The sequence below is a fragment of the Aegilops tauschii genome, chromosome 7 (genome assembly GCF_002575655.3).
Source record: "Aegilops tauschii subsp. strangulata cultivar AL8/78 chromosome 7, Aet v6.0, whole genome shotgun sequence".
NCBI lineage: Eukaryota > Viridiplantae > Streptophyta > Magnoliopsida > Poales > Poaceae > Aegilops > Aegilops tauschii.
Window position 1 is genome coordinate 587,038,790 of NC_053041.3, and position 144,179 is coordinate 587,182,968.

A 144,179-nucleotide genomic window follows, 5' to 3' on the forward strand; every position below is an offset into this window, starting at 1 on the left:
TCCTTTCAGACATTTGTCCTTATAGCTTCCCCCTTACTCCACCTCTTAAATCTCGGGACGAGATTTCTTGTAGTGGAGGAGATTTGTAACACCCCTAATGTCATGCTACAGTAACCCTATCTGATTTAAGCTAATCATTTTTTCCAAACAGTGCTTAATCAGCTTTGTTCAATATCCCATTTGAAATTCCAGTCAATTCAAATTCAAGTGAAGTTTGAAGTTGCTCAAAAGTTGCTGGAAAAATGTTCATCACTTGTCAAAAATTCCATAACAATTATTTGTTAAGGAACACAACATCACTTTTGTGCAAAGATGAGCATTAGCAATTATAACAGCACAAATTCAGCATTTTCAAATGCTATCCTATTTATGAAAAATATCAAATGAATTCTTCTGGCCTCCAAAATATTGGTGGCACCGTCTATAATCACCAGGGATTTAATGGGACTCCTCCAAATTTTTTCCTAAGTGAAATAGTTGACCAAATATTTCCCTTTCTCTCTCTGTTAATAAATAACAGCTAAAACAGAAGGAAGAAATAGAAAAGGCCTAAACGCTACTGTGGTGCTGGGCCTCTAGTTCTACAGTGCGGCCCAACCCACCGGGGTTGGCCTTTCCCTTACCTCCCGCCAGCTACAGAGAGAGGCCGAAGGCCATGGCCAGTGCCCGACCCCCCCCCCCCCCCCCCCCCCCCCCTTCGCCACTGTAGTTCCCCCCAGATGGATAAGAGGAACCCCCCTGCTCCTTCTCGCTCCCTCCCTGAACCCTAGATCCATTAGCTCCCTTCTCCTCGCTCCCCTCCTCGATCTGGACCCCGCGCCCGAAACCACCATAGCCGCGCCATCGACGTTCTCGCAGTCGTCCCCGAGCCCCGCGAGGATGCCCAGAGGACGCGCGCCATCGTCCTCGACCTCACCGTAGCAGGAGCCGCCGCGGATCATCGCCGAGCCGTCCCCTTCGTCCGTCTTCTTCAATTCCAGCCTCTGCGCATCGCCGTTCACTTGGCTCCACCCTGACCCCATCCGGCCGTTCCGAGCTCACCACCGACCCCCCTCCTGATGAGCCACGTCGTTCCCCCCTGTTTCCTCGTTGGTTCCATTGTCGCCCGTCGCCACCACCACCGAGCCGTGCTCCGTGGAGTTTGCGCGTGCCGCATAGTCCTGCTGCCGCTGCGCCCGCCATCGCCTGCATCCGCCCCCGGCACGCCCGGCGCGCGCTGTCCTGCGCGCTGACCCGCGCCCGGCCATGCCCTGCGTCGCCCGCGGCTGCTGCCCGGACCAAGCGGCGCGCCCAGCCGCCGTTGCTGCTCGCCGGCCCCGCTGCTGGCGCTCGCCACTCCGGCCCCTGCCTGGAGCGAGCGCAGGCAAGCAGCTCCCCACCTCGGTCGTCCCTGTCCGTGCCAGATCGGGCTGGCCCTGGCTAACCGAGGATTAGTTTAGGACTAATTCCCCACTAATGGCGCACTGACATGTGGGGCCCCCACCACTATTTAGCATAAATAATTCTTAAACAAAAATTTGTTTACCCTGTGTCACTGACATGTGGGTCCTCCCCTAAATAAAACAACTTAGTTAAAATTTAAACAAATGCTAGTCAATGACACCTGGACCCCACCTGCCCTTTGACTGGTCAACTTTGACCTTTGACCCGCTGACTCAGCACACCACTGGGCCCCACAGTCATAGACCTAGGCTAGTCCACTTGTGGGTATAAAAAGTATTCTGCCGTATTTAATATTTTCGAATTTAATTAATTCCAGAAAATTGTTTAAACTTTGGAAATTCATAGGAATTAAACCGTAGCTCCGATGAAAATGTTTTCTACATGAAAGTTGCTCAGAAAATTCCAACGAATCCGATTTCGCGGTCCGTTCACCTGTCACATGCCTCTAGCATGCTGAACATGGAACATTCCCCCTCCGGTCATCTGTCTGACACAGGTCCGGAACCGGGAATACATTCCCGGTCGAATTCCCCCCTTCACCTTTATCACGTAGCCATACGTTAGGTCACACCCGGCACAGCATATTGCCACGTTATGCTTTGTGATGCTATGTTTGCTTTATATTTACTGTATTCTTCCCCCTCTTCTCTCCGGTAGACCCCGAGACCGATGCTGCCCCTGTGATCGACTACGTCAACGACGACCCTTCTTCCCTTTCAATGGAGCTTCCAGGCAAGCCCCCCCTTTGATCATCCCGATATCGCCCATTCCATTCTCTCATGCTTGCATTAGATTTTGCTACTGTTATTGTTTGCTCCTATTCTGATGCATAGCCTGCTTTAGTAACCTGCTTATTGTTACCTACCTGCTTATCCTAAACTGCTTAGTATAGGTTGGTTAGTGATCCATCAGTGACCCCACCTTGTCCTTGTTGCCCCTGCTTCATCATTGAAGACCCGATCAACGGGATCGAAGACCAGGCCCTGGCATCGCACATCACTTTTCCCTTAGTTGCTCGACACTACTGGGTTACTATCGAGTGCCGAGGGTGAGACCTCTACAGCACTTCTGATGTTAACCCTGTAGTGTAGCTATTCGTTCATGGTCATCGAGGGTGATTCCGCCTTAACAGCTTCTGATACAACTCTGTCGTGCAACCCCTCAAGTGTGAACCTCGGGGGTGGTTCCTCTTACGTTCACGTTGATGATTACATTGAGTGGAATTCACTGGGGGTGATTCCTCGGGTTTTCCCCTTGATGTTTGGACACACGGATACTTGGACTTTACCACTATTACTTGGAAAGACGGGTCGGCCCTGAGGGGTACCCGCGCGAGCTTAATTGCGAGTGATGTGGAGTCGGGTTGACCTGGAGGGTGCCCGCGAGATAATTACGAGGCGTGGCCGGGCATTCTGAGCCCTTGCCGCAAGTTCTCGAGACGGGGCGACGGGGTCACATCTTTCGTGAGTCTCTGCTTGTTACCGCGCGTTCCTAATCCACTACGATTTGGATATTTGATCCGAGGGGCCTCTGGCCTGATAGCACTAACCATCACGTGGGCATAGTATGGGCGTTCTGCGTCGTATGCATCAGCCGAATCTTAATAGACGTCAGCGACTGAGCACCGCGCGCCGGGATGGACTGGTAAGCACCTGCCTTTTTAAGGAGGTAGCTAGGTCTGCTCACCGGCCGCGTACGCAACGTGCAGGAGTTCCCGGGGCGATGGCCCATGATCCCTGGGGGCATAGGTTTAGTCCAGCGTGCTGACCTCTCTATTAAGCCTAGGTCGGGTTGCGGCGTATTGTTTGGCCGAGGCCGGGCATGACCGAGGAAAGTGTGTCCGGGCGGAGTTAATCGAGCATGGTGGGTAAGTTGGTGCACCCTTGCAGGGAAGAAAACATCTATCGATAGCCTGTCCTATGGTAACGGACACTTGGAGTTCTATCCCGATCGATACAACTAGAACTGGATACTTGTGATGAGAAATGGATTGTGATGAGAATTGGATAGTATGCCTCTGGGATTGCTTTCTCGCAGGGAGTCGAGAAAGGATCTCTGGCCGAGGTTGATAACATTACTACTACTTTACTTTATGCTACTCTACTCCCTCCTGTTGCTGCAAGATGGTGGTTTCCAGAAGATGCTAGTCTTCGATAGGCTAGGCTTTCCCCTTCTCTTCTGGCATTCTGCAGTTCAGTCCACATATACAGCCCATTTCATTGATACCGATGCATATGTAGTGTAGATACTTGCTTGCGAGTACTTTGGATGAGTACTCACGGTTCCTTTGCTCCCCCCTTTCCCCCTTTTTTTCTTTCCGGTTGATGCAACCAGATGTCGGAGCCCAGGAGCCAGATGCCACCCTTGACGCCTACTACTACATGAAGACTGCCGACGACTAGGAGTAGTTAGGAGGCTCCCAGGCAGGAGGCCTTGCCTTTTCGATCGTTGTTGCTTTTGTGCTAGCCTTCTTAAGGCAAACTTGTCTAACTTATGTCTGTACTCAGATATTGTTGCTTCCGCTGACTCTAGTGAAATCGAGCTTATGTATTCGAGCCCTCGAGGCCCCTGGCTTGTAATATAAAGCTTGTATTATTTTTAATTTGTGTCTAGAGTTGTGTTGTGATATCTTCCCGTGAGTCCTTGATCTTGATCGTACACATTTGCGTGTATGATTAGTGTACGATTGAATCGAGGGCGTCACACCCTCGTAGCTCCACCGACCTACTTATTTCGCCTATATATACTCTTATACCCTCAAAACAACCGGGAGCACCACGAAACCCTATTTCCACCGCCGCAACCTTCTGTACCCGTGAGATCCCATCTTGGGGCCTTTTCCGGCGCTCGGCCGGAGGGGGAATCGATCACGGAGGGCTTCTACATCAACACCATAGCCTCTCCGATGATGTGTGAGTAGTTTATCACAGACCTTCGGGTCCATAGTTATTAGCTAGATGGCTTCTTCTCTCTCTTTGATTCTCAATACAAAGTTCTCCTCGATGTTCTTGGAGATCTATTTGATGTAATACTTTTTGCGGTGTGTTCGTCGAGATCCGATGAATTGTGGGTTTATGATCAAGATTATCTATGAACAATATTTGGTTCTTCTCTGAATTCTTATATGCATGATTTGATATCTTTGCAAGTCTCTTCGAATTATCAGTTTGGTTTGGCCTACTAGATTGATCTTTCTTGCAATGGGAGTGCTTAGCTTTGGGTTCAATCTTGCGGTGTCCTTTCCCAGTGACGGTAGGGGCAGCAAGGCACGTATTGTATTGTTGCCATCGAGGATAAAAAGATGGGGTTGATACCATATTGCTTGAGTTTATCCCTCTACATCATGTCATCTTGCTTAATGCGTTACTCTGTTCTTATGAACTTAATACTCTAGATGCATGCTGGATAGCGGTCGATGTGTGGAGTAATAGTAGTAGATGCAGAATCGTTTTGGTCTACTTGTCACGGACGTGATGCCTATATACATGATCATGCCTATATATTCTCATAACTATGTGCTTTTCTATCAATTGCTCGGCAGTAATTTGTTCACCCACCGTAAAATATGCTATCTTGAGAGAAGCCACTAGTGAAACCTATGGCCCTCGGGTCTATTTTCCATCATATTATTCTCCCGTCAACTAGCTATTTTTATCGTAGTTTATTTTGCAATCTTTACTTTTCAATCTATACAACAAAAATACCGAAAATATTTATCTTATTATCTCTATGAGATCTCACTTTTGCAAGTGGCCGTGAAGGGATTGACAACCCCTTTATCGTGTTGGTTGCAAGGTTCTTAATTGTTTGTGCAGGTACTAGGGATTTGTGTGTAGTCTCCTACTGGATTGATACCTTGGTTCTCAAAAACTGAGGGAAATACTTACGCTACTTTGCTGCATCACCCTTTCCTCTTCAAGGGAAAACAAACGCATGCTCAAGAGGTAGCAAGAAGGATTTCTGGCGCCGTTGCCGGGGAGATCTACACACAAGTCAAGACATACCAAGTACCCATCACAAACTCTTATCCCTCGCATTACATTATTTGCCATTCGCCGCTCGTTTTCCTTTCCCCCACTTCTAAAACGATTTTCGAAAACCTTTGCCTTTTCTTCACCTTCTTCCCGTATGTCTTTTTGTTTGTGTTTCCATGTGCCTTCTATTTGCTTGCATCTTTGCTTGCTAAAAATCTATTGACATGGATCCACTTAAAGTGTTCTACTTCGATCATCTTCGATCTATATGTGCTCGTGCTGAAACCCCAACTAGTTTAGTTGAGGGAAAATCTTTAGATGAGCATGCTCATTTTGTGCGTCATCGTTTGTCTGAAAAGGGGAAGCTCTTATGGTATCAAATAAATAGTTTGCTATGCTATGCTTGGAATCGTTGTGAAATTTATGATTTTACTTGTTGCTCTAAGAACCCTAAAAACACCTTCCCTACCTATGTGAGTTCAATGATAATGAAATCTTATCTTCTTATGGAAAGGGTGTTTATAGTTACTATGATATCAAACAAATTGGAGAATTTGTCGTTTTTAAGGGTGCTCATGAAGTTGGTTCTTTGATTGAAAAGTATGATATTACTCTCTACAAATCTGAAAATTCCGACATACTTAAATATTGCTATGAAAACTATGCTCATAATGCCTATGTTAAGGAATTTATTGAGAGAATGACCGTTGCTTTGGAAGAAAATAATGATATGCACGAATCTATAGATAATTATGATTCCGATGATTTGATTGAAATATCCCTTGATGAACATGATGCTTGCTATTCCTTTGGCCATGATGCCAATATTTATGGAGATAAATTTGCTATAGTTCCTTATGTTAAACATGAGATTATTGCTATTGCACCCATACTTGATAGTCCCTTAAATCAAGAGCATGATTGCAATGGTTTTATTATAAATTCTATTAATTTCAATTGTGCTAATGATATGCAAAACCCTAAGCTTGGGGATGCTAATTTTGCTATGTCTACTACTTGTTGCAATGATCATGATTGGGGTGATTCTTCTTATGATCTTGAAAATTTATTTGATCCCCATGATGAATATGAGATTGATAATAATGTTTGCAATAATATTGAAAGTGGGTTTGGAAGAGTGTCAACTTTAGATCCCACATATTTGGAGAATGTTCAATCTTATGAAATTTTTGATAAAAGTGGGTTTGGATGGGTCACGACTTTAGTTAATGTTAATCCCACTATTTTGGAAGAGTCTCAACTTTGCATGCATGTAGATAGTGTTGAAAATATGTTCTGTTATAGCTATTTTGTTGAATTTGCCTATGATCCTACATGTAATTATTATGAGAGAGGAAAATATGGTTGTAGAAATTTTCATGTTACTAAATTACCTCTCGTTATGTTGAGATTGCTATTGTTTCTTTCCGCTTCCTTGCATATGCTAGTTTTTGCTTGCTATGATAATTTGTTTGCCTACAACAAGCCTATGCATAGGAAGTATGTTAGACTTAGATGTGTTTGTCACGTGTTTCATGATGCTCTCTTTGTGCTTCAATTCTTCTCTTTTATGTGAGCATCATTGAAATTATCAATGCCTAGCTAGGGGCGTTAAATGATAGCGCTTGTTGGGAGGCAACCCAATTTTATTTTTGTTCTTTGCTTTTCGTTCCTGTTTAGTAATGAATAATTCATCATGCTACTGTTATGATTGTGTTTTTCATGTTTTAATTAGTGTTTGTGCCAAGTAATACCTTTAGGATAACCTACGGTGATAGTTAATTTGATCTTGCTGGAAAACAGAAACTTTTGCCTGCACGAGATTAGTTTTCAAAATTCACAGGAATGTGCTTTTCAGCTGATTCTTTTTGCAGAAGATTAATAAACAAATTTATTAGGACTTCCTAATTTCTCAGGATTTTTGGAGTTACAGAAGTATACGTTTGGTACAGATTGCTACAGACTGTTATGTTTTTCACAGATTCTGTTTTTCGTGTGTTGTTTGCTTATTTTGATGAATCTATGGTTAGTAACGGGGGGTATGAACCATAGAGAATTTGGAATACAGTAGGTTTAACACCAATGTAAATAAAGAATGAGTTCATTACAGTACCTCAAAGTGGTGGTTTGTTTTCTTATACTAACGGAGCTCACGAGATTTTCTGTTTGAGTTTTGTGTTGTGAAGTTTTCAAGTTTTTGGGTAAAGATTTGATGGATTTTGGAATAAGGAGTGGCAAGAGCCTAAGCTTGGGGATGCCCAAGGCACCCCAAGGTAAAATTCAAGGACAACCAAAAGCCTAAGCTTGGGGATGCCCCGGAAGGCATCCCCTCTTTCGTCTTCGTCTATCGATAACTTTACTTGAGGCTATATTTTTATTCACCACATGATATGTGTTTTGCTTGGAGCGTCTTGTATGATTTGAGTCTTTGCTTTTTAGTTTACCACAATCATCCTTGCTGTACACACCTTTTGGGAGAGACACACATGAATCGGAATTTATTAGAATACTCTATGTGCTTCACTTATATCTTTTGAGCTAGATAGTTTTGCTCTAGTGCTTCACTTATACCTTTTTAGAGCACGGTGGTGGTTTTATTTTATAGAAATTATTGATCTCTCATGCTTCACTTATATTATTTTGAGAGTCTTGAAGAACAGCATGGTAATTTTCTTTGGTTATAAAACTAGTCCTAATATGATGGGCATCCAAGATGGGTATAATAAAAACTTTCATATAAAGTGCATTGAATACTATGAGAAGTTAGATGCTTGATGATTGTTTTGAGATATGAGGATGGTGATATTAGAGTCATGCTAATGGAGTAGTTGTGAATTTGAGAGATACTTGTGTTAAAGTTTGTGATTCCCGTAGCATGCACGTATGGTGAACCGTTATGTGATGAAGTTGGAGCGTGATTTATTTATTGATTGTCTTCCTTATGTGTGGAGGTCGGGATCGGGCGATGGTTAACTCCTACAAACCCTTTGAAGAAAATATGCCCTAGAGGCAATAATAAAGTTATTATTTATTTCCTCATATCATGATAAATGTTTATTATTCATGCTAGAATTGTATTAACCGGAAACATAATACATGTGTGAATACATAGACAAACATAGTGTCACTAGTATGCCTCTACTTGACTAGCTCGTTGATCAAAGATGGTTGAGTTTCCTAGCCATAGACATGAGTTGTCATTTGATTAACGGGATCACATGAGAATGATGTGATTGACTTGGCCCATTTCGTTAGCTTAGCACTTGATCGTTTAGTTTACTACTATTGCTTTCTCCATGACTTATACATGTTCCTATGACTATGAGATTATGCAACTCCCAAATACCGGAGGAACACTTTGTGTGCTACCAAACGTCACAACGATACTCGGTGATTATAAAGGTGCTCTACAGGTGTCTCCGATGGTGTTTGTTGAGTTGGCATAGATCAAGAATAGGATTTGTCACTCCGATTGTCGGAGAGGTATCTCTGGGCCCTCTCGGTAATGCACATCACTATAAGCCTTGCAAGCAATGTGACTAATGAGTTAGTTACGGGATCATGCACTACGGAACGAGTAAAGAGACTTGCCGGTAACGAGATTGAGCTAGGTATTGAGATACCAACGATCAAATCTCGGGCAAGTAACATACCGATGACAAAGGGAACAACGTATGCTGTTATGCGGTTTGACCGATAAAGATCTTCGTAGAGTATGTAGGAACCAATATGAGCATCCAGGTTCCACTATTGGTTATTGACCGGAGACGTGTCTCGGTCATGTCTACATAGTTCTCGAACCCGTAGGGTCCGCACGCTTAAAGTTCTGTGACGATTGGTATTATGAGTTTTTGTGTTTTGATGTACCGAAGGTAGTTCGGAGTCCCGGATATGATCACGGACATGACGAGGAGTCTCGAAATGGTCGATATGTAAAGATCGATATATTGGACGACTATGTTCGGACACCGGAAGTGTTTCGGGAGGTTTCGGACATATACCGGAGTACCGGGGGGTTACCGGAACCCCCCGGGGAGTATATTGGGCCTAATGGGCCCTAGTGGGAGAAGAGGAGGGGCGGCCAGGGCAGCCGCGCGCCCCCTTCCCCTCTAGTCCGAATTGGACAAGGAGGGGGCGGCGCCCCCTTTCCTTCTCTCCTTCTCTCCCTTCCTTCTCCTCTCCTACTCCTACTTGGAAGGGGGGGTCCTACTCCCGGTGGGAGTAGGAATCCTCATGGGGCGCGCCATAGGAGGCCGGCCCCCTCCCCCTCCTCCACTCCTTTATATACGGGGAGGGGGCACCCCTTGGAGACACAACAATTGATCATTGATCTCTTAGCCGTGTGCGGTGCCCCCCTCCACCATAATCCACCTCGGTCATATCGTAGCGGTGCTTAGACGAAGCCCTGCATCGGTAAATTCATCAACACCGTCACCACGCCGCCGTGCTGACGAAGCTCTACTGGATCGTGAGTTCGCGGGACGTCACCCAGCTGAACGTGTGCTGAACGCAAAGGTGCCGTACGTTCGGTACTGAGGATCGGTCGATCGTGAAGACGTGCGACTACATCAACCGCGTTGTCATAACGCTTCCGCTTACGGTCTACGAGGGTACGTAGACGACACTCTCCCCTCTCGTTGCTATGCATCACCATGATCTTGCGTGTGCGTAGGAAATTTTTTGAAATTGCTATGTTCCCCAACAGTGGTATCAGAGCCAGGTTTATGCGTAGATGTTATATGCACGAGTAGAACACAAGTGAGTTGTGGGTGATACAAGTCATACTGCTTACCATAATGTCATACTTTGGATCGGCGGTATTGTTGGATGAAGCGGCCCGGACTGACATTACGCGTACGCTTATGTGAGACTGGTTCTACCGACGTGCTTTGCACACAGGTGGCTGGCGGGTGTCAGTTTCTCTAACTTTAGTTGAACCGGGTGTGACTACGCCCGGTCCTTGAGAAGGTTAAAACAACACTAACTTGATGAAATATCATTGTGGTTTTGATGCGTAGGTAAGAACGGTTCTTGCTCAGCCCGTAGCAGCCACGTAAAACTTGCAACAACAAAGTAGAGGACGTCTAACTTGTTTTTGCAGGGCATGTGTGATGTGATATGATCAAGACATGATGCTATATTTTATTGTATGAGATGATCATGTTTTGTAACAGAGTTATCGGCAACTGGCAGGAGCCATATGGTTGTCGCTTTATTGTATGCAATGCAATCGCCCTGTAATTGCTTTACTTTATCACTAAGCGGTAGCGATAGTTGTAGAAGCAATAGTTGGCGAGACGACAACGATGCTACGATGGAGATCAAGGTGTCGTGCCGGTGACGATGGTGATCATGACGGTGCTTTGGAGATGGAGATCAAAGGCACAAGATGATGATGGTCATATCATATCACTTATATTGATTGCATGTGATGTTTATCCTTTATGCATCTTATTCTGCTTTGATTGACGGTAGCATTATAAGATGATCTCTCACTAAATTTCAAGGTACAAGTGTTCTCCCTGAGTATGCACCATTGCCAAAGTTCGTCGTGCCGAGACACCACGTGATGATCGGGTGCGATAAGCTATACGTTCACATACAACGGGTGCAAGCCAGTTTTGCACACGTAGAAATACTCGGGTTAAACTTGACGAGCCTAGCATATGCAGATATGGCCTCGGAACACTGAGACCGAAAGGTCGAACGTGGATCATATAGTAGATATGATCAACATAGTGATGTTCACCATTGAAAACTACTCCATTTCACGTGATGATCGGTTATGGTTTAGTTGATTTGGATCACGTGATCACTTAGATGATAAGAGAGGTGTCTATCTAAGTGGGAGTTCTTAAGTAATATGATTAATTGAACTTAAATTTATCATGAACTTAGTATGTGATAGTATTTTGCTTGTCTATGTTGTTGTAGATAGATGGCCCGTGTTGTTGTTCCGTTGAATTTTAATGCGTTCCTTGAGAAAGCAAAGTTGAAAGATGATGGTAGCAATTACACGGACTGGGTCCGTAACTTGAGGATTATCCTCATTGCTGCACAGAAGAATTACGCGCTGGAAGCACCGCTGGGTGCCAGGCCTGCTGCAGATGCAACTGACGATGTTAAGAACGTCTCGCAGAGCAAAGCTGATGAATACTCGATAGTTCAGTGTGCCATGCTTTACGGCTTAGAACCGAGACTTCAACGACGTTTTGAACGTCATGGAGCATATGAGATGTTCCAGGAGTTGAAGTTAATATTTCAAGCAAATGCCCGGATTAAGAGATATGAAGTCTCCAATAAGTTCTACAGCTGCAAGATGGAGGAGAATAGTTCTGTCAGTGAACATATACTCAAAATGTCTGGGTATAATAATCACTTGATTCAACTGGGAGTTAATCTTCCGGATGATAGTGTCATTGATAGAATTCTTCAATCACTGCCACCAAGCTACAAGAGCTCCGTGATGAACTATAATATGCAAGGGATGGATAAGACAATTCCCGAGCTCTTCGCAATGCTAAAGGTTGCGGAGGTAGAAATCAAGAAGGAGCATCAAGTGTTGATGGTCAACAAGACCACTAGTTTCAAGAAAAAGGGTAAAGGGAAGAAGAAGGGGAATTTCAAGAAGAACAGCAAACAAGTTGCTGCTCAGGAGAAGAAACCTAAGCCTAATACTGAGTGCTTCTACTGCAAACAGACTGGTCACTGGAAGCGGAACTGCCCCAAGTATTTGGCGGATAAGAAGGATGGCAAGGTGAACAAAGGTATAAGTGATATACATGGTATTGATGTGTACCTTACTAAAGCTCGTAGTAGCACCTGGGTATTTGATACTGGTTCTGTTGCTAATATTTGCGACTCAAAACAGGGACTACGGATTGAGCGAAGATTGGCTAAGGATGAGGTGACGATGCGCGTGGGAAATGGTTCCAAAGTCGATGTGATCGCCGTCGGCACGCTACCTCTACATCTACCATCGGGATTAGTTTTAGACCTGAATAATTGTTATTTGGTGCCAGCGTTGAGCATGAACATTATATCTGGATCTTGTTTGATGCGAGACGGTTATTCATTTAAATCTGAGAATAATGGTTGTTCTATTTATATGAGTAATATCTTTTATGGTCATGCACCCTTGAAGAGTGGTCTATTTTTGTTGAATCTCGATAGTAGTGATACACATATTCATAATGTTGAAGCCAAAAGATGCAGAGTTGATAATGATAGTGCAACTTATTTGTGGCACTGCCGTTTGGGTCTTGGTGCAAAGCACATGAAGAAACTCCAGACTGATGGACTTTTGGAATCACTTGATTATGAATCACTTGGTACTTGCGAACCATGCCTCATGGGCAAGATGACTAAAACGCAGTTCTCCCGAACAATGGAGCGAGCAAAAGATTTGTTGGAAATCATACATACTGATGTATGTGGTCCGATGAATACTGAGGCTCGCGACGGGTATCGTTATTTTCTCACCTTCACAGATGATTTGAGCAGATATGGGTATATCTACTTAATGAAACATAAGTCTGAAACATTTGAACAGTTCAAAGAATTTCAGAGTGAAGTGGAAAATCATCGTAACAAGAAAATAAAGTTTCTACGATCTGATCGTGGAGGAGAATATTTGAGTTACGAGTTTGGTCTTCATTTGAAACAATGCGGAATAGTTTCGCAACTCACGCCACCCGGAACACCACAGTGTAATGGTGTGTCCGAACGTCGTAATCGTACTTTACTAGATATGGTGCGATCTATGATGTCTCTTACTGATTTACCGCTATCATTTTGGGGTTATGCTTTAGAGACGGCTGCATTCATGTTAAATAGGACACCATCAAAATTCGTTGATACGACGCCTTATGAACTGTGGTTTGGCAAGAAACCAAAGTTGTCGTTTCTTAAAATTTGGGGCTGTGATGCTTATGTGAAAAAACTTCAACCTGATAAGCTCGAACCCAAATCGGAGAAATGTGTCTTCATAGGATACCCAAAGGAAACTGTTGGTTACACCTTCTATCACAGATCTGAAGGCAAAACATTTGTTGCTATGAATGGATCCTTTCTAGAGAGGGAGTTTCTCTTGAAAGAAGTGAGTGGGAGGAAAGTAGAACTTGATGAGGTAACTGTACCTGCTCCCTTATTGGAAAGTAGTTCATCACAGAAACCGGTTCATGTGACACCTACACCAATTAGTGAGGAAGCTAATGATATTGATCATGAAACTTCAGATCAAGTTACTACCGAACCTCGTAGGTCAACCAGAGTAAGATCTGCATCAGGGTGGTACGGTAATCCTATTCTGGATACTTGACCATGGTGAACCTACGAACTATGAAGAAGCGATGGTGAGCCCAGATTCCGCAAAATGGCTTGAGGCCATGAAATCTGAGATGGGATCCATGTATGAGAAAAAGTGTGGACTTTGGTTGACTTGCCCGATGATCAGCAAGCCATAGAGAATAAATGGATTTTCAAGAAGAAGACTAACGCTGATGGTAATGTTACTGTCTACAAAGCTCAACTTGTTGCGAAAGGTTTTCGACAAGTTCAAGGGGTTGACTACGATGAGACTTTCTCACCTGTAGCGATGCTTAAGTCTGTCCGAATCATGTTAGCAATTGCCGCATTTTATGATTATGAAATTTGGCAAATGGATGTCAAAACTGCATTCCTGAATGGATTTCTGGAAGAAGAGTTGTATATGATGCAACCAGAAGGTTTTGTCGATCCAAAGGGTGCTAACAAAGTGTGCAAAGCTCTAGTGATCCATTTATGGACTGGTGCAAGCCTCTCGGAGTTGGAATAAACATTTTGATAGTGTGATCAAAGCATATGGTTTTATACAGACTTTTGGAGAAGCCTGTATTTACAAGAAAGTGAGTGGGAACTCTGTAGCATTTCTAATATTATATGTGGATGACATATTGTTGATTGGAAATGATATAGAATTTCTGAATAGCATAAAAGGATACTTGAATAAGAGTTTTTCAATGAAAGACCTCGGTGAAGCTGCTTATATATTGGGCATCAAGATCTATAGAGATAGATCAAGACACTTAATTGGACTTTCACAAAGCACATACCTTGATAAAGTTTTGAAAAGGTTCAAAATGGATCAAGCAAAGAAAGGGTTCTTGCCTGTGTTACAAGGTGTGAAGTTGAGTCAGACTCAATGCCCGACCACTGCAGAAGATAGAGAGAAAATGAAAGGTGTTCCCTATGCTTCAGCCATAGGCTCTATCATGTATGCAATGCTGTGTACCAGACCTGATGTGAGCCTTGCTATTAGTTTAGCAGGGAGGTACCAAAGTAATCCAGGAGTGGATCACTGGATAGCGGTCAAGAACATCCTGAAATACCTAAAAAGGACTAAGGATATGTTTCTCGTTTATGGAGGTGACAAAGAGCTCGTGGTAAGTGGTTACGTCGATGCAAGCTTCGACACTGATCCGGACGATTCTAAATCGCAAAACGCATACGTGTTTATATTAAACGGTGGAGCTGTTAGTTGGTGCAGTTCTAAACAAAGCGTCGTGGCGGGATCTACGTGTGAAGCGGAGTACATAGCTGCTTCGGAAGCAGCAAATGAAGGAGTCTGGATGAAGGAGTTCATATCCGATCTAGGTGTCATACCTAGTGCATCGGATCCAATGAAAATCTTTTGTGACAATACTGGTGCAATTGCCTTGGCAAAGGAATCCAGATTTCACAAGAGAACCAAGCACATCAAGAGATGCTTCAATTCCATCCGGGATCAAGTCCAGGTGGGAGACATAGAGATTTGCAAGATACATACGGATCTGAATGTTGCAGACCCGTTGACTAAGCCTCTTCCACGAGCAAAACATGATCAGCACCAAGACTCCATGGGTGTTAGAGTCATTACTGTGTAATCTAGATTATTGACTCTAGTGCAAGTGGGAGACTGAAGGAAATATGCCCTAGAGGCAATAATAAAGTTATTATTTATTTCCTCATATCATGATAAATGTTTATTATTCATGCTAGAATTGTATTAACCGAAAACATAGTACATGTGTTAATACATAGACAAACAGAGTGTCACTAGTATGCCTCTACTTGACTAGCTCGTTGATCAAAGATGGTTGAGTTTCCGAGCCATAGACATGAGTTGTCATTTGATTAACGGGATCACGTGAGAATGATGTGATTGACTTGACCCATTTCGTTAGCTTAGCACTTGATCGTTTAGTTTACTGCTATTGCTTTCTCCATGACTTATGCATGTTCCTATGACTATGAGATTATGCAACTCCCGAATACCGGAGGAACACTTTGTGTGCTACAAAACATCACAACGTTACTGGGTGATTATAAAAGTGCTCTACAGGTGTCTCCGATGGTGTTTGTTGAGTTGGCATAGATCAAGAATAAGATTTGTCACTCCGATTGTCGAAGAGGTATCTCTGGGCCCTCTCGGTAATGCACATCACTATAAGCCTTGCAAGCAATGTGACTAATGAGTTAGTTACGGGATGATGCACTACGGAACGAGTAAAGAGACTTGCCGGTAACGAGATTGAGCTAGGTATTGAGATAACAACGATCAAATCTCGGGCAAGTAACATACCGATGACAAAGGGAACAACGTATGCTGTTATGCGGTTTGACCGATAAAGATCTTCGTAGAGTATGTAGGAACCAATATGAGCATCCAGGTTCCACTATTGGTTATTGACCGGAGACGTGTCTCGGTCATGTCTACATAGTTCTCGAACCCGTAGGGTCCGCACGCTTAAAGTTCTGTGACGATTGGTATTATGAGTTTTTGTGTTTTGATGTACCGAAGGTAGTTCGGAGTCCCGGATATGATCACGGACATGACGAGGAGTCTCGAAATGGTCGATATGTAAAGATCGATATATTGGACGACTATGTTCGGACACCGGAAGTGTTTCGGGAGGTTTCGGACATATACCGGAGTACCGGGGGGTTACCGGAACCCCCCGGGGAGTATATTGGGCCTAATGGGCCCTAGTGGGAGAAGAGGAGGGGCGGCCAGGGCAGCCGCACGCCCCCTCCCCCTCTATTCCGAATTAGACAAGGAGGGGGGACGGTGCCCCCTTTCCTTCTCTCCTTCTATCCCTTCCTTCTCCTCTCCTACTCCTACTTGGAAGGGGGGAGTAGGACTCCTCATGGGTTTGCCATAGGAGGACGGCCCCCTCCCCCTCCTCCACTCCTTTATATACGGGGAGGGGGGCACCCCTTGGAGACACAACAATTGATCATTGATCTCTTAGCCGTGTGCGGTGCCCCCTCTACCATAATCCACCTCGGTCATATCGTAGCGGTGCTTAGGCGAAGCCCTACGTCGGTAACTTCATCAACACCGTCACCACGCCGTCGTGCTAACGAAGCTCTTCCGCGATGCTCTACTGGATCGTGAGTTCGCGGGACGTCACCGAGCTGAACGTGTGCTGAACGCGGAGGTGCCGTACGTTCGGTACTGAGGATCGGTCGATCGTGAAGACGTACGACTACATCAACCGCGTTGTCATAACACTTCCTCTTACGGTCTACGAGGGTACATAGACGACACTCTCCCCTCTTGTTGCTATGCATCACCATGATCTTGCGTGTGCGTAGGAATTTTTTTGAAATTACTACGTTCCCCAACACCCCTCCCCTAGGAGCATGCGTGTAGTACTTTGTTTTGATGACTTGTAGATTTTTGCAATAAGTATGTGAGTTCTTTATGAATAATGTTGAGTCCATGGATTATACGCACTCTCACCCTTCCACCATTGCTAGCCTCTCTTGTGCCGCGCAACTCTCGCCGGTACCATAAACCCACCATATACCTTCCTCAAAACAGCCACCATACCTACCTATTATAGCATTTCCATAGCCATTCCGAGATATATTGCCATGCAACTTTCCACCGTTCCGTTTATTATGACACGCTCCATCATTGTCATATTGCTTTGCATGATCATGTAGTTGACATCGTATTTGTGGCAAAGCCACCATTCATAATTCTTTCATACATGTCACTCTTGATTCATTGCATATCCCGGTACACCACCGGAGGCATACACATAGAGTCATATCTTGTTCTAAGTATCGAGTTGTAATTCTTGAGTTCTAAGTAAATAGAAGTGTGTTGATTTTCATTATTAGAGCACTGTCCCATGTGAGGAAAGGATGATGGAGACTATGATTCCCCCAGGAGTCGGGATGAGACTCCAGACGAAAGAAGAAGAAAAAAAGAGGCCAAAGAAGCCCAAAAAAAAAGAGGCCAAAGAAGTCCAAACAAAAAAAGGAGAGAAAAGATAGAAGGGACAATGTTACTATCCTTTTTCCACACTTGTGCTTCAAAGTAGCACCATGATCTTCATGATAGAGAGTCTCCTATGATGTCACTTTCATATACTAGTGGGAATTTTTCATTATAGAACTTGGCTTGCATATTCCAATGATGGGCTTCCTCAAATTGCCCTAGGTCTTCGTGAGCGAGCAAGTTGGATGCACACCCACTTAGTTTCTTTTGTTGATCTTTCATACACTTATAGCCCTAGCGCATCCGTTGCATGGCAATCCCTACTCACTCACATTAATATCTATTGATGGGCATCTCCATAGCCCATTGATACGCCTAGTTGATGTGAGACTATCTTCCTCCTTTTTGTCTACTCCACAACCATCATATTCTATTCCACCTATAGTGCTATGTCCATGGCTCATGCTCATGTATTGCGTGAAAGTTGAAAAAGTTTGAGAATACTAAAGTATGAAACAATTGCTTGGCTGAAACAAGGGGTTGTGCATGATTTAAATATTTTGTGTGATGAAGATAGCGCATAGCCAGACTATATGATTTTGTAGGGATAACTTTCTTTGGCCATGTTATTTTGAGAAGACATAATTGCTTGGTTAACATGCTTGAAATATTATTATTTTTATGTCAATATTAAACTTTTGTCTTGAATCTTTCGGATCTGAACATTCATGCCACAATAAAGAGAATTACATTGAAAATTATGCTAGGTAGCATTCCACATCAAATATTCTGTTTTTATCATTTACCTACTCGAGGACGAGCAGGAATTAAGCTTCGGGACGCTTGATACGTCTCCAACGTATCTATAATTTTTTATTGTTCCATGCTATTATATTATCTATTTTGGATGTTTAATGGGCTTTATTATGCTCTTTTATATTATTTTTGGGACTAACCTATTAACCGAAGGCCCAGTGCAAATTGCTTTTTTTTGCCTATTTCAGTGTTTTGCAGAAAAGGAATATCAAACGGAATCCAAACGGAATGAAACCTTCGCGAGGATCGTTTTTGGAACAAACGCAATCCAGGAGACTTGGAGTGGACGTCAAGGAAGCAACGAGGCGGCCACGAGGCAGGAGGGCGCGCCCAGGGGGTAGGCGCACCCCCCACCCTCGTGGGCCCCTCGTAGCTTCACCGACCTACTTCTTTCGCCTATATATACTCTTATACCCTGAAAACATCCAGGAGCACCACGAAACCCTATTTCCACCGCCGCAACCTTCTGTACCCGTGAGATCCCATCTTGGGGCCTTTTCCGGCGCTCCGTCGTAGGGGTAATCGATCACGGAGGGCTTCTACATCAACACCATAGCCTCCCCGATGATGTGTGAGTAGTTTATCACAGACCTTCGGGTCCATAGTTTAGCTAGATGGCTTCTTCTCTCTCTTTGATTCTCAATACAAAGTTCTCCACAATGTTCTTGGAGATCTATTCGATGTAATACTTTTTGCGGTGTGTTTGTCGAGATTCGATGAATTGTGGGTTTATGATCAAGATTATCTATCAACAATATTTGGTTCTTCTATGAACTCTTATATGCATGATTTGATATCTTTGCAAGTCTCTTCAAATTTTCAGTTTGGTTTGGCCTACTAGATTGATCTTTCTTGCAATGGGAGAAGTTCTTAGCTTTGGGTTCAATCTTGCGGTGTCCTTTCCCAGTGACAGCAGGTGAAGCAAGGCACGTATTGTATTGTTGCCATCGAGGATAAAAAGATGGGGTTTATATCATATTGCTTGAGTTTATCCCTCTACATCATGTCATCTTGCTTAATGCATTACTCTGTTCTTATGAACTTAATACTCTAGATGCATGCTGGATAGCGGTCGATGTGTGGATTAATAGTAGTAGATGCAGAATCATTTCGGTCTACTTGTCACGGACGTGATGCCTATATACATGATCATGCCTAGTGATACGTCTCCTCCGTATCTATAATTTTTTATTGTTCCATGCTATTATATTATCTGTTTTGGATGTTTAATGGGCTTTATTATACACTTTTATATTATTTTTGGGACTAACCTACTAACCGAAGGCCCAGTGCAAATTGCTGTTTTTTTGCCTATTTCAGTGTTTCACAGAATAGGAATATCAAACGGAATCCAAACGGAATGCAACCTTCGGGAGAGTGATTTTTGGAACAAACGCAATCCAGGAGACTTGTACTGGACGTCAAGAAAGCAACGAGGCGGCCAAGAGGTAGGGAGGCGCGCCCCCACCCTCATGGGCCCCTCGTGGCTCCCCTGACCGACTTCTTTCGTCCATATATACTCATGTACCCCAAAAACATCCGGGAGCACCACTAAACCCTATTTCCACCACCGCAACCTTCTGTACCCATGAGATCCCATCTTGGGGCCTTTTCTGGCGCTCCGCCGAAGGGGGAATCGATCACGGATGGCTTCTATATCATCACCATAGCCTCTCCGATGATGTGTGAGTAGTTTACCACAGACCTTCGGGTCCATAGCTATTAGCTAGATGGCTTCTTCTCTCTCTTTGGATCTCAATACAAAGTTCTCCTCGATCTTCTTGGAGATCTATTCGAGGTAACTCTTTTTGCGGTGTGTTTTTCGAGATCCGATGAATTGTGGGTTTATGATCAAGATTATCTATGAACAATATTTGAATCTTCTCTGAATTCTTTTATGCATGATTTAATATCTTTGCAAGTCTCTTCGAATTTTCAGTTTGGTTTGGCCTACTAGATTGATCTTTCTTGCAATGGGAGAAGTGCTTAGCTTTGGATTCAATCTTGCGTTGCTCGATCCCAGTGACCGAAAGGAAAACTACATGTATTGTATTGTTGCCATCGAGGATAAAAAGATGGGGTTTATATCATATTGCTTGAGTTTATCCCTCTACATCATGTCATCTTGCCTAATGTGTTACTCTGTTCTTATGAACTTAATACTCTAGATGCATGCTGGATAGCGGTCGATGTGTGGAGTAATAGTAGTAGATGCAGAATCGTTTCGGTCTACTTGTCGCGGACGTGATGCCTATATACATGATCATGCCTAGATATTCTCATAACTATGCGCTTTTCTATCAATTGCTCGACAGTAATTTGTTCACCCACCGTAATACTTATGCTATCTCGAGAGAAGCCACTAGTGAAACCTATGGCCCCCGGGTCTATTTTCCATCATATAAGTTTCTAATCTATTTTACTTTGCAATCTTTACTTTCCAATCTATATCATAAAAATAACAAAAATATTTATCTTATTATCTCTATCAGGTCTCACTTTTGCAAGTGGCCGTGAAGGGATTGACAACCCCTTTATCGCGTTGGTTGCAAGGTTCTTATTCGTTTGTGTAGGTACGAGGCAACTTGTGTGCAGTCTCCTACTGGATTGATACCTTGGTTCTCAAAAACTGAGGGAAATACTTATGCTACTTTGCTGCATCACCCTTTCCTCTTCAAGGGAAAACCAACGCAGTGCTCAAGAGGTGGCAAGAAGGATTTCTGGCGCCGTTGCCAGGGAAGCTACGCAAAGCCAAGTCAAGATTGGATCTTCCAGCAGCTAGCCATCTCTGGCGCAGTTGCCAAGTCAAGTCAAGACATACCAAGTACCCATCACAAACTCTTATCCCTCGCATTACATTATTTGCCATTGGCCTCTCGTTTTCCTCTCCCCCACTTCACCTTTGCCTTTTCTTCGCCCTCCTTCCGTTCGATCTTGTGTTACCATGTGCCTTCTTTTTGCTTGCATCTTCGCTTGCTAAAAGTTTATGGATCCTCATCCCCTTGCTAATCTTTTTAAGAGATCCAATTATGATGAACCAATTTCTAGTGATTTGAGTGCACTAGATTATCTGTATGAGGTTTTGCTTGAAATTCGTGAATCTGAATGTGATGAAGAAATTTATGAAGAGATTCACGATAGCTCCTTGAATAAAAAGCATGATTGCAATGATTTTACTATAAATTCTCTTGATGTCAGTTGTGCTAATAATATCCAAAACCCTAAGCTTGGGGATGCTAGGTTTGCTATGTCTATTACTTGTTGCAATGATCATGATTGGGGTGATTCTTCTTATGATCTTGAAAATTTATTTAAGCCCCATGATGGATATGAGATTGATAATAGTGTTTGCAATAATATAGAAAGTGGGTTTGGAAGAGTGTCAACTTTAGATCCCACATATTTGGAGAATGTTCAGTCTTATGAAATCTTTGATAAAAGTGGGTTTGGAGAGGTCATGACTTTAGTTAATGTTAATCCCACTATTTTGGAAGAGTGTCAACTTTGCATGCATGTGGATCGTGTTGAAAATATTTTATGTGATAGTTATTTTGTTGAATTTGCTTATGATCCCACATGTAATTATTATGAGAGAGGAAAATATGGTTGTAGAAGTTTTCATGATAATAAATTACCTCTCGTTATGTTGAGATTGCTATTGTTTCTTTCCGCTTCCTCGCATATGCTAGTTTTTGCTTGCTATGATAATTTGTTTGCCTATAAGATGCCTATGCATAGGAAGTATGTTAGACTTAGATGTGTTTGTCACGTGTTTCATGATGTTCTCTTTGCGCTTCAATTCTTGTCTTTCATGTGAGCATCATCGAAATCTCAATGCCTAGCTAGGGGCGTTAAACGATAGCGCTTGTTGGGAGGCAACCCAATTTTATTTTTGTTTCTTGCTTTTTGGTTCTGTTTAGTAATAAATAATTCATCATGCTACTGCTATGATTGTGTTTTTTGTGTTTTAATTAGTGTTTGTGCCAAGTAAAGCCTTTAGGATCTTCTTGGATGATAGTTGTTTCATCTTGCTGTAAAAAACAGAAACTTTGCGCTCACGAAAATAATTTTCATAAATCACAGAAAAGAGGTTTTACCCTGATTCTTTTTGAATTAGATTAACATACAAATTACCCAGGTCGTCCTAATTTGGTTGAATTTTTCGAGTTCCATAAGTTTACATTTGATACAGATTACTACAGACTGTTCTGTTTTTTGATAGATTCTGTTTTTGTGTGTTGTTTGCTTATTTTGATGAATCTATGGCTAGTATCGGGGGGTATGAACCATAGAGAAGTTGTAATACAGTAGGTTTAACACCAATATAAATAAAGAATGAGTTCATTATAGTACCTTGAAGTGGTGGTTTGTTTTATTTCGCTAACGGAGCTCATGAGATTTTCTGTTGAGTTTTGTGTTGTGAAGTTTTCAAGTTTTTGGGTAAAGATTTGATGGATTATGGAACAAGGAGTGACAAGAGCCTAAGCTTGGGGATGCCCAAGGCACCCCAAGGTAAAATTCAAGGACAACCAAGAGCCTAAGCTTGGGGATGCCCCGGAAGGCATCCCCTCTTTCGTCTTCGTCCATCGGTAACTTTACTTGATGCTATATTTTTATTCACCACATGATATGTGTTTTGCTTGGAGCGTCTTGTATAATTTGAGTCTTTGATTTTTAGTTTACCACAATCATCCTTGCTGTACACACCTTTTGGGAGAGACACACATGAATTAGAATTTATTAGAATACTCTATGTGCTTCACTTATATCTTTTGAGCTAGATAATTTTGCTCTAGTGCTTCGCTTATATCTTTTTAGAGCACGGTGGTGGTTTTATTTTATAGAAATTATTGATCTCTCATGCTTCACTTATATTATTTTGAGAGTCCTTTAGAACAGCAAGGTAGTTTGCTTTGGCTATAAAATTAGTCCTAATATGATAGGCATCCAAGATGGGTATAATAAAAACTTTCATAAAAAGTGCATTGAATACTATGAGAAGTTGGATGCTTGATGATCGTTTTGAGATATGAGGATGGTGATATTAGAGTCATGCTAGTAGAGTAGTTGTGAATTTGAGAAATACTTGTGTTGAGGTTTGCAAGTCCCGTAGCGTGCACGTATGGTAACCGTTGTGTGACAAATTTGAAGCATGAGGTATTTCTTTGATTGTCTTCCTTTGTGTGGAGGTCGGGATCACGCGATGGTTAACTCCTACCAACCCTTCCCCTAGGGGCATGCGTGTAGTACTTTGTTTTGATGACTTGTAGATCTTTGCAATAAGTATGTGAGTTCATTATGACTAATGTTGAGTCCATGGATTATACGCATTCTCACCCTTCCATCATTGCTAGCCTCTTCGGTACCGTGCATTGCCCTTTCTCACCTTGAGAGTTGGTGCAAACATCGCCGGTGCATCCAAACCCCGTGATATAATATGCTTTATCACACATATACCTCCTTATATCTTCCTCAAAACAACCACCATACCTACCTATTATGGCATTTCCATAGCCATTCCGAGATATACTGCCATGCAACTTTCCACCATTTCATTTATTATGACACGCTTCATCATTGTCATATTGCCTTGCATGATCATGTAGTTGACATCGTATTTGTGGCAAAGCCACCATGCATAATTTTTCATACATGTCACTCTTGATTCATTGCTCATCCCGATACACCGCCGGAGGCATTCAAATAGAGTCATATTTTGTTCCAGTATCGAGTTGTAATCATTCAGTTGTAAATAAATAGAAGTGTGATGATCATCATTAATCGAGCATTGTCCCATAAAAAACAAAAAAAAGGAAGAAAGGCCAAATAAAAAAAGGCCCAAATAAAAGAGAAGAGAAATAAAAAGGGACAATGCTACTATCCTTTTTCCACACTTGTGCTTCAAAGTAGCACCATGATCTTTATGATAGAGAGTCTCTTGTTTTGTCACTTTAATATACTAGTGGGAATTTTTCATTATAGAACTTGGCTTGTATATTCCAACAATGGGCTTCCTCAAATGCCCTAGGTCTTCGAGAGCAAGCAAGTTGGATGCACACCCACTTAGTTTCTTTTGTTGAGCTTTCATACATTTATAGCTCAAGTGCATCTGTTGCATGGCAATCCCTACTCCTTGCATTGACATCAATTGATGGGCATCTCCCTAGCCCGTTGATTAGCCGCGTCAATGTGAGACTTTCTCCCTTTTTGTCTTCTCCACACAACCCCCATCATTATATTCTATTCCACCCATAGTGTTATGTCCATGGCTCACGCTCATGTATTGCGTGAAAGTTGAAAAAGTTTGAAAAAATTAAAGTATGAAACAATTGCTTGGCTGAAACCGGGGTTGTGCATGATTTGAGTATTTTGTGTGACGAAGATGGAGCATAGCCAAACTATATGATTTTGTAGGGATGAACTTTCTTTGGCCATGTTATTTTGAGAAGACGTGATTACTTTGTTAGTATGCTTGAAGTATTATTACTCTTATGTCAATATTAAACTTCTGTCTTGAATCTTTCGGATCTGAACATTCATGCCACAATAAAGAGAATTAGTGAGAAATTATGTTAGGTAGCATTCCACATCAAAAATTCTGTTTTTTATCATTTACCTACTCGAGGACGAGCAGGAATTAAGCTTGGGGATGCTTGATACGTCTCCAACGTATCTATAATTTTTGATTGTTCCATGCTATTATATTATCTGTTTTGGATGTTTAATGGGCTTTATTATACACTTTTATATTATTTTTGGGACTAACCTACTAACCGAAGGCCCAGTGCAAATTGCTGTTTTTTTGCCTATTTCAGTGTTTCGCAGAAAAGGAATATCAAATGGAATGAAACCTTCGGGGGAGTGATTTTTGGAACAAACGCAATCCAGGAGACTTGGAGTGGACGTCAAGCAAGCAACGAGGCGGCCACGAGGCAGGGAGGCGCACCCAGGGGGTAGGCGCCTCCCACCCTCATGGGCCCCTCGTGGCTCCCCTGACCGACTTCTTTCGCCTATATATACTCATATACCCCGAAAACATCCGAGAGCACCACAAAATTCTATTTCCACCGCCGCAACCTTCTGTACCCGTGAGATCCCATCTTGGGGCCTTTTCCGGTGTTCCGCTGGAGGGGGAATCGATAACGGAGGACTTCTACATTAACACCATAGCCTCTCCGATGATGTGTGAGAACTTTACCACAGACCTTCGGGTCCATAGTTATTAGCTAGATGGCTTATTCTCTCTCTTTGGATCTCAATACAAAGTTCTCCTCGATCTTCTTGGAGATCTATTCGATGTAACTCTTTTTGCGGTGTGTTTGTCGAGATCCGATGAATTGTGGGTTGATGATCAAGATTATCTAGGAACAATATTTGAATCTTCTCTGAATTCTTTTATGCATGATTTAATATCTTTGCAAGTCTCTTCAAATTTTTTCAGTTTGGTTTGGCCTACTAGATTGATCTTTCTTGCAATGGGAGAAGTGCTTAGCTTTGGGTTCAATCTTGCGTTGCTCGATCCCAGTGACAGAAAGGGAAACGACACGTATTGTATTGTTTCCATCGAGGATAAAAAGATGGGGTTTATATCATATTGCTTGAGTTTATCCCTCTACATCATGTCATCTTGCCTAATGTGTTACTCTGTTCTTATGAACTTAATACTCTAGATGCATGCTGGATAGCGGTCGATGTGTGGAGTAATAGTAGTAGATGCAGAATCGTTTCGGTCTACTTGTCGCGGACGTGATGCCTATATACATGATCATGCCTAGATATTCTCATAACTATGCGCTTTTCTATCAATTGCTCGACAGTAATTTGTTCACCCACCGTAATACTTATGCTATCTCGAGAGAAGCCACTAGTGAAACCTATGGACCCGGGGTCTATTTTCCATCATATAAGTTTCCAATCTATTTTACATTGCAATCTTTACTTTCCAATCTATATCATAAAAATACCAAAAATATCTATCTTATTATCTCTATCAGATCTCACTTTTGCAAGTGGCCGTGAAGGGATTGACAACCCCTTTATCGCGTTGGTTGCAAGGTTCTTATTCGTTTGTGTACGTACGAGGCGGACTTGCGTGCAGTCTCCTAATGGATTGATACCTTGGTTCTCAAAAATTGAGGGAAATACTTACGCTACTTTGCTGCATCACCCTTTCCTCTTCAAGGGAAAACCAACGCAGTGCTCAAGAGGTAGCACCTAGATATTCTCATAACTATGCGCTTTTCTATCAATTGCTCGGCAGTAATTTGTTCACCCACCGTAAAATATGCTATCTTGAGAGAATCCACTAGTGAAACCTATGGCCCCGGGGTCTATTTTCCATCATATTAATCTCCCGTCAACTAACTATTTTTATCATAGTTTATTTTGCAATCTTTACTTTTCAATCTATACAACAAAAATACCAAAAATATTTATCTTATTATCTCTATAAGATCTCACTTTTGCAAGTGGCCGTGAAGGGATTGACAACCCCTTTATCGCGTTGGTTGCAAGGTTCTTAATTGTTTGTGCAGGTACTAGGGATTTGCGTGTAGTCTCCTACTGGATTGATACCTTGGTTCTCAAAAACTGAGGGAAATACTTATGCTACTTTGCTGCATCACCATTTCCTCTTCAAGGGAAAACCAACGCATGCTCAAGAGGTAGCAGGCATCCCACGCAAGACATACATCAAGTGTTCTCAAATCCATAATAGTATTCAATCCGATAATAGTGAACCTCAAAGGTAAAACTCAATTCATCACAAGAAGGTAGAGGGGGGAGAACATCATAAGATCCAACTATAATAACAAAGCTCGCGGTACATCAAGATTGTGCCAAATAAAGAACAAGAGAGAGAGAGAGAGGTCAAACACATAGCTACTGGTACATACCCTCAGCCCCGAGGGTAAATGACAAACTACTCCAAAAAGATATAAGTGAAGATCAATGAGTAGTCAAATAATTATTTAGCCATGTGAGGACTCTCTCTCTCATAAAGAAAATTTTGACCTTAAGTACTTCATTCATACATCAAGCAAAACAAAATCAAATGACATTCTAAGGATAGCACATATCATGTGAAGAAGCAAAAACTTAGGCTCAACCAAAACTGATCGATCATTGTTTAAGAAGAAAGGTGGGATGCCAACCGGGGCATCCCCAAGCTTAGATGCTTGAGACTTCTTGAAATATTAACTTGGGATACCTTGGGCATCCCCAATCTTGAGTTTTTCTGTCTGATACGTCTCCGTCGTATCTATAATTTTTGATTGTTCCATGCCAATATTATACAACTTTCATATACTTTTTGGCAATTTTTTATACTATCTTTAGGACTAACATATTGATCCAATGCCCAGTGCCAGTTCCTGTTTGTTGCATGTTTTATGTTTCGCAGAAACCCCATATCAAACAAAATCCAAACGGGATAAAACGGGCGGAGAATATTTTTGGAATATTTGGAGAATATGGGAAGAAGAATCAACGCGAGACGGTGCCCGAGGTGGCCACGAGGCAGGGGGCGCCCTCGTGGGCCACCCATAAGGCGGTTGCTGCTCTCCTTTGGCCGCAAGAAAGCTAATTTTAGGAGAAAAATCTGGGCGAAGGTTTAAATCCAATCGGAGTTACGGATCTCCATATATATACGAAACGGTGAAAGGGCAGAACGGGGGAGCGCAGAAACAGAGAGAGACAGAGAGACAGATCCAATCTCGGAGGGGCTCTCGCCCCTCCCATGCCATGGAGGCCATGGACCATAGGGGAAAACCTTCTCCCATCTAGGGAGAAGGTAAAGGAAGAAGAAGGAGGAGGGGGCTCTCTCCCCCTCGCTTCCGGTGGCGCCGGAACGCCGCCGGGGCCATCATCGTCACTGCAATCTTCACAAACACCGCCGCCATCTTCACCAACATCTCCATCACCTTCCCCCTCTATCTACAGCGGTCCACTCGCCCGCAACCCGTTGTACCCTCTACTTGAACATGGTGCTTTATGCTTCATATTATTATCCAATGATGTGTTGCCATCCTGTGATGTCTGAGTAGATTTTTGTTGTCCTATCGGTGGTTGATGAATTGCTATGATTGATTTAATTTTCTTGTGGTTATGTTGCTATCCTTTGGTGCCCATCATATGAGCGCGCGCGTGGATCACACCATAGGGTTAGTTGTATGTTGATAGGACTATGTATTGGAGGTCAAGAGTGATAGAAGCTTCAACCTAGCATAGAAATTGATGCATACGGGATTGAAGGGGGGCCAATATAATTTAATGCTATGGTTGGGTTTTACCTTAATGAACGTTAGTAGTTGCGGATGCTTTCTAATAGTTCCAATCATAAGTGCATAGAATTCCAAGTCAGGGATGACATGCTAGCAGTGGCCTCTCCCACATAAAACTTGCTATCGGTCTAGTAAAGTAGTCAATTGCTTAGGGACAATTTCCCAACTCCTACCACCACTTTTCCACACTCGCTATATTTACTTTTTTGTGTCTTTATCTAAACAGCCCCTACTTTTTATTTACGTGCTCTTTATATTCTTGCAAACCTATCCAAAAATACCTACAAAGTACTTCTAGTTTTATACTTGTTCTAGGTAAGGCGAACACTAAGCGTGCGTAGAGTCGTATCAGTGGCAGATAGGACTTGAGAGAATATTTGTTCTACCTTTAGCTCCTTGTTGGGTTCGACACTCTTACTTATCGAAAGAGGCTACAATTATCCCCTACACTTGTGGGTTATCAAGACCTTTTTCTGGCGCCGTTGCTGGGGAGCGATAGCGTGGGGTGAATATTCTCGTGTGTGCTTGTTTGCTTTATCACTAAGTAATTTTTATTTTATGTTCTTAGTTGTTTTCTATCCTTAGTTATGGGTAGGAAACGCAAAATACCAAAAAAATAGTTGTACCTACTGAACCAATGGTTGAAGAACCACTCAAAATCTATCACACTCCTGAAGCTTTTTACTTGGATCATCTTCGATCCCTATGTGCTCGTGCTGAAACCCCAACTAGCTTAGTTGAGGGAAAATCTTTAGATGAGCATGCTTGTTATGTGCGACACCGCATATCTGAAAAAGGGAAACGTTTACTGGATCAAATTCATCGTTTGCAATGCTATGCTTGGAATTTATGCGAAATATATGATTTTACTTGTTGTTCTGAAGAGCCTAAGAAACACCTTCCCTACCAATGTTTGTTTAGTGATAATGGAATCGTATCTTCATATGCTAAGGGTGTTTATAATTACTATGATGTTCAACAAATTGAAGAATTTGTTGCTTTTAAGGGTGCCTATGAAATTGCTTCTTTGATTGAAAAGTATGATGCTACTCTTTACAAATCTGAAAATTTTGCCATACTTGAATATTTTTATGATAATTATGCTTCTAATACCTATGTTAAACCATATATTAAGGACTCCTCCGCTGTCCAAGAAGAGACTAATATTTTGCAGAAGCCTATGGAAGAAGGAATTGATGAAATTGTGAGCTCACTGGATGAAAAAGATGATGAGGAGAGCGAAGAACAAAAGGAGGCAGAGCGGATTAGCTACCCGTGCCCACCTTCTAATGAGAGTAACTCTTCAACTCATACATTGTTTAATTTCCCTTCGTGCTTACCGAAGGATGATTGCTATGATAACTGTTATGATCCTGTTGATTCTCTTGAAATATCCCTTTTTGATGATGCTTGCTATGCTTGTGGCCAAGATGCCAATATGAATTATGCTTATGGAGATGAACTTGCTATAGTTCCTTATGTTAAACATGAAATTGTTGCTATTGCACCCACGTATGATAGTCCTATTATCTTTTTGAATTCTCCCGACTACACTATATCGGAGAAGTTTGCCTTTATTAAGGATTATATTGATGGGTTGCCTTTTTCCGTTGCACATGATGATTTTGATGAATATAATATTCATGTGTTTTCTTCTCCTACTTGCAATTATTATGAGAGAGGACCTATATCTCCACCTCTCTATGTTTCCAACATGATAAAATTGCAAGAAACTGTCTATACTATGCATTGGCCCTTACTATGTGTGCATGAATTGTTCTTTTATGACATGCCGATGCATAGGAAGAGAGTTAGACTTCGTCATTGCTTGATATATGTTGCTTTGTGCTCACTACTAAATGCCTAATCATTGTTAATTAAAATTGGCTTTGATATACCTTGGGCTCCGGGTGGATCCATTACTTGAGCACTATATGCCTAGCTTAATGGCTTTAAAGAAAGCGCTGCCAGGGAGACAACCCGGAAGTTTTAGAGAGTCATTTATTTCTGTTGTGTGCTTTTATAAAAGTTTAAAAACAAAAATAAATAAAGAGGGGAACCCAAAACTTTTCAAAAAGAAAAGCGAAAGTGAGAAAGACGAGCATTGTTAAAGTGGGAGCTAGCCTTGAACTTTGTTCATGCTCACGGAAACTTTGTGAATATTGATTACAGAAACTTTTCAATAAAAATAATTATCCCCTTGTACAATTCCATTGTATTATAAAAATAATGTGCCTAGGTTTGCCTTTAGGATGTTTACAATGCTTGTTGGTTTGTGCGGTGCAGGACAGAAACTTTGGCTGTAGTGCACGATTTTTAATTTTTTACTGGAACATCAAACGGTTCTGATTATTCTTGCACTTAATTTCTATACAAATGTTTTAGTTTTCCTAATTTTTGAAGAATTTTTTAAATATCCTAAGTATGGTGGATGTTCATATTATTACAGACTGTTCTGTTTTAGACAGATTCTGTTTTTGATGCATAGTTTGCTTGTTTTGATGAAACTATCGATTTCTATCAGTGGATTAAGCCATGAAAAAGTTATATTACAGTAGCTACAATGCAAAAACAAAATATGAATTGGTTTTCAACAGTACTTAGAGTAGTGATTTGCTTTATTATACTAACGGATCTTACCGAGTTTTCTGTTGAAGTTTTGTGTGGATGAAGTGTTCGATGATCGAGAAGGTCTCGATGTGAGGAGAAGAAGGAGAGGAAAGAGCTCAAGCTTGGGGATGCCCAAGGCACGCCAAGTAAATATTCAAGGAGACTCAAGCGTCTAAGCTTGGGGATGCCCAGGAAGGCATCCCCTCTTTCTTCAACAAGTATCGGTATGTTTTCGGATTCGTTTCGTTCATGCAATATGTGCAAGTCTTGGAGCGTCTTTTGCATTTAGTTTTCACTTTTTCTTTTTTGCACCATGCTGGTATGAGATAGTCCTTGGTTGATTTATAGAATGCTCATTACACTTCACTTATATCTTTTGAGTATGGCTTTATAGAATGCTTCATGTGCTTCACTTATATCATTTTAAGTTTGGATTGCCTGTTTCTCTTCACATAGAAAACCGCCATTTGTAGAATGCTCTTTTGCTTCACTTATATTCGTTAGAGCGTGGGCATATCTTTTGTAGAAAGAATTTAAACTCTCTTGCTTCACTTATATCAATTTAGAGAGATGACAGGAATTGGTCATTCACATGGTTAGTCATAAAATCCTACATAAACTTGTAGATCGCTGAATATGATATGTTTGATTCCTTGCAATAGTTTTGCGATATAAAGATGGTGATATTAGAGTCATGCTAGTGGGTAGTTGTGGATTGTAGAAATACTTGTGTTGAGGTTTGTGATTCCCGAACCATGCACGTATGGTGAACCGTTATGTGATGAAGTCGGAGCATGATTTATTTTTTGATTGTCATCCTTTGTGTTGAGGTCGGGATCGCGTGATGGTTAACTCCTACCAACCCTTCCCCTAGGGGCATGCGTCTAATACTTGGTTTCGATAGCTTCTAAATTTTTGCAATAAGTATGTGAGTTCTCTATGACTAATGTTGAGTCCATGGATTATACGCACTCTCACCCTTCCACCATTGCTAGCCTCCCTAGTACCGCACAACTTTCGCCGGTGCATTACACCCACCACATACCTTCCTCAAAACAGCCACCATACCTACCTATTATGGCATTTCCATAGCCATTCCGAGATATATTGCCATGCAACTTCCATCATTATCATATACATGACTTGAGCATTTGTTGTCATATTGCTTTGCATGATCTTAAGATAGCTAGCATGATGTTTTCATGGCTTGTCCTTTTTTTATGTCATTGCTATGCTAGATCATTGAACATCCCGGTACACCGCCGGAGGCATTCATATAGAGTTATATCTTTGTTCTAGTATCGAGTTGTAATATTGATTTGTAAGTAAATAAAAGTGTGATGATCATCATTATTAGAGTATTGTCCCATGCGAGGAAAGGATGATGGAAGCAATGATTCCCTCACAAGTTGGGATGAGTCTCCAGACTTTATGAAAAATAAAAGAGGCCAAACAAGCCCACCAAAAAAAAGAGAAAAAATGAGAGAAAAAGAGAGAAGGGGCAATGCTACTATCCTTTTACCACACTTGTGCTTCAAAGTAGCACCATGTTCTTCATAGAGAGAGTCTCCTATGCTTTCACTTTCGTATACTAGTGGGAATTTTTCATTATAGACCTTGGCTTGTATATTCCGATGATGGGCTTCCTCAAATGCCCGAGGTCTTCATGAGCAAGCAAGTTGGATGCACACCCACTTAGTTTTCAGTTTGAGCTTTCATACACTTATAGCTCTTAGTGCATCCGTCGCATGGCAATCCCTACTCACTCACATTGATATCTATTGATGGGCATCTCCATAGCCCGTTGATACGCCTAGTTGATGTGAGACTACCTTCCTCCTTTTTGTCTTCTCCACACCCACCATATTCAATTCCACCTATAGTGCTATGTCCATGGCTCACGCTCATGTATTACGTGAAAGTTGAAAAGGTTTGAGAACACTAAGTATGAAACAATTGCTTGGCTAATTCTGGGGTTGTGCATGATTGAAATATTTTGTGTGGTGAAGATGGAGCATAGCCAGACTACATGATTTTGTAGGGATAACTTTCTTTGGCCATGTTATTTTGAAAAGACATGTTTGCTTTATTAGTAAGCTTGAAGTATTATTGTTTTTATGTCAAATGATAGACTATTGCTTTGAATCACTCATGTCTTAATATTCATGCCATGATTAGATACATGATCAAGATTATGCTAGGTAGCATTCCACATCAAAAATTATCTTTTTTATCATTTACATGCTCGAGGACGAGCAGGAATTAAGCTTGGGGATGCTGATACGTCTCCGTCGTATCTATAATTTTTTATTGTTCCATGCCAATATTATACAACTTTCATATACTTTTTGGCAATTTTTTATACTATCTTTGGGACTAACATATTGATCCAGTGCCCAGTGCCAGTTCCTGTTTGTTGCATGTTTTATGTTTCGCAGAAACCCCATATCAAACGGAATCCAAACAGGATAAAAACGGACGGAGAATATTTTTGGAGTATTTGGAGAATATGGGAAGAAGAATCAATGCTAGACGGTGCCTGAGGTGGCCACGAGGCAGGGGGCACGCCTACCCCCCTCGTGGGCCACCCGTAAGGCGGTTGCTGCTCTCCTTTGGCCGCAAGAAAGCTAATTTTAGGAGAAAAATATGGGTGAAGGTTTCAATCCAATCGGAGTTACGGATCTCCATATATATACGAAACGGTGAAAGGGCAGAACGGGGGAGCGCAGAAACAGAGAGAGACAGATCCAATCTCGGAGGGGCTCTCGCCCCTCCCATGCCATGGAGGCCATGGACCAGAGGGGAAACCCTTCTCCCATCTAGGGAGAAGGTCAAGGAAGAAGAAGAAGGAGGGGGGCTCTCTCCCCCTCGCTTCCGGTGGCGCCGGAACACCGCCGGGGCCATCATCGTCACTGCAATCTTCACCAACACCGCCGCCATCTTCACCAACATCTCCATCACCTTCCCCCTCTATCTACAGCGGTCCACTCTCCCGCAACCCGCTGTACCCTCTACTTGAAGATGGTTCTTTATGCTTCATATTATTATCCAATGATGTGTTGCCATCCTATGATGTCTGAGTAGATTTTAGTTGTCCTATATGTGGTTCATGAATTGCTATGATTGATTTAATTTGCTTGTGGTTATGTTGCTATCCTTTGGTTCCCATCATATGATCGCGCGCGTGGATCACACCATAGGGTTAGTTGTATGTTGATAGGACTATGTATTGGAGGTCAAGAGTGACAGAAGCTTCAACCTAGCATAGAAATTGATGCATACGGGATTGAAGGGGGACCAATATAATTTAATGCTATGGTTGGGTTTTACCTTAATGAACGTTAGTAGTTGCGGATGCTTGCTAATAGTTCCAATCATATGTGCATAGAATTCCAAGTCAGGGATGACATGCTAGCAATGGCCTCTCCCACATAAAACTTGCTATCGGTCTAGTAAAGTAGTCAATTGCTTAGGGACAATGTCGCAACTCCTACCACCACTTTTCCACACTCGCTATATTTACTTTTTAGTGTCTTTATCTAAACATCCCCTACTTTTTATTTACGTGCTCTTTATATTCTTGCAAACCTATCCAAAAACACCTACAAAGTACTTCTAGTTTTATACTTGTTCTAGGTAAGGCGAACACTAAGCGTGCATAGAGTCGTATTAGTGGCAGATAGGACTTGAGAGAATATTTGTTCTACCTTTAGCTCCTCGTTGGGTTCGACACTCTTACTTATCGAAAGAGGCTACAATTATCCCCTACACTTGTGGGTTATCAGTGTCTCCTTAATTCCTTTCATATAGCGGTTTCCCTAAATCTTAAAAACTTCATCCACACAAAACTCAACAAGAACTCGTGAGATAAGTTAATATAAATCAACGCATACCCTTATCATTATCTACTGTAGAAAATCACTAAAATTAGTATTTAACATTGCATACTAAATGCCTCTGCATATTCAACACTCCTATCCTCAAATAGAATCATTAAACAAGCAAACATATGCAAACAATGCAAACATACGCAATCTGTCTAAACAGAACTGTCTGTAAAGAATGCAAGAAAATTCATACTTCTATGACTCCAAAAATTCTGAAAAATTACCACACCGTAGAAAATTTGTTTTTACTCATTGTGTAAAAATTTCAATATTTTATAATGTTCTGACATTTTTTAACAATTCAGACAATGATAGAAAACTTTCTGTTTTCAAACAGCAACATATAGACTTGCAAAATAAGCATGGTAAAAGGCTATACTTCACCTTTTTATGGAAAATGCAAAACATTATTATAAATATCAGCAAGTAAATCCTAATAAAATAAAATGACGCTCCAAGCAAAACTCATACCATGTGACGAATAAAAATATAGCTCCAAGTGAGGTTACCGATAATGTTGAAGACGAAAGAGGGGATGCCTTCCGGGGCATCCCCAAGCTTAGTTGCTTGGATCTTCCTTGAATATTACCTTGGGTGCCTTGGGCATCCCCATGCTTAGGGTCTTGCCACTCCTTATTCTCCTCATATCGATGTCTCACCCAAAACTTGAAAACTCCAATCACACAAAACTTAACGGAACTTCGTGAGATGGGTTAGTATGATAAAGACAAATCATTCACTTTGGTACTATCAATATAAGATTCATAATTGTTCTCACACAATTACTACTATATCTTATCATTTACACAATTTATATCACTTAATATAAGCTATGGAAACACTAAAACAAGCAAACTATGCATTAAAAACAGAATCTGTCAAAAAAAGAACAGTATGTAATGATCTGAACAACAACCATACTTACGTTACTCCAAAAATTCTGAAAAATTAGGAAAGCGTGGACAATTTGTATATCAATAATGTGTAAAAAATTCAGAATTTTATCCGCTCCAGTGAATTTAAACAATTCTGTGACTGGAAGCAAATGTTTCTGTTTTTGCACAGAATCAAGTCAACTATCATCCACACTATCCCAAAGGCTTTACTTGGCACTTTATTGAAACAAAATCTATAAAACATGATTAGTACCGTATATTAATCATGCGAACACTCATAAAAAGTAGGTAATAGTGTTGGTTTGTCTCCCAACAAGTGCTTTTCTTTAATGCCTTTTAGCTAGGAATGATGATTTCAATGATGCTCACATAAAAGATAAGAATTGAAACACAAAGAGAGCATCATGAAGCATATGACTAACACATTTAAGCCTAACCCACTTCCTATGCATAGGGATTTTGTGAGCAAACCATTTATGGGAGCAAGAATCAACTAGCATAGGAAGGAAAAACAAGCATAACTTCAAGATTTTCAACACATAGAGATGAAACCTGATATTATTGCAATTCCTACAAGCATATATTCCTCCCTCATAATAATTTGCAGTAGCATCATGAATGAATTCACCTATCACACAAATCATTCTTTTCATGATCCACAAGCATAGAAATTTTGTTACTCTCCACATAAGCAAATTTATTCTCATGAATAGTAGTGGGAGCAAACTCAACAAAATAAGGGATAATTAGATTTATGCCCCTAGTTGTGTCCCACTCGTCTGTTTTACCCCTAATTCCCAAAAGTCACCGGTTCTGTCCAAGTCACTTTGCTCCTCTTATGCTTTTGCCCTTTGACCGTTTGACCGTCAGTTTGAAAACTTCATAACTAATTCATACTGAATCAGAAAAATGCAAATAAGATACCAGAATGTTCAGAAAAACATCACCTATATGTCAGTGTCATTTGCATTCATGAAAAAAGTGTTGGAAAGTGCACATCCGTGTTTTAGCTCTTTTGATACCACCATGAATAGTGAACTCTAAAAAAATTCAAAAAAACATGGTCGCGAAGAATAACAAATGTTCTAAGTGCTTGCCAAGTTTCATTAGGGAACGACATTCGTGGAAGTCGTGGCAAAAAAATAATCTATTTTGGAGTGCTGATTGTTTTTTTTGCCGCGACACCCACAAATGTTATTCCCTGATGAAACTTGGCAGAAAATTAAAACATTTGTCATTCTTTGCCACCAATTTTTTAAAAATATTTTTGGACTTTTTTAGATTTTACTATTCATGGTGGTAGCATAAGAGCTAAAACTCGGATGGGCACTTTCCAACACTTTTTTCATGAATGCAAATGACACTAACATATAGGTGATGTTTTTCTGAACATTTTGGTATCTTATTTGCATTTTTCTGATTTAGTATGAATTAGTTATGATGTTTTCAAACTGATGGTCAAACGGTCAAAGGGCAAAAGCATAATAGGAGCAAAGTGACTTGGACAGAACCAGTGACTTTTGGGAATTAGGGGTAAAACAGACGAGTGGGACACAACTAGGGGCATAAATCTAATTATCCCACAAAATAACTATCATGTGAGGCATAATCCAATTGAAAATTAAAATCAAGATGACAAGTTTCATGGTTATCATTATTCTTTATAGCATACATGTCATCACAATAATCATCATAGATAGCAAATTTGTTCTCATAATAATCAATTGAAACCTCTTCCGAAATAGTGGATTCATCACTACATAAAGTCATGACCTCTCCAAATCCACTTTCATAATTATCACAATAAGATTCAACACCCTCCAAAATAGTGGGATCATTACTTCCTAAAGTTCACACTCTTCCAAACCCACTTTCATCAATATAATCATCATAAATAGGAGGCATGATTTCATCATAATAAATATTCTCATCAAAACTTGGAGGACAAAAAATATAATCTTCATCAAACATAGCATCCCCAAGCTTATGGCTGTGCATATCATTAGCATCATGGATATTCAAAGAATTCATAATAACAACATTGCAATCATGCTCATCATTCAAATATTTTATGCCAAACATTTTATTGACTTCTTATTCTAACACTTGACCACAATTTTCCTTTCCATCATTTTCACGAAAGACATCATAAAGATGAAGCATATGAGGCAACCTCAATTCCATTTTTTGTAGTTTTATTTTTATAAACTAAACTAGTGATAAAACAAGAAACTAAAAGATTCGATTGCAAGATCTAAAGATATACCTTCAAGCACTCACCTCCCCGGCAATGGCGCCAGAAAAGAGCTTGATGTCTACTATGCAACCTTCTTCTTGTAGACTCGTGTTGGGCCTCCAAGCGCAGAGTTTTTTAGGACAGTAGCAAATTTCCCTCAAGTGGATGACCTAAGGTTTATCAATCCGTGGGAGGCGTAGGATGAAGATGGTCTCTCTCAAACAACCCTGCAACCAAATAACAAAGAGTCTCTTATGTCCCCAACACACCCAATACAATGGTAAATTGTATAGGTGCACTAGTTCGACGAAGAGATGTATCTCATGAGAGCATTGATGTGCAACCAGACCTCACCTACAGAGAGCGACCAGTAAAAAATATTGGAAGAGTCTGAAAGGAGGACCCGTCAGAAAACAACAAAATTCTTCAAGGTTCAGTGGAGCAAACACACTGAGGATGAAGCAACATGGGAAAGAGAGGATTTTCTTCAGGCAGAGTACCCACATCTATTTGAGGATCAGCTGAAATCTCGGGGACGAGATTTTTCCTAAGGGGGTAGGTGTTGTGACACCCAAAATTTTATTTTGGTTTTATCAGAATCTTTATTTGATTTGAAGGAGGGTATTTAAATTTTTCTTCTAAAAGAACTCTCCCTCTCAAAGATTTTCTTTTATGACAAGTACTTTGTTTGGATTTACCCAAGACTTGATCTTTGGTCTTGGAGGTTTTTCATCTTATGTTGGCTCAACACAAATGTTTTTCATTTGGAAAAGTTTTTGATAATCTTTTTAAAATTGCCTATGGCATTTGGAGTGATCCTTTTCCCTTTCAAAAACTCCTCTTGCCATGACATGAGTGGAAATCCCCTCCCAAAAGCCATCTCCCATCTTTGTGTCAAGATATACTTCAAATCCAGCAAGTTGAACCTCCCCATGATTTTTCCTCCATTTATTTCTTATCAAAAATATTTTCTGCCTTCTACTTTGGCTCTTGGAGATTTACAAAGGAACTACCATTTCTCCTTTGAGTTTTGCCTCCAAACCATTTTCCCTGGCTAGTCCTTAGAGCCCTCAACCAAGATCCATGATGATCCACTGGTCTCCGGTTCAAAATTTTCAAATTATGCTTGCTGCAAGTTTGGACCAGATTTGGCAAATTTGATGAAATTCATTTGTTTTCTCCTCCTAAAAATCTGAGATAATTCAGGCAGCCTCTGGATGCATTGAGAGGTCACCTCACCAAGTCCCAGCTCCAGAAAAAAATTTCTTCATGCCAAATCATTTCGTCGAACACCTGAAGGGCACTGTTACTGTCAAGTTCAGAAAATTCAGAGGTGCACTTTCAGTGGCCGATGTCGTTTTCTTCAGAACCCCTTCTCGATCTCGCCAGTAGCCGCGGTGGCGCCGTGCGCCCTGTGCTTCCTTCTTATCCCTGCGCCGCACGATCGCCTGGAAGCTTGCGGGCATCGGCGACGAGCTGGTGGAGGTGCGCCACCCCGTGAGCGACGGCAGCAGCGCCCTTTGCGGCTGCCAGAGAGGCGCAGCATTGGACGGCGCCGTCCAGCGCCGCCCAAGCCACCAGAAGCCACCGCGTGGCCATCCACTCACCCGTGCACGCTGTAGTCCGTCGTCGTGAACTGGTAGGCGCGGAGCGCGCTCCCTGCCGCTGCCGTGCCCGTACGGCCGTTCCATCGGGGACCGACGTATTACACCAAGCCCGACCGAGGTTTAGCGGAGGAATGGCACCAGTGATCCTCCACGGTGATGCCTAGCCACCTAAACCCCCTGCCCAACCCCTGCCTCGCCGTAATTGCTCGCCGGAGCTATCCCGTTCATGGCCACCCCCTCGGATCGCCTATAAAAGGAGGCCCTGAGCTCGAACTCGAACCCGCACCACCTCTGCACACCACCAGTACCACGCCAAGCCACTGGAAGAGCCCTGAGGGAGTCTTCTTCCCCAACTCCGGCCGCCTCGACCCGCTTCGGGATCCAGCTCAATTCCCTCCCGTGCATGCACCCCTACCCCTCAGCTCTTGCCAGTAGCCTTCTAGTACATCCACATCTCTGACCCGCGCATCAATTTGAAGCTTGCAGCACCCACCGGAGCATTCCACCATCGCCCGAACCACCGTCCGCCGGAGATAGTGTCGCCGTCGACGTGGTGCTCTCCGACGGCCAAGTCCACCATCCACCGACGCGGAAGAACACACTGAACCTGTAGGTACCCTCCGATCACTCTGCCTCACCGTGGTTCAACGCCGGCGACCACCGCAACCTTCGGGCGCCGGCGAGCTCCGTTGGGAGTTTTGAACCTGACGGGTGGGACCCCCCCGTCAGCCTCTCTCCTTTCTCCTGCGAACCGTTTTCTGAAAGCGCCTTCGGGCAAAACGTGTTTTCTCTCTGGGCTGGCGTATTTCATACCGAACCGTTTTCTGTTTTCTCAAACAAGTCCCTGGATCTTTCCTGTTTCATCACAGATCAGTCCTTGGACCAAAACCCTTATATCTTTTTAACCGAAGATGCTTTTTGATTGATTCTTTTTTTGTCAGTCTTATATTTTTGTCTAGTTTTTTATAGTATTTATTTGGAAAAATTTTGGAACAATTTTTATGCACGCAACGATTTTCACGTTAGTATACGGTTTCGTTATACCGTAGGTTCCGGAGGAGGTGACGGAGCCGCGAACTTCGCCGAGCTAGACTCCGACTTCTCCGAACCAGGCAAGCATGTTTGAACCTTTGATATGATAGGTGTTTTGCATGTTTGCTTGAATGGTTTGTGCATGGCATGTGAGCATCGGTGAGTATTACGTTGCATGCAAGGCAACTAACCGTGTGCTTCGAAGTTACTGTGATCTTTGATGAGAGATGACCTGATCATGTGGTGACATGAAAGGTAGTAAGATGGTATTGTTGTAGCATGCCAGTCTTACGTCATCCGATAAACTCCGACGTTAACGTGGACTGAGCCACGTTACCGTTCTTCCCCCTTTTCGTGCTGCCACATGTTTTCTGCAAAGAATACGGTTTAGTAAGTTGCTAACCTCTTTCCTTGTACACACCAAATAGAGGGGCCGGGATGAGGGTTCCATGGCCCTGGATTAAAGCCAGTCATCCGGTCAGGGGGCATGGGTGTTTCCGGTTGGGACCGAGAGGGGGGCACCCCTTAGAGCGCGCGGTATAAATTTGATCCCATGCTACGCGAGGTTGTAGCCTCCCCGTCTCAAAGTTTTTCTTGAACGTTGCCGAGGGTGATTCCTGGCATCGGAATGTTGAATGGGTGTGTACTGGTTAGATGTGTTTCTCCTAAAACACCGTAAACGGAACTAGTCCCCTGTGACTACTGAAATCCGTTGGCTGTGGTTAAATAGTACAAGCTCTGCAGAGTCAAATCCTTCCGAGTCATCGTGTCCATGGTCAAGGACCATGGCCAGTATATCCATATCCATGTCAGTCCCTATGTCAGTATCCGTGGTAAATCCCCGGTGAACAGGCTTGAGTGGTAAACCCGGTCGAACGTTATTCCTGTGGATGGACTAACCCTTTTATTTATCTCGTACCTGAATATTCCCTTGAAATGATTTAAATTCATGAGCTACTGAAATACCAAGTTATGAAATATAAGCCCTTTATGTGATGTCGCTCAGACGTCCGACTGTGGCACGCTCGTTATTTACTTTTGATATAAGCCCTTTATGAGATGTCGCTCAGACGTCCGACTGTGGCACTCTTGTCATTTACTTTTGATATAAGCCCTTTATGTGATGTCGCTCAGACGTCCGACTGTGGCACGCTCGTTATTTACTTTTGATATAAGCCCTTTACGTGATGTCGCTCAGACGTCCGACTGTGGCACGCCCTGTCATTTATATTCCATTATAAGCCATTTATGTGGTGTCGCCTTGACGCCCGACTGCGGCATTGTTATTGCATTTGTACCCTTTCGAGGAGTCATTCAGACACTCGATTGGCCTTCAGCATTACATTGGGATTTCGGGAGGACTACCACCCGACTTCCTTTTTATTTCCCATGCATAGCTATTTTATTATCTGAGTGCGCTTTATTAATCTGTTCATATGCATCATGTTTGCATTTGTTATATCTTATGTCCAAACTGTCTTGCGAGTACTTTCATAGTACTCACCTGGCTTGTTGAATTTGCCAGATGTTGACGAAGGCGATCTCATGGATGAAGAGTTTGATAGTGAGTCCGACGCCTAGAGGAGTCCCAGTCAGTCCCGTGCGATCCTGGATATTGGTCACTTGTATTATATACGCTTCCGCCACCCACAATAAGAATCCTCGAGCCTCACTCCGACGCTCGATGAGCTGTTAGATTCAGGAGTCATGTCACCCACTTCACTGTGACATATCCACCACCGCTTTTATTGTGAGTCAGTAGTTATGCCACCCTATCCGCCTTTATGTATTATCGGCGTGCTTGTAATAAATTGTTGAGCAGTCTCCGCTCAACCTTGTATTATATTTAGTACTCCTGGTTTTCTTCTGTGATCAAGAAATTGTCTACCAGTGAGAAGGATTCTTCTCTACTGGTCCGTAAAAGGGATCGGTTTCTCAATAAATGTTTTATTGAAAAACCGGTCGTGACAGTGAAGTGCCATGTAGTCGACGTTCACATGACACCACTAAGGGAATCACAACATACATACCATCAAAATATCGAACACATATCAAGTTCACGTGATTACTTGCAACAAGATTTCTCTCGTGACCTCAAGAACAAAAGTAACTAATCACAAATGATAATCATGCTCAAGATCAGAGGGGTATTAAATAGCATAATGGATCTGAACATATAATCTTCCACCAAATAAACCATATAGTAATCAACTGCAAGATGTAATCAGCACTACTAGTCACCCACAAGTACCAATCTAAGGTTCCGGTACAAAGATTGAACACAAGAGATGAACTAGGGTTTGAGAGGAGATGGTGATGTTGAAGATGTTGATGGAGATTGCCCTCCCCAAGATGGGAGAGTTGTTGGTGATGACGATGACGATGATTTCCCCCTCCTGGAGGGAAGTTCCCCCGGTGGAATCGCTCCGCCAGAGGGCAAAAGTGCTCCTGCCCAAGTTCCGCCTCTAGACGGCGGCGCTTCGTCCCGAAAGTCCTCCTCTGACTTTTTTCTAGGTCAAAATGACTTATATACCAGAAGATGGGAACCAGAGGTGGGCCAAGGAGGGCACAACCCACCAGGGCGCGCCTGGGCTCCCTGGCGCGCCCAGGTGGGTTGTGCCCACCTGGTGGGCCCCCTCTGGTAGTTATTTGCTCCAATAATTCTTATATATTCCATAAAAAATTCTCCGTAAAGTTTCAGCTCATTTGGAGTTGTGCAGATAGGTGGCCTGACGTAGCTTTTTCAGGTCCAGAATTCCAGCTGTCGATATTCTCCCTCTTTGTGTGAACCTTGCATATTATGAGGGAAAAGACATTAGAATTACTCCAAAAAGCATTATTATACATGAAAACAATATAAATAACAGTAGGAAAACATGATGCAAAATGGACGTATCAGTGTCCCACTTGGGCCTCGCCGACAACTGAGATGACGAGTCGCTTTCGGCCGCAAGCTTGTCGTGTTGTTGTTTCTGGAAAAGGAACGTTGACCGTTTAGAAATGTTACTACAATGTGTAGTCGAATTGATCAGAACTAATATAAGGTGGTAATTACCAGTAATCTCATCAACTTCCTCATGGGCTCGTCCGTGTAGAAAACCTTTTTTACTTTGTCCCACTTGTACCGAGCCCTAATGAATTCATGCTCCTGCGGGTCGGTGAACTCCGCCAAGGGGTCTGGGATCCCTTGGGCAGTGTTTCCCAGTGTTCCTTAGCTAAAGCCCTTGAATTTCTTGGAATTATGCTTGGCATCTTCGGTAGCGCAAGTTTCCTTGAATTTTTTGTAGTCCTCTTCCAAAAGTGTGGGATTTTCCGCAAATATCTTGGACTAGGGTTCATTCTTGTCAATCGATCGTTTCACCCTGACTTTCCAGGCGAACAATGCACCGCTGAACTTCCCGATGGCGGCGTTGTTTATCTTCTTCATGGCATCATCTTCCCATGAATCTTTGGTGTCATCCCGGCCGGGGAAATGGTATCTCTAGTGCAACTTCATTAGGAGGAGGCGCTCCATATTTTTTGGTTTATCCCTTAACTCCTTGTCGTTGATGCTCATGACTTACCGTAGGATGCATCCGAGTTGGTTGCTGTAGTTCATGCAAGCTTCAACCGGCAATAGTGGCTCAAATTTCCCGACGTGCACCTCTGTGACCACCAGTCTGCCGGTGCCGAGCTTGTTAGGTTTCCGTGTCCTCGAACTCTTCTGCTTCGGCCCCGGTCTCGGTGCCGGTCTCGGCACTGGTGTCGGTGCCATTGGTGACGGTGGTGGTGTTGGTGTCGGGGTCGGCGGCAGTAGCACCGTCCGCTATGACAAGGGGGGCCCTTCAAACCTTGTCCTGCCTAACTACACAAAAAGTCGAGGTAATCGTGTTCATGCTGTAAGGGATCGTCGACCTCATGATGATCAGAAGCCCCGGCTTCATCGTTGTTCGACATGTTTCCTACGTACGGGTAAGTTTTCTCGTTTAATTCTCAAACTATAATAAAATAAATAATGACATAAAAAGGGCCTATGGTTTGCCGGAATGCCGTTTCATTCCCATCCCGGCAATTCCCGGGCACTCGATATGTCCTACTTTCTAGCATAAGTCATGCCGAAATTCATGGAAAATTTTGCCATGACCTTTGCTAAAAAGTGGACATATCGAGCGCCTGAAATCCGCTGGAACGGAATGAACATTCCGACAAAACATAGGCCACTCGGAATGAGAATCCCTGCAACTAGGAAAATGCCTCTGCTTGCAAATACAAAATGCAAGATATCTCTAGTACTCAAAAGATATCATGGCTGTCAAGATAGCTCTCTCTCTCTCTCTCACACACACACATAAATATATATATATATATATATATATATATATATATATATATAGGCCAAACAAATTATTCAAGATAACAATAATAAAAATAATGAACCCTAGAACTCAATTCAAATTATGAACCCTAGCACTCAATTCATATTTCTGTTGCAACAAAAAGAATGAACCCTAGAACTCAATTCAATTCAACCCTAGAACCCTAGCTAGAACAATTTTGCAGTAAAACGCAATTCAACCCTAGCACTCGATTATAAATTATGAACACTAGAGAACTCAATTCAATTATTATGTCATAAATTATAAATTATGCCATTTGAACCCTATAACCCTAGCTAGAACTAAAATTCCTACCGCTGAACTAAAATCCTACTAATGAACTCTAGAACTAAATCCTAGAACTAAAATCCTACTAATTAACTCTAGAACTAAAATCCTACTAATGAACCCTAATGAACTCTAGAACTAAAATCCTACTAATGAACTAAAATTCCTACTGTTGAATCCTCCTAATGAACCCTAATGAACCCTACTGTTGAATTCTACTAATGAACCCTACTGTTGAATCCTCCTAATGAACCCTAATGAACTAAAATCCACTAAATTCTAGAATATTTAATGGGGGCTCACAATCATAAAAAATGTCCAAAATAGTATATTTATATGTTAATCTTCTCTTCCCTTATTAATCTTTCATGAATTGCATCATTAATCAATACTATGTTTGTTAACTTTCAATAAATTTTATCACTTATACCTTTCTCCATGTAAAATCATTACTTTTCATGGGATTAGCATCTAAACTTTTTATTATTTTAATTGCTAAGATTGAAACATAAAAGTAAAGAAGCAAAACTCGAACTACTCTTTATTATATAACTCTCAACTCGATTACATAGATAGATAGATCACGAAACTAGCACTCGAAAATAGATCATACTAAAATTTTATTCTACTAAATCACGAAATAACTAAGGATCAAACTAATAAGATAGGTAAAGACAATAAAAGTGACGGTGATACAGTGACAAGTGTGTCGTGCGGTGGCAAGCTCATTGCCTTGAGATTTACCATGTCGAATGCATTGCGATCACGTGGACATTGCGTCCATCATCAGCGAGGCTGGGAGGAAAGATAAGTGGCAAAATAATGAGCCACCGTGTTAAAATAGAGGACGCTTATATGTCGGGGTATTGAGTCATAGTACTTATTTAGCCAGCGTGTAATTTTTTTATCTACTGTTGCAACACACGTGCATGTTTGCTAGTATAAATTAAACGATCTTTACAGAGGGAGTAACTAACTTTGCACAGTTATAATCAAACTCCAACAGACTTGATACTCCCAGAAAATAGTCAATTTCCCTCATAGTAGAAAAACATTATTTTTGTAAAAGAAAAAATCTCCAACTCCCAAGCTGGTACCACCGCACCTCGGCGAGACGGCGACCGTCTCTCTCGTGCCGTCGTCGTCGCCGGCGATGGCGATGGCGTCCCAGCCACCGCCTCCACCCCATGAGCTCGACCTAGAGGCCTTCCTCCCGTCGTCTCCCGCCTCCGACACCGACGCCGACGCCGATCACCGCCGCGCCGTCGATGACCTGCTCCTCCTCCTCTCCTCGTCCGACTCCGACGACGACGACGAGCCAACCCGTACACTCAGCACCAACCACCAACCCCTGACCCGTATCAAAGCCCCAACGCCGCCCGCTAAACCTTCCCCATCTCCTCTTTCATCGCCTTCCGCGACCTCCGGGAGATCCACATCCGCATCGCCGTCGGCGGCGCTCTCCTCCCTCGTCTCGAGAACCTTCTCCAACGCCGCCGCCTCCTCGTCGAGGCCGCTCCCCTCGCTCTTCCGGGGTGTCCGCCCCAGCCCCAAACCCGGCGCCGCCCTCGCTGCGGCCGCCGCCGCGTCCCGCGCTGTTCTCACCCCGCACGCCGCTGCAATTAGGTCGCGGCGCACCGCCTCCGCGCCCATCGAGAAGCTCCTCGACCAAGCCTCCGAGGCAGAGGAAGTAGCTGACAAGGCCAGTGAGGAAGTGGTTGGTAGGGTGACCGAGGAAACTGTCGGCGGGAACGGGGCTGAAGAATTGGAAGAGGACAAGCACGGGGAAGTGGGGACTGAAGAGAATTCCGAGCCCTCAGAATCGGTGGGCAGAGGCAATGTCGATTCTGTTGCCGCGGAGAATTTCGATGTGCAGGAGCAACTTGGGAGTAAAATTTGGCTTGTTGATCAGGAAAGTAGTGATGAGCAAATTACAGATGGAAATTTGGTGGAATCTGGTGAGATTGTGGATCAGGATGGGTCAGTGTCCGATGAGAAGACTGATGATGAGCTTGAGGTTGAACATTCTGACACTGATTTGGAAGAGCAAGTGGAATCTGAGAGGATCATCGATAAGGTGATCGAGGAGAGGTTGGAGATGAGCAGGATGACCAAGGAAAAAGTGGAGGAAAGGCCAAAGGTGCCAATGAAACCATTGGAGTGGGCTGAGGAGCTCGAGAAGAGGCAGGCCTCATTTGGGCAGCACTGGGAGGAGGGAGCAGCCGCGCAACCCATGCGCCTGGAGGGGATTGGGAAGGGCCAACCAGCTATTGGTTACATGCAGATCGAGGTGGACAACCCGATAACTCGTGCCATGGCCTCTCCATCTTTTAGACAGGAACATGGCTCTCCTCAGGTCTTAGCAGTACATAGGAGCTATATTGCGACAGGCATGTCCAATGGATCTGTTATCATTGTCCCAAGCAAATACTCCATCCATCAAGCTGATGATACAGATGCAAAGGTTAGTCATTGCCTCCTTGGTGCTGTTGTGCATATTGTCTGTTTGGTCAAATACTACATGGTTTACTGGTATGCTTCAGATGTTGGACTTCAAGATGTTTCAGTATCAATTATGTGGTATGGATTTGAAGATGATTCATTAGAGTACCAAACTTCGATACAAACATGGCATTTAGCATTTAGGTAGAACTTCAAAAGCATACAAAATCTTAGATTTGGGGCAGAAACTAGAAGTACAATAAGGTGCCCACCTGGAATCTGCTAAAGTGACTCATTTGCATCTGAGCCCTATTAACACGACAGAAATTGCAATTGCTGCAGTGATATGCATCAGTGACAGTAACCCTTGGAATAAATCTGCACAATAGCTTGTTATTTTCGTCAATCCATCCGGTTGTATAATAGGGAATAAAGAAGAGAACACTGCATGCAGCACAGAATTAAAGAAAACTCATCTGAAAGAATGCAGTACATTGGTATTGCCAGCAGGACTTACGCATAACCCTGTCAGATATGCACATTTTATGGTGTTGCCAGAAGTTGACCCTGTGGGGTTTATGTACACACTAAAAGAATTGTGGGGTCTATTCCTTGTTCTCATAATTACATCTGAAGTTCACTAAGGTAAGGCTGTTGAGTGTAGACCAAGCAGTACCACATCCTCCATAGTGAGGCCACTTATAGTCTTTAGCAGTTGGTGGCAACAAAAGAAGATAAGGGTTACCTTGGTATTTTTATTAAATGGCTCAGTATTCAAATATTAGTATATTTAAAGCAACCATCCTTTTGAGCCAGAATCTAATTACACCAACTTCGATTGATTTAACATAATTTCTATTGCAGAGGCTGTTTGATTGTATTACATTTAAGTAAGCACAACCAATGCCTCGAAGATGATTATGATACATCTCTATGTTCTTTTAAGGACAAGGAACCGGAAGAAACTGTTTTTTTTTTTTTTATGTTTAGCTCGCCCAAATCATCAAGGCATTTTTAACTCTTTGTTCTACAGTTCCTCAATCTCTGCACATTTGACCCTTGTTTTCTCTTCTCTTGCTTGCTCATCAAAAATTATTGTTTTTCCAAGATAGTGCATGAACTCGAAAAGTATCTTCTGGATTGGTGCTTACTGCACATTACATGTGTTTGCCAGTCATATAATAACTCAGTGGCTGCACATATAGCTATTAATCTTATAAGCCAGTAACCAGTTGCTATCAAAAAATCTTGTTGGATGAACCCTGGAAAATAGTAAAACTGTAATACTTGTTATGGTTTGAAATGAGGACAGCTTTCCTAGATTAGTGGCTCTGAAGTCCTGAGAATTCTATGTCACTTTGATTTTTCAGTCTATAAAGACTGCTTTTATAATTTCAGATGTTGTTCTTTTGGAACCAAGGTGTGAAAACTCAATCACCAGTGACTGCCATGTGCTTTAACCCGCAAGGGGATCTTCTGCTAGTAGGATATGGTGATGGTCATATGACAATTTGGGATGTACAGAAGGCTACTGCAGCAAAAGTCATATATGGTGGGCATACAGGAGCTGTAGTGCATGTTTGTTTTATCTGCCAATCTAAAGCCATCACTAGTGATTCAAAAGGGCTTGTTCTTCTGCACACATTCTCGATATCTCTGTCATTAATCGCTTGACTGTCAAGGGAACCCAGGTATGTAGAAACATCATTTTGTCCATTGTGCACATATTAACCCGCTCGATCCCCTGTTAAATATATGTTTGCTCTGACAAAACTTAACTACACTTTGCCAGCGCCTTTTTGATGGACATACTGGAATCGTGCTCTCAGCCTGCCCTCTTCTAGCGGATGAATCCTTTGGTTCTGGCAACTCATCTATGCAAGGCAACCTAACAACTTCCTCCAGTGGTGGTCTTGGGAGCATGATGGGAGGTGTAGTTGGAGTAGATTCTGGATGGAAGTTTTTCAATGAAGGTTCTTCTCCAATGGAGGATGGTGTTACAGTCATGTTCATTATGCATCAACATGCTCTTGTGGTATGGGTGATATATTTTACTATCTGTTATGCTGTGAACTCATAATTGTGGTAACTCTTGTACTGCTTGATGATGTTCTGTGGTTCTCCTGCTAGGTTAGACTCCACACCAACAGTGACCACGTTGACCATATTGAGACCTTCTCTAGACTAGAAGGAGCACGAGAAGGGTCAATTGCTTATGCTGCATGGAAATACACATCATCCTCGAGTGATTCATCGCCAATTGGTAAGATTAGACCTCCTTAGACATTGACAATGATCGGTAGTTCCTTATATTGGTAAATTGTAGTTTCTTGGGCTAAAGATGACAACACTATATAGATGAAGAACCAGTATCTTGGCTTGCGCTTGTCTGGGACCGTCAAGTGCAAGTGGCAAAATTTGTTAAATCAAAGGTGATCAAACACAAGGACTGGAATCTTGATAGTGCCGCCGTTGGTGTTGCTTGGTTAAATGATCAGGCATGCAAAATTCTCCTTTTGGTTATTCATTTAGTTTATGTTCTTTTCCCAGTTGTAAAATCAAGTTACTCTTTTTTCCCATCCAGATGTTAGCTGTCCTTAACTTGAGAGGGCAGCTCTGCCTGTTCTCAAAAGATGGCAGTGAGCTTCGCAGGACTATCTTTATTCTTGATGGTTTGGTCTTCGATGACAGCATACTGTACCATACACATTTTTCTAACAGGTTTGGTAACCCTGAGAGGCATTTTAACAACTCGGTAGCAGTAAGAGGTGCTACAGTATATATTCTTGGCCCAAGCTTTCTTACAGTTTCGCGACTTCTTCCATGGAAAGAGTGGATTGAAGCACTAAAGAGGGCTGGTGATTGGATGGGTGCAATGGACATGGCAATGAAGCTTTATGACGGTCACACACAGGGTGTTGTTGATCTTCCGAGAACACTTGATTCCATAAGGGAAGCCATAATGCCGTATCTAGTAGAGTTGCTGCTGTCATATATAGGTTATGTCTCTGAATATATTTCAATTGCATTGTCAAACCATACTGGAAAAGGGGGAGCAGCAGATGGCCTGATAGATGCCGATAGATCACTGCTGACAGAGAGAGAAGAACAATATGCTCGTGTAGGAGGGGTTGCAGTCGAGTTTTGTGTTCACATTGGACGGAATGACATCCTGTTTGATACAGTCTTCTCTAAGTTTGTTGCTGCACAAAGTGGAGGTAGGCTTGTTCTAATTAACTCATATAAGAATTACAACCTTTCCATAACTCTGATTTTATTTTGTTCATGCCTGAAGTTGACGCAGTCCTCCTTTCCGTGCTTAAAACAACTTTCTTTAGATCATTCGTTGTTACATCCTGTGTTCCTCCTTAATTTTTCTCTACAAGAATGCAAAGGAAGACAGTTTTCCTCTTTCCGTTCTAAGTTGCAGGCATTCTGTAAATCTCTTTTGGTGGTTGCTTTAATGGGTTCTAGTTGTGTAGCCAGGCATTTTTCCCCTTCCTTCTGTTGCTTTGACTCTATTTAATTTGGAATGAGTTTACATGCACTTTTGAAGATTCCACAGCCTTTTTGAAGGAAGATTTCAGAGGATATTTACATTTATATTTTCATGTTGAATAGTATAAGAAATGTATTGTATATGTCAAGTTATCTGTTTGCTGATAAGATTGTGCACGCACATGTTTCTGTTATTAAATTTCTGCTATAACTTAAAAAGGCTGACATGACATGACAGGCATGTTTCTGGAGGTACTAGAGCCATATATGTTGAAAGATATGCTTGGTTCTTTACCACCTCAGGTGAGTTCCACCGAGGATTTTGTAGTGTTAATTTGCAAATTATGTAATCCACATATACACTTCAACAGTATACATTTATGCCAATTTGATTTGTAGATCATGCAAGCTCTAGTAGAGCATTATAGTGGCAAAGGATGGTTGCAGCGAGTCGAACAATGCATTCTTCATATGGATATTTCATCATTGGATTTTAATCAGGTATACATAAAACTCGTATATCCAACTAGTGTAAGAAGTACATCTGTAGATCTTTCTCAGACACCGCTCCCGCTCCTCCCCTAGCCTAGCCCTCCCACCTCCAGCCCCGCCGCCGACGACCCCCGCCGGTGGCCCCCCCCGTAGCCCCTCCCCCGACGCCCATGGCCTCCCCCCGCGGCAGCTCCGGCGACCTCGACCTCGGCTCCGACGGCTCGCGCCGCTGGATGGACTCCGACGGCGAGTCCACCGCGAGATCCTACAGCGAGGTCGCCCGGACGCCCTCGCCCGTCCCGGGCCCCGCCCTCGCCGCCTCCCTCCCTCCGGCTGCGATCGGCCCTGCTGCGCCACCCAGGCGCGCCCCTGCTGCCACCCGCCTCGGGCCCCGCAGCGAAGTCCACCGCGTCCATGAAGGTCCGGTGGTCGACGCGGATGGCTTCCAGGCCCCCCGCCGCAGGAACCGGCGCTGGGCCGCGCGCTGCGAGACCACCCCTCCAGCCCAGCGCCGCCAGCGCCGCAGCCCCTCCCCGGAGGAGGCTGCTGGCCTCTGCTTCCGTTGCCTGGACCCCGGCCACCCCGTGCGCGAGTGCACCAACGACGTCCGCTGTCGCCGCTGCCTCTACTCCGAGCACGGCTCGTGGGACTGCTGGAGGTACCAGCGTGGCGTCCTCCGCGCCCCCTCCCCCACCGCCGTCGCCGCCGCCGCGCCGAGCGCTGTCGCCCGCGAGACGCCGCCCTCCCGCATCGCCGCCCCGCCCGCGGTGCCCGCGGCGGCGCCCCAGCCCGCATCGCCCCCGGCCGTCGACCCGGTGCGCGTCATCATCCCGCGCTCTGTGGAGATGGAGGAGGCCGAGTTGGTGCTGCGCCGTGCGATGGTCGTCTCCATCACCGGAGGCAGGCCAGCGGTCGCCGCCCGCGACGTCGAGAGCGTCATGTACGCATCCTTCGACCTCCTCCCCGGCGACTTCACCATCCACGCGCACCGCCCCGAGGACTTCCTCCTCATCTTCTCCACCAGAGAGCTCATGGACCGCCTCGCCGGCGACCACTTCATCAACGGCCCCGGATTCACCATGGCACTCCGCCCGTGGAACAAGCTCGCCCACGCACAACTCGGCTCCCTGGACTGCAGCGTCGAGCTCGAGCTCCGCGGCATTCTGGCGCAGGCATGGCACATGTCCACCGCCGACCATCTCCTCGGCACCAGCTGCTGGATTGAGCTCTCCACCCGAGCACACGCTCCCGCGCTGACCTCGCCACCTTCCGCTTCACCGCACGCACGCGCGACCCCATGAGCATCCGCCAAGCGGCCATCCTGGAGATCGTCGAGCCCGTCCCCTCCCGCAACCGTGCCCGTGACCGCACCCTCCCGCCGGCCATGCGCACCCTCATCTACCCGGTCTCCATCATGCTCGCCTCGGCCACACCTCGCCGGCCGGCGCAACCTCCCGCCCGCAACGGCCCCGGCCCAAGCGATGACGACGCACCGGACGGCAATGATGGAGGCGTCGGTCGCGAGCATGCCGCGAGATGCAGCCGCGGCCGCCGCCGTGGGCGCAAGCGCCGGCGTTCCTCCGCCGCCACTAATGGCCGCGCGGATGGCATGGCTGTCGACTCCGCGGTCTGTCGCGTGTCCAGTCACCGTGGCCGCGCCGATGGTGTCGCCGTAGACGCCGGATGGTGCCAACCTCGCCGTCGTACGGCCGGCGCGGCGATGCCCCTGAGGCGCACACGCATGATGGACCCCTGGCCTGCTGCTGGGGGGGCCCTCGGGCCCTCGTCGCTTTTCCAAAAGGGGAAAGCGTCGGGGAAAGAAAAGGCTGGCGGCCTGCGACAAAGATGGACCCCCCGCGCCACCACCGTCCTCCCGCCCCGAGACCCGCACCCCGCCACCCACCAGCTCGACAGCTGGCCGACGACCATTGGCTCTGCCCTTCTCCAACCCTACCCCAACCAGCCCGCCCATGTCGCCTCCCCCACTTGGGGCGGGCCACACGCTGACGGCGCTGGATGAGACAAGCCACAACATGCATGGGGATCAGGATAACCCTGTGGCTGGCCAATCGCTGCCTTCCATGGTGCCAGACTCCCAGCCTTCGACGCCTGCAGCTGATCCGCTGTCGGGGCAAAGTAGGCTCTGTCGCTGCCCCCCTGGCGCTGCTGCACTCGCTGCTGACCGGTCCACGGACCGAATCTCCGCCCTGGCGACCCCCGCGCCGACAGCTGGACCGATGCTGGAGCAACGGGAGGATCCCGTGGGGCCCTCCCATGCATGGACGTGCCAGCCACGCCCCGGTCAGCTGCCGCGACGCCACACCAGCCCGAGGCCCAACATGAGGCCCATCATGGCGCAGGGCAGACGGAGGCCCATCTTGGGGACGTGCAGGCGACGGCCCAACATGGAGGCACGCACACGACGCATTTCGTCGAGCCCAACACCATGTCGTCGTGCCCGCCCGCACGCTTCGCCTCCCCCCAATCACCCTTCGCCGCTCTCGCCCACGCGCGCCGGCGCCGGCGCCCACCTCCTGGACTCTGGGAGACTTCCTCGCCGCCGCCACCAAACAGATCGATGCAGCCCTCCCACCCCCCGGCAGACGCCCGCGACGCGTACCTCCAACTTCACCCCGCGGCGTGGAGGCTCGGCTGCATCCCCGACCTGCAAATCCGCAGCCCCGCCAACGGCTGAGAGACGCTCGCAGATCCACATCCTGCGCACCCTGGGCATCGTCGGGGTCGACCAGCGGATCACATCGGCCGAGATGAAGGCGTACGAAGGCCTCTTCGCCACGCCCATCCCTCTGCCCATCCTCTCGGCCATCGCAGCGCTGGTCGATCGCGAGCTGCCCGCGGATCCCACGATTGCACCGATCACCACGGTGGTCGTCGGCAGCCCGATCGAGGCATGACCGCGCCCCCGCGCCCCCTGTCGACCTCTTCTCCATGGATCACGAGCCAAAGATCCTCATCTGGAATGTGCGCGGCCTCAACGCGCGCGCCCGCCGCACCGCCATTCGCTCACTTGTTGTAACCGCTAATGCATCCATCGTTTGCCTCCAAGAAACAAAGATGACTTTGGTTTGCTCGTCGACTGTCCTCGAAGCACTCGGCTCGGAATTCGACGACTATGTTTACCTCCCCGCGGACGGCACCCGTGGCGGCATCTTGCTTGCCTGGAAAAGCAGGGAGGTGGCCATCTCGATCCCTGAGTTCACGTCAAACACATTGAGGCCAAGGTGTCCACCCCATCCGGCGCGGGCACGCCGTGGTGGATCACCGTGGTCTATGGGCCGCAGCTCGACGCCGACAAGATCGCCTTCCTTCAGGAGCTACGCGACATCCGGGCGGCTTGCGATGGACCTTGGATGCTTTGCGGCGATTTCATCCTCATCTACCGTGACGAAGACAAGAGCAACGACAACCTCAATCGCCGCATGATGGGTCGGTTCCGGCGTACTATCAACGACCTCGCGCTCAAAGAGGTCTACCTAAACGGCCGACATTTCACGTGGTCCAACGAGCAGTCACCCCCAACCCTGGTGCACCTCGACTGCGTCCTCTGTACCCCTGACTGGGAGGAACTGCATGGGGAGTGCCACCTCCGATGCCTCGCCTCCGTTGTTTTCGATCACAGCCCCTTGCTGCTTGATTGCAAACCGATGCCGTCGGGTCATCGACGATTCCACTTCGAGGAATTCTGGACGCGATTGGATGGATTCCACAACATCGTGGCGGGCGCGTGGCACTCTGTCCACGACGACGACCCCTTCCGGCGGCTCATGCGGCGTATGCAAATCACCGCGCGCAAGCTCACTAGCTGGAGCACGCGAACCGTTGGCAACGTTCGCCTCAAGCTTGCAATCTCCAGGGAGCTCCTTCTCAGGCTTGACTCGGCGCAGGAGAGCCGACCCCTGTCCCCGCACGAAGACTGGCTCCGTCGGCAGATCAAGGCCTCCTACCTCAGCCTTGCCTCTCTCGAGCGCACCATCGCCCAACAGCGCGCACGCATCGCGACTCTCAAAGACGGCGACGCCAACACCTCTTTCTTCCATCGGCAATGTACCTATCGCCGGCAGAAGAATCGGATACACAGCCTCACAGTGGACGGTGCCCCGATCTCCGCCCCCTGTGACATGGCGGCCGCGGCCTACGCACACTTCGACGCCCTGCCCGGCCGCAAGACGCCCCGCGATTGCAGCCTCGACCTTTCTGAGCTGATCACGCCCACAAACCTCGACGACCTCGACGCCCCATTTGACGCCGAGGAAATTTGGAATGCGGTGAAACGCCTCCCTGCTCAGAAGGCTCCCGGCCCGGATGGCTACAACGCTGAATTCTTGCGCGCATGCTGGCCCATCGTCCGGCAAGACTTTGTCGACGTTTTCCAGCGGCTGTATGAGATGCGCGACCGAGGCTTCTGCTCCCTCAATCAGGCTCTGCTCACCCTGTTCCCGAAGCGCGCGGACGCACGCGGCCTTGGCGACTTTAGGCCCATAAGCCTAATTCACCTCGTCGCCAAAATCTTCGCCAAGGTTCTCTCGCTCCGCCTCGCGCCGAAGCTTTGCAGCCTCGTCAGCACCTGCCAGAACGCATTCATCCCTAGGCGCAGCCTGCATGACAACTTCATCCTCGTGCGCCAGTCCGCACGCCTTCTGCACCAACTCGGGGCTCCTCGCGCCCTCCTAAAGATGGACCTGGCTCGTGCCTTCGACACCATGAGCTGGCCATTCTTATTCGAGGTCCTCCGACAGTACGGCTTTGGCCACCGCTTCATGGAGTGGATCGCCATCTTGCTCTCCTCGGCCAGCACAAAGGTGCTCATCAACGGAGACCCCAGCCCCCCCCCCATCTGGCATCGATGTGGCCTCCGCCAAGGCGATCCCGTGTCCCCGCAGCTGTTCGTCCTCGCCGTCGACACGCTCGGTCGCCTCCTCCGCCGTGCCACGGAGCTGGGTGTCCTACAGCGACTGCACCCCCGGCGCCCGGTCCCCTCGGTCTCCCTCTACGCCGACGACGTGATCCTATTCTGCCACCCCACCGTCGGCGACATCACGGCCGTCAAGAGCATCCTGCTCCTCTTCGGCCGAGCTTCAAGCCTCCTCGTCAACTACGCCAAAAGCTCCGCCACCTTGATCCGATGCGCCGCTGACGACGTCGCGCCTGCGGTCAACCTGCTGGGCTGCCCCCTCGCCGAGTTCCCGATCACATATCTGGGCATCCTCCTAACTCTGCATCGCCCCACGGCCGCACAACTACAGCCCGTCGTCGACAAAACGGCCGGCATGCTACCCACCTGGAAGGCGCATCTCATGAACAAAGCCAGCCGCCTCGCGTTCGTCAAGGCCATCCTCAGCGCAATCCCGATTCACCAGCTACTTGCTCTCGTGCCCCCCAAGAAGACCATCCGGGCACTCGAGAAAATTCAGCGAGGCTTCTTGTGGGCTGGACGCGCGGAGGCAAACGGAGGCCACTGCCATGTCAACTGGCAACGCGTTGCTAGGCCGCTCCCGCTCGGTGGCCTCGGCGTGCGCGACCTTGGCCGTACCAGCCTCGCGCTCCGCACCCGCTGGTTGTGGTTCAGCCGCACGGACAGCACCAGAGCATGGGCCGGCCTCGACCTGCAGTTCACCGCCGAGGAGCGTGCCTTCTTCTTCGCATCTACCACTATGCAACTCGGGAACGGCACGGAGGCTCTATTCTGGGGAGATCGATGGATTGGCGGGCGTTCTGTTTGCGAGATCAAGGTTTTTGAGTCGCCGACTAATCGCCAAGTCGTTGGAGTGAGGTTGGCTTGCGCAGGCGACTTGGCTTGAGGAGCGAGTCGCGCGGCTGGTAGGCTAGTCGACGATTAGTCGACGACTAGTCGGGCGACTAGGACCTCAGAGCAGGGCGGCTTGCTTCAACAAGGCCAAGGGAGGGAAGACTGGGAAGGTGAGGAGGCCAGAGTTCGAGGGAGGGGAGGAGGAGACGAAGCTGGAGAGTGCGCCGCCTGTACGAGGAGAAGCACGGAAGAGACGAAGGAGAAAGGCACATGGGAGAGCAGAAGCACGGTCCAGATTAGAGCATATGGACGGTTGGGATTTTATTTGGAAGCTAGGGTTACATAATGGGCCTATTGGGCCAGCTCTCTAGCACGAAACAGAGGAGGAGCAAGACGCGTGCTCCCATCCCACATCAGAATCGCCGCCTCCATTGCTCCTACGAGCTGCTGCTGCCTTCTCCGAGCTGAAGTATCCTCCAAGCAGCTGCCTTCCCCCTCCTCCGCCTGCAACAGCACCTCTTCCGCCTCCTCCTCCTCTTAACACCTGGGGCGACTTGGGGCGATTAATCACGACGAGTCGCAGACTAATCGCAGCGAGCCACTAGTCGGAGGCATGTCGACTCGACTTGGCTAGGCGACTCAAAAACCTTGTGCGAGATTGCGCCGCTCCTCTACGCCTGCATTCCCAAGCGCCGCCGCAAGCTTAGGACCGTCGCCGATGGACTCCAGGCCAACCAATGGGCACGGGACATACACGGCACGATCGGCATACACGAGATCGGACAATACCTACAGCTCTGGCAGGCCATCAACGCCACGACCCTCTCCGACGAGCCAGACCGCCTCATCTGGAAGTGGAACACAAGCGGCGTCTACTCCGCCAAATCGGCCTACCTCGCCACCTTCAACGGTTCCATGGGCTGCGACGCATGGAAACTCACCTGGAAGAACTGGGCACCCCCGCGCGTCCGTTTCTTCCACTGGCTCGCTCGCCTGGACCGGTGTTGGACAGCCGACCGCCTCGCCAGCCGCGGCCTGCAGCACCCCGCACGATGCCTCCTCTGCGACCAGGCCCCCGAGTCCGTGCACCACCTCAGCCTCGCCTGCCCATTCGCCAGGCAGATCTGGCACGACGTACTGCACTGGCTCAGACTCCCCTGCACCCCGCCCGACCGAGAGATCTCCCTCAATGATTGGTGGCGCACGGCGCGACATGACACCCCAATGCCCATGCGCAAGGGCCTCGTATCCGTAACCCTCCTCGTCCCATGGATGATATGGAAGCACCGCAACGATTGCGTCTTCAACAGAGTTCAACCCTCGACGTCCGACCTGCTCACGAAGATCAAAGATGAGGCCGCCCTTTGGGCCAGAGCCGGCGCCCTAGGGCTTCGTGCCATCTTGCCGCAAACCTGGGACGTGCACTGATGTGCCCCGAGACACTGTAATTCCCTCCTAGGAGGATTGTAACTGAGACTCCCTTCCTTTCCAAAGCAATGAAATGCAAGCCCTTGCGTTTTCCCGAAAAAAAGAAAAAAATCTTTTTCAGTTTCTTCTGGTACTGTTTTTGTAGTTTGGACTAGTGTGTTCCACAATTATGCATCCACATGATATTGTTGTACTTGTTCTGTATGCAGGTAGTCAGACTCTGTCGTGAGCATGGGTTATATGGTGCTCTAATATATTTATTTAACCAAGGCTTGAGTGATTTCCGTACACCTCTAGAGGAACTTCTATCTGTTATCCAGAACGCTACTAGAAAAGATGCTACTTGGTATGTCATACTCTTGCCAGAAGGAGTTGAATTAAACTTGCCCATAATCACCTTGCTCATAGATGAGATAATAGTACACATTATGTTCTCAAGTTATTGATACGTGATTGTTATGTTATTCTGAAGTTCCTGATTGAATAACTGTTCTCGTAAATTGATTAATCAGAATTTATAATTTTCTTAGCATTAGTTACTTGGCTATCGATGCAATTTACATGAATCTTCATTCGAAATGCATCTTTATGTTTTCCCTGGGATTTCTCTATGACATGCACTAGTAGAAAAAGGGTTAAATGTCAAGCACATTAGTGCCGGTTTGCTTTTGAGCTGGCACTAATGTGTGCATTAGTGCCGGTTCCAACGGCTAGCCAGCCGCTTTCATTAGTACCGGTTCGTGGCCGACCTTTAGCACCGGTTTGTGCCACGGACCGGTACTAAAGTGAGTGGTGGCAGGATGTTGTCAGTCCGGGGCCCCTCCAGCACCTTTAGTACCGGTTCATGGCACGAACCGGTGCTAAAGGTCGTCCTACATAAACCCTTCGTCCACCCGAGCTCGCTCTGTTCTTTCCCTTTCCCCTCTCCTCTCTGTTCTTCCCCTCTTCCTCTCGAGCTCATCACACGTTTTGCCCAAAATTTGTCAAGATTTGAAGGCCCTCATCCATTCAAATGATCACAAAGGTTACCAACTTTGTCCTTTCATCTCTCATTGCTAGATTAGCTCTTGCAATGCTTTGTATAGTGATTAATTTATGAGTTTAGTAATTTGGTAGAAAATATATGTGCTAGTATTTGATTTATATGCAATTTGTGGTCAAAACTAACACTTAGTTTGCATATGTAGGTGTGGTTTACTTAGTGCCTTCTAAATCTCCGTCGTAACCACAGTCGATCGTCCGCACCGTTCCGTCGCCGGCACCACCTTGTGGTGAGCCTCTTGTTCATGAATGTTTTACATTACCAAATTGATGTTTGTGTGATTTGGATATATAGTTACTCGTATAATTATCTTACTCGTACGTTGTTTGTTATACATAGTGCCATGGTTTTGATATCCGTCCCCGTCGGCCCTCGTCCTTGTTATGATTCGGATGTGGTATATTCTCTTTTAAAACTAGTTGTTGCATTTCGTGTTTATGACAAATTATGCCCATCAAGTTGACATAGATATTTTTGTCTAGGAGGTTTGTGAACCGGATTCCAACCGACCCTATTGTTGAGAGGTTAAATTTAGTTGAAAGAGAAAATGAGTATTTGAAAGAAAAATTGAAAAGAATTGAGGGGGGAAGATGGAATTGGAGTTGCATGTTGCCGATGTCGTCGATGATCACAAGATCAAGATGGAGAAAATGCGCTTGAAGATTAGAAAGATTAGAAAATATGCCATTGATAGTGAGGCTTGGTATCATTATGCTGTTGGATCAATTGTTACCTTAGTTGCGATCTTGATCGCATTTGTTGTTGCATTTAAATTCTTTAGTTAGAGAGTTATTTGTTTGTTGCATTTAAGTCTTGTATGAACTTTATGTATGAACTTGTATTAATTTGGTCTACTCAATGTTGTGTAATGAAGATAAGCCGACAATGGATGTACGATGACCGATGCTCTCCCGAGTTCATTAATGGCGTGCAAACTTTTCTGCTTGCGGCTGAGGCAAACAAGCGGGCGGATGGTTTTATGCCTTGTCCATGTTTAGTCTGTAAGAATGATCACAATTACTCTACGTCAAGAACCATTCACGTCCACCTGTTTAAGTCCGGTTTCATGCCCCACTATAATGTTTGGACCAAGCACGGAGAAAGAGAGGTTATGATGGAAGACAATGAAGAAGAAGAGGACGACGACAACTATCCTGGCCATGGGTTCTGTCGTGGAATTGTCAAGGCAGATGTCCTCGTGCAAGGACTTAGTCGTGGAGCCATCGCAACTAGGAAGCTTAAAGGGGTTAAACGGGACAAAGGACATGAGGATTATACTGGTTCGGCCCCTTACGGTGAAGGTGAAAGCCTACTCCAGTTGAGGTGGAATTACTTAGGGTTTCGAGGACCAGGGAGCTTAACCGCTATGCCTGGTTATCGATCTGATGTTTCTTGTCCTGAACCGCCGCTGGGTCGTCCCTTTATATAGAGAGGTTAACGCCCAGCGGCTCTCAGAGTCCCGGCCGGCTTATAAACAGTGTCCGGCTCGGACTCTTCACTATTCTTGCCTTACACTACAAGTCATGCCTTAACAGCGGTTTATCACTACGGGCCTTAAGCCGCCTCTAGGCCTTAGGCCCATTACTGAACCGCCATCCTCAAGCTTGATATTGGGCTTCATGTGATGATCGTCATAACATAACCCGGCCCCTCCTGGGCGGGTGACTCCAGTAGTTATATCCCCAACATTAGGCCCCAGATTGATTTGAACCGGTTCATGTCAATCTTCAATACCTTAATAAAAAATCTTCTGGCTTCTGTCTGCGCAAAGGGTATAACCCGCCATGACGTCATCTTCTGGATTCTTTGTAACCTGCCGTGACGTCATCCGTCATTAATGCACGTTCTGCTCAACGTATCTCAACGGATCCTTGTCTTAACAACTATCCCGAAAATCGAGGCGTCTCTGCAGCTGGATAATCATGTCTTCAGCCTCCTCGTTTCTCGCGCCCATTCATCAGCCGTCCCTTATAAGTAGGCCCGACCCTTAGGTCTTCGTCATTCTTCCCTTTCCATCGTCTTCCTCCTCTTGACGCCTCAGAGCCCGAGCTCCGCCGCCGCCGCCACGCATCCCGTCTGCACCAACCAAGGCCGCTGCATTGACCTGTCTTGACCAGAGAACCGCGACGCGCCTCCGCTGCTCATCATCACCAGTAAGTCCTCGTCGTCCCGTATATTAGATCCGCAGTAGGGTTCGCGAGTTCTTTTGTGTTCTTCGTGGTTCCTCGCGATTCCTTCGCAGTTCTTCCACAACGGCCTCCTTTGATCCAAGAGTAGTACATAACTTCGGCGGTAGTCGTTTCACACCCATTTTCGATACTAGCAGAACCCTTTTACTTGCAAAAAGACCTCATTTAGAGCTTATGAACTTCTCTGTATCAGTTTTTAGGTCTAGAAATTTTTCTTTTCTGGACGATCGTTTGATCCAAAATAATCCCTGCAATCTGTGAAACTTGTTTGTGCAACACTTAGGCGGAAAACTGCATCTGTTAGCCATGGCGGCTCATATCGCCGGCTTAAAGAGGCCATGCTTTGTGAAATTTCCGGATCATTCATAATAGAGTTAAATAACTTAATTGCTCATGATATCCACGGCGGCTTAAATAACCTGACACAATTAGCCATATATCATTAGGCCCTTTCATAAGCCGCCATCTTGAATACTGAACTGAAATCTTCCTCCGGCTTAAATTTGAACCGGAAATTTTATTTTATCACATGCTTCCATCTTTCACAATGCCGCCTAAGGCTCCCAAAGCACCCATCACATGCAACTGGGTTAGATCCAACGTCACTGACAGCATCTTAGCTGATTTTGTAAAGACGGGTTATCTGCCAAAGAAAGAGATCATGTCTTATCGTGCTCCTGACCCGTCAGAAGAGAAACCTCATCCCAAGGATAGGGAAGTTGTCATTTTCACTGATCACATGAAACGGAGTTTCGCTCCACCTGGCTCCAAATTTTTCAGAGATATCTTGCATTTTTTTGATCTGCGACCTCAAGACATCGGACCCAACTCTGTGTCAAACATCTGCAACTTCCAAGTATTCTATGAGGTGTACCTCGGAGAAGAACCCAGCTTGCTACTCTTTAGGGAGTTATTTTATCTGAACCGCCAGAATGAATGTGCCAACGGGCCTAGCTTGGAACTCGGTGGAATCTCAATCCAACGGCGGAGAGATTGTCTCTTCCGTTATGCTGAGCCGCCAAGCCACCCGAAAGACTGGAACCAGACATGGTTCTACTGCCAAGACACTTCTCCGGCTGATGAGAACCCTCTGCCCGGCTTTCGCGCCCTGCGTTTGGAGTCAAATCACCCCTTACCAGATAAATTATCTCAAGCTGAACGTCAACCACTTACTCCCACCATCAACAAGATCAAAGCTCTTCTGGAGAACGGCCTAAATGGCATTGATCTGGTCCGGGTCTGGATTGCCTGGCGGGTGATTCCTTTAAGCCGCCGCCCCGGCTTGATGTGTGATTACACGGGCCAGAAGGATGATCCTCTTCGGCACAGTCCAGACGACTTACCTGAGGACGTCATTGATGATACAACCAAGTCCCTTCTGAATGAGAGCCTGGCAGATTGCGGGAGAGTGGGCTTAAGCCCTTTCTGCAAGGCTAACCCGGCTCCAGCGGTAAACCATTGACCTGAATACTTCACCTTCCATTTTAACGATTTTGTCTTAACTCACTAACCTTTGTTGTATTTTACAGGCTAATGATAAATTCTGGAAGGTCAAGTATGACCACGAAGCTGCCAAAAAAGCCAGGAAAGTTAAAAAAGCCGCCAGGAAAGCCGCTCCCCATAAGAAGGGGAGTAAACCTAGCGCCTCGGACCTGCTTCGTCTGGAAGATACCTCCGAGTCAGAGGTAGCTCTTGACTCTTTAGGCTCCTTTTTTAACCATCTTATTGACACGGATTATCAGCAGGAGGACACTGGAACAAGTCATGAAGTGAATGAAGAGGTAACTATAATTTCATCCGACTCCGAGCCTTGCCGAGACGGAAAGTTCGAAGAGTAACCCGGAAAGTAAGATTTTCACATCCTTTAGCTTATCAAGATCCTCAATTTCTTTTGAAGCGACAGATTTATGAGAGCCGGAGGCAGACCCGGACCAGCAAAGATGCAGACCTCTCCTCCGGCTTACCCGAAGCATCAAGGAAGCGCCGGACTGAGGTTATCTCCGACTTATACTCTTTGTATCCTTTTGCGGGCGTCCCTCGTCAACCACTCAATTCTTCCGACTCAAACTACCAGGGAACTTCGCCTTCCTCCGGCGACTCAATGCAGTCCAGCTTGCCGGCTTTCAAAACCGCTCCCGGGTAATGATGATCAGTTGATTTTGTGCTTATCTTACTCCTGTTTTTGCACTAACCCTTTGACTTCCAGTGTACAAGTGAAAGCCCAGCAAGAGGGCGAAGAAAAATAAGCCGGCCGAAGAGCCGGTCCTGGCTGAGCCGGAACTCAGAACGGCAGCTCCTGATGCCTCTGTTGATGAGTCGCCGGTTGTACCATCTCCTGATGCCACCACTGCTCCAACTGTTGAACAAGCTATGGGAGGTTCTGAGAACCCGGAGATCCCCAGCCTGGCTCATCCAGATGATCCGGCGTTGAGATCACCGGGACTGAGTTTATCGAACCGGGACGACCTACCGTGCTGGCCAAGTGCTCTACCAAGGAAGAACTTCTGGAACGCCGCCGGGCCAAGTTGGACATCACTGATTATGCTCATCTGAGCATCGAAGATATTGTCTCTGGCTATGTGAATCAAGTGCACAACAGCCGGGATCTGGAGATTGACATGGTGAAACAAATACAGCAAAAATCTGAGGTATAACTCTCTTTCTTACTCCATAGTTTATACTTACCATGCCAGCCCCCAAGTCTATTACTTATGATAAAATATGTTGTAGACTTAATACCGTCTTAGTAATCACTGCAAGAAAACCGGCTTACCTGGCAGCACGCAAGGTCCGGTTTAATCAGCATATCTGAACCGGTCCTTACCTTGTTTTAATCAAGTAGTTGAACAGCAATATGCATTAGCCCCCAAGTGCCAAGTACCTTTGCTTGCAAAGTGCTTGGGACTTATTTGCATAAACCGCCACTGTAAATAGAGCTCTTCAGCATACATTAGCCCCCAAGTGCCAAGTGTCTTTACTTGCAAAGTGCTTGGGACTTAATGTTGCATTATAATCATCCTAACTGTGACCCGGAATTTATACAGGCCGCCTTCAAGCAATTTGAATCGGATATCTCTGATTTAAAGAAACGCCTGAAGACTCAAGAAAATGAAACCCAAAAGGCCAACTCCAAGTTTGAATTCAGTGTATCTGCTCAAGAGAAACTGAAGAAGAAGTTTGAAGCAGAGAGAAAAGCTTGGGCAGATGAAAAAACTGCTTTACTCAGCCGGGCCGAACAAGCAGAGGCCACTCTTGCTGAAACAACCGCCGAGCTATCCGGCTTAAAACGCCATGTATCTCAGATGGTCTCCGCAATCTTTGGTTAGTTACGTTGTAAGTGTTTAGCCAGTTCAATTGTCATCAGCTTACCTAACTTTGCAATGCAGGTCCCAGAAGCTCCAATCTTAATCAAAACATGCTGACAAAACTGAAGGCGGTTTATACCTTGGTGGAGCAACTTTACACCGGGTCACAACGTGCCTTAGCCGTTGTGGCTCTGTCAAATGAAGTTCCCACTCATCTGGCGGATGTACTCAGGCGGCTTGCCGTCCTTCCTCAACGATTCCAAGAGTTGAGACGAGCTTCTGCAAGAGCCGGAGCCATAGCCGCTCTGAGCCGGGCCAAGGCATTTCTACCTGAGCTAGACCCGGCTGACATCGCCCTTGGGTATCCTAGTCTAAAAGAGGACGGCACCCCATTTGACCAGAAAGACATCGCCGCTTGCGTGAAAAGCGTACGCCCTGTGGCCACACTGATTGGTAATGACACAGATCTTACCAAATATCAACCGAGCTATGACGCGGAGAATCAGAGGATCCCAACACCACGTTATGAAGCAAACAGCCTGATTCCGCCAACTCGTAAGCATACCTTCGCCCCTGAAGTCGACCCGGCCAGGTTAATTGATGATGAAGCTCAATTTGAAGCCTTGAGTGGCATTGACTGGAAATCATCAACCTTCCAGGACATGGAAACAGTCGGAGGAGCGGGAAGGGATGAACCGGAAGCTTCGGCCCAACAGCACCTTTGAGCTCTCAGGCGGCTCATGGTTATGTCTTAAAAAACAATGCCTCGCCTTTTGGACTTGGGGAGTCATGTAATAGAGTAGGACAAATACTTAATTTTGTCATGTCATTGCGCACGTGTGTAGCACTCAACACTGTTTAAGCTGCCCTTTTATATGCTTCCGGGTTATGCTTGATCCTCTGCTTTCCTTATGTTTAAAGAGCTGTCTTTAATTGTCCTGCATAGAAAACAAATCACAAGTCCCTTGGCGGCTTACCGCATGGAGAGTCATATATTTTACATATAACCCGGAATATGAATCAAAATCATAATAAACCGGTTCTCGATTATATCTTTGAGATAACCATAACAGCATACCTGTGATCCTTCAAGTACACTTCCGGTTCATTTAACCTGAATAACGATGTTGAGAACTCAGCTCCGGTTCCCCAGCACATACAATGTTAATTATGTGCTATCAATGTTTATTGATCAACGTTAAACCGGTGGAATAAAAACCACCCTTGAACACTTTTGATGTGATCAAAAGAACTTGTTTGCAACAAAGAAACTTCAAAAATTTGGAGGCTTCTGATTCGAATACGACCAGAGAACCGTCCCAAAGGGGTTAAGCTAAGATTCGAATACGATCATATAGCCCCCAGTGGCTTTGGCATTGCCGAGGAAGAGGGTACCGACAGCTATGTTCTCTTTGGTTCGAATACGACCTTTGTTTGAACAGGAAGCCCCCAAATGATCTTGAAAGTTGTTTAACGACGCTGATTCGAATACGATCCACGTCGGTTCCCAAAGGGGGTTGAGCTATGATTCAAATATGATCAAGAAACTCCCCAGTGAGCTCGGCAATATGCCAATCAAGTGGGTATCAACAGCTATGTTCTCTTTGGTTCGAATATGACCTATGTTTGAACAGGAAGCCCCCAAGTGATCATATATTTAACGGCTAGATTCGAATACGATCATAAGCCAGATCAGCCTCCAAGTGAGCATGTGAGATCATAATGAAAATAACAATGACACATTTACCTTTGGAGGGGAAAAAAGGACAGAGGTCCTGCTTTATTATTCATCATAATATATACATGGCTACAGAAATATGTACATTATGAGAGCCGATGGCTCAGGTGTAATAAGGCCGAAGCTGAGCTATATTCCACGGCCGACGGGTCTCCTCCTCCGACTTACGTGAATCCTTGTGCTCTCGAATATCGATGAGGTAGTATGACCCGTTGTGCAAGTTCTTGCTGACCACAAAGGGCCCTTCCCAAGGTGGGGATAGCTTGTGTGCATCTGTTTGATCCTGGATGAGCCGGAGCACCAAATCACCTTCCCGAAATGTCCTGGACTTAACCCGGCGGCTGTGGTAGCGGCGCAGGTCTTGTTGGTAAATCGCCGAGCGAGCTGCTGCTACGTCACGTTGTTCGTCCAACAAGTCAAGAGCATCTTGACGCGCTTTCTCATTGTCCGCCTCGACATAAGCCGCCACTCGAGGCGAGTCATGATGAATGTCGCTAGGGAGAACCGCCTCGGCTCCGTAAACCATGAAGAAAGGCGTGTAACCCGTAGACCTGGTAGGAGTAGTATTGGTGCTCCATAACACAGAAGGTAACTCCTCCACCCAACAACCCGGCGTCCGTTGCAAAGGGAACAAAAGCCGGGGCTTGATGCCTTTCAAGATTTCCTGATTGGCTCTCTCAGCTTGACCATTGGATTGGGGGTGAGCTACTGATGAAACATCAAGCCGTATATGTTCTCGTTGACAAAATTCCTCCATGGTGCCTTTAGACAGATTGGTACTGTCGTGGAATTGTCACGGCAGATGTCCTCGTGCAAGGACTTAGTCGTGGAGCCATCGCAGCTAGGAAGCTTAAAAGGGGTTAAACGGGACAAAGGACACGAGGATTATACTGGTTCGACACCTTACGTTGAAGGTGAAAGCCTACTCCAGTTGAGGTGGAATTACTTAGGGTTTCGATGACCAGGAGCTAAACCGCTCTGCCTGGCTATCGATCTGATCTTACCTGTCCTGAACCGCCGCCGGGTCGTCCCTTTATATAGAAAGGTTAACGCCCAGCGGCTCTCAGAGTCCCGGCCGGCTCATAAACTATGTCCGGCTCGGACTCTTAACTATTCTTGCCTTACACTACAAGTCATGCCACAACGGCGGTTTACCACTACGGGCCTTAAGCCGCCTCTGGGCCTTAGACCTATTACTAAACCGCCATCCTTAACCTGTCCTTGGGCTTCTGAACGAAGAGTTGTCGCAATGTAACCCGGCCCATCTACGGCGGGTTACACCAGTAGCTATATCCTCAACATTAGGCCCCAGATTGATTTGAACCGGTTCATGTCAATCTTCAATACCTTAAGAGAAAATCTTCCGGCTTCTGTTTACGCGAAGGTTATAACCCGCCATGACGTCACCTTCTGGATTCGTGCTAACCCGCCGTGACGTCATCCGCCATTAATGCACGTTCCGTCCAACGTATCTCATCGGATCCTTATCTTAATAACTATCTCGAAAATCGAGGCGCCTCTGCAGCTGGATAATCATGTCTTCAGCCTCCTCGTTTCTCGCGCCCACTTAACAGCCGTCCCTTACAAATAGGCCCGGCCCGCAGGTCTTCGTCACTCTTCCCTTTCCGTCGTCTTCCTCCTCTCGACACCCCAGAGCCCGAGCTCCGCCGCCGCCGCCGCGCATCCCGTCTGCACCAACCAAGGCCGCTGCATCGACCTGTCTTGACCAGAGAACCGCGACGCATGTCCGCTGCTCATCAGCACCAGTAAGTCCTTGTCGTCCCGTATACTAGATCCACATTAGGGTTCGCAAGTTCTTCTGTGTTCTTCGTGGTTCCTCGCGATTCCTTCGCAGTTCTTCCACAACGGCCCCCTTTGATCCAAGAGTAATGCATAACTTCGGCGGTAGTCGTTTCACGCCCATTTTCAATACTAGCAGATCCCTTTTGCTTGCAAAAAGACCTCATTTAGAGCTTATGAACTTCTCCGTATTAGTTTTTAGGTCTAGAAATTTTTCTTTTCTGGACGATTGTTTGATCCAAAATAATCCCTGTAATCTGTGAAACTTGTTTGTGCAACACTTAGGCAAAAACTGCATCTGTTAACCATGGCAGGTCATATCGCCTGCTTAAAAGAGGCCATGCTTTGTGAAATTTCTGGATCATTCATAATAGAGTTAAATAACTTAATTGCTCATGATATCCACGGCGGCTTAAATAACCTGACACAATTAACCATATATCATTAGGCCCTTTCATAAGCCGCCATCTTGAATACTGAACTGAAATTTTCCTCCGTCTTAAATTTGAACCGGAAACTTTATTTTGTCATAGGCTTGCATCTTTCACAATGCCGCCTGCCAAAGAAAGAGGTCATGTCCTATCGTGCTCCTGACCCGTCAGAAGAGAGGCCTCAACCCAAGGATGGGGAAGTTGTCATATTTACTGATCACATGAACCGGGGCTTTGCTCCTCCCGGCTCAAAATTCTTCAGAGATGTCCTGCACTTCTTTGATCTGCGACCTCAAGACATCGGACCCAATTCCGTGTCAAACATCTGCAACTTCCAAGTGTTCTGTGAGGTGTACCTCGGAGAAGAACCCAGCTTGCTGCTCTTTAGGGAGTTATTTTACCTGAACCGCCAGAATGAATGTGCCAACGGGCCTAGCTTGGAACTTGGTGGAATTTCAATCCAACGATGGAGAGATTGTCTCTTTCCTTATGCTGAGCCGCCAAGCCACCCGAAAGATTGGAACCAGACATGGTTCTACTACCAGGACACTTCTCCGGCTGACGAGAACCCTCTGCCCGGCTTTCGCGCCCTGCGTCTGGAGTCAAATCACCCCTTGCCAGACAAATTATCTCAAGCTGAACGTCAACCACTTACACCCACCATCAACAAAATCAAAGCTCTTCTGGGGAACGGCTTAAATGGTATTGATCTGGTCCGGGTCTGGGTTGCCTGGCGGGTGATTCCTTTAAGCCGCCGCCCCGGCTTGATGTGTGATTACACAGGCCAGAAAGATGATCCTCTACGACACAGTCCAGACGACTTACCTGAGGACGTCATTGATGATACAACCAAGTCGCTTCTGAACGAGAGCCTGGCAGATTGCGGGAGAGTGGGCTTAAGACCTTTCTGCAAGACTAACCCGGCTCCAGCAGTAAACCATTGACCTGAATGTTTCTCCTTCCATTTTAACGATTTTGTCTTAACTCACTAACCTTTGTTGTATTTTATAGGCTAATGATTAATTCTGGAAGGTCAAGTATGACCACGAAGCTGCCAAAAAAGCCAGGAAAGTTAAAAAAGCCGCCAGGAAAGCCGCTCCCCGTAAGAAGGGGAGTAAACCTAGCGCCTCGGACCTGCTTCGTCTGGAAGATACCTCCGAGTCAGAGGTAGCTCTTGACTCTTTAGGCTCCTTTTTTAACCATCTTATTGACACGGATTATCAGCAGGAGGACACTGGAACAAGTCATGAAGTGAATGAAGAGGTAACTATAATTTCATCCGACTCCGAGCCTTGCCGAGACGGAAAGTTCGAAGAGTAACCCGGAAAGTAAGATTTTCACATCCTTTAGCTTATCAAGATCCTCAATTTCTTTTGAAGCGACAGATTTATGAGAGCCGGAGGCAGACCCGGACCAGCAAAGATGCAGACCTCTCCTCCGGCTTAACCGAAGCATCAAGGAAGCGCCGGACTGTGGTTATCTCTAACTTATATCCTTTTCATCCTTTGGCGGGCGTCACTCGTCAACCACTCAATCCTTCTGATTCAAACTATCAGGGAACTTCACCTTCCTCCGGCGACTCAATGCAGTCTAGCTTGCCGGCCTTCAAGACCGCACCCGGGTAATATGGTCAACTTATTTTGTGCTTATCTTACTCATGTTTTTGCACTAACCCTTTGACTTTCAGTGTACAAGTAAAGCCCAGCAAGAGGGCGAAGAAAAATAAGCCGGCCGAAGAGCCGGTCCTGACTGAACCTGATGCTTCTGCTCATGAGCCGCCGTCTCCACCAGCTCCTGAAACCACCACTGCTCCATCTGATGAACAAGTTATGGAAGGTTCTGATAACCCAGAGATCCCCAGCCCGGCTCATCCAGATGATCCGGACGTTGTAATCACCCGGACCGAGTTTGTCGAACCGGGAAGACCCACCGTGTTGGCTAGATGCTCTGCCAAGGAAGAACTTCTGGAACGCCGCAGGGCCAGGCTGGACATCACTGACTATGCTAATCTGAGCATTGGAGATATTGTCTCTTGCTATGTTAATCAAGTGCACAACAGCCGGGACCTGGAAATTGATATGGTGAAGCAAATACAGCAAAAATCGGAGGTATAACTCTCTTTCTTACTTCATAGTTATACTTACCATGCCAGCCCCCAAGTCTATTACTTATGATGAAATATGTTGTAGACTTAATACCGGCTTAGTAATCACTGCAAGAGAACCGGCTTACCTGATAGCACTCGAGGTCCGGCTTACCTGGTAGAACAACAATATGCATTAGCCCCCAAGTGCCAAATACCTTTGCTTGCAAAGTGCTTGGGACTTATTTGCATTAACCGCCACTGTAAATAGAGCTCTTCGGCATACATTAGCCCCTAAGTGCCAAGTGTCTTTGCTTGCAAAGTGCTTGGGACTTAATGTTGCATTATAATCACCGTAACTGTGACCCGGAACTTATACAGGCCGCCGTTAAGCAATTTGAATCGAAGATCTCTGATTTAAAGAACCGCCTGAAGACTCAAGAAAATGAAACCCAAAAGGCCAACTCCAAATTTGAAATCAGTGTATCTGCTCAAGAGAAACTGAAGAAGAAATTTGAAGCAGAGAGAAAAACCTGGGCGGATGAAAAGGCGGCTTTGCTCAGCCGGGCCGAACAAGCGGAGGCCACTCTTGCTGGAACAGCCGCCGAGCTATCCGGCTTAAAACACCATGTTTCTCAGATGGTCTCCGCAATCTTTGGTAAGTTACTCTGTAAGTTTCTAACTAGTTTACATCATTCATTTCCCATAAGTATCTCAATTGCCATCAGCTCACCTGACTTTGTAATGCAGGTCCCAGGAGTTCCAATCTCAACCAGAACGTGCTGACCAAGCTGAAGGCGGTTTATACCTTGGTAGAACAACTTTACACCGGGTCACAACGTGCCTTAGCCCTTGTGGCTCTGTCAAACGAAGTTCCCACTCATCTGGCGGATGTACTCAGGCGGCTTGCCATGCTTACTCAACGCTTCCAAGAGTTAAGACGAGCTTCTGCAAGAGCCGGAGCCATAGCCGCTCTAAGCCGGGCCAAGGCGTTTCTACCGGAGCTAGACCCAGCCGACATCGCCCTTGGGTATCCTAGCTTGAAGGAAGATGGCACTCCCTTTGACCAGAAAGACTTCGCTGCCTGTGTGAAGAGCTTACGCCCAGTGGCCACTTTGATTGGTAATGATACAGACCTTACCAAATATCAACCGGGCTATGACGCGGAGAATCAAAGGATCCCAACACCACGCTATGAAGCAGTCAGCCTGATTCCTCCGACTCGTAAGCATACCTTCGCCCCTGAAGTTGACCCGGCCGGGTTAATTGATGATGAAGCTCAATTTGAAGCCTTGAGTGGCATTGACTGGAAATCATCAACCTTCCAGGACATGGAAACAGCCGGAGGAGCGGAGAGGGATGAGCCGGAAGCTTCAGCCCAACAAGCACCTTTGATTTCTTAGGCGGCTCATGGTTATGTCTCAAAAACAATGCCTCACCTTTTGGACTCGGGGAGTCCTGTAATAGAATAGGACGAACACTTAATTTTGTCGTGCCATCGTGCACGTGTGTAGCGCTTAACTCTTATTTAAACTGCCCTTTTTATATTCTTCCGGATTTTGTTTGATCCTCTGCTTTCCTTAAGTTTAAAGAGCTGTCTTTAATTGTCCTGCATAGAAAACAAATCACAAGTCTCTTGGCGGCTTACCGCATGGAGAGTCATATATTTTACATATAACACGGAATATGAAACAAAGTCATAATGAACCGGCTCTCAATTATATCTTCGAGATAACCATAACAGCATACCTGCGAGCCTTCAAATATACTTCCGGTTTATGTAACCCGAATAATGAGGTTGAGAACTCAACTCCGGTTCACCAGCACTAGATTATTGACTCTAGTGCAAGTGGGAGACTGAAGGAAATATGCCCTAGAGGCAATAATAAAGTATTATATATTTCCTTATATCATGATAAATGTTTCATCCTCAGGCAATTCTCCCCGGGTCATGTAAGCCAAGTATGGCACTGTCCAATCTGGGATAACGTGGAGAGCCGCCACCAACTGTGCTTCTGGGTCAGGAACAGCCAAGTCTTCCTCTGTAGGCAACTTGACAGAAGGGTTATGCAGAATATCCAAGAAAGTATTAGGCGGCACCGGCTTTCGCTGAGAGCCCAGCCGGCTTAATGCATCAGCCGCCTCGTTCTTTCTGCGATCAATGTGCTCTACTTGGTAACCCTGAAAATGTCCAGCAATGGCATCAACTTCACGGCGATAAGCCGCCATGAGGGGGTCCTTGGAATCCCACTTGCCTGATACTTGTTGGGCCACTAAATCTGAGTCGCCAAAGCACCTTACCCGGCTTAAGCTCATCTCCTTAGCCATCCGAAGACCATGGAGCAAAGCCTCGTACTCAGCTGCATTGTTGGTACAGGGAAACATCAACCGTAGTACATAACAAAACTTGTCACCTCGAGGGGAAGCTAACACAACTCCAGCCCCCGAGCCCTCCAATTGCCTGGGCCCGTCAAAGTGAATAGTCCAGTATGTATTATCCGGTTTCTCTTCAGGCACCTGCAGCTCTGTCCAATCGTTGATGAAATCCACCAATGCTTGAGATTTGATAGCAGTGCGTGGCACGTACTTTAGACCATGAGGCCCAAGTTCTATATGAAGGAAATATGCCCTAGAGGCAATAATAAAGTATTATATATTTCCTTATATCATGATAAATGTTTATTATTCATGCTAGAATTGTATTAACCGGAATCATAATACATGTGTGAATATATAGACAAACAGAGTGTCACTAGTATGCCTCTACTTGACTAGCTCGTTAATCAAAGATGGTTATGTTTCCTAGCCATAGACATAAGTTGTCATTTGATTAACGGGATCACCTCATTAGGAGAATGACGTGATTGACTTGACCCATTCCGTTAGCTTAGCACTCGATCGTTTAGTATGTTGCTATTGCTTTCTTCATGACTTATACATGTTCCTATGACTATGAGATTATGCAACTCCCGTTTACCGGAGGAACACTTTGTGTGCTACCAAACGTCACAACGTAACTGGGTGATTCTAAAGGTGCTCTACAGGTGTCTCCGAAGGTACTTGTTGGGTTGGCGTATTTCGAGATTAGGATTTGTCACTCCGATTGTCGGAGAGGTATCTCTGGGCCCACTCGGTAATGCACATCACTATAAGCCTTGCAAGCATTGTGACTAATGAGTTAGTTGCGGGATGATGTGTTACGGAACGAGTAAAGAGACTTGCCGGTAACGAGATTGAACTAGGTATCGAGATACCGACGATCAAATCTCGGGCAAGTAACATACGGGTGACAAAGGGAACAACGTATGTTGTTATGCGGTCTGACCGATAAAGATCTTCGTAGAATATGTGGGAGCCAATATGGGCATCCAGGTCCCGCTATTGGTTATTGACCGGAGACGTGTCTCGGTCATGTCTACATAGTTCTCGAACCCGTAGGGTCCGCACGCTTAACGTTACGATGACAGTTTTATTGAGTTTTGATGTACCGAGGTAGTTCGGAGTCCCGGATGAGATCGGGGATATGACGAGGAGTCTCGAAATGGTCGAGACGTAAAGATCGATATATTGGACGACTATATTCGAACTTCGGAAAGGTTCCGAGTGATTCGGGTATTTTTCGGAGTACCGGAGAGTTACGGGAATTCGTATTGGGCCTTAATGGACCATACGGGAAAGGAGAGAAAGGCCTCAAAAGGTGGCCGCACCCCTCCCCATGGTCTGGTCCGAATTGGACTAGGGAAGGGGGTCGCACCCTTCCTTCTTTCTCCTTTCCCCTTCCCTTCTCCTACTCCCACAAGGAAAGGAGGAGTCCTACTCCCGGTGGGAGTAGGACTCCCCCCTATGGCGCGCCTCTCCCCTTGGCCGGCTGCCTCCCCCTTGCTCCTTTATATACGGGGGCAGGGGGGCACCCCAAAGACACAACAATTGATCCTTGAGATCTCTTAGCCGTGTGCGGTGCCCCCCTCCACCAAATTACACCTCGATAATTCCGTTGCGGAGCTTAGGCGAAGCCCTGCGTCGGTGGAACATCATCATCGTCACCACGCCGTCGTGCTGACGAAACTCTCCCTCAACACTCGGCTGGATCGGAGTTCGAGGGACGTCATCGAGCTGAACGTGTGTAGAACTTGGAGGTGCCATGCGTTTGGTACTTGATCGGTCGGATCGTGAAGACGTACGACTACATCAACCGCGTTGTGTTAATGCTTCCGCTGTCGGTCTACGAGGGTACATAGACAATACTCTCCCCTCTCGTTGCTATGCATCACCATGATCTTGCATGTGCGTAGGAAATTTTTTAAAATTACTACGTTCCCCAACAGTGGTATCAGAGCCTGGTTTTATGCGTTGATGCTTTGCACGAGTAGAACACAAGTGAGTTGTGGGCGATATAAGTCATACTGCTTACCAGCATGTCATACTTTTGGTTCAGCGGTATTGTGAGATAAAGCGGCCCGGACCGACATTAAGCGTACGCTTACGCGAGACTGGTTTCACCGTTGCAAGCACTCGTTGCTTAAAGGTGACTGGCGGGTGTCTGTCTCTCTCACTTTAGTTGAACCGAATGTGGTTACGCCCGGTCCTTGCGAAGGTTAAAACAGCACCAACTTGACAAACTATCGTTGTGGTTTTGATGCGTAGGTAAGAACAGTTCTTGCTAAGCCCGTAGCAGCCACGTAAAACTTGCAACAACAAAGTAGAGGACGTCTAACTTGTTTTTGCAGGGCATGTTGTGATGTGATATGGTCAAGACATGATGTGGTATAATTTGTTGTATGAGATGATCATGTTTTGTAACCGAGTTATCGGCAACTGGCAGGAGCCATATGGTTGTCGTTTTATTGTATGCAATGCAATCGCCATGTAATGCTTTACTTTATCACTAAGCGGTAGCGATAGTCGTAGAAGCATAAGATTGACGAGACGACAACGATGCTACGATGGAGATCAAGGTGTCGCGCCGGTGACGATGGTGATCATGACGGTGCTTTGGAGATGGAGATCACAAGCACGGTGCTTTGGAGATGGAGATCAGAAGCACAAGATGATGATGGCCATATCATATCACTTATATTAATTGCATGTGATGTTAATCCTTTATGCGTCTTATCTTGCTTTGTTTGACGGTAGCATTATAAGATGATCCTTCACTAAATTATCAAAGTATAAGTGTTCTCCCTGAGTATGCACCGTTGCGAAAGTTCTTCGTGCTGAGACACCACATGATGATCGGGTGTGATAGGCTCTACGTTCAAATACAACGGGTGCAAAACAGTTGCACACGCGGAATACTCAGGTTAAACTTGACGATCCTAGCATATAACAGATATGGCCTCGGAACACGGAGACCGAAAGGTCGAGCGTGAATCATATAGTAGATATGATCAACACAGTGACGTTCACCATTGAAACTACTCCATCTCACGTGATGATCGGACATGGTTTAGTTGATATGGATCACGTGATCACTTAGGGGATTAGTGGGATGTCTATCTAAGTGGGAGTTCTTAAGTAATTTGATTAATTGAACTTAAATTTATCATGAACTTAGTCCTGATAATATTTTGCAAATTATGTTGTAGATCAATAGCTCGCGTTGTTGCTTCCCTATGTTTATTTTGATATGTTCCTAGAGAAAAATTATGTTGAAAGATGTTAGTAGCAATGATGTGGATTGGATCCATGATCTGAGGATTATCCTCACTGCTGCACAGAAAAATTATGTCCTTGATGCACCGCTAGGTGACAGACCTATTGCAGGAGCAGATGCAGACGTTATGAACGTTTGGCTAGCTCAATATGATGACTACTTGATAGTTTAGTGCACCATGCTTAACGGCTTAGAATCGGGACTTCAAAGACGTTTTGAACGTCGTGGACCATATGAGATGTTCCAGGAGTTGAAGTTAATATTTCAAGCAAATACCCGAGTTGAGAGATATGAAGTCTCCAACAAGTTCTATAGCTAAAAGATGGAGGAGAATCGCACAACTAGTGAGCATGTGCTCAGATTGTCTGGGTACTACAATCGCTTGAATCAAGTGGGAGTTTATCTTCCAGATAAAATAGTGATTGACAGAATTCTTTAGTCACCATCACCAAGTTAGTAGAACTTCGTGATGAACTATAATATGCAAGGGATGACGAAAGTAATTCCCGAGCTCTTCGTGATGCTGAGATCGACGAAGGTAGAAATCAAGAAAAACATCAAGTGTTGATGGTTGACGAGACCACTAGTTTCAAGAAAAGAGCAAAAGGAAGGAGGGGAACTTCAAAAAGGAACAGCAAGCAAGTTGCTACTCAAGTGAAGAAGCCCAAGTCTGTACCTAAGCCTGAGACTAAGTGCTTCTACTACAAAGGAACTGGTCACTGGAGGCGGAACTGCCCCAAGTATTTGGTAGATAAGAAGGATGGCAAAGTGAACAAAGGTATATTGGATATACATGTTATTGATGTGTACTTACTAGTGTTTATAGCAACCCCTCAGTATTTGATACTGGTTCAGTTGCTAAAGAGTAGTAACTCGAAAACGGGAGTTGCAGAATAAACAGAGACTAGTAAAAGGCGAGGTGACGATGTGTGTTGGAAGTAGTTCCAAGATTGATATGATCGTCATCGCACACTCCCTATACTTTCGGGATTAGTGTTGAAACTAAATAAGTGTTATTTGGTGTTTGCGTTGAGCATGAATATGATTTGATCATGTTTATTGCAATACGGTTATTCATTTAAGTTAGAGAGCAATTGTTGTTCTATTTACATGAATAAAAACCTTTTATGGTCATACACACCAACGAAAATGGTTTGTTGGATCTCGATCGTAGTGATACACATATTCATAATATTGAAGCCAAAAGATGCAAAGTTAATAATGATAGTGCAACTTATTTGTGGCACTGCCGTTTAGGTCATATTGGTGTAAAGCGCATGAAGAAACTCCATACTGATGGGATTTTGGAATCAATTGATTATGAATCACTTGATGCTTGCGAACCGTGCCTCATGGGCAAGATGACTAAAACGCCGTTCTCCAGAACTATGGAGAGAGCAACAGATTTGTTGGAAATCATACATACAGATGTATGTGGTCCGATGAATATTGAGGCTCGTAGCAGGTATCATTATTTTCTGACCTTCACAGATGATTTGAGCAGATATGGGTATATCTACTTAATGAAACAGAAGTCTGAAACATTTGAAAAGTTCATATAATTTCAGAGTGAAGAAGAAAATCATCGTAACAAGAAAATAAAGTTTCTACGATCTGATCGTGGAGAAGAGTATTTGAGTTACGAGTTTGGCCTTCAGTTAAAACAATGTGAAATTGTTTCACTACTCACGCCACCTGGAACACCACAGTGTAATGGTGTGTCCGAACATCGTAACCGTACTTTATTAGATATGGTGCAATATATGATGTCTCTTACCAATCTACCACTATCGTTTTGGGGTTATGCATTAGAGACAGCTACATTCACGTTAAATAGGGCACCATCAAAATCCGTTGAGACGACGCCTTATGAACTGTGGTTTGGCAAGAAACCAAAGTTGTCGTTTCTTAAAGTTTGGGGTTGCGATGCTTATGTGAAAAAGTTTCATCCTGATAAGCTCAAACCCAAATCGGAGAAATGTGTCTTCATAGGATACCCAAAGGAGACAGTTGGGTACACCTTCTATCACAGATCCGAAGGCAAGACATTCGTTGCTAAGTATGGATCCTTTCTAGAGAAGGAGTTTCTCTCGAAAGAAGTGAGTGGGAGGAAAGTAGAACTTGATGAGGTAATTGTACCTGCTCCCTTATTGGAAAGTAGTTCATCACAGAAACCAGTTTCTGAGACACCTACACCAATTAGTGAGGAAGTTAATGATGATGATCATGAAACTTCAGATCAAGTTATTACTGAACCTCGTAGATCAACCAGAGTAAGATCCGCACCAGAGTGATACGGTAATCCTGTTCTGGAAGTTATGTTACTAGACCATGACGAACCTACGAACTATGAAGAAGCGATGGTGAGCCCAGATTCCGCAAAATGGCTTGAGGCCATGAAATCTGAGATAGGATCCATGTATGAGAAGAAAGTATGGACTTTGGTTGACTTGCCCAATGATCGGCAAGCCATTGAAAATAAATGGATCGTCAAGAGGAAGACGGACGCTGATAGTAGTATCACTATCTACAAAGCTAGAATTGTCGCAAAAAGGTTTTCGACAAGTTCAAGATGTTGACTACGATGAGAGTTTCTCACTCGTATCTATGCTTAAGTCTGTCTGAATCATGTTAGCAATTGCCGCATTTTATGAAATATGGCAAATGGATAAACAAAACTGCATTCCTTAATGGATTTATTAAAGAAGAGTTGTATATGATGCAACCAGGAGGTTTTGTCAATCCTAAAGGTGCTAACAAAATATGCAAGCTCCAGCAATCCATCTATGGACTGGTGCAAGCATCTCAGAGTTGGAATATACACTTTGATAAGTTGATCAAAGGATATAGTTTTATACAGACTTGCGGTGAAGCCTGTATTTACAAGAAAGTGAGTGGGAGCACTACAGCATTTCTGATAAGTATATGTGAATGACATATTGTTGATCGGAAATAATGTAGAATTATTCTGCAAAGCATAAAGGAGTGTTTGAAAGGAGTTTTTTCAAAGAAAGACCTCGGTGAAGCTGCTTACATATTGAGCATCAAGATCTATAGAGATAGATGAAGACGCTTGATAAGTTTTTCAATGAGTACATACCTTAACAAGATTTTGAAGTAGTTCAAAATAGAATAGTCAAAGAAAGAGTTCTTGCCTGTGTTACAAGGTGTGAAATTGAGTAAGACTCAAAGCCCGACCACGGCAGAAGATAGAAAGAGAATGAAAGTCATTCCCTATGCCTTGGCCATAGGTTCTATAAAGTATGCCATGTTGTATACCAGATCTATTGTATACCCTACACTGATTTTGGCAAGGGAGTACAATAGTGATCTAGGAGTTGATCACTGGACAGCGGTCAAAATTATCCTTAGTGGAATAAGGATATGTTTCTCGATTATGGAAGTGACAAAAGGTTCGTCGTAAAGGGTTACGTCGATGCAAGTTTTGACACTAATCTAGATGACTCTAAGTCTCGGTCTAGATACATATTGAAAGTGGGAGCAATTAGCTAAGAGTAGCTCCGTGCAGAGCATTGTAAACATAGAAATTTGCAAAATACTTACGGATCTGAATGTGACAGACCCGTTGACTAAAATTATCTCACAATCAAAACATGATCACACCTTAGTACTCTGTGGGTGTTAATCACATAGCGATGTGAACTAGATTATTGACTCTAGTAAACCCTTTGAGTGTTGGTCACATAGAGATGTGAACTATGGGTGTTAATCACATGGTGATGTGAAATATTGATGTTAAATCACACGGCGATGTGAACTAGATTATTGACTCTAGTGCAAGTGGGAGACTGAAGGAAATATGCCCTAGAGGCAATAATAAAGTATTATATATTTCCTTATATCATGATAAATGTTTCATCCTCAGGCAATTCTCCCCGGGTCATGTAAGCCAAGTATGGCACTGTCCAATCTGGGATAACGTGGAGAGCCGCCACCAACTGTGCTTCTGGGTCAGGAACAGCCAAGTCTTCCTCTGTAGGCAACTTGACAGAAGGGTTATGCAGAATATCCAAGAAAGTATTAGGCGGCACCGGCTTTCGCTGAGAGCCCAGCCGGCTTAATGCATCAGCCGCCTCGTTCTTTCTGCGATCAATGTGCTCTACTTGGTAACCCTGAAAATGTCCAGCAATGGCATCAACTTCACGGCGATAAGCCGCCATGAGGGGGTCCTTGGAATCCCACTTGCCTGATACTTGTTGGGCCACTAAATCTGAGTCGCCAAAGCACCTTACCCGGCTTAAGCTCATCTCCTTAGCCATCCGAAGACCATGGAGCAAAGCCTCGTACTCAGTTGCATTGTTGGTACAGGGAAACATCAACCGTAGTACATAACAAAACTTGTCACCTCGAGGGGAAGCTAACACAACTCCAGCCCCCGAGCCCTCCAATTGCCTGGACCCGTCAAAGTGAATAGTCCAGTATGTATTATCCGGTTTCTCTTCAGGCACCTGCAGCTCTGTCCAATCGTTGATGAAATCCACCAATGCTTGAGATTTGATAGCAGTGCGTGGCACGTACTTTAGACCATGAGGCCCAAGTTCTATATGAAGGAAATATGCCCTAGAGGCAATAATAAAGTATTATATATTTCCTTATATCATGATAAATGTTTATTATTCATGCTAGAATTGTATTAACCGGAATCATAATACATGTGTGAATATATAGACAAACAGAGTGTCACTAGTATGCCTCTACTTGACTAGCTCGTTAATCAAAGATGGTTATGTTTCCTAGCCATAGACATAAGTTGTCATTTGATTAACGGGATCACCTCATTAGGAGAATGACGTGATTGACTTGACCCATTCCCTTAGCTTAGCACTCGATCGTTTAGTATGTTGCTATTGCTTTCTTCATGACTTATACATGTTCCTATGACTATGAGATTATGCAACTCCCGTTTACCGGAGGAACACTTTGTGTGCTACCAAACGTCACAACGTAACTGGGTGATTATAAAGGTGCTCTACAGGTGTCTCCGAAGGTACTTGTTGGGTTGGCGTATTTCGAGATTAGGATTTGTCACTCCGATTGTCGGAGAGGTATCTCTGGGCCCACTCGGTAATGCACATCACTATAAGCCTTGCAAGCATTGTGACTAATGAGTTAGTTGCGGGATGATGTGTTACGGAACAAGTAAAGAGACTTGCCGGTAACGAGATTGAACTAGGTATCGAGATACCGACGATCAAATCTCGGGCAAGTAACATACCGGTGACAAAGGGAACAACGTATGTTGTTATGCGGTCTGACCGATAAAGATCTTCGTAGAATATGTGGGAGCCAATATGGGCATCCAGGTCCCGCTATTGGTTATTGACCGGAGACGTGTCTCGGTCATGTCTACATAGTTCTCGAACCCGTAGGGTCCGCACGCTTAACGTTACGATGACAGTTTTATTGAGTTTTGATGTACCGAGGTAGTTCGGAGTCCCGGATGAGATCAGGGATATGACGAGGAGTCTCGAAATGGTCGAGACGTAAAGATCGATATATTGGACGACTATATTCGGACTTCGGAAAGGTTCCGAGAGAACTCGGAGGTGTCGTGCGTTCGGTACTTGATCGGTCGGATCGTGAAGACATACGACTACATCAACCGCGTTGTGTTAACGCTTCCGCTGTCGGTCTACGAGGGTACGTAGACAACACTCTCCCCTCTCGTTGCTATGCATCACCATGATCTTGCTTGTGCGTAGGAATTTTTTTGAAATTACTACGTTCCCCAACACTATAGCCCACTTAGCAACTCTTCCTGTGGCTTCTCTGTTTTGGATGATATCTCCTAGGGGAGCAGAATTGACCACAGTGATAGGGTGGCCCTGGAAATAATGCTTAAGCTTCCGGCTTGCCATGAACACCCCATAAACAAGCTTCTGCCATTGTGGATACCGTTGTTTGGACTCAATGAGTACTTCGCTGACGTAGTAAACCGGCCGCTGAACCGGATGTTCCTTACCCGCTTCCTTACGCTCCACCACCACAGCCACACTGACTGCTCGTGTGTTAGCGGCTACATACCACAATAAAGGCTCCTTGTCGACAGGAGCAGCAAGGACTGGCGGCTCAGCTAGCTGTCTTTTCAAATCCTCAAAAGCAGCATTAGCGGCATCATTCCAGACAAAGTCATCTGTTTTCTTCATCATCTGATACAGTGACATGGCCTTTTCACCCAACCGGCTTATAAACCGACTCAAAGCAGCGATGCGACTCGCCAGACGCTGGACGTCATTTATACACACCGGCTTAGCCAGAGAGGTGATTGCCTTGATCTTCTCCGGGTTAGCTTTAATGCCTCTGTGAGAAACCAGAAAACCCAAGAGCTTGCCTGCAGGAACACCAAAAACACACTTGGTCGGGTTAAGCATCATCTTGTAGACCCCGAGATTATCAAAGGTCTCTCTCAGATCATCTATCAAGGTCTCCTTCTCTCTGGATTTGACCACGATATCATCCACATAGGCATGAACGTTGCGCCCAATCTGACTATGAAGACAATTCTGCACGCAACGCTGGTAAGTCGCCTGTGCACTCTTGAGCCCAAAAGGCATAGACACATAACAGAAGGCTCCAAAAGGAGTAATGAACGCCGTCTTCTCTTGGTCCTTAACAGCCATTTTGATCTGATGGTAACCAGAGTATGCATCCAAAAAACTCAACCGCTCACAACCCGCCGTAGCATCAATAATTTGATCAATACGAGGGAGAGCGAAAGGATCAGCCGGACAAGCCTTGTTTAAATCCGTATAATCCACGCACATACGCTAGGTGCCGTTCTTCTTGAGCACAAGCACTGGGTTAGCTAACCACTCTGGATGAAAGACTTCAACGATAAACCCGGCCGCCAAGAGCCGAGCTACCTCCTCACCAATGGCTTTCCGCCTCTCCTCATTAAATCGCCGGAGGAATTGCCTAACTGGCTTAAATTTCGGATCAATATTAAGAGTGTGCTCAGCGAGTTCTCTTGGTACACCCGGCATGTCAGAAGGTTTCCATGCAAAGATGTCCCTGTTCTCACGGATGAACTCGATGAGCGCGCCTTCCTATTTCGGATCTAGATTGGCACTGATGCTGAACTGCTTAGATGAGTCACCTGGAACAAAGTCAACAAGTTTAGTCTCATCCGCTGACTTAAATTTCATTACCGGCTCATGCTCCGTGGTTGGCTTTTTCAAAGACGTCATATCTGCCGGGTCAACATTATCCTTGTAAAACTTCAATTCCTCTGTCGCACAAACAGATTCAGCGTAAGCAGCGTCACCTTCCTCACACTCCAAGGCTATCTTTCAGCTGCCATGAACCGTAATGGTTCCATTGCGACCCGGCATCTTGAGCTGCAAATACACGTAACACGGCCGTGCCATGAACTTGGCTTAAGCGGGCCGCCCAAATAAAGCATGGTACGGGCTTCTTTTTTTAACCACATCAAAAGTCAGTTTTTCCGCCCTGTAGTTGTACTCATCTCCAAAGGCTACTTCCAGCTCGATCTTACCGACTGGATACGCCGACTTACCGGGCACCACCCCATGGAAAACAGTGTTGGACTGGCTTAGGTTTTTATCAGTTAACCCCATACGACGGAAGGTCTCATAATAGAGGATGTTGATGCTACTGCCTCCGTCCATGAGCACCTTAGTGAATTTATACCCCCCGACCTGAGGAGCCACCACCAAGGCCAAGTGACTGGATTATCAACCCGGGGAGGATGATCTTCCCTACTCCATACAATAGGCTGCTCAGACCATCTTAAATAGCGTGGAACCGCCGGCTCAACAGCATTCACAGCCCTTTTATGAAGATTTTGATCTCGCTTGCACAGACTGGTAGTAAACACATGATACTGTCCACCATTGAGCTGCTTTGGATTGGTCTGGTATCCCCCCTGCTGCTGCTATTGATTACCCTGGCCAGATTGCTGATTAAAACCTCCTTGATTACTTTGAAAATTCTGAGAATTGGAATTTGAGCCACCGCCCGGGCCATCAAAACCGTCGCCGCCTGAGCCGCCGCCCTGCCCATTGTTGCCATTAAAAGCGTTGGAATTCTTGAAGGCTTTCATGATTGCGCAGTCTTTCCATAGATGAGTGGCCGGCTTCTCCCTAGGGCCATGCCTTGGACAGGGCTCATTCAACAACTGCTCAAGCGTCGGGCCTGACCCGCCGGCTCGGGGAGGTGGTCTCCCCTTACGTCGGTGGTTGTTACCCTGCGCATTGGCGTTGGCCACAAACTCCATACTGCCATCAGCCTTACGTTTGTTACCTCCCTGGTTCACCGGGTTATGCTGAGGGCCCTTGCCATTGCCATTCTTCTTTCCCTGCCCTGTCCTTTCATCATCAGACACGGGATCCTTGGTACTACCAGAGTCGGCGTACTTGACCAGAGCCGCCATCAGCGTACCCATATCATTGCAATCGCGCTTGAGCCGCCCGAGCTTCATCTTCAGGGGCGCAAAACGACAATTTTGCTCCAACATTCAGACTGCAGAGTCGGCATCCATCTTATCAGACGAATGTATTATCTCTTTGACCCGGCGAACCCAATGGGTTGTAGACTCGCCCTCTTGCTGCTTGCAGTTAGTCAAATCCACAATTGACATAGATTGCCTACATGTATCTTTGAAGTTTTGGATGAACCGTGCTTTTAGCTCTGCCCATGACCCGATAGAATTAGGCGGCAGTCCTTGCAACCAAGAGCGGGCAGTCCCATCCAACATCATGGTGAAGTATTTGGCCATTGCCGCTTTGCTGACCTCTAGCAACTCCATAGCCATCTCGTAGCTCTCGATCCATGCTCCGGGTTGTAAATCAGCCGTGTAATTAGGTACCTTCCTAGGTCCTTTGAAATCCTTGGGCAGACGTTCATTACGGAGAGCCGGCACCAGACAAGGGACACCTCCGATCCTTGTAGGTATACACGCCTCGATAGAAGCCGTCGGATAAACCGGGAGGGGCTGGTAAGCCGTCAACTGAGGCGCCTGCTCGCCTCCTGCCGTGCTCTGTCTTGGTCCACCGCGTTAAAGGCTCCATTATGTGCTGGGCCGTGGCCAGCTGGCAAGTCACGGCGCCGGACGTTGCTTGAGCCGGTCGCTGAAACCATGTGTCTGCTATAACTTGGGCTCCGGCCTGGACGAGGGGTTGAATGAATCCTGTCCCGGCTATATGAATATGCCTCCTGTTGCGCCAGAGCCGTCTGAAGAAGTTCTCTGACCCGGCGGGTTTCGACCGCCGTTGGAGAGTCGCCCTCGGTTGGGAGAGCCGCCAGTCGCGCCGCTGCGGCGATCATGTTTTCCAACGGGTTGGCATAATGACCTGGTGGTATTGGCACATACTGAGGCGGGGTAGTGTTCACACGGGGAGGCCCCATCACTTGCGGCTGAATCGGCGTTCCAGCCCCGGGTACCGTGATCTCTGGCGGGTTACTGGGCCACCTCCGCATCATGTTGAGCTTGATCCGCTGGGACGACCGTAGCGGTTAACAGGGCCGTCATCTTATCTGTGAGATCCATTAGCACCTGAGCCAGCGAGTGCGCAGGGCCCCCTGCCCCAGCGGCGGGGTTTTGAACAGGTTGTGCGCCGGCCATGAAGATTCCAACCCGGCTGGGCGGCTCAAAGGGGTCCGGAATACTGCCGCCATCGGAACAACCCCTGAGCCTGCCATCGTGAAGTTGATATAACGAGTCGGTCTCACCTGTGGATGACTCGCCGTCAGAGCGGGTGGCCGTCTCATCGCCAGATCCAGATCCTTCAGAGAGTCCTCCATGGACGCATCCCACGAAAGCACGCTTCAAGGCAGGCAGAGTCCGGGCGGGTCTCGCACGCTGAGCCGTCTCGACGAGGTCGGTGCAGATGTCCGGCTCAGGGCCCGGCTCGCCAATCTTGCCAATGAAAACGTGGATTCCGCCGAAGGGGACCCGGTACCCGTACTCGATTGAGCCGGCGTCGGGGCCCCAGCCTGCATCGTCGATGTAGAGCTTGCCGCGACGACTCTTGGTCATCCGGCCCACAGCGTATCCCTTGAGCCCTTCGAAGCTGCCCTTCAAGAACTCAAATCCACCGTGCGCTGGCCCCACGGTGGGCGCCAACTGTCGTGGAATTGTCACGGCAGATGTCCTCATGCAAGGACTTAGTTGTGGAGCCATCGCAGCTAGGAAGCTTAAAGGTGTTAAACGGGACAAAGGACACGAGGATTATACTAGTTCGGCCCCTTACGGTGAAGGTGAAAGCCTACTCTAGTTGAGGTGGAATTACTTAGGGTTTCGATGACCAGGAGCTAAACCGCTCTGCCTGGCTATCGATCTGATCTTACCTGTCCTGAACCGCCGCCAGGTCGTCCCTTTATATAGAAAGGTTAACGCCCAGCGGCTCTCAGAGTCCCGGCCGGCTCATAAACTGTGTCCGGCTCGGACTCTTAACTATTCTTGCCTTACACTACAAGTCATGCCACAACGGCGGTTTACCACTACGGGCCTTAAGCCGCCTCTGGGCCTTAGACCTGTTACTAAACCGCCATCCTTAACCTGTCCTTGGGCTTCTGAACGAAGAGATGTCGCAATGTAACCCGGCCCATCTACGGCGGGTTACACCAGTAGCTATATCCTCAACAGGTACCATTGTCAGTTATAATGCTGTGTGGAAAACCAAAGCGAAATATCACCTTCTTCATGAACTGAACCGCCGTGGCTGCATCACACTTACTAACCGGCTCTGCCTCAACCCACTTTGTGAACTTGTCAACCGCCACCAAGAGGTGGGTCTTCTTATCCTTCGACCTTTTGAAAGGCCCAACCATATCAAGCCCCTAGACTGCAAACGGCCAAGTGATTGGTATCATCCTCAACTCTTGAGCCGGCACGTGAGCACGTCTTGAGAACTTCTGACAACCGTCACATTTACTAACTAAGTCCTCTGCGTCAGCGTGAGCCGTCAACCAATAAAAACCATGACGAAAAGCTTTCGCCACAAGGGATTTTGAGCCGGCATGATGGCCACAATCCCCCTCATGAACCTCTCGTAAAATTTCTTGACCCTCCTCAGGGGAAACACAACGCTAAAAAGCCCCAGTAACACTGCGATGATGCAGCTCGCCATTGATAATTATCATTGACTTAGAACGCTGGGTTATTTGTCTGGCCAAAGTTTCATCCTCAGGCAATTCTCCCCGGGTCATGTAAGACAAGTATGGCACTGTCCAATCTGGGATGACGTGAAGAGCCACCATCAACTGTGCTTCTGGGTCAGGAATAGCCAAATCTTCCTCTGTAGGTAACTTGACAGAAGGGTTAAGCAGAATACCAAGAAAGTATTAGGCGGCACCAGCTTTCGCTGAGAGCCCAGCCGGCTTAAGGCATCAGCCGCCTCGTTCCTTCTGCGGTCAATGTGCTCCACTTGATAACCCTGAAAATGCCCGGCGATGGCATCAACTTCACGGCGATAAGCCGCCATGAGGGGGTCCTTGGAATCCCACTTGCCTGATACCTGTTGAGCCACCAAATCTGAGTCGCCAAGGCATCTCACCCGGCTTAAGCTCATCTCCTTAGCCATCCGAAGACCATGGAGCAAGGCCTCATACTCAGCTGCATTGTTAGTACAGGGAAACATCAGCCGTAGCACATAACGAAATTTGTCACCTCGAGGGGAAGCTAAAACGACTCCAGCACCCGAGCCCTCCAACTGCCTGGACCCGTCGAAGTGAATAGTCCAGTATGTGTTATCTGGTCCCTCCTCAGGCATCTGCAGTTCTGTCCAGTCGTTGATGAAGTCTACCAATGCTTGAGATTTGATAGCAGTGCGGGGCACATACTTTAAATCATGAGGCCCAAGTTCAATGGCCCACTTAGCAACTCTTCCGGTGGCTTCTCTGTTTTGGATGATATCTCCTAGAGGAGCAGAACTAACCACAATGATGGGGTGGCCCTGGAAATAATGCTTAAGCTTCCGGCTTGCCATGAACACCCCATAAACAAGCTTCTGCCAATGTGGATACCGTTGCTTGGACTCAATGAGTACTTCGCTGACGTAGTAAACCGGCCGCTGAACCGGATGTTCCTTACCCGCCTCCTTGCGCCCCACCACGACGGCCACACTGACGGCTCATGTGTTAGCGGCTACATACAATAATAAGGGCTCCTTATCGACAGGAGCAGCAAGGACTGGCGGCTCGGCTAACTGTCTTTTCAAATCCTCAAAAGGAGCATTAGCAGCATCACTCCAGACAAAGTCATCTGTTTTCTTCATCATCTGATACAGTGGTATGGCCTTTTCGCCCAACCGGCTTATAAATCGACTCAAAGCAGCGATGCGACCTGCCAGACGCTCGACGTCATTTATGCACGCCGGCTTAACCAGAGAAGTGATTGCCTTGATCTTCTCCGAGTTAGCTTCAATGCCTCTGTGAGAAACCAGAAAACCCAAGAGCTTGCCTGCAGGAACACCAAAAACACACTTGGCCGGGTTAAGCATCATCTTGTAGACCCGGAGATTATCAAAGGTCTCTCTCAGATCATCTATCAAGGTCTCCTTCTCTCTGGATTTGACCACAATATCATCCACATAGGCATGAACATTGCACCCAATCTGATTATGAAGACAATTCTGTACACACCGCTAGTAAGTCGCCTGGCACTCTTGAGCCCAAACGGCATAGACACATAACAGAAGGCTCCAAAAGGGGTAATGAACGCCGTCTTCTCTTGGTCCTTAACTGCCATTTTGATCTGATGGTATCCAGAGTAAGCATCCAAAAAACTTAAACGCTCACAACCCGCCGTAGCATCAATAATTTGGTCAATACAGGGGAGAGCAAAAGGATCAGCCGGACAAGCCTTGTTTAAATCCGTATAATCCACACACATACGCCAGTGCCGTTCTTCTTGAGCACGAGCACCGGGTTAGCTAGCCATTCTGGATGAAAGACTTCAACGATGAACCCGGCCGCCAAGAGCCGGGCTACTTCCTCACCAATGGCTTTCCGCCTCTCCTCATTAAACCGCCGGAGAAATTGCTTGATTGGCTTAAATTTCGGATCAATATTAAGAGTGTGCTCAGCGAGTTCTCTCGGTACACCCGGCATGTCAGAAGGTTTCCATGCAAAGATGTCCCGATTCTCACGGATGAACTCGATGAGCGCGCCTTCCTATTTAGGATCCATATTGGCGCTGATGCTGAACTGCTTAGATGAGTCACCTGGAACAAAGTCAACAAGCTTAGTCTTATCGGCCGACTTAAATTTCATTACCGGCTCATGCTCCGTGGTTGGCTTTTTCAGAGACGTCATATCTTCCGGTCAACATTATCCTTGTAAAACTTTAATTCCTCTGTCGCACAAACAGATTCAGCGAGCAGCGTCACCTTCCTCGCACTCCAAGGCTACCTTTCGGCTGCCATGAACCGTAATGCTCCCATTGTGACCCGGCATCTTGAGCTGCAAATATACGTAACACGGCCGTGCCATGAACTTGGCGTAAGCCGGCCGCCCAAATAAAGCATGGTACGGGCTTCTTATTTTGACCACCTCAAAAGTCAGTTTTTCCGCCCTGTAGTTGTACTCATCTCCAAAGGCTACTTCCAGCTCGATCTTACCAACTGGATACGCCGACTTATCAGGCACCACACCATGGAAAACAGTGTTGGACTGGTTGAGGTTTTTATCGGTTAATCCCATACGACGGAAGGTCTCATAATAGAGGATGTTGATGCTACTGCCTCCGTCCATGAGTACCTTAGTGAATTTATACCCACCAACTTGAGGAGCCACCACCAAGGCCAGGTGACCTGGATTATCAACCCGGGGTGGGTGATCTCCCCTACTCCATACAATAGGCTGCTCAGACCATCGCAAGTAACGTGGAACCGCCGGCTCAACAGCGTTCACAGCCCTCTTATGAAGCTTCTGGTCTCGCTTGCACAAACTGGGCGTAAATACATGATACTGTCCACTGTTGAGCTGCTTTGGATGGGTCTGGTAACCCCCCTGCTGCTGCTGCTGATTACCCTGGCCAGATTGCTGGTTAAAACCACCTTGATTACCTTGAGAATTCTGAAAATTGGAATTTGAACCGCCGCCCGGGCCATGAAAACCGCCGCCACCTGAGCCGCCGCCCTGCCCATTGTTACCGTTGAACATGTTGGAATTCTTGAAAGCTTTCATGATCGCGCAGTCTTTCCATAGATGAGTGGCCGGCTTCTTCCTAGAGCCATGCCTTGGGCAGGGCTCATTTAACAATTGTTCAGGCGTTGGGCCTGACCCGCCAGACCGGGGAGGCTGTCTCCCCTTACGTCGGTGATTGTTACCCTGCGTGTTGGTGTTGGCCACAAACTCCATACCATCATCGGCCTTACGCTTATTACCTCCCTGACTCGCCGGGTTATGCTGAGGGCCCTTGTCGTTGCGATTCTTCTTTCCCTTCCCTGTCTTTTCCTCATCAGACGCAGGATCCTTGGTACTATCAGAGTCGGCGTACTTGACCAGAGCCGCCATCAGCGTACCCATATCGTTGCAATCGCGCTTGAGCCGCCCAAGCTTCATCTTCAGGGGCGCAAAACGACAATTTTGCTCCAACATCAAGACCGCAGAGCCGGCATCCATCTTATCAGACGAATGTATTATCTCTTTGACCCGGCGTACCCAATGGGTTGTAGACTCGCCTTCTTGCTGCTTGCAGTTAGTCAAATCCACAATTGACATAGATTGCCTACATGTATCTTTGAAGTTTTGGATGAACCGGGCTTTTAGCTCTGCCCATGACCCGATGGAATTGGGTGGCAGTCCCTTCAACCAAGTGCGGGCAGTCCCATCCAACATCATGGTGAAGTATTTGGCCATTGCCGCTTCGCTGACCTTCAGCAACTCCATAGCCTTCTCGTAGCTCTCAATCCATGCTCCGGGCTGTAAATCAGCCGTGTAATTAGGTACCTTCCTAGGTCCTTCGAAATCCTTGGGCAGACGTTCGTTACGGAGAGCCGGCACCAGACAACGGACACCTCCGGTCCTCGTAGCTATGCCCGCCTCGATAGAAGCCGTCGGGTAAACCGGAAAAGGCTGGTAAGCCGTCATCTGAGCTGCCTGCTCAGCTTCCTAACGCGCTCTGTCTTGATCTACCGCATTAAAGGCTCCATTATGCGCCAGGCCATGGCCAGCTAGCAAGTCACGGCGCCGGACGTTGCTTGAGCCGGTCGCTGAAACCATGTGTCTGCTATAACTTGGGCTCCGGCTTGGACGAGGAGTTGAATGAATCATGTCCCGACTATATGAATATGCCTCCTGTTGTGCCAGAGCCGTCTGAAGAAGTTCTCTGACCCTGCGGGTTTCGACCGCCGTTGGAGAGTCACCCTCGACTGGGAGAGCCGCCTGTCGCGCCGCTGCAGCGATCATGTTTTCCAACGGATTAGAATAATGACCCGGTGGTATTGGCACGTATTGAGGTAGGGCAGTATTCACACGGGGAGGCCCCATCACTTGCGGCTGAACCGGCGTTCCAGCCCTGGGTGCTGTGATTTCTGGCGGGTTACTGGGCCCTGCACCGGGCGTGTTGAAGAGGTTTCGAGGATCATAAACTGGTGGGAGCCGAGATTGAGCCTTCTGATGCCTCCTTCTCATGATCTCATTGGATGCGTTCTGATCCATCGTGAGCCGGAAAGACTGCGCCTGAATCAGTTGAGTCTGAGCGTCCAGAGCCGCCCGTTCTGCAGCCATCCTGATTCCTTCCGCTGCCAGATCTTCCTTGGCCCGTGCTATATCCAGCTTTAACAGTGCCACTTCTGCATCATGTTGAGCTGACGACCGTGGCGGTTAACAGGGCCGTCATCTTATCTGTGAGATCCATTAGCACCTGAGCCGGCGAGTGCACGGGGCCTCCTGCCCCAGCGGCGGAGTTTTGAACAGGTTGTGTGCCGGCCATGAAGATTCCAACCCGGCTCGGCGGCTCAAAGGGGTCCGGAATACTGCCGCCATCGGAACAACCCCTGAGCCTGCCATCGTGAAGTTGATATAACGAGTCGGTCTCACCTGTGGATGACTCGCCGTCAGAGCGGGTGGCCGTCTCATCGCCAGATCCAGATCCTTCAGAGAGTCCTCCATGGACGCATCCCACGAAAGCACGCTTCAAGGCAGGCAGAGTCCGGGCGGGTCTCGCACGCTGAGCCGTCTCGACGAGGTCGGTGCAGATGTCCGGCTCAGGGCCCGGCTCGCCAATCTTGCCAATGAAAACGTGGATTCCGCCGAAGGGGACCCGGTACCCGTACTCGATTGAGCCGGCGTCGGGGCCCCAGCCTGCGTCGTCGATGTAGAGCTTGCCGCGACGCCTCTTGGTCATCCGGCCCACAACGTATCCCTTGAGCCCTTCGAAGCTGCCCTTCAAGAACTCAAATCCACCGTGCGCTAGCCCCACGGTGGGCGCCAACTGTCGTGGAATTGTCACGGCAGATGTCCTCGTACAAGGACTTAGTCGTGGAGCCATCGCAACTAGGAAGCTTAAAGGGGTTAAACGGTACAAAGGACACGAGGATTATACTGGTTCGGCCCCTTACGGTGAAGGTGAAAGCCTACTCCAGCTGAGGTGGAATTACTTAGGGTTTCGATGACCAGGGAGCTTAACCGCTATGCCTGGTTATCGATCTGATGTTTCTTGTCCTGAACCGCCACTGGGTCGTCCCTTTATATAGAGAGGTTAATGCCCAGCGGCTCTCAGAGTCCCGGCCGGCTTATAAACAGTGTCCGGCTCGGACTCTTAACTATTATTGCCTTACACTACAAGTCATGCCTTAACGGCGGTTTGTCACTACGGGCCTTAAGCCGCCTCTAGGCCTTAGGCCCATTACTGAACCGCCATCCTCAAGCTTGATATTGGGCTTCATGTGATGATCGTCATAACATAACCCGGCCCCTCCTGGGCGGGTGACTCCAGTAGTTATATCCCCAACAGGTTCCCTGAATACGATGATACAACAATGGGGGAAGAAGCTGAGCCGGCAATGCGGGAAGAAGCTGAAGAAGAGGCATCAGATGAGCCCGTTGATGATCTAGGTCGGGCCATTGCCGATGCAAAGAGAAACTGCGCAAGTGATTTGGAGAAGAAGAAGTTGCAGCGCATGTTAGAGGATCACAAGAAATTGTTGTACCCGAATTGCGAAGCTGACAAGAAAAAGTTGGGCACCACACTGGAATTGCTGCAATGGAAGGCAGAGAATGGTGTATCTGACAAGGGATTTGGAAAGTTGCTGGTAATGATAAAGAATATGCTTCCAAAGGACAACGAATTGCCCAAGAGTACGTACGAAGCAAAGAAGGTTGTCTGCCCTCTAGGGTTAGAGGTGCAGAAGATACATGCATGCCCTAATGACTGCATCCTCTACCGCGGTGAGTACGAGGATTTGAACGCTTGCCGGGTATGCGGTGCATTGCGCTATAAGATGAGGCGCGATGACCCTGGTGATGTCGAGGACGAGCGCCCCAGGAAGAAGATTCCTGCCAAGGTGATGTGGTATGCTCCTATAATACCACGGTTGAAATGTTTGTTTCAAAACAAAGAGCATGCCAAGGCGATGCGATGGCACAGAGAAGACCGTAAGAAAGACGGAAAGTTGAGAGTACCCGCTGACGGGTCGCAGTGGAGAAAAATTGAGAGAAAGTACGGGAAGGAGTTTGCAGATGACGCAAGGAACGTATGGTTTGGTCTAAGCGCAGATGGCATTAATCCTTTTGGGGAGCAGAGCAGCAACCATAGCACCTGGCCTGTGACTCTATGTTTGTATAACCTTCCTCCTTGGTTGTGCATGAAGCGAAAGTTCATTATGATGCCAGTGCTCATCCAAGGCCCTAAGCAACCCGGCAACGACATTGATGTGTACCTAAGGCCATTAGTTGAAGAACTCTTACAGCTGTGGAATGGAACAGGTGTACGTGCGTGGGATGAGCACATGGGGGAAGAATTTGACCTAAAGGCCTTGCTGTTCGTGACCATCAATGATTGGCCTGCTCTCAGTAACCTTTCAGGACAGACAAACAAGGGATACCGCGCATACACGCACTGTTTGGATGATACCGACAATATATATTTGGACAATTGTAGGAAGAATGTGTACCTGGGACATCGTCGATTTCTTCCAAGCAGGCATCCCGTAAGAAAGAAAGGCAAGCATTTCAAAGGTGAGGCGGATCACCGGACGAAGCCTCGCCACCGTACTGGTGCTGATGTACATGATATGGTCAAGGATTTGAAGGTAGTCTTTGGAAAGGGTCCTGGCGGACAACCTGTTCCGAATGACGCTGACGGATGCGCACCCATGTGGAAGAAGAAATCTATATTTTGGGACCTTCCCTATTGGAAAGATCTAGAGGTCCGCTCTGCAATCGACGTGATGCACGTGACGAAGAATCTTTGTGTGACCCTGCTTGGCTTCTTGGGCGTGTATGGGAAGACAAAAGATACACCTGAGGCACGGGAGGACCAGCAACGTATGCATGGAAAAGACGGCATACATCAGGGTCATGCCAGCTACACTCTTACCAAAGAAGAGAAGGAAATCTTCTTTGAATGCCTGCTCAGTATTAAGGTACCGTCTGGCTTCTCGTCGAATATAAATGGAATAATAAACATGGCAGAGAAAAAGTTCCAGAACCTAAAGTCTCATGACTGCCACGTGATTATGACGCAACTGCTTCTGGTTGCATTGAGGGGGCTTCTACCGGATAACGTTCGATTAGCCATTGTGAAGCTATGTGCATTCCTCAATGCAATCTCTCAGAAGGTAATCGATCCAGAAATCATACCAAGGTTAGAGAATGATTTGGTGCAATGTCTTGTCAGTTTCGAGTTGGTGTTCCCACCATCCTTCTTCAACATCATGACGCACGTCCTAGTTCACCTATGCGAAGAGATTAGCGTTTTGGGTCCTGTATTTCTACACAATATGTTCCCCTTTGAGAGGTTCATGGGAGTCTTAAAGAAATATGTTCATAACCGTGCTAGGCCAGAAGGAAGCATCTCCAAGGGCCATGAAAATGAGGAGGTCATTGAGTTTTGTATTGACTTTATTCCTGACCTTAAGCCGATTGGTGTTCCTGAATCGCGGCATAAGGGCAGACTGGATGGAAAAGGCACGCTAGGAGGGAATCAAAAAATATGTATGGACGGACATTCTCTCACTGAAGCACACTACACAGTTATACAGAATTCCGCCTTGGTGGCTCCGTATATGGACGAACACAAGAATTTTCTATGCTCCAAACACCCGGAGCGGTCTGATGACTGGATTACACGTGAACAAACCAGGAGTTTCGCCGGCTGGTTGCAGACACGTACCATGCATGACGCCTCTATTGAAGATGACCTGTACTCGCTGTCCCAGTTACCATCTTCGAATATAATGACTTTCAAAGGGTACGAGATAAATGGTAATACATTTTACACGATCGCCCAAGATAAGAAGAGCACCAACCAAAACAATGGTGTCCGCTTTGATGCAACAACCAAGACGGGAAAGGAAACATATTATGGTTACATAGAGGAGATATGAGAACTTGACTATGGACGTGATTTGAAGGTCCCTTTGTTTCGGTGCAAATGGGTCAATATGACATGATATGGGGTAACGGAAGACCCGCAGTATGGAATGACAACAGTGGATCTCAACAGTCTTGCGTATGCAGACGAACCATTCGTCCTAGCTAATGATGTGGCACAGGTTTTCTATGTGAAGGATATGTCTACCAAGCCAAGAAAAAGAAAAGATAAGGAAGCGAATGCATCATACGATGAGCCAAAGCGCCACATAGTTCTTTCTGGGAAGAGAAACATCGTGGGAGTGGATGACAAGACAGACATGTCAAAAGATTATGAAAAGTTTGATGAAATTGCTCCATTCACAGTGAGTATTGACCCGAGCATCCAGTTAAATGATGAAGATTTTCCATGGCTACGGCGCAAAGGGACATACACGAAGAAAAAGTTTCACACCCAAAGATCTGGGATGTGATCGGCTTCACTATCATCAATTTCTTCTGTGTTTCACACCCAGGAGGGAATCTCTGTAATAGTTAGGGTAGTTATGTGTTTTGGCATTTGAAACGCGAAGAAATTTTATGTGCAAACAAATTCTTTCATGCATTTACTAATTTTTTCAGCTAAATGACCCTGAAATTGAAAAGCATTTCAAATGAACTCAGAAAAGGTTGAAAGTTGGCATGGTATCATAATTTCACCCACATAGCATGTGCAAAAAAGTAGAGAGGGTTACTGCAAAAACTGGATGCACTTCGTGTATAAAATGAACAATCTCTTTCGAAGTATAAGGGTTTCGGACGAAAACTCATCCGTTACAAAAGGGATTTCATTTTTTAAATAACATAAGCATTACCAAATTGAATATAATGATAAAACACACTAATATTAAACATAAGAAAAAAAAGAATCACTGAAAATCTATTTTCAAAGTTAAGTTATTCACAAACTAGTGATTCACACAAATTTCAAATAATTCAAAATGTAAACTATTCAAATTTGTAAACTACCGGCACTAACAGAAAGTTTGTAATTTTTTGTACCTAAAGCAAAAATATTCCCAAAGAAACTCTAAATACAGCAAAAAACAACTCAAAAATAAATAAACCAAAAATAAATAAAGCAAAAAAATAAGAAAATAAAAAAGCCCACCTACTGGGCCAGAGCAGCCTGCATACGACTAGAAACCCAACCTGTAGTTGGGCCAGGATGCAGGCCCACAAGCCCAGTAGGCCCACAGGCAGAGTAGGAGAGGTAGGCCCAGAAGGCCTGCTATTGAGAGGAGCTCAATGCAGTGCCCGCGTCGGGGCTTATAAACTGGTCCTGGCGCTCCTCAACTAGCGAGGTGGGACTAAACTTCTGCGCCCCTCGCCTGGCAGCGCACACCCTTTAGTACCGGGTGGTGGCACCAACCGGTACTAAAGGGTGGGCCTTTAGTACCGGTTGGTGCCACCACCCGGTACTAAAGGTGGGCGCTTCCCGCCGCTTGGCCTGGCCAAAATCAACCTTTAGTACCGGTTGGTGGCTCCAACCGGTACTAAAGGACCATCCTATATAAGAAACACTTACGAAAATTTCGTCAGTTTCCTCCCACTTCTCTCTGCTTCGTCGCCGCCGCCCTGTCCCGCGCCGTCGCACCGTCCCCGTCGACTCCGCGCCGCCCCCGTCCTCGTCGCGCCGTCCGCGTCGCCGGCCGTCCCCATCCCCGCACCGGCCCGCGTCCCCGTCCCCGCACCGGCCCGCGTCGCCGTCGCCGTCTCCTCGACCTCGCCCGCGCTGTGAGCCTCTGTCCCCCTCTCCTCTCCCTCCAATCGAAGCCGCCGCGCGCGTCACCGGCGCCGTCGCCTTGGCTCGCCGTCGCCGTCACCTGCACACACAACACATACACACACACACACCATACACACACATACACAATTTTTGTTCTGTTTTTAGTTTTTAGTTTTTCTGTTATTAGTTATTAGTTATTAGTTTTTTCTGTTTTTCTGTATTAATGTTATAGAAATGTTAGTTATATAGAAATGTTAGTTTTTTGTATTAATGTTATAGAAATGTTAAAGAAAAATTAGTTATACAATTTTAGTTATAGAAATGTTAGTTTTAGATATGGTCGATGTTTTTTAGTTTATTATATTTTTAGTTATAAAATTAAGAATTTGCATATAAGAAATCACAATCCAATCATTTAAAAAATGTTACTTTACTTTTGCGTCATATAGTATTTGTTGTCGACGATGCCCGGCCCGCATCCTCGCCGTCGACCCGTTCGCGACGACGTCCTGCTTCAGAGGACCCATGTCCGGGATTGGGTTCCGCCGGGCTGGCACTGGGAGGTGCTACCTGGAGGGGCGCGACGCTTGGTGAGGAAGCCGGCCTCGGGTCCCGTCGTCGACCCTGATCTCCTTTGGTGGCGTTCGCGTGGGCCACATTCGGTGGAGAGGGAGCCGGCCCTGCCGGAGGTGGTGCGTCGTCGTGTCAGGGAGGAGGACGAGCATGTCCATCGCTACATGGCTGCTATGGACGTCAGGTTCTCCAATACCTGGCAGGTTCTTTGGGCAGATGACCGGAGATATGATCCTGTGATGGTTCCTTGTCTTTGGGTGTCCACCGCCCGCGCCCCGGGAACCGCGAGTGGCCTAGATTCTTCTATAGTATTCGATCTTTATTAGCTACCTAGCCAGTGATGTATTCGACATTATATATTATTTGAGACGATGTATTCGAGATTATATATTATTCGAGACGATGTATTCGAGATTATATATTATTCGAGACGATGTATTCGAGATTATATATTATTCGAGACGATGTATTCGAGATTATATATTATTCGAGACGATGCATATTATGTACTATATGATTCAGTTTTTCCTTATTGATTGCATCCATGCATTGTAATTTGAATACTAAATTGTTTTATATTTCTTCTGTATTAGTTAAATAAAATCTATGGCGGACAATACCGGCAGAGAGGGAGAAGAGGCCCTGTTCGAGATCATATGCAGCCCTAGCAGGCCAGGTTATCTGAATGAAGCAAATGACGGCTCCCAATATCTGACAATACCGGGGAGGGTGATGATAAGATATTCGATCTTGACGACCGAGTTGATGAAGTCATGAACTATGATTATGATTATGATGACGCAGACAATGATTATGATGACGAATACAATGTTGATCTTGAAATAACAAAGACTACCGGCGAGGTATATTTATATAAGCAGGCATCTAGTGATCATCACATGTTTTTTTATTTGAAGATATATTAACGAATCGATCTTTCTTCTTTCAGCCCTCCGGATCGAGCAAATCTGCTTCTACAGACAGCAGGACAAAGCGCGGCCCGAGCAAAAAGTTGAAGGAGGGTGTAAAGTACAACGTCAATTCCACCAAAGCTAGTGGCGAACCCCTCACGCCTAAGAACTTTGCGAGCAAGTTCGTTCGTCAGTGCGGAGTTCTTGTGAAGGACCAACTCCCGATCTCCATTCAAGAATGGAAAGAGCCAAAAACTAAACGCTCAGATGTTACTTGGGTTGACGACAGAGCAAAACAAAAGCTTTGGAAATCTCTGATGGAACATTTCACCCTACCAGATTATTTCACTGATGCGGATGTGCAGAAAGTCAAGGACGCTGCTCTTAAGAAGATGGCAATTGCATTCAACACCCACAAGAAAACTGTATGGGCCAACTACCTCGCTGCAGAAAGGAAGACTCCAGAATTCAAGGGAACACTGGAGAAGCAAAGAGAACACTGGCCCGCTTTCGTGAAATTCAAGGAATCAGAATTATCTAAGGAACGGTCGAGAAAAAACAGGGCCAATGCCGCAAAAAAGACGCAGTTCCATAGGCTGGGTCCAGGTGGCTATGCGGTGGCAATGACTAAGTGGGATAAGTCTGAGCAAGAGATGGAGGATGCAGGGGTCACTCCGGTTACTAGGAGCTGGCCCCCCAGGTGCAGAACTTGGTTCTATGCGCATGGGGGGGCGTTGGACCCGAAGACAGGCCTGGTTTCGAAGAAGGCAAGTCTAAATGGAGCAGAAAAAAAGTTACTTGACGCAATAGAAGATGCTCGAAAGGGGGTGTTCACGCCCAACAGAGAGAACGACGAGCTTACGCGCGCCCTCGGAAATCCTGAACACCCGGGAAGAACACGAGGCAAGGGCGTTATTCCCTGGTATGAGGGCTTTTCGGAATGGAACGACGACTACAGGACCCGTGCAAGAAAGAAGATGGAGGAGGAGAAGAAGAGGAAGCTGGAGGAGGAGCAGAGGAAGCAGGACGCGGAACGCCTTCAAGGCCTAGAAGCAAGGCACGCGGACTTGGCACTCAAATTCCAGCAGCAGCAGCAGCAGATCGACTCACTTAGCCAGGAAAGGGGGTCTCAGCAGCGGCAGCAGCAAGCAGATGATCATCCAGCATTGGATAGCACCGTCCCATCCATGCCGAGAAGCAGCGTTGGTTCCACCCCGGGCGACGCACTGCTGGATACATACCCTGTGGATGACATCATAGAGAACACTAACTGTGAGCTACACTTCAAAATGAAGAACATATCCATGAAGGTGGCAAACGCCGTTGCTTTTACAATTACCCCCGAAGCAACCTTCCATTGCGCCCTGATTCCAGAGGGCTATGCTCGTGTCTTGGTTGATGAGGTGGTGGGCCCATATTCGGGGCTAGAGCTTGACATTCCTCGAGGTGACGACGAGCAAACACTGGGAGAGGCCATACATCATTTCATCCTATGGAAAAAGGATTGCATCATCTTTCGAAGTCCACCGACACCGCGTCTGCCGACTCCTCCTCGAAGTCCGCCACCGTGTCAGCAGACTCCCGCTCCTCCAAGTCGGCCATCGTGTCAGGCCACAACTCCTGCTTCAAGTCCGGCACAGCGTCAGGCCACACCTCCTGCTTCAAGTCCAACACCGTGTCAGGCCACACCTCCTGCTTCAAGTCCGGCACAGCGTCAGGCCACTCCTCCTGCTCTAACTAAGCCACGTCAGCCGTCTCCGCCGCCTAAGCAATCGCAGAAGAGACACGCCGCAGCTATGGTGCGTAGCGGTACGAGTCGAGGTAGTACAGAAAGTACAGGCGGAGAGAAACGATATAAATATGGTCCAAGCAGCCTCGCTCCTCTTCCTCAGAGGCCTTACGACATGACCGAGGAGCAAAATGATGCAATAGTGCGGGCCGAAGTGGACGCTCATTTTCGACCGAAACCGGCAACGCCGCCGAGGGAGAAAGTGCCTGAGGAAAAGATTGACCACTTCATTCGTATGGCTAGACCACCAGCTCCCAAGCCTGTTGACTCAGACTATGAGCGCCAAATCAAGAAGGCACATCGAGCACGACTACAGAAAGAAGCAAGCTCGAGCTCGAGCCAACAAGCAGCTGTCAAAAAATGCGGGAAAACCGTTCCCCAGCTGGGAGAACAGGCGGCGCAATCGACCCCCCCACTTGTTGTGCCAACAACACATGAGAATACGCGCGCCCAATATTATTGTGGGCAAACCGTTTACGTTCCCGAGCTGGGCGATGTGGTAATAACCGAGGAGCATATAATGCAAGCTGGAATGCTCAAGATCACTGTTGGACAACTCCTCGAGATCGAGCCCATGCCTCCGCTTAGAGAGGAGGAAATAAAACGGAAATATGTCCGGGGCCAACCTTTGGTCGAGCCCAAGGAGGTCAAGAACCTCCCAACGAGAATGTATGAATTGCATGATTGGTACATGAAAATTACCAAGATTTCCAATCGAGAGTCCCTCATGGTGCAAGTCGAGAAAGATCATTACTTCCATAAGAAAGCTCTGGCCATTGAGTATTCAGAACTATTTCAGTTATTCAATCAAGATGCACTCGATAAATTTATCGTCAGTTGCTATTGTCTGTAAGTGATTTCTTTCTGTAATTTAAGTCTCAAGCTAGCTCTAGTGCTCATTGATTGATCATTAATTACCTGTAATTATATATCCTCACTATATATTCTTTTCTGTGGTATTATGCAGGATGAAGATGTATGAAATGAAAAAAGCTGGACGCTATGGCATTGGGTTCATTGACCCAAATACCGTTAATGAATACACATGGAAATTGGAATGGTGTAGACAAGATGTAGAGAAATGCATGCTAGAGTTCTTGAAGCGCCTCAATAGCAATGAAGATATACTACTTCCTTACAACTTCGAGTGAGTCACACTGTCTTGTACTACAAATTCTGTTTTTGCTTACTAGCTAGATGTTAATAAGTGTATAGGGTTTAGGGTTATAGTTGATTAGTGTTATGCACATGCCCGCTTAATTTATACATGCAAATATATGCGCATGCAGCTTCCACTGGATCTTGTTAGACATTAAAGTTGACGAAGGAAAAGTTGAAGTACTGGACTCACTACTTAAAAAAAATAGTGACTACAGCATCGTGAAGGGGATAGTCGACAGGTTATTTCAATCATTATTAACTATATCTCGGCCTATTTAGTTCGTCATTTCCTGATATGAACTATTTTTAATAACCTCTTTATTAATTTTCTTTGCCGGCGGACAGGGCTTGGGCAAAGTACATCAAGGTGACTCCAGGAAAATGGCGACAAAAGCTATGTTGGTATCGCCCCAAGGTAAGTAATTAAGTAGTACTAGCTAGCTAGCTACCATCTTTTTAATTCTTGTTTCAATACCATTAATTAATTAACATGCTTGATTAATTATTATCTGATTAAATTCTATTGTCGTAAAGGCCCTAAAGCAGGCACCGGGGACTGAAGTGTGTGCATACTATGTTTGCGAGAACATTCGCATGATGGCGTCCGAAAGGAGCAGATCTGATAGACAGGACTGGGTACGTTTGCCAGAACACTATTCACAAATCTTACATGATTGTCGATATCTAGTCACACAACTAATACACATGCATATTGATCTCCTTCTTAACAGTTCAAAGAGGTGCGGGACAAGCTCCTATCAGAGGAGCGCATACGAGCACTTCAAGAGGAAATAGCGGGATTTTTGCTCGACCAGGTCATAGATCTCAAAGGAGAATACTATTACCCGCTACCGCCCCCATGAACCACTTGTCATCGTGCTCCGAAGGCACCAAGGCAACATGTAGGAGAAATTGTATATATATATATGTGTATGTGTGAATAATTAATGGTGGTTGTGAGACATTCGATTATATATATGATCAGTTCTACGAGAAAAATCTATTTATATATATGCATACGTGTACAATATGTAGTATCGTAAAATACCAGCAAACAAAAAAGAATTAAATAGAAAACACAAAATTAATGAAAAATAAAAATTAAAACCAACCCCCCCCCCCCCCCCCCACAAACATTTAGTACCGGTTGGTGCTACCAACCGGTACTAATGGTCTACCAGCACCCGGGCCTGGCTCGTGCCACGTGGTGGCACTTTAGCGCCGGTTCGTGCCGAACCGGCACTAAAGACCCTTACGAACCGGTGATAAAGGCCTGTTCTGCACTAGTGATGCATGAGTGTGAACAAAAATGTTGATACTAAACAAGGAAGTTCCCATGCTTTCAAAGGAAGTAGGCAAGAACCACATTAGTACTTGGTTAGAGTTGCTTGATTTGGTTTGATATCGCTCGTGGGCTAGTTCTGTATATGCAACTGGTATTTCTTTTGGAATATTATACTAGTGCTATACAGAAGGCGAGCTTCTTATCATATTTTCACTTTAACAGCTACAGAATGCTTGTTTATCTGAAGTATTGCTTCCAGGGCCTAGCATTTCCTCCAGGTTAGTAGATTTACCATTCACGGTATCTTTTTTACTATTTCGTTAATTCTATGCGAGTTTAGTGTTGACCATAGACTATGTTTTTCCTGTGCTGTTGGGCTTTTGGTGGGCCTAGAACCTTGTAAATTATGAAGTGTGTTAGTAAAACTATATTCTTAAATTGTGATTTTCTAAAATTGAAGAGTTCAGATTTACCATAAGATGCTTGGTGTTGTGCCAGCTTGACGAGACCACATCTGCATACATACTTCCAGCAGGATTATGTTCAGAAACAGGAATAATGAACTTGCTGTATAGGATGCTCTTATAGGACAATTCAATTCCATGATATGTTATCGCATGATGTACTTTTTGCAGGGCATGGAATAATTCCCCGAGCGCAGCTTCATTCAGTGAGAGAAGAACTTCTGCAATTCATGCTTGAAGAGTCTAAAATTCACACTTCTGAAGTATTTAAGGGTTTCAGTTCTTCTTCCCGAAAATGCCCAAACATGTGCTATCTACTATGGATGGATACGGAAGCTACTCTGGAAGTTGTCAAGTGTGCTTTTGCACAAGAGAATTTTGAATCTACTTCTAGTACTCCTGATGCATCTGTGTCCAAGGATGAAGATGATACCAATATTGAAAGAGAGAGTCAAAATATCTTATTACAAGGTGTAGTCGACACCATCATTCATATTGTTGGTTTGGAAAACGAGGCAATCCATTCCATTGTTGTGGGTACTGCTGAGTCAGAGGAATCAGAACTTTGGCCTACAGTGAATTATTTTGGTTATATAATTGAATTTGTGTCCTTTTTTATTTCCAATAAAAGGGCAAAGTCATCTCAAAGAGTTCTTAAGCACATTCTTAAATACCTCACGTCATCCAGTACTCCATCATATGATGATAAAAAGATGCCAACGCAGAAAGAAGTTCTTCAGCTCTTCAATGTGGTTCCTCAAACTGACTGGAATTATGATTATGTGTTGCATCTTTGTTTAGATGCCCATTTTCATCAGGTTTGTCACCACTTACCTTTGAAAATTCACCTTTATAATATAGCACTGCTGCTCAAAAAGGCCTTTCAGCCTATAGCTGTAAATGTTATTGTTACTATACAGGCATGTGGCAGGATATATGCAGCCAGAAATCAAAATTTGTCTGCTTTGGATAGTTACATGAAGGATATAGTGCAACCATACCACGCTTTTATCTTCATCAGTAAAAAGTTATTTCAGTTGGCAGGCGATGAAGCTTTGTCGTTTCGTTCTACAGTAATATCTCGTTTTGCCGAGCTAGTCAATCTAAGCAGGTGAGATTGCTGATTAATGTTTTAACTAGCATATATATATTCTCCCCCTTCAGTTTTTTGCTTGCTGGTTTGTCTTTTACTGAATATGCTCAATTTCTCTCCTGTCACTTCATTTTTTAGGGAGTGCGCATTTGTCTTGTTCCTTGATCATTTTCAAAATCAGATCCAGCAAATATTTTCAAAGCTTCCTTCTGACAGCCGCAGCCACTTTCTTTTCTTGAAAACTGCAATGGAAGTACACTTGTCAGGCAAACTTGACTTCAGTGCACTAACTGGCAATGAAATTGTTGAACGCCTGTACTTCTCTGGTGAACTCGAAGATTATCTGCAGAGATTATCAAATTCCCCAAAGTTTGACTGCAATCTTGTTTCTATGATTGATGAGTTATTTGAGCCTTATCTGAAGGTATGCTTATCGAGATGTTCAACATTACTATATTTGATATGGAGCCTTTTAAGCGTAATGATATACCTTTGGGTGGATCCTTTAGCCATCAGTGTAGACTGTAGTAGAGCCTTTGACTGCTATACCACTATATTGGCACAAAAAGTTGCACTGAGAGAACAATCGGCAAATGGTAGTGCAGTGATTTGCCATAAGCGTTATATAGAATCAAGAGGCAGTATGTGCTTTGCAAATATGACACCAGCATCAGCTGCTTTTTACTTTTTGGAGCTTTGCAATTCGATTTTATTATATTTTAAACTGCTGTTCATGAAATGAATACTTTTCAGTTTCTTTATTCGACAATTTTGTGAAGAGATGCATTATTGATTTTACTAATATAGTGAATAACCTAAAACTCGGAAGTAACATTATGTAATTTGTTAGGTTGAAGTATTTTAGTGGCAGCACATGTTATGTGAGATCATCATCCTTTTTTGTTAATCAAATACACTTTTGTTGCACAGCTTCTGTGTCAGTATGAACCAAGGTCAGCCCTGAAGTTTCTGGAGACTTTTGATAGCTACAGATTGGAAGGGTGTTTGCAGTTATGTCTAGATTATGGAGTTACAGATGCTGCTGCATTTCTGCAAGAGAGGGCTGGTGATGCTGAGAGTGCACTGGCACTTGTTCTAGCTGGACTAGATGAGAAAATTAGCCAGTTTATCACTTCAGTGGAGAATGCATTTTCTCAGATATCCTCAAAGGGTAGCTCTGAAATTGAGCAACCAGCCATTGTTCTAAAAACGAATGAGGTTCTTTTTCTCGTACCTATTGAAATACTAACCAAGATTTGTATCGTCTATTGCATAATTGGTAACATGTTTGATGTTCTCATTAAGGCTCATCCGGTGCTTGATGCGTTACGTTCCTCCATTGGATTGTGTCAAAGGAATTCACAGAACTCAGACCCAAAGAAGTCCCAATCACTTTGGTTTCAACTGCTTGACTCGTAAGTTGTGCTAAGATATACATATACACTTTCTTACAAAGGGGAACATTTCTCATTGCACTGTATTGGCACTTTGTCCTATTATTTGGATCTATAACTAGAATTTTGATAGTCATTGCTGGTTTCTGTTAGTAGTGATTTGTTATTTAGCAGATGTGATATTGTTCTCTTCACTAGTAATACAGCATGGGCATGCTTTGCAAAGATGCACCGTTCAACACCTAAAGGCACCATCTCTATTGCTCATTGGGCGGGCACTTGTAGGAGGCCACAGGAGCTGGGCGGGGACAAATGAGAATATAACATAGGATCAGTTAAACCTTACTCAACTGATAATTAACTCTCCCGGAACTCTTCTAACTAATGCAGTTATGACGTAGTTTGCAGGGTTCCAATTTGATACTAGTCTGATCGCATGGATGGTTAAGAACATTTGAATCCCACCAAACTTGTACCTTATATAGTTCTATGGATTGTTGCTAGGGATATATGATCCTAAAATGTGCTGGCTGCTGATCTTATGCCATTTTGGAAACTAATAGTGTTCAGTTGTCTCAAGGGAGGCTTATTGTCAAATACTAGTAAAAGATGATTACCTGTATTGTCAGATCTAAGTATGGAGGTTAAATTTAGAACCACATAGGTGGGAGGGTTGATGATGATGCAAATCTGTGTTGACCACACTCTCCCTAAGACTAATCTATCTTAATGAAAATGACAGGCAACAGTCGTTGCTTGTTCTTGAAAAAAAGAGACTAATCTATCTGTGAATGAAACTGTAGCAATATCGCAATCGATGCCTTTCTCCATGGTTGAGATTTTAGACAGGAATCCAGCAGGCAAAGGCAATTCTTGAAATATTATGTCATGATAAATTAATTCATTAGATTTATGACATGCTATCTAGAAATCTATGATCAACATATAGGCTATAGCTCTCAAGTAGTGTAAAGTATTTTTCGTACTTTTAGCTTGTTGAGATATATCAGAGATCAACATATAGGCTATAGCGTCAAGTAATGTCGTTATGTTGTTGATGCAGTTTCTCAGAACCACTGAAAAAGTTGTATGGAAGCAGGATGTAAATGGAAATGGTTGTTGGTCTGAACGGGAGGAAACAACAAACGGACATCCAACAGGCAAAGTATTCTCACAACAGATGGTGATTTCAGCTTATCAAAGGTGTTTGAATACTCTGCGGAGAGTATTCTCACAATTCGTTGGAGAGATAATTGAGGCAATGGCTGGGTATATACCCCTACTAGCAATTATGTCAAAGCTTTTATCTGACAATGGGAGTCAAGAATTTGGTGATTTTAAACTTGTCATACATAGAATGCTGTCTATGTATCTTCATCAAAAAAGAATACTGGTACGCATTGAATTTCGTTCGTTTGCCATTTACTTCATAAGTATATCACACACGATATTTGATGAAAACATCACCTTTTTGGTTATTTTCTTCTGTATTTTATCTAATAGTAAAAAATCAAGCTCCTCTGATACCTCGCTTATTTGCAGGAAACAGCTAAGTCTGTTATCGAGGATGATTCGTTCTATACCTTGAGCTCATTAAAGAGAGGGGTTTGTCATGGATTTGCTCCACATACTTTTGTCTGTTGTGTATGCAACTTCTCACTTTCCAAAGAAGGTGTTTCAGCAGTTCGAGTGTTCAGTTGTGGACATGCAACACATCTTCACTGTGAGTCTGAACAAAGCAAATCATCCAGTAAGGATTTTCAAGACGGATGTCCAGTTTGTCTCTCGGCGAGTGACACACAAGCCCGGAACAGATCACCTGTAATATCTGAGAATGGGCTACCCAGGTACCCCATGGTTGAAAATGAAGTACCATATGGCATCCATCGTAATCACGAGACAGATCATGTTGAGAGATCTCGCAGGCTTCAGCAGATGTCACGGGTAGGAATATTTTGAGATATTTTTTTCTGCTAGTATAATAAATTTCTCTGTTGTGACTAGACGCTTGCCCAAAACTTGACTAGTGTGACATTTGAAAGCCCTCATCCAATTATTAATTGTGCTATCTCTCTTGTATTGAATATGATATTATATCCCTGTTTTAGTCCTCTAAGATGTTATTATGGGACGGAGGGAGTAGATATTATATCAGCTGTGTACTTGGTTATGCTATTAATCTCTTGTATAGGGTCTTTGTTGCTTATTTGCCTACATATGTGCACGTGTTATATTGGCCTTTGGTCAGTGATATTGAACTTGTGTCCATGCATTCAAATACTTCAAATTTACTTAACAATAAATCTCAGTCAGTTTCTAGTTTCTCAATGATGATAAAATGGATATGGCCTATACTCTGTATTTCTATAGTACTTACTTGTTAAAGTTTTTGCCATGATATTTCCTTTTGCAGTTTGAAATACTGAAAAGTCTCCAGAAAGCTCAGAAGTCTTCGTATTTAAACTGTACCTCCGTTTGAACTTTCTCCGCCAGCCATATATCATGAGAAGGTACATAAGAGAGTAAGTTTGGTGGGACAATCCAGCAGATATTAAGTTCGAAGTGAAAAACCACATATATTACATGAAGGAGCCCGAAAATCAAAAAAGAGAATAAGTGGCTGGGAGAGTCCATCAGACATTTAGCTAGAAGTAAAAACCACGGAAAATATGTCACACGAAGGGCCAAAACCAAAGAAATCAGGGGTTTGGCTTCCGCCAAAGTTGAGCATAACCGGTAACTCTCTAATTTTCTCGATCAAATAAACAAGAGCAGGTTCTGACAAGAATCTTAGATTCTTATGTCTATTTACCTTTTAGAATCTTAGATGCAGGTTCTGACAAGAATCAAGTGCGGTAGACTATGCAATGGTTTAAAGGTGCAAACACCTGAGAAATCTGCTTTGTCCATTCGTGTAATGACCTCAAACTACAGGTCGACTGCTGCTCCGTCTGCTAGAGCGAGGAAAACGAAGTGGGATGTAATTCGTGATAAAGGAGGGAACTGCATGCAATGGAGTTCTCGATATGGTTCAAGATGTAAGCAGAGGCTATATATAGCTGTGAAACATGGCTTCCTCCTAGCTCAATCCTTGGTATCATAATTGAAGTCAGTTCAGATAACTGGAGGTTCTAGCTTGGCCCCTGGAATCGCTTCAGCAATTTTCCATGACATTTATTCCTGGGAAAATGAATTTCCGAAGGTGCAATATGATCACTCCAATAGAGAACTCAGTTGCTGATGAACTAGCCAGACTAGTGAAACTTCAGAACTCTTCGTTCTGGCTTGATGAGCCATCCCTCTATTGTACCCCTTTTAATTAATGATATAACAATGCTTTCTACTGTATGTAATTTATAAAGAGGTATTTTACGAGGTTAAAAAAACATGCGGTAGACTATGTTGGAATTATGAGTCCTGCAATTATATTCAAGTTACTTGAAATGATTGAAATCATACATGTATTTGTGCATGTAATTACTTTACATATTTAGCATGTAATTAATACTTGATGAAATGTACTTAAGAATATACTTTTTCTGTAAACAAATCTAAGTTAGGTCACTTTGTATTTATACCGAAAAGACTATCTGGGCACATTGATAATTGGAAGGAAACAAATGTAAGACGTTTTAGGTCACTTTCTATTTAGTTTCTATTTATACTGAAAAGATTATCCAGATACATTGATAATTGGAAGGAACTAGGTCATGAATGAGGTTACAACCTTGGAAGGAACTAGGTCATGGATTAAGTTGCAACCCTAATGGCGACTTGCATGATTAATAATGAATTTATACATGGTCATGGTGCATTGCTCACAAGTGTGTGTTTCAAGGACTCAATGGTTAGAATCTGTTAACGGAATTTAACTATGTGACATTTGCCAATCTGATGTTGATAACCTTATTAACTGAATTTTGAATCTGTAGCAACCCTCTCACTTGTTCCTGGTGCTGCACCAAGCAAGCCTCACCCAAAAGAAATTAAGCATTTATTAATGAGAGTCTAGCTGGAAAAACAATTCTATTGAAGCAGCATGGTTCCGGTAGAAGAATAATCTTGTTGGAGGTCGCAGCAGGGCGAATTTTTTTTTTTGAGAAAAACAGGGCGATTTTTGTTCATTCTCTTTTTTCAACTAGTTTTGAGAAAGGTTCTTAGAAGTTTTTTAGTCCGTGGTTTTGTTTTTTGTTTCTTTTTTCTAAGCGTTTCACTGCATGTTTTACCGATTTTCTTCTGGGTCTTCGTTATCTCCTGTTCATTTTTCAATTTTTATATTCTTGAACATTTTTTAAATTCAGGAACGTTTTAAATTTGTGAACATTTTTTAATTACCATAAAAATCTGAAATTCTTGAAGATTTTTTAAAAATTAAAATTCTTAAATTTTTAAGATTGATTTAAATTTTATTATTTTTAAAAATGCTTCTAATAGTTTTAAAATTTCCTGAAATTTCTGTATGACAAAAGTCGTTTTTCTAAGAAACAAAGTCGGCTAAAAAACCGGGCCCATGAACAGATGGGCCGGCCTAGCCGCACCTCAGGGTACGCGATTTCTCGTTGCCCAGCGCGAACAGGAGCTCTGCTGGGCTTTGCCGTTCCCGTGGCTGGCAGTCCTCGCCTCCGCCACCCTCGACTCCGGCGGGCGGCACCTAACCGCCGCTCCAGGGACCTCGCCTGGCCGCTTAGCCTCCGCCCCGTGAGTGACATGGCGCGGGCCGCCGTATAGGGCGGGCGTGCTGCCTCCGTCGTCTTCTCCGCACAGCCTACGTACTCGACGACAGCAGCTCTGTCCCGACTGCGCGCGCCCTTATCCCCGACGCCGCCTGACTTCCGGGTTCCGGCGCCCTCGGCTGCTCCTGCCATCCTCCCTGATCCGCGGCACTCGTCCGCCTCTCCCCGAGCTTCGCAGGTAGACGCCGCCTGGCATCCCCATCGTCTCCTCGAGCTCAGGCGCACGCCAGCTGTTCGATTCATTGACCCAACGGATGTTTTAGCATTTCGTGGCCGAGAGTGCTGTTGCGAAATGGCCTAACAGATAGATGTTGCCACAGAATCGAACCATGGTGTGATTTGTGTGTGTGTTCTCAAATGAACCATGGTTTGTTCTGTTTTTCCCTGTATTGTTTGTTCTTGTATAATCTGCTCTTGCTGCTTCAATATTCTCTTCTTGTGTATACAGTCTTCTCTGTAATGATTCAGTTCTTGCTTCCATATAATCTGCTTCTATATTCTCTTCTTGTATAACCTGCTGTGTAATGATTCAGTTTCTGCTTCCATATTCTGTTCCTGTATAATTTGCTCTGTAATGATTTGTTGTTGTCAAAAGTTGCAGTCTGGAGTGTCCTGGGTTCAGGATCAACCTTACTCCCCCTTGGCACTGAACCGAGTTGCTGTTCCGCTTAACGCCGACACACATCTCCGCCGCCCCCCTTCTTAATTCCACGGGAGCACGCCGGGGCGCCTTCTTCCCAAACGCAGGTGAGCAGCTCGCCGCCCAAACTGGCCGTGGTTTGTCTGCAAAAATCTGACCTTGGTGCTCAAGTCTTGCTTGTATTTGTGTCTACTGTCTACAGCCACATTTCTCACCGTTGTTGCTGGAACCTGCTGCTCTGTGTGTTCGCCTTCCAAGGACAACATGTATGTGCTTTTCTTACTTGCTTTCCTTCATTTATGCTGGTCGCCGAAGCAATTCAATATGGACAGCTTGCTGCTTTGTTTAGTTGACCGGACTCAGACAACGGAGCACCATGCCGGACAGGAGAGAAGCGACCCTGCTCGAGGACCTGCCTGAGGAAATCATTGACAAGATACTCAAGGGATTGCCGCCAAAGGACGTCGGCCGCTGCCGCGCTGTTAGTACATTGTGGCGCAGTATCACCTCCATACCTGAATTTATGCTCGAACACCACCAGCGCCAGCCATCGCTCCCCATCATCGACGGGCGTGGGCGGCCTGCCAGTTTCGTTCTCTTCCGAGGCGCTGGCACCAACGCCTCCAATCAACAGCTCTGGCCCTTCATCCCGGGTCTCAGTCACTACCATTTAAAGCCTTCGCTCTCAGTCACCTGTGATGGCTTCCTCATCCTCATACAGCAAAAGAAATTCTACATCTACAACCCGGTCATGCGCAAGCGTGCTCTCCTACCGCACCCTCAAGCTGGGGAAAACGAGTGCAGCAACATAATCGGTTTCTACCGGCACCAGCTAACTGGAGAATACAGGTTGCTCTGGACCACATTCCGTCCTCTCTCAGTGGTTAAATACAGCTTATACGTTCTCACAGTGGGATCAGATGTGCCGAGGCAAGTCAGAGTAAGAATGCCAACAGTCTTGTCACCTTCCGCAGAACATAAGATACTGGGGGCACTGTCCTATTCGAACTATTGTCCACCACCAGTCCACCATGGTGGCAGCCTGCACTGGTGTCCTTTTCCCTTTTGTGGTGTCGCCGACATTACTGGAGGCAGCGGAGACATTGTTGTGTTCGACACAGAAGCAGAGTCATTCCAATGGATGCGCACTCCTGACCAGGTGTACCCTAATAGGAAGTTGTTCGACATGAATGGGGCGCTTGGTTTCTGTGGCAGCTCAACCAAGGGTAAGGCAGGAGGTTGTTTGAGTTTCACCGCTTTGGATATTTGGATGATGCAGGATTACAAGGCCGAAATCTGGGCTTTCAAGTACCGGATTGATCTGCCAACGGTTGAGGCATCACGGCAACTTTATTTGACTTCTCGGAAAGGGAAAAAGAAAACACCGCTTCACTCAACAGTGCAATGGTTCAATGATATGGCTGTGCTTAACGAGCGTGAGCTGCTGATCATGTTTAATGGTAAACATGTGTTGCGCTGCGACACTGATGGCAAGGTCTTAGGTTTGGTGAACATTGGAAAGAGTCAATACGGTATGTCGCTTACTCCCCACCGCTTCCAAGAGAGCATTATTCCAATTCCATCCTTCCCATGAGATGCAAGAAGATGAGGAACCTCCATTCTCCACAGGGCGTCTCTGAATGTTCAAGACTCCTTCCTGGTTTGCTTTGCCATTGGGCTCAGACCTTGTTTTTCTTTTCCAGTTATTATGGCTAAGAAGCAACAATGGCACTGTTATGATGAGATTTTCAGTGATTGCCAAAAAACAAAATAATGAGATCTTCGGTCTTGCTCGTGTTGTTTGAGTGAATGCTTTTGGCTGATAGGGATGCACTCTAGCATTTCCTTATCCTTAGATGTTAGTTGCTGCATTTTTAGTTGTGGAAATGATATTGTTAGCCTGGATCTCTCCTTGCAAGGCTGGTAGTTTGATCTTTGTTGTTCAGAATGTAAACTCTTAGGTGTTACTTGTTGCTTATAGGCTATAGCACTCGGTTGATCCTGCTGCTTATGTCAACGTGTCTTCACCGGGGCCATGCTTGCATATATAACTGTGTGTGTCTAGTGCTGCAAGCTATGATGGGAGAAAGAACCTCTATGCACGTTGGCCATGTGTCAGGAGTATTGGCTGGAGCTTAATTTGCTTGCTGCTTTTTTGTGTGCCAGGATTTGACATGTTTTTTTGGGTAGTAAGGATCGACTTGAAGATGTGCTGATCTGGAGCTGGGTGTTGCTCTGCTTGGCTTATTTCTTTTCGAAGCATTGTGTTGGTATGGCTGTGTGCATTCTCGATGCTTTGTCATTGGCTTGTTGCCGAGGCCGGGTTTATCTTTTTGCATCAGCTTGATACTAAATGCCCCGCAAAAGAAAAAAAAGGTTGATGCTAAATCAGCGACAATTATATGGATCGGAGGGAGTGCTTTTCCCCCCAAAAATAACAAGCTCCAACGTTTCTGTACATTTACTTGTGCGGTTGTACCAACATTTCTTTCTGTAGTCTTACTAACTAGCTAAGGTAAGTTATTTTGTGCTAGTCTCCAATCTCTTTTTGGTGTCATGTGTTGTTTGAAGTTTGAAACTCTAGAGAGATTGTAGAAAAGGATTTAGGTGGAATAGTTTAGTGACCAGCAGCCGGCTGGAATGAATGTTTTTAGACTGGTCTAGTCCAGAGTGCACCTTTGTGTATATACAACATAATTCAGTGGATTGGACAGAGAAAATTGTATGAACCAGACTTGATGAATGCGCCTCGTTGAAACCCTAAACTGAAAGTAGGAGTTGATTGAATGAGCTTCCTTGAAACCCTGATCTCAGGGCTTCTTCGTCGGTGGTCATGGTGCTCGGCAGGGCACAACGGCTCGCATTCCGTCCGGATGTCTGTTGGTGGATATGGCACCATGGGCTGGAGGCTAGCCTCCTTGGTTTCCGCGAGTTGCAGTTGGTTGCGGCGGATCTAGGGGTTTCTTCGTCAGTCGGCAACTTAGATGGTGGGCTTGCCGGCATCGATGTAGGATGATGTGCGGCTGGGATGGTGTGGGAGCTTGGGTGAAGACCCTGTCTTGGCTTTGTGCCATGACAAGCAATGGCGGTGGTGGTGGCCGTCGTCGACCTTCCTGGAGGCACCACTGGTTGCTCCCGCACCCCTCCCGCGTAGATCCAGCCATCATGGCCTCTCTGGGGAACCCTTGATCTTGCGTGATCGGACGATAGTGGCGCCTTGGTGTCATATTCCCTCTTGGGGCCTTCATCTTGGGAGCTTGGCATCGACGATCGAGACCGGTGGATGACGGCTGTTGTGGCGTCCGGGCTTCTGTGGCAACGATGATGGCAGGAGGGATGTTAGCGACGCGACAGTGGCTGCGGTAGTCGACTCTTCTCCAGCGTGTCCACGGGATTGCTTCAGTTTGTTTGTTGTTGTGAAGTCGAAGCTACGGCGGCGGGGTCCCTTTTGCGTATAATGAGTGGTCCGTTCAGTGATCTTCCACGACGCTAGCCATGCCTGTTTGTCCTTTGTAGCTCTCCGTTAGAGTTGGAGTTCTGCTATCTGGTCGCAGGTGGCTGAGTTCTGGCACAAATCTTCATATAACTCCACATGGCCTCTACAATGTGGGTTGAGTCGAGGATCGCCTATGGTGAAGTCGGATCCGTTTGCTCGGGGTTTAGGGATGGCGATGCTGCCTTCTAGGGGGGCGAGTGATGATGATAACACATGCGTGCTGTCTTGACGAGGCCCTCTCTGGAATGACGTGTGTGGGGTATCTTGTGTGTGCCGCTCGGTTTTTTCCCAATTAACCAAGCAACTCTTTTCCTTTTGATGAATGCAGGAATTATGTCATTTCCAAAAAATAAACTTGATAAAAATCCCTTTTGTCAATGTGACGATGCTTTCTTAGCCTTCTTGCACAGCTCAAGTTCAAGCAGCATTGTCCCTAGGCAATCACTTTCACAATTCAGGTCTGTCAAAAAGGCATCTCGATGTTAACATTGTTGTGTGTAGGCTAACTAATGATAATAACATCTTTTCAGGAATTGTTGCAATGTGTGAATCATCTGCTACAAAATCCGCCAACAATATTGAAGTGTACGGTGTGGCATTAGCATTGGAGTTTGTGGTGGGAAGCTCAATTGTGGGAGGAGCCCCATGGGGTCTCTCAGCTTGTGGTCGGTTAACACCCTCTTCCTCGGGACTGACAATCTTCCTATACAGGTGTTGAAGCCCTTAATAAGAGTCAGAGCTCTGATACTAATTGAAAGGATCGAAGAGGTCGACTAGGGTGGTGGTGAATAGGTGCCTACAAATTTCTAACCTTTTCTTAGCAAATTTGGATAGCGTAGATAAAGTAAGTTCTTTAGATATGCAATCAAAGTTGAGAACAACATATATAATGCTACAAGTAAGCTAGCAACAAGTAAAGCAAGAGCAACAAGCTAGTCAGAAGGCAACACAGATAAAGATGTGGAAAGGATTAGGCACAAGCTTGAAGACGAAGATGTATCCTATAGTTCTCACTGTTGTGGAGTGTTAATCTTTGTTGGAGAGGTGCGGGAGTCAAAGATGCCCGTATGCCATCAATGGCTCGCCCTAATCTCTTTCTGAGTCACCCCAACAAAATGAGGCTCAAGCACTTGTGGTTGCACTTGAAGAAGGCCACCAAACCTTTAGAAACTTTGCCAGAGCGCACCACAACAAGGAAGCTTCCGAAAGGAGCCCCAACAACTCCAAGAGTAACAAGATCCACCTAGGATCAAGGGGGATTCAATTTTTCTTTTGGTGAAAGTATAGATCGGGTCTCCACTTGCTCCCCTATAAGATCAACAAGTTTGGGTGGCTAGGAGGGGGGGTCTGCAAGAAATTCAAGCTCAAATCAATGGAGGAGAGAGAGTGAAGTTGTCACCTTCATCGCGCAAAAGAAGAAAATATTTATAGAACCATTCAAATTGAACCGTCATCCACCTTGTCTGCATGGTCATCATCAAGTAGCAGTAGAAGGGAGTTAGAGTGGTTAGGACAGGGTTAGGAGCGCACAAGAATAGGGAGGGAGATATGCCTAGGGCGGGGTCAGGGTGGGGACTATGCCCCATAAGACAGTGGGGGACGGGGTAGGGGTGGGAGGTATGCCTGCGGAATTGGCGAGGGCTGGGTACACTAGTAGAAAACAGGGCTTTGGTTCGGGCCTGGCCAGCCCATTAGCCCCGGTTCAGTCACGAACCGGGACCCATGGGGGCATTCGTCCCGGTTCGTGAGCCCAGGGGGCCGGCCGGGGCCTCGTGGGCATTGGTCCCGGTTCGTATGGACCCATTTGTCCCGGTTCGAGGCATGAACCGGGACCAATGGGCCTCGCTCTTGGCCCATAACCATTGGTCCCGGTTCATGGCTTGACCCGGGACAGAAGGCTTATCTATTCATAAGAGCTATATGTTGCCTTCAATTTCAGGGTCTTATAGTTCAAAATAATCAGTAAATGCATGAAAATAACAAATGAAGTCAGAAAGCGTTGAAATAATCGATGATGTGGCTTTGAATGGTGCATTTTAAACACGGAACAACTATGGACTTCAAATAAGTTCAAAAAAATGAAATCCCTTTGTAACAGACGAGTTTCCGTATGAAACCCTGATACTTCGAAAGAGATTGTCCGTTTTGTACACGAAGTGCATCCAGTTTTTGCCGTAACCCTCTCTATTTTCTTTGCATATGCTATGTGGGTGAAATGATGATACCATGCCAACTTTCAACCTTTTCAGAGTTCATTTGAAATGCTTTTGAATTTCAGGGTCTTATAGCTCGAAATAATCAGTAAATGGATGAAAAATAACAAATGGAGTCAGAAAGGGTTGAAAATCGATGATGTGGCTTTGAATGGTGCATTTTGAACACAGAAAAAACTATGGACTTCAAATAAGTTCAAAAAAATGAAATCCCTTTGTAACAGACGAGTTTCCGTATGAAACCCTGATACTTCGAAAGAGATTGTCCGTTTTGTACACGAAGTGCATCCATTTTTTGCCATAACCCTCTCTACTTTCTTGCACATGCTATGTGGGTGAAATGATGATACCATGCCAACTTTCAACCATTTCAGAGTTCATTTGAAATGCTTTTCAATTTCGGGGTCTTATAGCTCAAGATAATCACTAAATGCATGATAAATAACAAATGAAGTCAGAAAGGGTTGAAAATCGATGATGTGGCTTTGAATGGTGCATTTTAAACACGGAACAACTATGGACTTCAAATAAGTTCAAAAAAATGAAATCCCTTTGTAACAAACGAGTTTCCGTATGAAACCCTGATACTTCGAAAGAGATTGTCCGTTTTGTACACGAAGTGCATCCATTTTTTGCCATAACCCTCTCTACTTTCTTGCACATGCTATGTGGGTGAAATGATGATACCATGCCAACTTTCAACCTTTTCAGAGTTCATTTGAAATGCTTTTCAGTTTCAGGGTCATATAGCTCAAAATAATCACTAAATGCATGATAAATAACAAATGAAGTCAGAAAGGGTTGAAATTCGATGATGTGGCTTTGAATGGTGCATTTTAAACACGGAACAACTATGGACTTCAAATAAGTTCAAAAAAATGAAATCCCTTTGTAACAGACGAGTTTCCGTATGAAACCCTGCTACTTCGAAAGAGATTGTACGTTTTGTACACGAAGTGCATCCAATTTTTGCCGTAACCCTCTCTACTTTCTTGCACATGCTATGTGGGTGAAATGATGATACCATGCCAACTTTCAACCTTTTCAGAGTTCATTTGAAATGCTTTTCAATTTCAGGGTCTTATAGCTCAAAATAATCAGTAAATGCATGAAAAATAACAAATGAAGTCAGAAAGGGTTGAAAAATGATGATGTGGCTTTGAATGGTGCATTTTGAACACAGAAAAACTATGGACTTCAAATAAGTTCAAAAAATTGAAATCCCTTTGTAACAGACGAGTTTCCGTATGAAACCCTGATACTTCGAAAGAGATTGTCCGTTTTGTACACGGAGTGCATCCATTTTTTGCCATAACCCTCTCTACTTTCTTGCACATGCTATGTGGGTGAAATGATGATACCATGCCAGCTTTCAAGCTTTTCAGAGTTCATTTGAAATGCTTTTCAATTTCAGGGTCATATAGCTCAAAATAATCACTAAATGCATGATAAATAACAAATGAAGTCAGAAAGGGTTGAAAATCGATGATGTGGCTTTGAATGGTGCATTTTAAACACGGAACAACTATGGACTTCAAATAAGTTCAAAAAAATGAAATCCCTTTGTAACAGACGAGTTTCCGTATGAAACCCTGATACTTCGAAAGAGATTGTCCGTTTTGTACACGAAGTGCATCCAGTTTTTGCCGTAACCCTCTCTATTTTCTTTGCATATGCTATGTGGGTGAAATGATGATACCATGCCAACTTTCAACCTTTTCAGAGTTCATTTGAAATGCTTTTGAATTTCAGGGTCTTATAGCTCGAAATAATCAGTAAATGGATGAAAAATAACAAATGAAGTCAGAAAGGGTTGAAAATCGATGATGTGGCTTTGAATGGTGCATTTTGAACACAGAAAAAACTATGGACTTCAAATAAGTTCAAAAAATGAAATCCCTTTGTAACAGACGAGTTTCCGTATGAAACTCTGATACTTCGAAAGAGATTGTCCGTTTTGTACAAGAAGTGCATCCAGTTTTTGTCGTAACCCTCTCTACTTTTTTGCACATGCTATGTGGGTGAAATGATGATACCATGCCAACTTTCAACCTTTTCAGAGTTCATTTGAAATGCTTTTAAATTTCAGGGTCTTAGAGCTCAAAATAATCAGTAAATGCATGAAAATAACAAATGAAGTCAGAAAGGGTTGAAAATCGATGATATGGCTTTGAATGGTGCATTTTGAACACAGAAAAACTATGGACTTCAAATAAGTTCAAAAAAATGAAATCCCTTTGTAACAGACGAGTTTCCGTATGAAACCCTGATACTTCGAAAAAGATTGTCCGTTTTGTACACGAAGTGCATCCAGTTTTTGCCGTAGCCCTCTCTACTTTTTTGCACATGCTATGTGGGTGAAATGATGAATTATCAAAGTATTTTCTGTTCAAAATCATTAAAAGCAAAAAGAATTATCATAAAATAAAATAATAACTAATTAGAAACAAAATAATATAAACTTTAATAAAATATATAAGTAGAAAAAATAAAACAAAATAAAATAACATAAATGAAATTTATGAAACTAAAATTATCAAAGTATTTTCTGTTCAAAACATTATAAGCAACCTCTTGTATTATTGAAACTAAAATTATATAAAATGGATGCAACTAAAATTATCAAAGTATTTTCTGTTCAAAATCATTAAAAGCAAAAAGAATTTTCATAAAGAACTTTTTTTGTTAGAAACTTTAATAGCAAAAAGAATTATCATAAAATAAAATAAATAAGTAATTAGAAACAAAATAAAATAAAATAATTAAGTATTTTGTTGTATGTAGAAACCAAACAAAAAAGAAAACAAAAAAACTGGGAAAAAATAAAAAAATTGCCACCTACTGGGCCACCACGGCCTGAATACGACTAGTAACCCATCAATGGGTCAGGATTCGGGCCGCAGAAGGCCCATCTGGCATAGCAGTAACAATTAGGCCCGTAAGCCTGCATTGGAGAGGAGCTCGAGAGGGGTGCGGCAGTGGGGCTTATAAACCACTGCGCGCCCCTCTCAACTAGCGAGGTGGGACTAAACTCCCACCACCACGCCACTGTGCAAGGCCTATGTGTTGGAAATATGCCCTAGAGGCAATAATAAAATGGTTATTATTATATTTCCTTGTTCATGATAATTGTCTATTGTTCATGCTATAATTGCGTTATCCGGAAATCGTAATACATGTGTGAATACATAGACCACAACATGTCCCTAGTGAGCCTCTAGTTGAGTAGCTCGTTGATCAACAGATAGTCATGGTTTCCTGACTATGGACATTGGATGTCATTGATAACGGGATCACATCATTAGGAGAATGATGTGATGGACAAGACCCAATCCTAAGCATAGCACAAAAGATCGTGTAGTTCGTTTGCTAGAGCTTTTCCAATGTCAAGTATCATTTCCTTAGACCATGAGATCGTGCAACTCCCGGATACCGTAGGAGTGCTTTGGGTGTACCAAACGTCACAACGTAACTGGGTGACTATAAAGGTGCACTACGGGTATCTCCGAAAGTGTCTGTTGGGTTGGCACGGATCGAGACTGGGATTTGTCACTCCGTATGACGGAGAGGTATCTCTGGGCCCACTCGGCAATGCATCATCATAATGAGCTCAATGTGACCAAGTGTCTGGTCACGGGATCATGCATTACGGTACGAGTAAAGTGACTTGCCGGTAACGAGATTGAACGAGGTATTGGGATACCGACGATCGAATCTCGGGCAAGTTATGTGCCGATTGACAAAGGGAATTGTATACGGGATTGATTGAATCCTCGACATCGTGGTTCATCCGATAAGATCATCGTGGAACATGTGGGAGCCAACATGGGTATCCAGATCTCGCTGTTGGTTATTGACCGGAGAGGCGTCTCGGTCATGTCTGCATGTCTCCCGAACCCGTAGGGTCTACACACTTAAGGTTTGGTGACGCTAGGGTTGTAGAGATATTAGTATGCGGAAACCCGAAAGTTGTTCGGAGTCCCGGATGAGATCCCGGACGTCACGAGGAGTTCCAGAATGGTCTGGAGGTGAAGAATTATATATAGGAAGTCCAGTTTCGGCCACCGGGAAAGTTTTGGGGGTTATCGGTATTGTACCGGGACCACCGGAAGGGTCCCGGGGGTCCACTGGGTGGGGCCACCTATCCCAGAGGGCCCCATGGGCTGAAGTGGGGAGGGGAACCAGCCACTGGTGGGCTGGTGCGCCCCCATGGCCCTCCCCTGCGCCTAGGGTTGGAAACCCTGGGGGTGGGGGGGCGCCCCACTTGGCTTGGGGGGCAAGCCACCCCCTTGGCCGCCGCCCCCCCTCAGATGGGATCTCCAGGGGGCCGGCGCCCCCGAGGGCCCCTATAAATAGTGGGGGGAGGGAGGGCAGCCGGAACACAGCCCCTGGCGCCTCCCTCTCCCTCCCGTGACACCTCTCCCTCCCGCTTGCGCTTGGCGAAGCCCCGCCGGGATCCCCGCTACTTCCACCACCACGCCGTCGTGCTGCTGGATCTCCATCAACCTCTCCTTCCCCCTTGCTGGATCAAGAAGGAGGAGACGTCGCTGCTCCGTACGTGTGTTGAACGCGGAGGTGCCGTCAGTTCGGCGCTCGGTCATCGGTGATTTCGATCACGACGAGTACGACTCCATCAACCCCGTTCACTTGAACGCTTCCGCTCGCGATCTACAAGGGTATGTAGATGCACTCCTTCCCTCTCGTTGCTAGTAAACTCCATAGATGGATCTTGGTGATGCGTAGGAAATTTTAAAATTCTGCTACGATCCCCAACAGTGGCATCATGAGCCAGGCCTATGCGTAGTTACTATGCACGAGTAGAACACAAAGCAGTTGTGGGCGTAGATGTTGTCAATTTTCTTGCCACTACTAGTCTTATCTTGTTTCGGCGGTATTGTGGGATGAAGCGGCCCGGACCGACCTTACACGTACGCTTACGTGAGACAGGTTCCACCGACTGACATGCACTAGTTGCATAAGGTGGCTAGCGGGTGTCTGTCTCTCCCACTTTAGTCAGAACGGATTCGATGAAAAGGGTCCTTATGAAGGGTAAATAGAAATTGGCATATCACGTTGTGGTTTTACGTAGGTAAGAAACGTTCTTGCTAGAAACCTATAGAAGCCACGTAAAAACTTGCAACAACAATTAGAGGACGTCTAACTTGTTTTTGCAGCATGTGCCTTGTGATGTGATATGGCCAAAAGGATGTGATGAATGAGATATATGTGATGTATGAGATTGATCATGTTCTTGTAATAGGAATCACGACTTGCATGTCGATGAGTATGACAACCGGCAGGATCCATAGGAGTTGTCTTTATTTTTTGTATGACCTGCGTGTCATTGAATAACGCCATGTAAATTACTTTACTTTATTGCTAAATGCGTTAGCCATAGAAGTAGAAGTAATCATTGGCGTGACAACTTCATGAAGACACGATGATGGAGATCATGGTGTCATGCCGGTGACGAAGATGATCATGGCGCCCCGAAGATGGAGATCAAAGGAGCAAAATGATATTGGCCATATCATGTCACTATTTGATTGCATGTGATGTTTATCATGTTTTACATCTTATTTGCTTAGTACGACCGTAGTAAGTAAGATGATCCCTTATAATAATTTCAAGAAAGTGTTCCCCCTAACTATGCACCGTTGCGAAGGTTCGTTGTTTCGAAGCACCACGTGATGGTTGGGTGTGATAGATTCTAACATTCGCATACAACGGGTGTTGACGAGCCTAGCATGTACAGACATGGCCTCGGAACACACGCAATACACTTAGGTTGACTTGACGAGCCTAGCATGTACAGACATGGCCTCGGAACATGGAAGACCGAAAGGTCGAGCATGAGTCGTATAGAAGATACGATCAACATGGAGATGTTCACCGATCTTGACTAGTCCGTCTCACGTGATGATCGGACACGGCCTAGTTAACTCGGATCATGTTTCACTTAGATGACTGGAGGGATGTCTATCTGAGTGGGAGTTCATTGAATAATTTGATTAGATGAACTTAATTATCATGAACTTAGTCTAAAATCTTTACAATATGTCTTGTAGATCAAATGGCCCACGTTGCCCTCAACTTCAACGCGTTCCTAGAGAAAACCAAGCTGAAAGATGATGGCAGCAACTATACGGACTGGGTCCGGAACCTGAGGATCATCCTCATAGCTGCCAAGAAAGATTATGTCCTAGAAGCACCGCTAGGTGAAGCACCCATCCCAGAGAACCAAGACGTTATGAACGCTTGGCAATCACGTGTTGATGATTACTCCCTCGTTCAGTGCGGCATGCTTTACAGCTTAGAACCGGGGCTCCAAAAGCGTTTTGAGAAACATGGAGCATATGAGATGTTCGAAGAGCTGAAAATGGTTTTCCAAGCTCATGCCCGGGTCGAGAGATATGAAGTCTCCGACAAGTTCTTCAGTTGTAAAATGGAGGAAAATAGTTCTGTCAGTGAGCACATACTCAGAATGTCTGGGTTACACAACCGCTTGTCTCAGCTGGGAGTTAATCTCCCGGATGACGCGGTCATTGACAGAATCCTTCAGTCGCTTCCACCAAGCTACAAGAGCTTTGTGATGAACTTCAATATGCAGGGAATGGAAAAGACCATTCCTGAGGTATATTCAATGCTAAAATCAGCGGAGGTGGAGATCAAAAAGGAACATCAAGTGTTGATGGTGAATAAAACCACTAAGTTCAAGAAAGGCAAGGGTAAGAAGAACTTCAAGAAGGACGGCAAGGGAGTTGCCGCGCACGGTAAGCCAGTTGCCGGGAAGAAGTCAAAGAATGGACCCAAGCCTGAGACTGAGTGCTTTTATTGCAAGGGAAGTGGTCACTGGAAGCGAAACTGCCCCAAATACTTAGCGGACAAGAAGGCCGGCAACACCAAAGGTATATGTGATATACATGTAATTGATGTGTACCTTACCAGTACTCGTAGTAGCTCCTGGGTATTTGATACCGGTGCGGTTGCTCATATTTGTAACTCAAAACAGGAGCTGCGGAATAAGCGGAGACTGGCGAAGGACGAGGTGACGATGCGCGTCGGGAATGGTTCCAAGGTCGATGTGATCGCCGTCGGCACGCTACCTCTGCATTTACCTACGGGATTAGTTTTAAACCTCAATAATTGTTATTTAGTGCCAGCTTTGAGCATGAACATTGTATCTGGATCTCGTTTAATGCGAGATGGCTACTCATTTAAATCCGAGAATAATGGTTGTTCTATTTATATGAGAGATATGTTTTATGGTCATGCCCCGCTGGTCAATGGTTTATTCTTAATGAATCTCGAACGTGATGTTACACATATTCATAGTGTGAATACTAAAAGATGTAAAGTTGATAACGATAGTCCCACATACTTGTGGCACTGCCGCCTTGGTCACATTGGTGTCAAACGCATGAAGAAGCTCCATGCAGATGGAATTTTGGAGTCTCTTGATTACGAATCATTTGACACGTGCGAACCATGCCTCATGGGAAGATGACCAAGACTCCGTTCTCCGGAACAATGGAGCGAGAAACCAACTTATTGGAAATCATACATACCGATGTGTGCGGTCCAATGAGTGTTGAGGCTCGCGGTGGCTATCGTTATGTTCTCACTCTCACTGATGACTTAAGTAGATATGGATATGTCTACCTAATGAAACACAAGTCTGAGACCTTTGAAAAGTTCAAGGAATTTCAGAATGAGGTGGAGAATCAACGTGACCGAAAGATAAAGTTCTTACGATCAGATCGTGGGGGGAATATTTAAGTCACGAATTTGGCACACACTTGAAGAAATGTGGAATAGTTTCACAACTCACGCTGCCTGGAACACCTCAGAGAAATGGTGTGTCCGAACGTCGTAATCGCACTCTATTGGATATGGTGCGATCTATGATGTCTCTTACCGATCTACCGCTCTCATTTTGGGGCTATGCTTTAGAGACTGCTGCATTCACTTTAAATAGGGCTCCGTCGAAATCCGTTGAGATGACACCATATGAATTATGGTTTGGGAAGAAACCTAAGCTGTCGTTTCTAAAAATTTGGGGATGCGATGCTTATGTCAAGAAACTTCAACCTGAAAAGCTCGAACCCAAGTCGGAGAAATGTGTCTTCATAGGATACCCCAAGAAAACTATTGGGTATACCTTCTACCTCAGATCCGAAGGCAAGATCTTTGTTGCCAAAAACGGGTCCTTTCTGGAGAAAGAGTTTCTCTCGAAGGAATTGAGTGGGAGGAAAGTGGAACTTGATGAGGTGATAGTCACCCCTTCCGAACCGGAAAGTAGCGCAGCGCGGGAAGATGTTCCTGTGGTGCCTACACCGACTGGGGAGGAAGTTAATGATGATGATCATGAAGCTTCGGATCAAGTTACTGCTGTACTTCGTAGGTCCACAAGGACACGTTCCGCACCAGAGTGGTACGGCAACCCTATCCTGGAAATCATGTTGTTAGACAACGGTGAACCTTCGAACTATGAAGAAGCGATGGCGGGCCCGGATTCCAACAAATGGCTTGAAGCCATGCAATCCGAGATAGGATCCATGTATGAAAACGAAGTATGGACTTTGACTGACTTGCCCGATGATCGGCGAGCCATAGAAAATAAATGGATCTTTAAGAAGAAGACAGACGCGGATGGTAATGTGACCATCTATAAGGCTCGACTTGTCGCTAAGGGTTATCGACAAGTTCAAGGGTTTGACTACGATGAGACTTTCTCACCCGTAGCGAAGCTGAAGTCCGTCCGAATCATGTTAGCAATTGCCGCATTCTATGATTATGAGATATGGCAAATGGACGTCAAAACGGCATTCCTTAACGGCTTTCTTAAGGAAGAATTGTATATGATGCAGCCGGAAGGTTTTGTCGATCCTAAGAATGCTAACAAGGTATGCAAGCTCCAGCGCTCCATCTATGGGCTGGTGCAAGCATCTCGGAGTTGGAACATTCGATTTGATGAGATGATCAAAGCGTTTGGATTTACACAGACTTATGGAGAAGCCTGTGTTTACAAGAAAGTGAGTGGGAGCTCTGTAGCATTTCTCTTATTATATGTGGATGACATACTATTGATGGGAAATGATATAGAATTCTTGGAAAGTATAAAGGCCTATTTGAATAAGTGTTTTTCAATGAAGGACCTTGGAGAAGCTGCTTATATATTAGGCATCAAGATCTATAGAGATAGATCAAGACGCCTCATTGGTCTTTCACAGAGTACGTACCTTGACAAGATATTGAAGAAGTTCAATATGGATCAGTCCAAGAAGGGGTTCTTGCCTGTATTGCAAGGTGTGCAATTGAGCACGGCTCAATGCCCGACCACGGCAGAAGATAGAGAAAAGATGAGTGTCATCCCCTATGCCTCAGCCATAGGGTCTATTATGTATGCCATGCTGTGTACCAGACCTGATGTAAACCTTGCCGTGAGTTTGGTAGGAAGGTACCAAAGTAATCCCGGCATGGAACACTGGACAGCGGTCAAGAATATCCTGAAGTACCTGAAGAGGACTAAGGATATGTTTCTCGTTTATGGAGGTGACGAAGAGCTCGTCGTAAAGGGTTACGTCGACGTTAGCTTCGACACAGATCTGGATGACTCGAAGTCACAAACCGGATACGTGTATATTTTGAATGGAGGGGCAGTAAGCTGGTGCAGTTGCAAGCAAAGCGTCGTGGCGGGATCTACATGTGAAGCGGAGTACATGGCGGCCTCAGAGGCAGCGCAAGAAGCAATCTGGATGAAGGAGTTCATTACCGACCTAGGGGTGATTCCCAATGCGTCGGGCCCGATGACTCTCTTCTGTGACAACACTGGAGCTATTGCCCTTGCCAAGGAGCCCAGGTTTTAATGGAAGACCAGGCATATCAAGCGTCGCTTCAACTCCATTCGTGAAAGTGTTCAAAATGGAGACATAGATATTTGTAAAGTACATACGGACCTGAATGTAGCAGATCCGTTGACTAAACCTCTCCCTAGAGCAAAACATGATCAACACCAGAACTCTATGGGTGTTCGATTCATCACAATGTAACTAGATTATTGACTCTAGTGCAAGTGGGAGACTGTTGGAAATATGCCCTAGAGGCAATAATAAAATGGTTATTATTATATTTCCTTGTTCATGATAATTGTCTATTGTTCATGCTATAATTGTGTTATCCGGAAATCGTAATACATGTGTAAATACATAGACCACAACATGTCCCTAGTGAGCCTCTAGTTGACTAGCTCTTTGATCAACAGATAGTCATGGTTTCCTGACTATGGACATTGGATGTCATTGCTAACGTGATCACATCATTAGGAGAATGATGTGATGGACAAGACCCAATCCTAAGCATAGCACAAAAGATTGTGTAGTTCGTTTGCTAGAGCTTTTCCAATGTCAAGTATCATTTCCTTAGACCATGAGATCGTGCAACTCCCGGATACCGTAGGAGTGCTTTGGGTGTACCAAACGTCACAACGTAACTGGGTGACTATAAAGGTGCACTACGGGTATCTCCGAAAGTGTCTGTTGGGTTGGCACGGATCGAGACTGGGATTTGTCACTCCGTATGACGGAGAGGTATCTCTAGGCCCACTCAGTAATGCATCATCATAATGAGCTCAATGTGACCAAGTGTCTGGTCACGGGATCATGCATTACGGTACGAGTAAAGTGACTTGCCGGTAACGAGATTGAACGAGGTATTGGGATACCGACGATCAAATCTCGGGCAAGTAACGTGCCGATTGACAAAGGGAATTGTATACAGGATTGATTGAATCCTCGACATCGTGGTTCATCCGATAAGATCATCATGGAACATGTGGTAGCCAACATGGGTATCCAGATCCCGCTGTTGGTTATTGACCGGAGAGGCGTCTCGGTCATGTCTGCATGTCTCCCGAACCCGTAGGGTCTACACACTTAAGGTTCGGTGACGCTAGGGTTGTAGAGATATTAGTATGCGGAAACCCGAAAGTTGTTCGGAGTCCCGGATGAGATCCCGGACGTCACGAGGAGTTCCGGAATGGTCTGGAGGTGAAGAATTATATATAGGAAGTCCAGTTTCGGCCACCGGGAAAGTTTCGGGGGTTATCGGTATTGTACCGGGACCACCGGAAGGGTCCCGGGGGTCCACCGGGTGGGGCCACCTGTCCCGGAGGGCCCCATGGGCTGAAGTGGGGAGGGGAACCAGCCACTGGTGGGCTGGTGCCCCACTTGGCTTGGGGGGCAAGCCACCCCCTTGGCCCCCCCCCCCTCAGATGGGATCTCCAGGGGGCCGGCGCCCCCCAGGGCCCCTATAAATAGTGGGGGGGAGGGAGGGAAGCCGGAACACAGCCCCTGGCGCCTCCCTCTCCCTCCCGTGACACCTCTCCCTCCCGCTTGCGCTAGGCGAAGCCCTGCCGGGATCCCCGCTACTTCCACCACCACGCCGTCGTGCTGCTGGATCTCCATCAACCTCTCCTTCCCCCTTGCTGGATCAAGAAGGAGGAGACGTCGCTGCTCCGTACGTGTGTTGAACGCGGAGGTGCCGTCAGTTCGGCGCTCGGTCATCGGTGATTTCGATCACGACGAGTACGACTCCATCAACCCCGTTCACTTGAACGCTTCCGCTCGCGATCTACAAGGGTATGTAGATGCACTCCTTCCCTCTCGTTGCTAGTAAACTCCATAGATGGATCTTGGTGATGCGTAGGAAATTTTAAAATTCTGCTATGATCCCCAACACTATGGTCCCGGTTGGTCGCACCAACCCAGACTAAAGGGGTGCATTGTTACCGGTTCGTGGCACCAACCGGAACCAATGCCCCCCCTTTAGTCCCGGTTGGTGCCACCAACCGGGACCAAAGGCCGCCGCTTCTCGCCCTTTGGGCTGCTGAAAAGAGACCTTTGGTCCTGTTTGGTGGTACCAACCGGGACTAGAGGGGGCATTGGTCCTGGTTGGTGCCACGAACCGGTACCAATGCCCTGGGTATATAAAAAAACACTTTGCGATTTTCACACTCATCTCTGCAGTTGCCCCGCCCCGACGCCGCCGCCAGGCTGCCCGAGCTCGCCCCGTCGACGTCGTCGCCGCTGCCCCTGCTCCGACCACGCCGCCGTCGACCCGCCCCAACCACGCCGCCGTCGCCCCGCCCCGACCACGCCGCCGTCGCCCCGCCCCGACCACGCCGCGCGCCCTCGCCCTGCCCTGATCGACCACGTCGCCATCGCCCTGCCCCGACCAAGCTGCCGTCGCCGCTCTCTACCCCGGCGCCGTGCCTCTGCCCCTGCCCCGACCACGCCTCACCTCTCCTTGGTCAGGCCGGCGCCGCCCCCTTCCTCCCTGTTTTTCCCACATTTATATGATGTTTTTTCCAGATTATATGTATATGTGTGAGTATATGTATGTGTGTATATATGATTATATGTCCTTTTTTCAGATTTTTTGTTCATATATATGATGATTTGTTTTTTGCTTTTTTATAAAAATGTATATATGTTCTCTGTGTATATATGTTCATATATGCAAAAGTTAGATTTTTAGAAAAAATTTATCTATATATGTTATCTGATTTAGTACATTTTAGGTTAGTTTCATTTTTAGAAAAGTTTTATATATTTAGGAAGAAGGAAGAGAAGGAAGAAGGAAGGAAGAAGAAGAAAATGTTTTATATATGCATATTTTTAGAAAAGTTTTATATATATGCAAAAGTTACATTTTTAGAAAAAAATTATATATCTAGCTAGGAAGAAGGAAGCAGAAGAAAAAGGAGGAGAGGAAAAAGGAAAATAAGAAGAGGAAGAAAGGAGAAGAAGAGGAGAGGAAGAAGAGGAGAAATAAATAAGAAGAGGAAAAAAGAAGAAAAAGAAGAGGAGAAGAAGAAAGGAATAGAGGAGAAGAAGAAAAGGTAGAATATTTTCTACCTTTTCTTCTTCTCCTCTATTCCTTTCTTCTTCTCCTCTTTTTTTTCTTCTTTTTTTCTTCGATCTTCTCCTCTATTCCTTTCTTCTTCTCCTCTTTTTATTTCTTCTTCGTTTTCTCATTTTTTATCGGGTATGTCGTTGTCGATATACCCCCTCCCGATAACTTCAACACGAGGGGGGGTCGATATACCCCCTCCCCGATAACATTATTTTCCCATGTATGTATGTCGTTGTTGTGGATATAACCCCCTCCCGATAACTTCAACACGAGGGGGAGGGGGGTCGATATACCCCCTCCCCGATAACATTATTTTCCCATGTATGCATGTCGTCGTTGTCGATATAACCCCCTCTCGATAACTTCAACACGAGGGGGGGTCGATATACCCCCTCCCGGTAACATTATTTTCCCATGTATGTATGTCGTCGTTGTCGATATAACCCCCTCCCGGATAACTTCGACATGAGGGGCGGTCGATATATATACCCCCTCTCGACCGTGATAACTTATACCACGGAAGCACCCCCCGGCCCTCTCGCTCGACCAAAACTCTCAAGGACACCCAAACCCTAGAAAAAAATGATGTCGGTCTCCTACCCCCTCCCGCCGCGCCCCTACCCGACAAACTCTCTCGAGGCCACCCAAATTTACCAAGTTAAAAGAGCGTTGTCGTCGAGGCCACCCCAAATCCTTAAAGCGCTATCGAGGCCACCCCGAACCCTATAAGCGTTGTCGAGGCCACCCCAACCCTAGAGATCAAGCGTCGAGGCCACTAATATGATTCCTTGTTGTGATTAGCTAGCTAGTTCTACGTTTGCCACTAATATATCCACCTGCTGTCATGTTTGTATAATAATTGCCATGTTGTAATATTTGCAGAAACAATGGAGCACGGACGAGACAAGGAAGCAGAACAGGTGTTGGGGGACATAATCGCAGCCGGAGCTGATGCCTTGTCATATCTCAACGACAGCGGCGATGGTCTGGAAGGACAGGGTGAAGAAGCAGGATACGGTGATCGAACAATGGAGGAGGAGGGACCTGATCATGATGGCTCCGGTGACCCAATGCCGGTGCAAGAAGGACACCGTGATGACGGCTCCGGTGACCGAACGGAGTCCGGCCAGGTATATATATTAGTTAAGCATGTGCTGACTATAGCTAATTGATGCATTAATTGTTTTTGGTATGTACACATATTAATGAACTCTCGTCTTTCTTCTTTTTTCTAGCCCTCCAGATCGAGCACAACTTCGGTAAAGAGACGAGGCCCGAAGAAAAAGTTGCGCTCGGATGAAAGGTTTGAGATCATAGAAATCGCGCGCGATGGCATGCCGATTGAACCCATCCGGACAAAGGAAGCATTTGCTGCTCAGTGCGGGGTACTTGTTAGGGACAAGATCCCGATCAGCATCCACCAATGGTTAAAGCCGGCTAAAGAAGACCCCGAGGTGTCTTATGTCGATGATATGCAGAAAGATGATCTTTGGACCGCGCTTAAGGAAAATTTTACCCTACCGCCAGAGGAGGATCCGGAGAAGCCAGTTAAAGAGCAATTGATCAAGTCTTATGCTCTTAAGAAGATGGCAGAACTATTCAGGAGGTGAAAGAATGAGCTGAAAAAATTTGTCGACAAAGAAGAGACACAAGAATTCATCGGCCGGTATGAGAAGATCAGAGATCACTGGCCCGCGTTTGTGGCCCACAAGACATCGGAAAAGAGTAAGAAGATGTCAGTGACAAACAAGAGGAATGCTGCGAAGAAGAAGCATCACCATCGCACGGGGTCAGGTGGCTACCTCAAAGCCCGGCCGTTGTGGGCCAAGGCTGAGAATGACCTGATTCATAAAGGGGTCGAACCAGAGACATTGAACTGGCCAGACCGTTGCCGGAGTTGGTTCTTCGGGGTTGGCGGAACCTTGGACCCTGTATCAGGGAAGTGCGTTTGGACGGACGAGCAACTGAGAATACCCGTCACGAGGCTTCAGGAGTATATCGATGCAGCGCAGCAAGGGATGTTCGTTCCAGATAGAGAGAACGACGAGCTCACAATGGCCCTCAGGAATCCTGAGCACCCTGGACGGACACGAGGCACGCCAGGCTTCGTTCCATGGAAGGCTGGGTTTCCGGACGCAGGCGGTTACAAATGCCAGAAGAGGAGGAAGAAAGTGGAGCATACCCAACTGCAGGCGCTGCACGCAAGGGTACAAGCGATAGAGGAACGAGAAGCAAATCGCAGCAAACGACCTACCGAAGCTTCCCCCGAAGCTACCCCGCCATCTCAACGGAGAAGCAGCGTGGCTTCCACCGAGCAGCTTCAGCTGGAGCCTGTCTTCACGGCTCCTGCTAGCTACCCCGTGGATGCTATCACGGAGTCTCAGCATTGCCACCTTATGACGCAATGGATGAAATTGAAAGTCAAGGCGGCTGTTGGCTCTGTTTACCTTCTGAACCTGGCGCAACCTATCACTGCCAGCCGATTCCAGAAGGATATGCTAGGGTGATGGTGGATGAAATAACAGACGGATTTGAGGACCTCGAGCTTGACCACCCTACGGGTGATGGGGAGACTCGGCTGGGTTCTTCTCTGAAGACTCCATGCCTATGGCGGAAGGAGCTCATCAACCTTCCGAACTGGACGCCTCCGCCTCCTCCTCCTCCTCCAGCAAGTCAGGGCACTCCGCCTCCGCCTCCTCCTCCGGCGAGTCAGGGCACTCTGCCTCCTCCTCTGCCTCCTCCTCCGGCGAGTGATCAGAGCACTCAGCCTCCTTCTCCGGAGCGTGGCGGCACTCCGCCTCCTTCTCCGCCTGCGTCGGCGTGCCCGAGCAGCCATCCTCCTCCTTCTCTGCCTCGTCAGCAAGGGCGGAAGAGACCAGCCGCCCCTCCGGCTGCTCCGGCGCGTCGTAGTCCTTCTCCTCCGCCTCGTAAGAAAGGAAAGAAGACAGCCGCAGCCGCTCCGTCTGCTCCGGCGTCTAGCAGTACAGCCAGAGGCGGGAGGCAATACAGATTCGGTCCTTCTCTGAAGACTCCAGAGAAGTTACCATACGAGAGGAGCCAGGAGGAAAACGTGAAGATCGTGCGAGCCGAAGTGACGAACTTCTTTGAAGGGGTGAAAGCAAAGAAACATCCACCTCCGGAGGAGAAGGTAGATCCGATGAAAGCGAAGCGCACTTTGGATGCCCTGAGGAAACCACCAAAGTCTCCGCCGAAAACCAACTATGAGCGCGATACTGAAAAGGTATATCTCGAAGCGGAGCGGTCGGGAAGTACTATCAGTGATCGAAGGTTAGCAGAACGACGAGCTGGGAAAAAAATTGCCCAGCTCGGCGAACAAGCGAACCAATCGTGCCCCCCGCTCAAGGTGTCTAGCGATATCGTCGCTAATGATCCGAGGATGGTGCTCGGTTATACCAATCTTGGAGATTACCTGCCCGACGATGTACATTATGATTTCTTGGAGGTGGACGAACACAGATACCATTACGGGAAGCCTCTCGTCAAAGATGAAAAATCTCTAACAACGATGATGTGAAGATTGCATGATTGGTACATGAAAACCTGCAGAGAGTCTGGGGGGACGAATACTTTGACGCGGAGAGTTAAAGAGGAGCATGACCTCGTTGGAATTGATCTGTTGTCTATTCCATTTGAGGAGTTCTTCCAATTTTACAATCAAAAGGCCCTCGATAAATTAACTGTCACTTGCTACTGTCTGTAAGTACTACTTCTGTCATTAAGTCTCTACATATAACTCAGCTCTTTCATTGCATGTATTTATAATTATCCTCACTATATTATGCAGATTGAAGATCGTCGAGTGCAGAAAAGCAGAAATGTATGATATTGGGTTCATTAACACAAATCTCATAGATGAATTTACGGTTAAAAAGAGCGCCAAAGAAGCCGAGGCCAACTTGCTCAAATCATTGATAATAAATCAAAACAAAGATTAAATACTCTTTCCTTACAACTTCAAGTGAGTGTTACTGTCTTGTGCATATTCGGTTTCCCTTATTACTCGAGCGAGGTTATAGTAATGTAATTGATGACTTATGCATGCGTGCGCAGCTTCCACTATATTCTCCTGGAGATTAAGCTTGAGCAGGGACTAGTAGTCATCTTAGTCTCGAGACGAAAAGATCCCGAGACCTATGCGGACATGACTAAAATTCTCAACAAGTAAGTTCAATCGATCATTATCGCACCATATCGGCTACTTTTTGTCCATTTCCTGATATCTCAAGTAATAATTATTTTCTTTGTCTTGCAGGGTTTGGAAAAAGTTCACCGCAGAAGCTCCGGGACTGCCGAAGGAGCTGCAATATACATACCCGAAAGTAAGTACTACTAGCTAGCTAGTTCCGCGCATCTCCCGTTGATTCTAGCTACTTTCATCAATGCCATTTATAATGCTTCATTATCAGTTTGATTGACCTCTATTTCTCGTAAAGTGCTTGTGGCAGGAACAAGGGAATGATTACTGTGGATACTACGTGTGCGAGTTCATCTACAACGCGACTTGCAAAGATAAGCGGAGCTACTCTAAAAGACAATATGATGTGCGTAAGCAATAATATTCACAATTTCATTTTATTACACCATCATTTCTGTTGAGTTTCATTCATATATATGTATTAACCCCCTTCTTCAAATTAGACGTGGCAGATGCAGAATGAACTCCAACAGAAGATCGCATGAAAGCAATTCAAGAGGAATTGGCGGGATTCTTTCTTGACCACGTCATCAATAAAGCCGGAGAATACCATGTGGAACTTGAGTTCAGATGCTAGGGGATTGTAAGAGATCTTACATATTGTATATGTATGTAGCCAGTAGCGTCGGATAGATAATACGAAAACTTGTTGTTCGACCAATCTCTCGGAGAAGGAGAGGTCGATCACTTCTCTCGGTATGCATGACGGACTTCTGTACTTAATGGTTTCCTTCATTTGCTTACTAGATAAGAGAGGACACTTCTCTCTATTAATTAATTAGCTACCTAACACAATATATGAAACACCTTAAGAGGGGCCTCTCTATACGTATAGTACGTACCGTCGACCAAGCACGGAGATAAGAGAGGACACTTCTCTCTATTAATTAATTAGCTACCTAACACAATATATGAAACACCTTAATTAACCATACAAAACCCCCAAATCCTCCCCACCCCCTTTCAGAAAGAAAAAAACAAAAACCCTAGCCCCTGAACAGCTGACGCATGGATGCCTTTTGGTACCGGTTGGTGCCACCAACCGGGATCAAAGGCCCTCCTGCCTGGGCTAGCAGCACCGGCCACGTGGAGGCCCATCTGTCCCGGTTCGTGTAAGAACCGGGACTAAAGGCCTAGGGCTTTAGTAACGACCCTTTAGTCCCAGTTCAGGAACCGGGACAAATTGGCCTTACGAACCGGGACAATAGGCCCTTTTTCTACTAGTGGTAGAGGTGGGAGTATGCCTGGCGAGACGGTTGGGTGCAACAGTAATTAGGGGGAGTTATGCTCCGAGTGCCCATAAAGTCGTGTGTGTGTGTGGGGGGGGGGGGGTGTTCAAATTCCTTGATTAAGTACTTTCTCCGTTCATAAGTTGAGATTCTACTGTGGACCACATACCAAGCAAAATGAGTTAATCTACACTCTAAAATATGTCTATATACATCCGTATATAGTCCATATTAATCTCTAAAAAGACTTATATTTAGGAATGGAGGGAGTATAATAAGAATCTTCAGTAAAATTAGAATTAGAATTCTTTTCACAGCCGGTAACCATTTTGTTTTGAGTATGGATGTCCAGTATTTTTTCTTCTTCTTTGTGACTTTGACTTTGAGAAGTTATGCTCAATCTCCCTATCCAATTTGAATGTACACATGCTTAGTTCCTGGAAAATATTACCAAAGAAGAGGCTTGGGATCGCATTAATTAACCTGCGGACTGAGAAAGTGAACTATTGTCGCCTTTCTTGATAGTGAGACTCAGTTTCACATTACTGATTGGAATGACATGGCAGGTCTGCGATACAGGTTCCAAATTTTTTTGTTTCAGAGTGTATGTATATTTAAGAGGAGCCCTAACTTCAGTTATCCAAATAAATTATATTTCGTGAGGATTGAAATTAGCTTTCATATCTTCAGTTGCTTTTTAACCAGGTCAATTTCCCTGTTTGCGGTGTTTACAGATAGACCTTGTGTTTTTCAGATTGTTAAAATGTCTACTTAATAGAGAATGATATTTGGACAAATAATAACTGAAGCACTGGGGTCTACTTTAAGGCTTGTGACCTGTTATGCCATCTCCATCTTTGTTGTTTTGTTTTCTCCTATGCATATTTTTTAATGGTGAGCTATCACTCTTGACGGCGGATACCTCTAAACGCTATAGCGCGCTATTTAAACTTTACTTTTATGTGTTAGGAGCAAAGTCTCTATGGCGTAGGAGGCAGGATCACTGTAAACACTACAGCGCAAAAAGTCCATACAAATCCCTTGTCAATTTGATGATGCTTTCTTAGCCTTCCCGCGCATCTCAAGTTTCAAGCAACATTATCCCGAGGCAATCACATTCACGATTCATATCTGTCAAAATGAGGCATCTTAATGTTAACATGCTGAAATTTGCTCAAACACCATACATGTGCGGTGACGTTGCTTTAGAGAAAACGTATTTGTGGTGGATATATACCATCAGCAGATCAGCTCCAGTACTGCCCCCTTAATACTTCTTCCATGGATAATGTCCAATGTAAGATTGAAAGTCGTAGTCATATGTAAGGTACGCCGCCACGGCGTTGAAGCTTAGGTATCCAGTAAAACTGATATCTCTTTAAATCCTTCCGAATTAAAAGTACATAAAAATGCTCGAAAGTAAAATATATATAAAAAATCACCGTCGACAATTGCAAGGTCTCTTCAATCTCCACACGAAGTAAACAATAACTCTTTTTCTGTTCTAGAATACAAGCAACTGCTAACTCTGTTACATGTCTGACAGATACATCCAAATAATAATCAGGATGATGCTTAGTGTCACCTGCATGCATGCTTTTGTTCTTCTCCTGCTATTCAGTGAAAAAGGTAAAACATTTTGGCCAATGTTTAATGTGCCGAACCGAGCTCTGTCAGTTCAGTGAAAAGCTTTGCTGCTGGTCATTTTACTGACCTGTCGTTTGCAGCAGAAAATTCTGACAAATCCATTGCTGCTGTGGAAAAATTGAGTTGCCTCATGTCTAAATCATGAATGTGCTGAACTTTGCTCCAAATTATTAGTTTCGATGCGAAGAACCTTTTCTAGTACCGTTGTCATCAGACAATTCATTTGTAAGGTTGTACCCTTGGTTCCTAGAAGAAACTCCTATATATCTTGTCCACATTTGTTTCATGCTCTTGTTGGGATGTACCAGGTGGAATGCAGAACTTGTTGGGATTTGCTGCTCATCTGTCATGTAGGAAACACATGTCAAAACATATTTTGATGATGTACTGCGTGTTAGAATGATAGGTCCTGCCTATTATATACAAGAAAGAAAATTTGGGTAAAATGATAAAAGGTATAGAAACGTTCTTTTATTTGTTATTGTTTTCTTGAGCAACTTGCCTTAAAACAAAGTAAGGATTCCATAGGCTAACAGAGTAAAATTCTGTCTAGTAATAATATTTTTTTCAGAGTGAATATTTTTTGTTTGTTTGTTAGAGTAGCAATTAGCAGTGCTCAATATTCCCTGTAAACAATTTACAGTCTTCCACTAAAAAATTACAATTTAAAGACTAAAATTAGTGGTGGATGCTGCTAAAGGTAGGCATACACTAGAGAAAACCGCGTCTATAAGGTAACCCCGTCGCTGCGTTGAAGACATATGACCCAATTTCTCAAAGTTTATGTGTTGAGTAAAACTGACATCTACTGAAATTAAAAGTAGTAATGCTCAAAAGTAAACAAAACAATAATCACCATTATTGCAGGTACCTTCAATCTCCAAACAAAGCAGCGATTAACTCTTTTTCGGTTCTAGAATTTATACAAGCAACTAATAACTCTGTTACATGTCCACAAATATATCCAATCAACAAATCAGGATATTGTACAAAATATACAATGCAGACCACAACCGCACTTAGGTGTTGACTATTGGCTTAGACCAACACATAAATCATCTTCCTTTGCGACTAATACTACAAAGTGGAAGGTTTTTCAAATGTCATTCCCAAATTTGATAATAAGGGGTTCACTAGAACTCCCGGTGTGAAGGCTGAAAGACACACCAGGATTCTGTGGCTGAAGGTGAGAAACCTATACCTGCGCACTCCGAGTCATCCTTCACTCTTTAACATCACTGGACAGAAGATTCTTGCCAAAGCCCTCCAGCCTGCACGCCTGGCGGCAGTTATAAGCATACAAGGAGATAGGCACCAAATAATGGACCATTTAGACTAAATTACATCACATTGAAATCATGGACCATTTAAACCAGTCAGGGGAACACAAGTTACTAAAATATGTCCATGGATAACTAGTACAACCAGAGACTAACCTACCGAGCTTCGGTTCATTGTTAAGACATGACATAGCTTAACTTGATAATCATACCACATACACGGCATGCACAAACAGAGACTACGCATTACTAAATTTTGGACCACTAGCAGCACCTAACTATATGCATCAGTGCTTGTGCTTTCTCCCACACGCAGACTTGACTCGAGAAGGTCAGACAACACCGAAGGGCAGCTTGCCGCTAGATACTTGTACCCCTCCGTCGCCAACACAGCATCAAGAACCTCACGATTCCTAACGATGAACTGGACGCACTTCGCCTTGAGCTGTGGACAATTGTGCTGCTCGGCTAGAGCCAGAGATGTCGCTGCCGTGTCAACACTGATGCCACCAGAGAGCTTGCTTTCACAGACCAGCTTGAGCCTGTCTAGGTCATATCTGTCAGCAGCTGCAAGCAAGTGCTGAGCTAACACCATCACCTCCTTGCCCTTCTCGTCGAATTCAGGCACAGTATCAGTGTAGATGAAGTGAAGCAGCGACTTGAATACCGCAGCCTGCATGTCCTTAATCTCCACGCGCCGTGCGCAATTCTCCTTCATATCTCCAAAGAACTCGGCCATGAAGACAGGGGATCTTGCAGCGAGGATGAGCTTGTGCGCAGCAAAAGACTTGCCACACACAAGAAACGTGACATCTGCTCCCGTCTTGCTCCGCAGGAGTTCAGCAAGGTGTCTGTGCAAGTTTGAGGATGGCACTGGCACTTCTTTGACCGGGTCCGTAGCCGGTAGTTCCTTGAGAACGTCAATGGTGCATTGCACAGTAAAAGAATCACCCCTAAGATAACCTGATGCTGCTAGCTTACTTCTCAAGATAAAAGATTTAAAGATATAATCATTGGGACGGCTGAACACCCGCTGCTCACAAACTTCGTTGGATGGCTCAAGCGTCCCTGCCGGATCGACCAACCGGCAGCATACAGCGACCCTCACACTGCCCCTGCGGGCTTTTCTGAGAAAGGCACGCTTCACACTGGCCCTGCGGGGTTTGCTGAGAAAGGCAAGTTCCACTGCTACAGAGTAGCCCCAGCAATTAGGATAGACACGGAATTCCCATTCGTACCCATCGAAATTCCATCTGGATTTGATGCAATCGTTGTCGCCCATGGTCTGGGTCAAGCTGAAGCCGTCCACCTTGACCAGCTGTGCACTGACCGCACAACATTGGTAATGGTTTTGGGGGCATTATCCATGGCGAAGGCCGGACAGTCGATCTGAGGGGAAGTTTCTTTTTTGCGTCAGATCGGACGTTGCTTCCTGGGGAATGAACGCCTATAAGCTCGATTCAGCAAGCAACGAGCAAAGGCATGAGAAGCAAGAAGGCAAAGGCGGCTCACCACGCCACTGGAGCAGAAACCCTAAGCGAGTGCCGGCGGAGGTGACGAAGGTTGGTGTTCAGGCGCCGGCGAGGCGTATCGACTGGCCTGCCGGCGTCCGATGAGGCGGATCCGGCCGGATTTGGGGGCCGCCGACGAGCCGGACCTGCCTTCTCTTGTGGGGAGGGAATCCGGAGCGAGAGGAGGAAGTGGTGGCGGCGAGTGAGGAAGTGAGGTCTGAGGATTACGACTCGACTGGCTCGTTGGTATTGACGGTGGAAGACCTTGGGAAAAAATGTCTAAATTTTAAATAAGTCTTTTTTATGGGGACATGCTCCTTTTATCAAAGGTTGACTGACCCAACCCACGCCGTCACCAAGTTTCTCCCCGCCGCCGCCAAATCGCCCCCCCCCCCTCCCCTTGCTCTTCCCCGTCCCGGATTCGTCAGCGGCAAGAGAAGTGGAGACCCGTCTGGTCATTCCCTTTTTTCTTCTTATTAGGTTTTGTTTACATTGACAAGGCGGTAGCGGCGATGGCTTATTGGAATAAGATTTGTTTGGTCTCTTCCTACCTTGAAGACGTCTAATCCGGTGGCGGAGTGTCTTCAAATCTTTTGGCTCTTTTAATGTCTTGGCGATTGGTATGTCCTTCAAGGAGAGCAATTGGATAGCCATTGGTGCGACGGTTTCGATATCTTCTTTTGTGTTTGTTCTGCGGCATGGTTCAGTTTCTCAAATCATCTAGACCGAGGGTGATAAATTGCAAGCATGTCTGGCGTAGGGTAAGCACCAAACCGATGGTTCTTTAGTGACTTCTAAATCTTGTCCTAAGGGGTGAGTAGTTATTGTGGTCCTTAAAACCTGATATGTCGAGCCACTTGCATGTGTCTCGTTCCTTTACTATTTTTTGGGTATTTTTTTTACTATTGATCCAACACAATTTAATTTCGGACGAGCGCATACAATCAGAAAAAGTCTAGATTTTACTATATATTGATTTGCATTCACTAAATATTACTTTTCTCAATAACTACAAGCCCTAAACGTCTGCGCGCCCTAAATATTACAGTTGTCGGTCAATTTTTCTTTATATTGTAAAACATGCAGATCAATATAAAAATGTCGTGCTCTTTAATATAAAAATGTAAAATAAAATAAGATTGACCGACAAATGTAATATTCAGTGGATGTTTAGGGCTTGTAAAAACATGCAGTTCCATCCAACTGCAAGCGTAAATGTATGTGCACATTTCAAAAGTAATATTAACAAATCAGACATATTTGATGCCAATCGGACGATTTGACGCAAATCGAATAAGTCTGACATATTACAACTACAGGACAAATTCAACTAAAATAGAAAAAACCTAGAAAAACTAAGCGAGGCACGGGAAAACGGTGACCTCGTATGCATTCCCGTCCTGGCTAGCTGGATCTAGGGCTGCAAGAAAAGCTCGAGGCTCGTGAGCCGCTCGAGATCGACTCGTTTTTTGACTCGACTTGAGATCGACTCGAAAAGAAACAAGCTGAGTTTGAACACTTTATGTAGCTCGACCGAGAAACGAGCCGATCTTGAGCCAAGTTGGCTCGCTCAATTTTAGCTCGATAGCTCGACAGAATATCATTATGTTAAATGATCATGCCATATGTTAATGGAAATAATATAATTTATTACCATATATGTTGTCCATAATTTGTCTCCATTTTATTTACCAACGAACATGAAACTTAATTAAGTGAAGAGAGGATCTGGGCCTAATTATGGCACATGGTCGACTATGTGTTCAATATCCTATATTTTTGGCAAATGTTCCCAGCATATTCACCTTATTTTTTGTTTTTATCCGTAAATTTATAATTTTTAGCATCTCATTTAGCTCGAAACTAGCTCGAGATCGACTCGAGATCGTTACAAGCTGAGCACAAGTCATGTTCTACAGCTCGATCATGAGCTTCACTCAGTCTGAGCTCGCTCGAATTTTCATATGAGTTGAGCTGAGCCAACTCCAACTCGTTCGAGCTCGACTCGTTTGCAGCCCTAGCTGGATCTCTGTTGTCGTCCTCTCAATTGTTGTTTGTCATCGGAGTCGTGGTCATTCCAGGAGCGGAAGGGCGCGTAGGGGCCGCGACACACCTGATTGGCCCCTACCTGTCGCTCGGCGTCCTCTGCCGCCATGCGCATGGCATCGTCGGCCGCGGACGCGGCCCCGGCCCGCCCGCACCTCGCCTTGCCCTCGCCGGGGACAAGGGCGACGGCGCAGCAACTCAACCACACCAATCTTGACCTGTTGTTGCCCAATACTACAGTACAACAATTTGAAGAAATCTGCAAGTGACTCTAATCTGAATTCACTAGTCGTGTTGAGTTTTTTTTTCAAATATAGTCACGGACCAGGTACTGTTGCGATTGTTTCAAAACGGTGAATTTGGAATAAAAACGGTGTCACGACTATGTATCTGCAGAGGAGATCAAACTACACCGGTATTGTGGCGCCACGGACCAGGTACTGTTGCGATTTCTTAGCAGAGACCAAGATGAGCTTTATGAATGAAATAGCTGGACCAAATGATACCAAAAATCAAAAACGATATGGGCCAAATGGAAGTATTGTTAGAATTCCTACAAGGCTACAAATACATTTCTTAGCATTAGAATTATAGCTTGTTTCTTCATTTTATTACGGGTGAACTGTGAGCAGCTACGGTTTTCTTCGTACCAAATCGCTGAAGCAAAGGTAAGTGGAAGCATGGTAGTTCAGGATGCATCTGGAATCCCCCTCAAAAAAAAGAGAGAGAGGATGCATCTGGAATATCAATGA

The 144,179-nt window shown here is 45.5% G+C and overlaps 1 protein-coding gene and 2 pseudogenes across 2 annotated transcripts; 2 read left to right on the forward strand and 1 right to left on the reverse strand.

Annotated features, from left to right (window-relative positions):
* Positions 1-46,305: 46,305 nt before the first annotated feature.
* On the forward strand, positions 46,306-111,513 carry LOC109760764 (uncharacterized; annotated as a pseudogene).
* A 571-nt stretch (positions 111,514-112,084) lies between these two features.
* On the forward strand, positions 112,085-114,664 carry LOC109760769 (F-box/LRR-repeat/kelch-repeat protein At1g09650). Of its 2 annotated transcripts, none has more exons than XM_020319572.4 (4): positions 112,085-112,412; positions 112,830-112,981; positions 113,077-113,140; positions 113,224-114,664. In XM_020319572.4, exon 4 carries the CDS (start codon positions 113,251-113,253, stop codon positions 114,466-114,468), a length of 1,218 nt encoding a protein of 405 aa, XP_020175161.1. In that variant the 5' UTR covers positions 112,085-112,412; positions 112,830-112,981; positions 113,077-113,140; positions 113,224-113,250; the 3' UTR covers positions 114,469-114,664. The 2 variants fall into 2 exon arrangements, with proteins under 2 accessions (XP_020175161.1, XP_020175162.1); XM_020319573.4 differs by having other exon boundaries at positions 112,836-112,981.
* Positions 114,665-139,926: 25,262 nt separating this feature from the next.
* LOC109760766 (BTB/POZ and MATH domain-containing protein 2-like) lies at positions 139,927-141,601 on the reverse strand (annotated as a pseudogene).
* Positions 141,602-144,179: the final 2,578 nt, after the last annotated feature.

Excerpts from the sequence above, each read along its gene's own strand:
- LOC109760769 (XM_020319572.4), top strand. The coding sequence starts at position 113,251 with ATGCCGGACAGGAGAGAAGCGACCCTGCTCGAGGACCTGCCTGAGGAA.